Source organism: Sus scrofa, chromosome X, assembly GCF_000003025.6.
Source record: "Sus scrofa isolate TJ Tabasco breed Duroc chromosome X, Sscrofa11.1, whole genome shotgun sequence".
NCBI lineage: Eukaryota > Metazoa > Chordata > Mammalia > Artiodactyla > Suidae > Sus > Sus scrofa.
The window spans coordinates 10,309,342-10,422,799 of NC_010461.5; the positions used below are offsets into that span (position 1 = coordinate 10,309,342).

The window sequence follows — 113,458 nt, forward strand, 5'->3', positions numbered from 1 at the left end:
GGGCCCTTGTCAGTCATGATAAGGACTTTGGGATTTTTTTTCCCAAGCTTGATGGGATGCCGTGGAACATAAGGGGTTGGTAGTGATAAGGCTTGAATGACCTTTAGAAAGCATCCCTCTGGCTGCTCTGCTAAGTTAGATGAGGAAGGAAGCGGGGACAGATGAGGAGACACCCGTTAACTGTCTGTAGCAATGGTCCACATGTCACATAACTGGTTTCAAACAAGTGCACACAGGGGTTCCCGTCATAGCGCAGCGGAAATGAATCTGACTAGGAGCCATGAAGTTGCAGGTTCAACCCTAGGCCTCGCTCAGTGGGTTAAGGATCCGGCGTTGCCCTGAGCTGTGGTGTAGGTCGCAGACACAGCTCGGATTCTGCGTTGCTGTGGCTGTGGTGTAGGCTGGCAGCTGTAGCTCCAATTCGACCCCTAGCCTGGGAACGTGCATATGCTGCAGGTGCAACCCTAAAAAGAAAACAAACAAGCAAACTTAATATAGAAACATTCAAGTGTAACTATTTCTTTGGCTCTCCATTTCCTTCTGAAGGCTCCCAGGTCATATAAAATTTATATTAAATAAATGTGTGTGGGAGTTCTCTTGTGGTGCAGCAGCTTAAGGATCTGGCATTGTCAGTGCTGGGGTGTGGATTTGATCCCTGGCCCAGGAACCTCCACATGCCAAAGACGCAGCAAAAAAAAAAAAAAAAGAAGTGCGCTTTTCCTGTTAATCTTTTGTGACACAGCCCCAGCCTAGAACCTACTAGACAGTTTGGAGAAAAAAGTTTTTTTCCCTCCCTGCTTTGGTAATTTTGCATATGGATATTTCATCAAATAGAACTAGCCCTAAATTCCGTAGCTGTGGCCCATAATGAAAAAAAAAGCAGGAGTTCCCTGATGGCTCCGCAAGTTAAGGATCTGGCATTGTCACTGCTGTGGCTTGGGTCACTGCAGGTTCGATCCCTGGCCCGGGAACGTCTACATGCTTTGGGTGTGGCAAAAAAAAATTACTATTAATAACAACAAACAGCACAGAAATTTAGCACAAGTATGGCCTGGCTCCTGGTTGCCATGGTTACGAGGGATCCCTGCACAGGGCATAAACACCAGTCATTACACCTGAGTATAGTAGGGCTCTGGCTCTCCTTTTGTCCATGTTACATTTCTTAGATAAAAAGACGGATACAATTGCAACTCTGTCTCTACCCCAAGTGCTTGCTGAGCTGAGAGGTCCCTTTCATTCCCTATTACTAGTTCTCAACACCCGTCAGGAAGCCTGCAGCTGGCAGTGCTTCACTGCTTCTGCAAAGGCTGGGCCTTCATCTCTTAGGTCTGATGGCTTTGTTATTTATAACTTCCCAGAAAAATGCAAAATATTTGACTCAAATATTTTTATATCCCTCAGAGGTATTTACTGTAAATACCTAGATTATAAAAGGCACCTTCTTGCTTTCAGAAGAGCCCGCAACATGAAGGGAGAACCCAGGACAACTTCATATAATGCCATTTGCATTATGATTTAAAATTAGGTGTCCAGAGATGTTACTCTCCTTTGCCAGAAACGCACTAACAGTCGCACATCGTTTTACACTTTGCCAGGTGCTGGCAGTGAAGAGATGCGCCAGACTCCGGATCAGGCCTCAGGCCCCACAAAGCGCAGGGAAGCGCCAAGGTGATGTCGCCGCAGTCATTCCACATTTTAAGAGCTCTGAGGGAGACACAGACCGAGGAGGCGGGAGCACAGGGAACCCCGGAGGGTCAGGGAGGGCTTTACACAGGCTGTGACCCTTAGAATAAATCTCGAGATGAACTAAGCCAGGCAGAGGAAGCGGGGCTGATGTTCCATCCCCAGCTTTGTGAGATTCCTGCCGCTTTATGAAGAGCAGCTCATTTAATCTTCACAACTACCTGACCAGCAGCTTAGAGGTGAGAAATCGGAGCTTGAGAGAGATTAAGTGACTTGTCCAAGGGTACAAAGAGACAAAGCCAGAGCTATTCATCACAAACAGGTGGGTTGTTGGGGGGTTTTTGCTTGGTTGGTTGGTGGGGTGGTTGGTTGGTCAGTTTGCTTCCAGAAATATCCAGGCTTCCTGTTAATTGCACACAAGTTACAGTTGTTTTCCAATTGTGGTTTGTTTTTTTCAATGATAGGAGCATGTATATAGATTACACACTCTTCCTTAGCGCAGTGCTGAGCACTCCTCGGGGAACCTTCTCGAACCTTCTTGTGGTACCCATGTGATTTATCTGGTTTTCGAAAAGTAAGTGAATTTTTAAAATACTTAAAAATACAAAAACAGGAGTTCCCATCGTGGCTCAGTGGTTAACGAATCTGACTAGGGACAATGAGGTTGTGGGTTCGATCCCTGGCCTTGCTCAGTGGGTTAAGGATCTGGCGTTGCCATGAGCTGTGGTGTCGGTCGCAAACGCAGCTCAAATCTGGCGTTGCTGTGGCTGTGGTGTAGGCTGGCAGCTACAGCTCTGATTGACCCCTAGCCTGGGAACCTCCATATGCTGTGGGTGCGGCCCTAGAAAATACAAAAAAAAAAAATGTCATTTTAAAGGAGTATTTATACATTTATGTTTTTATGAATTTGAAGACTAAGTATATAAATGCAGTTTCAAATACCATTAACCGTAAAATATAGTGGTCTTTACATTTTCATTCTCTTTCTTTATGACCTAGGGAAAATGTATAACACAGATAACAATCATTTATGACAAAGAGCCTGAGCTGTTTTGTATTGTTTGTTAAATTATTGCAAACATCTGTGCAAGACAGTGAAAAAAATAGAATTAAAATAAATTTGTTGGACATAATCTTACTTTCTTTCAAAAATATAAACAAGGGAGTTCCTGTCGTGGCTCAATGGTTAACGAATCCAACTAGGAACCATAAGGTTGCAAGTTTGATCCCTGGCCTCACTCAGTGGGTTAAGGATCCAGCGTTGCCGTGAGCCGTGGTGTAGGTCGCAGATGCAGCTCCGATCCTGCATTGCTGTGGCTCTGGCATAGGCCAGCGGCTATGGCTCTGATTGGACCCCTAGCCTGGGAACCTCCACATGCTGCAGGTGCAGCCCTAGAAAAGACAAAACAAATAAACAAATACAAATAGAAGTAGGTTCCAAGTCTTTTTCATTTGGTGACACTTAAAAAAAAAAAAAAAAAAAAAGAAAACAGCCATGGAGAAGTTACAGATCTAATTAATAAGCAAACGAATGCATAGCTCGTTCAAAAACTTATTCTTGGAATATATTCAGTTTCAAAATATATATAAACAGAGGCTACTCCCAGCAGTTGCTCTTAAATAATCAAAATGGGAGTTCCCACTGTGGCGCAGTGGGTTAAGAATCCATCCGCAGCAGCTTGGGTCATTGCAGAGGTGCGGGTTCGATCCCCGGCCTGGCGCAGTGGGTTAAGGATCCGGTGTTGCCACAGCTGTGGCTCGGATTCAGTACCTGGCCCAGATGCTTCTGTATGCTGCAGGTGTGGCCATAAAAATAAATAAATAAATAAAATCAAAATGGTATCATAATTGGCTAATTTTACCTTTGTGGTTGGAAACAAAGTATTCAGAGATTCCCAAGGGTAACCAGAAGGCCTAAGTCAGCTCAAGGAGACACTCACCCATTTTCTGGCAGGAAGGAGCTCCCAGGTATCAGTGCGTTGGCATCTCTGAGCCCACCAGGCTGTCTGGTCTTGTCTTTATGTCTCCTCAGACTGAGGACTTCCATCTCTGCAGAGTTTTTTCTCACAGCAGGGAGGGAGACTTTTACCCCCTGGCTCTGTGAAATCTTCCAAATGGCTGAGCAGAAAGTGTCCAGACAGCTTAGTGGATTTTGCTATCATTTTTACATGAGACAATGACTGACTCAAGGGCATGGGGCTTTCTTTGGGCGGGGGAGGTGATGAAAATGTTCAAAAATTGATTGTGGGTGGAGTTCCTGCTGTGCTGCAACAGGCTCCGGGAGCAGCTCTGCAGCACCGGGCTGCAGGGCTTTTTTTTTTTTTAAGTATAGTTGATTTATAGTGTTTCCTCAATTTCTGTGGTACAGCAAAGTGAGCCAGTCACACGCAGTTCCCAGTGCTGTACAGTAGGGCCCCATCGCCCATCCATTCCAAATGTAACAGTTCGCATGCAAAAAGCCCAAACTCCCTGTCCATCCCACTCGTCCCCCCTTCCCCTACCAGCAACCACAAGTCTGCTCTCCTTGGCCGTGATCTCTTTCTGTTTTGTAGGTAGGATCATCTGTGCCATATTTTAGATTCCACAAATTAGTGATATCGTATGGTGTTTGTCTTCTTTCTGGCTTGCTTCACTTAGTATGAGAATCTCTAGTTCCATCCATGTTGCTGCAAATGACATTAGTTTTCTTTTTTCGTGGCTGAGTAATATTCCATGGTACCACATCTTCTTAATCCATTCATCTGTCGATGAACATTTAGGTTGTTTCCGTGTCTTGGCTACTGTGAATAGTGCTGCTGTGAACACAGGGGTACATGTATCTTTTTCAATAAAAGTTTTGTCTAGGTATATGCCCAGGAGTGGGATTGCTAGATCATATGGTAGTTCTATATTTAGTTTTCTGAAGAACCTCCATACTGTTTTCCGTAGTGGTTGTGCCAATTTCCATTCCCACCAACAGTGCAGGAGGGTTCCCTTTTCTCTGCACCCCCTCCAGCACTTGTTATTTGTGGGCTTATTAATGATGGCCATTCAGACTGGTGTGAGGTGTTATCTCATTGTAGTTTTGATTTGCATTTCTCTAATAATCAGTGACATTGAGCATTTTTTCATGTGCCTGTTGGCCATCCGTATGTCTTTTTGAAGAAACGTCTGTTTAGGCCTTCTGCACATTTTTTAATTGGATTCTTTGGTTTTTTGGTTGTTGAGTTGTAGGACACAGGTTTGATCACCAGCCCAACACAGTGGGTTAAAGGATCTAGTACTGCTGCAGCTGTGGTGTCGTTTGCAACTGCGGCTCAAATCTGATCCCTGGCTTGGGAACTCCATATGCCGAGGGGCAGCCAAAAAAGGAAAAGAAAAAATTGGTTGTGGTGGGGGTGGCACAGTGCTGCCAAATGCTAAACACCATTGAATTACACCCTTGAAATGAGTGAATTCTGTGGTCTTGGAAGTCTATCTCAATAAAACTATTATAAAAAAATCAGGAGTTCCCATCGTGGTGCAGTGGAAATGAATCCGACTAGGAACCCTGAGGTTTTGGGTTCGATCCCTGGCCTCACTCAGTGGGTTAAGGGTCCAGCGTTGCCATGACCTACGGTGTAGGCCACAGATGTAGCTCGGATCTGGCGTTGCTGTGGCTGTGGCATAGGCTCTGCTGTAGCTTCAATTAGCCTGGGAACTTCTATATGCTGTGGGTGTGGCCCTAAAAAAAAAAAACAAAAATAAAATAAAAATAAAAAATCAAATGGACTGAGAGAGAGCATTAAGAAACAATGTCTCTTGGATGTTTATCTCAGTGAAACCTTTAGTGTCCCAGTTCCTCATCCATATGGTGGAGAAATCCTGGCAGAGGCGCCCCGCCAGTTCCCACTGACTGGGAACGGAGAGCCATCTGGCCGGCAGCGGCCTCTGTCCAGCAGCGTGCTGGGCCCTGGCCTCTGCATTTCCACTCAGAAGGCCCCCACCTCTTTTCAGTCACACAACAGACAGGGCTAAAGCTTCCATCCACAATCTTTGCCCCTTATGTTTCTTCCCCGTTTCTGAAGCCGCAGATTTGAGCAACGGAAGCCCTTAGAACATAGAAGATCATCTAGAATCAAGCCAGAGCAGTTGCCATTTCTGGCTCTGGCTAGATCTGCGCTCAGAAAAGAAGCTGCAGAGAAAACAAGCCCTACCCTTTTGCTACTCACAGCATGGCTCTGGGGATCAGCGGCAGCAGCTGGGACAAATACAGAAACGGGGCCCCATCCCAGACCTATGGAATCCAAATCTGTCTGTTCGCCAAGCCCTCGGTGGTTCCTGTGCCTGTTGCAGCTTGTGAAAGCCTACCCCGTCCCCAGCCCCCAGGCCTATGAACTCTGCCTTTCCGCTTATACCTTTGGACGAGATACCCGCATTCCTAGCCAGCCCTGGACTCTCCGCTTGTCTCAGTCACCAGCCACCTCCACCCTCTGTGTTGCTGGATCCAGGGGACAGTTCTCGGTCTTAAAACCCATGAGCAGCAGCTGACACACTCGCTTCCTTCTTGAGAACATTTTTCCCCCCCGTGGCTTGCCATAAGTCACGCTATCTCTGGTTTTCCCTCTTACTGGCCATTCATCTTAATATTATTTGCTGCTTCCTTGTTATTTTCCTGACCTCTTAATTTTGGAGTGTCCAGAATTTAGTCCTTGGGCGTCTTTGATATCTACACCCAGTCCTTCATCCATTTGTCTAGTTCCTTGGCTTTCTGTATCATCTATATGCTGATGACTTTTCTTCCTTATCTGCAGGCTTGCACCTCTCCTCTGAATTCCAGGTCCAGAAATCTCACAGCCTATTGAAAATTCTATTTGGATGTCTAATAAGCATCTCAACCTGAACATGTTTAAAATCAAGCTTCTGATTCTTTTCTCTAATACTGCTTGTCCACTTAATGGCAACTCCGTTCTTGCAGAGCTTGAGCTAAAAACCTTCAAGGCATGATTAAAAGCCTCTCTTTCACATGGAACTTCCAATCAGTCCACAAATCCTGTTTGCTCTGTTCCAAGTATGTACCCAGAAGCCCAACTTAAAAATGGACAAAAGATTTGAATAGGCACTTCACCAAAGAAGGTAAGATAGACAGATGGCCGATAAGCACATGAAAACATGTCCATCCTTGTTAGTCATCAGAGAAATGCAAAATAAAACAGGAGCAAGATACCGTTGCGTACCCACTGGGATGGATATAATCCAAAAATCAGAAAATAACTAGTGTTGGAGAGGATGTGGCGGAATTGGAACCCTTGTACAGTGCTGGTGGGAATGTACAATGGCGCAGCCCCTTTGGAAAAGAGTTTGACAGTTTCTTAAGAAGGTATACAAACATTTACTCTACAACCCAGCAATTCCACCCCTTGGTGCACATCTGAGAGAAATGAAAACGTATATCTACACAAAGAGTTGGTCATGGACCTGTGAATATTCATAGCAGTGTTATTCGTAATAGTCAAAAAAATGGAAACAAGCCAGATGTCCATCAACTGGGGAGTGGATAAACAAATGGTCTTACTCATTCAAAGAAATATTGTTCAGTGATATACAGGAATGAAGTACTGACACAGGCTATAGTAAGGATGCACTTGGGAAACCTTTGCTAAGTGAAAGAAGCCAGTCTCAAGAGACCATACTTTTCTCTGAGCCCATTTATATGATCTGTCCAAACAGGCAAATCTGTAGAGACAGACAGAAGGTGAGTAGTTGCCTGGGGTTGGGGGTGGGACTGGGAAATGACTCCTAATAGGCACGAGGGATCCAACTGGGGTGATGGAAAGTTCTGCCACTAGACTGGGGGGATGGTTGCCCAACTCCAGAAAGCTCTGCACAGACTTTCTAAAATCACTGAATTGTGCATTTAAAGTGAGTGAATTTGGGAGTTCCTGTTGTGGTGCAGTGGAAACGAATCTGACGAGTGTCCATGAGGATGCGGGTTCGATCCCTGGCCTTGTTCAGTGCTTTGGGGATCCAGCATTGCTGTGAGCTTTGGTGTAGGTTGCAGACGCAGCTCAGATCTGGAGTTGCTGAGGCTGTGGCACAGGCTGGCAGCTGGAGCTAGCCTAGGAACCTCCATATGCTGCACGCAGGTGTGGCCCTAAAAAACAAAACAAAAATAAATGAATAAAATGAGTGAGTTTTATTGTACGTAAATTATACTTCAGTAAGGCTGTTAAAAATGTTCAGAGTCTTCAGTTCCCATCGTGGCTCAGTGGTTAACAAATCCGACAAGGAACCATGAAGTTGCTGGTTCGATCCTTGGCCTTGCTCAGTGGGTTAAGGATCCAGCATTGCTGTGAGCTGTGGTGTAGGTCACAGACTCTGCTCGGATCCCGCATTACCGTGGCTGTGGTGTAGGCTGGTGGCTACAGCTCTGATTAGACCCCTAGCCTGGGAACCTCCATATGCCAAGGGAGCAGCCCTAGAAAAGGCAAAAAGACAAAAAAAAAAAAAATCCAGAGTCTGACCACACTATGTTTTCTGCCACCATCCTGCATCTCAGCCAGCATCACCCGCAACCACAATACCTTGTGAAGGGGCTGCTTGACTTCCACTCTTGTCTGCTAGGTGTATTTCTAACACAGGAGCTGGATTGATCCTGGGAAATATGCACATGGAATCATGTCACCAGCTCTCTGTCGGCTCCTGTCACCGAGAGAAAGGCAGAGTTCTTCTTGCAGTGGTCTTGCAAGCCTCACCTTTCTGTCCCCTTTGCTACCTTTCCCAGCTCCTAGACTACCATTTCCCTCCTTGCTGTGTCCTGCACTCAGGCACACTGGCCTCCTTGCTGCTCCATGACTGTGCCAGGCACATGCCTGCCACAGGACCTTTGCATGGGCTGTTGTTTCTGCTGGGAATGCTCTTGCCCCACTTGTCCCAGGGACTTAACGTACTTCTCTCAAACCCCAGCTCACATGTCATCTTGGGCAGGGAGGTTTCCCTGGCTGTTTACTACATCCCCTAGCACCTTTCTGATTGCTTTCATAGCTTCACTCACCATTTAAATACAGTGCTTTGCATATTCATGTTGTTTATTTTCTGCCCCTCCCCTCCCAACTAAATTGTAAACTCCATGGGGTCAGGGATTTTTGCCTTTTTGGTTCACAGCTTATTCCCAGCCCCTAGAGCAGTTCCTGGCACATAGGAAGCCTTCAACAGATATTTTTTTTTTCCCCACTGTACAGCAAGGGGATCAAGTTATCCTTACATGTATACATTACAATTACATTTTTATCCCCACCCTTTGTTCTGTTGCAACATGAGTATCTAGACAAAGTTCTCAATGCTACTCAGCAGGATCTCCTTGTAAATCTATTTTAAGTTGTGTCTGATAAGCCCAAGCTCCCGATCCCTCCCTCTCCCTCCCCTTTCCATCAGGCAGCCACAAGTCTTTTCTCCAAGTCCATGATTTTCTTTTCTGAGGAGATGTTCATTTGTGCTAGATATTAGATTCCAGTTATAAGTGATATCATATGGTATTTGTCTTTGTCTTTCTGGCTCATTTCACTCAGTATGAGATTCTCTAGTTCCATCCATGTTGCTGCAAATGGCATTATGTCATTCTTTTTTATGGCTGAGTAGTATTCCATTTTGTATATATACCACATCTTCCTAATCCAGTCATCTTCAACAGATATTTTTTGAAGGTACATACTTAAGTAAACCAGAAGAGCCAGGAATATGACTTATCAATCCATGCGTACATTTATATAAAGGATTAAAAATAAGTTTAGAGGGGTTGATTATAACTGACAACAGGAAAAACAATTTGAGAATGGCAAGAATGGAGAATTGGAAAAGAGAGATCATTTCCCCCCCAGAATGTTTGTGAGCTTTTCTTCCCTGTGTAGTGTCTTTGAGTGGACATCAGATAAACCAAGTCCTAGGCCACGTGCTCAAGCTAGCGTATAGGCAGTTATCCCAATTGTCTTAAAACCTTCCTCTTTCTTTTGCATTTTCCATTTTAGTCTTCAGTAGCATCGTCTTCTTTCATCTCATTTCAGGAAATGAGATGAAATGTAAAATTCTCTTTATTGTTTTACTTGCCAGAAGACCCTGCAAATACTTAGTAAGGAATAGAAATAAAAGAGTTGCTTGGTGCCTTTTTTATTGTTTTGACTGAATCATCTGTGCATTACAGACTGCTTGGCCGTATGTCAGGAATTCTAAACGTGCCTCTTTGAAAAGAATCATACCCCAAATCATATACATTATACACTCTTTGCTGCTTGAGGTTTTTTTTTTTAAGCTCATGTGCATTTTTTTGGGTTACAATTCGGTGGGTTTTAGTGTATTCACAAAGTTGTACAACCATCACCATTATCTAATTTCAGAACATTGTTATCACTCCAAAAATACATCCTGTTCCCATTAGCAATTACCCCTCATTCCCCCTTCCCTCACCCCTGGCAACTCCTCATCTGCCCTTGGTCTCTATGGACTTGTCTATCCTGAGCATTTCCTATAAATGGAATCATGCGATATGTTGCCTTTGGGGTCTGACTCCTTTCACATGAGTGGTTTTTGAAAACTCAGGAAATAAACTATATTTTACGAACCAAAGGAACTGTACTGACCTTTGTTGAAAGTGCAGCTTTAACTGAATTTACATAAATAATTTAACATTTACATCTGTCACAATCACACTTCAAACTTTTGTGTCAGTAATTATTTTTGGCTAACCACATGCCAAACTTGACATTTGGAAAGCAAAAAACCCCCCAAAAAACAAAACAAAAAAACCCCCTTTTATCTACAAGGTAAAGGTCATAAAGTTTTTTTCTTTAAGAAAAAGGAAATTTGGATGTTTTCCCCTAGTTTCTTAATTTTGTTGGCAAAGGTGAGTTCAATCACGTGTCATCACTATAGTCACTGTCATTAGTAAGAACTAAAGTTAGGAATTCTTAGCAGCGTAATGGATCGCTCTTTCTTCCTGTAAAATTGCTATTAAAATTATTGTGCATTTGAATCATATGGCTTGTTATAAAGCAAACCCTTCCTCATACAATTTTATTGTATCTCCAGGCTGGGGAATTTCACGCATAGCTTCCCATAAATTTTCCCTCTTCTATCTCTCTTTTATCATTGCCTTATATTATTTGGGGACATGTTTTTTTTCCCCGCTTGAAATGTCCATCCAGTTCCCTGTGCACACCTTAATTTTGCTTATATCCCTCAGAACCCCAAGGTTAATTCTTGGCATAGGAGATGCTTAATGATATTTTGTAAAATAGATTTTTACTTAGAGTGGAATTTCAATATGAGTTTATATGTGTTTCTGTTCTGCATTTTCCCCCCCACACACACTTTGGAAGCCTGCATCCAACTTTAATAAACTACATCAGATATTACTATTGTTAGTGTTTCAAACCCAATCTGCAGAAAAAGAACTTATTCAGAATAAATTTATTTCATTGATGTTATATAATGTGAAATTTATCAAAATAGCACAAAGCCCTGAGTCATGAGAGCTATGTTAGACTGTATTATTGTTCAAATATTTGGCCACCCTCCCAGTGGGACAGTTTTCAAACACCAAACCACTCAGATCCAATTTGCCATGTGATTGCACTGCCCCTCCCTTTACAAAGATCATACATCCCGGAATTCCCGTTGTGGCTCAGTGGTTAACGAACCTGACTAGGAACCATGAGGTTGCAGGTTCGATCCCTGGCCTTGCTCAGTGGGTTAAGGATCCAGCGTTGCCGTGAGCTGTGGTGTAGGTCACAGGCACAGCTCAGATCCGGCATGGCTGGGGCTATGGTGTAGGCCGGCAGCTACAGCTCCGATTGGACCCCTAGCCTGGGAACCTCCATATGCCAAGGGAATGGCCCAAGAAATGGCAAAAAGACCAAAAAAAAAAAAAAAAAAAAAAAAAAAAGGAAAAAAAGAAAGATTTTACATCCCTATGTGTGATGTACTTTAGCCAATGACATATGGGTGAAAATGATGAATGTCAGTTCTGGGTGGAAGATGTAAGAGTCAGCGGGACAGAGTTCCCGTCGTGGCTCAGTGGTAATGAACCTAATTAGCATCCATGAGGATGCGTGTTAGATCCCTGGCCTCCTTCAGTGGGTTAAGGATCCTGCATTGCCTTGAGCTGTGTTGTAGGTTGTAGATGAGGCTTGGATCCTGTGTTGCTGTGGCTGTGGTGTAGGCTGGTGGCTATAGCTCCAATTCAACCCCTAGCCTGGGAACCTCTGTATGCCCAAAAAGCAAAAAAATTAAATAAATAAATAAATAAATAAATAAATGACAAAAAACCTCTTCTTCCCACTCCACCCTAAAAAAGACAAATCACTCCCCCAAGCTCTTAGATGAGAAGAATACTTGGCAACTCCTAATCTGTATTTCTTGCTAAGTCATGCTTCCATTTATGAGGGTATAACTTTAGTGCAGTCTAAATCATCATGATCTTTTTCTTTTTCTTTTTTTTTTTTAGAGCTGCACCCGAGGCATATGGAGGTTCCCAGGCTAAGGGTCAAATCAGAGCTGTAGCCGCCGGCCTACACCGCAGCCACAGCAATGCCAGATCCTTAAGGCACTGAGCGAGGCCAGGGATCAAACCTGTGTCCTCATGGATACTAGTCAGGTTCATTTCTGCTGAGCCACAACGGGAACTCCTAAATCATTGCATTCTAATTGAAAATTTATGAGATAAATGGACATACTCTAGCCCAGTGCTGTCCACTAGAATGTTCTGTGATGATGGAACTATTCTCTATCTACAGTGTTCAGTGTGTCCAGTGGGGTGGCCAGTAGCCATATGTGGCTATTAGGCACTGTAAATGAAGCTTATCTGATTAAAGAACTGAATCCTAAATGCAATTTAATTTTAATTGATTTATATTTCAATTTAAGTAACCACATGAAGCTCGTGGCTACTATAGTAGCACCCAGATCTATTCCTTTTAGGTACCACATCAAATTTGCTCCACAAACATTTTCACATTATTTGTGTATTATATTTGTTCGTAAATATAATTTTGTTATTGAAATTGGGTTTTTTATGTATATTTCCTGTGTTTGTTGGTTGTATAAATGGAATTTTTTCTTTTTAGGGCCGTACTTGTGGCATATTTCCATATGCCAGGCTGGGGGTTGAACCCGAGCTTCACTGCAGGCCTACGCCACAGCCACAGCCACAGCAACAGCAACACCAGATCTGAGCTGTGTCTGTGACCTACACTGTCTTGTATAGTAACTTCAGATCCTTAACCCACTGAGCAAGGCCAGGAATCGAACCTGCATCCTCATGGATACTAGTTGGGTTCTTAACCTGTTGAGCCACAACAGGAACTCCTGGAATTTGTTCTTTGTTGGCCATTTTTTATCCAGCCACTATCTTAGTCCATCCAGCCTGTGATAGTAGAATGCCATAGACTAGGTGACTTATAAACAAAAAAATTTATTTCTTGCTGTTCTGGAGGCCACAAGTCCCAAGATTTGGTGTCTGCTGAGAGCCCCCTTCCACGTTCATGGAGGCCTTCTTTTTGCTGTGTCCTCAGGTGGTGGAAGGGACAAGGGAGCTTTGTGAGGTCTCTTTTATGATAATCTCATCATCAAGCCTCCCAAAAAATCCCTCCTCCTGACACCATCACATGGGGGATTAGGATTTCAACATATGAATCTTGGGAAGACACAAACTTTCAGTTTACAGTAAGACAGCTTGTTATACTCTTTGGATGGTAAATTTTCTATAGAGTTCCTTGGATTTTCTATGCATATCATCTGTGTTTAATGCAGCTTTATTTCTCCCCTTGGAATCCTCATACTTGTTCTTTTACTTCTGTGCGCATTTCCGTTGCAACGTTGAAGAGACATACTTAATTTTTTCCTGCTTGAAAGGGCATACTTACACAGATTGTTAACTATTAAGAATGACGTTTGGTCTAGGTTTTCAGTAGATACTCTTTATGAGGTTGAGCAACTTCCCTTTTATTCCTGGTTTGCTGAGATCATCACGAATGGGTGTTGAATTTTATTGAATCCATTTTTTCTCCATCTGTTGAGATGACTGTATGCTTTTCCCCCTTTTATTTTATTTTACTTTTTTGTCTTTTGTATTTTTAGGGCTGCACCCCCAGCATATGGAGGTTCCAGGCTAGGGGTCTAATTGAAGCTACAGCTGCTATCCTACGCCACGGCCACAGCCACATGGGATCTGAGCAGCGTCTGCAACCTACACCACAGCTCATGGCAACGCCAGATCCTTAACCCACTGATCGAGGCCAGGGATCAAACCCTCATCCTCATGGATACTGGTCAGGTTCATTAACCACTGAGCCAAGAGGGGGAACTCCTCCCCCTTTTATTTAAATCTTTTTTTATTTTCTAAAGTTTTATTGACATCGAGTTGATTTATGAGGTTGTGATCATTTCTGCTCTACGGCAAAGTGATTCAGTCAAACATGTACACATAGCCCTTCTCTTTCAGATTCTTTTCCCACGTAGATTATCACAGGATATGGGTAGAGTTCTCTGTGCTCCACAGCAGTTCCTTGTTGGCTAATCATTCCATATACCTCAGCTTGCATATGCCCATCCCAAAGCCCCAGTCCATTCCCTCTTTTAAACTATTAATGTCAAACCACCTTTGCATTCCTGAGATACCTCCAAATGGTCATCACATATTCAGTTCTATTGTTTGGTTCTCTCTTGATCATCAGTCACTTTTTGCTGCTTCTTGGCATGTCTAAGTTTGTTGTTGTTGTTGCATAGTGGACACTGTGTATAAATGAAGCATAAATGCTCTAGATAGTGTCTGCCACCACTGAGAGCTCCCTCTGTCCTCCATTTGGCAGATAGTGTGCGGGACGGATCACTTTAATCAAATCAGGGGGTGCGTTTAGGCTGAGTCTGGTTACAGCTGTGGCCAGCAGCCTGAACCAGCTCAGATGATTTATGCCTCCGCAGATGACAGTGATAGGAGGAGATGAGAGGAAAGAAGTTGCTTATGTGAGTGCAATTGTGGCCTCGCTCATACACAGAAAAGGTCAAGAAAGCTGCTGATGGGCATTGAGTACTCAGACATGTGGCAATGGGGAGGCGAGAAGAGCCCACTTCAGCATTACTGTCCTGAGTTGTAGGAGCAGCTCAAAGTTTTGCATGTGTCTGTGTGGATTTGGAAGGCTTCTGTCTGAAGGAAAGAGTTGCTAAGCTAACTGGATTTTTGCCTTGCCCTAACCATTGTAGCAGAAGGCAAAGATTACACTTGTTGTGCCATATAAAGTATTTCTAAAGTTTGCTTAAAATTGCTTCATTAAAAAATTTCTGGAGGGGGAGGGGGGAAGTTCCTGTTGTGGCTCAGCGGTGATGCATCAACTAGTGTCCATGGGAAGGATATGTGTTTGATCCCTGTCCCCGCTCAGTGGGTTAAGGATCTGGCATTGCTAAGAGCTGTGGTGTAGGTCGCAGACATGGCTTGGATCCCATATGGCTGTGGCTGCGGTGTAGGCCAGCAGCTGCAGCTCTGATTCAACCCCTAGCCTGGGAACTTCCATATGCTGCATATGCGGCCCTAAAAAAAAAAAAAAAAAAAAAAATGCAGGGGAGTTCCTGCTGTGGCTCAGTGGGTTAAGGATCTGGCGTTGCCACACCTGCAGTGTAGGTTGTAGGTTGCAGCTCTGGCTTGGATTTGATCCCTGGTCTGCACTTCCATATGCTGTGGATGTAGCAAAAAAATAAATAAAAAAATGTCCAGGGACCTGCTGTATAGCACAGGGAAGTCTACTCGCTGTTCCGGGATAACCTATGTAGGAATAGATATGTGTGTATATACAGTTGAGTCCCTCTGCTGTATAGCAGAAATTAACACAGCATTGTAAATCATCTATACTTCAATAACATTAAATTTAAAATTTCCCACTTATTGCTCAAAAGCATATTTTAACATGGAATTCAAAAATTTAAATAAAAGTTCCCCAGAATTCTACTGCCCTACCAATTCAACTGTTTTTTTGGTTTTTGATTTTTGGTTTTTTGGTTTTTTGTTTTTTGTTTTTGGCTGCACCCATGGCTTATTAAAGTTCTCAGGCCAAGGACTGAACCCGTGCCACAGCAGTGGCACAAACCACTGCAGTGACAACATCAGATCCTTAACCCACTGTGCCACCAGGGAACTCCACAGTTCAACTGTTTTGATTTTCCTTGTTCCTTTCCATTTAAAAAAAAATAAACATTCATATGCACAAACACACACAAATGTACTTTTTAACATACTATAACCATGGTATGCCTGGGTTTTTCCTTCTACTGCCTTTAAAGGTGAAGTTCAGTTTATGACTCACATGCATCAGGAAATCAGTGAAGGGATCAAATTCCCCACTTCATTCCTGAATGTTAATGCCTCTTTGCTTCTGCCCTCTGTAATTACCCAGGTTAAGCTATGTTTAGAGTGTGGTAAAGAAAGAGCAGCCCTATTCAACGTGCCCTCATTATTTTTAAGACTGTACATTAGATCTAGTTATGGCTAAAGAAAGAATTATAATTTCAGCTTTTCCATTGGTTATGAAGATTTTGGAATAGTTTACATCTTCATTTAGAGTTTCATCGAGTGCTGCCTTGTGCAAAGTTCTTGGTGACCTTCTGTCCCCTCAACTTGCAGCAGGCTGCCACAGCCCCTCTAAGGCTCATTGCCCATCTTTAGGGCTCAGCAGGAGTCACCTCCTCACTCACACCTTCCCTGGTACTGTCACCCTATATTCCCACCAGCTCTGCCTTGTTTATATCCTTCAAGGCCCTTAATCCAATTTGAAGCATTTTTTGAATTGTAGTTGATTTGCAGTGTTGTGTCAATTTCTGCTGTACAGCAAAGCGACCCAGTCATCTACCGATCTGTCTATATTAATCTCATATTATCGTCCATCAGGTTCTATCACAAGAGATTGTATGCAGTTCCCTGTGCTGTACAGCAGGACTTAATCCAATTTATAACTGCGATTTATAACCGTTGCTTATTGAATGTCTCCTCCACTCTTCTGAGCTCTCCTAGGAAAGCAACTGAATCTATTTTATTCAGCAAGGTACGGTCCTATGAAATAAACACAGCAGCTGGACAGGAGTGGAAATGTGGGAGGGTGCCTAGGGACACCCCTGAATTCCTCCAGGGTCTTGTCTCCTCGTTGTAGTCTCAGTACCTGAGAAGCCACTTTTCTGATTATTTAGGGATGTCATTTAGTGGTCACATTGCCTCCCATGAGTTCTGGGTCTCTTTCCTTGTATGTTGAAAACATCATCAATTTAATGATGATCAGTGTTTATTACACCTGAGTCTGGGGCCCATTAACTTGTAGCTTTTCATCAGAGATACCAGAGATGATTTCTTTCAGACTATAGCTTGAAATGACGTATCAACTCCCAGTGCTCATGTAATAAGTAGGTATTATTTCAGGAAAGGAATCATTAATGCCTAGCAACCTTGACCTCTTTTTTCTCGCTGAGTGATGCATTAGATGTTTACAGAATATAAAGGCAAAAACCCTAATTAGATGAAGGGAGCCAAACTAGGTCAGTTCTTAAGATGGTTTTCATCAGTAAACAAGCTCATGGAGCAAGAGTGATAGAGACTGTCTAGCTGACTTGTGTCGGCTTGCCAACCGCGCACATCCAACAACAAAAATCCCCCGAACCTGCCCTCAGGGAAAAACCTTTTGACCCAGCCTGCTCTTAGAGTCTAAAGTCAATTAGGTAAAGAAATGGATGGTGGAAGAGACCAGAATATACACATATTCTTAAGTGACAGTTGGCTAGTGTCCAAGTCATAGTTACTTCAGGAAAAGTAATTTACCTTTTTCTTTCTTCAGGTGCAAATCATGGCTACACTCAGATATGTTTATATGCCTCACTCACATCTTGGAACAACCTGAGAATCACTTATAGCACCTTCTTAGGGCCCTTTTTTGAAAACTCTTAGATAAGTGAAGGTACAATAATTCCCTAAGTGTATCTGTTAATAGCTGGTTGGTATTAATGGTTGCAGAGATAAACTCTTATTCCATCATTCCTTAATGATTATGAGATATGATTTTCAGGTAGCATTTCCTTAGTGATCCTATGGATTGCTTGTTGCTATTTAGTCCAATGTATTTGACACTATGTATCTTTTTTCCCTTTGGAAAATTAAAACTCCAATGCTCTGATATATTTTATTGTGTAGTTTTAATTATGTCTTAAATAATGATAATATCTCTTCCTCCTCCCTATTTTCATTAGATCTGTATTTTATAAAGCTTTACTCATATTTCCTTGGGGAAATACCCTGCATGGATAAGTTTTTTTTCTATAAAAGAAAAATTCGTTTAAGCTCAAACTAGAACTCAGTCTGTATTACATGCCTCACTTTCACAAGTATTCTAAAATTGTCTTTTATACTTGTGACAGACTCTCTCAAATAGAACCTTTTTAGTGAAAAAACTAATTAGATTCATTACCTGAAAATGACTTCCTAAAGAGCTAGAGGTTAATGATCATGGGCCCAGCGAATAATAAAAGTGAGATCCTTCTCACTGTATGGGAAGGCTTGATTCCATACCTAGAATAAGGAATTAAGAAGAGCTTCCTCAATTCCTAATTTTCCCACTATTTCTTTATATTTAGAGAGGACAGAGGTAGTACTTTATCAACAGAAAGGAAATTTTTAATTTTAATTAACAAAATTCCTGTTACGCCACAATATCCCAGCTGTTTTCACTTTTCGTTTATTTGCTCATTTGTTTCTCATTGTAAGCACAGCATTCTGTGACCGTGTTTATGTGATCTCTTTATTTCCACTTTAGGTCAACTTTTGAAGAGAACTATTATTTCATGCTCACTCTCGCCGCCAGAACGCAGCCGGGGGACAGGAGGAATAGTCGACCCAAAGAAAACCCGTGATTTAGCTATAACAGACAGGCAGAGTGGGTGAGGGCGGGGCGGAGGCGACCTCGGGGCCCCGCCTCCTTTGAGCCTCCGCCCCCTTCTGTCCCCGACCCCGCCAACCAGGCCTTGCCCGGCCTCCCCGGGCCCCGCCTCTCCTTCACCGGGTTCCCCCGCCCCGCCCCGGCCCCGCCCATCAGGCCAGGCCCCGCCCCGGCCCGTCGCCATGTTGTTCCCTCTGTGCTGGACCAGAGCAACCGGAGTCGGACCTGGGCAGTGCAGCCGAGGTGGCCTGTCCGCCTTGTCGTCGACCGTCTCTGTTTCCTCATTACACCTGGACGGGGCGGCTCGGAGCTCCCGGGCGTCCTTCGTGTGGCCGCGAGGTGAGCGGGGCGCGGACTTCCCTCGGGGCCGGGGCCGCCTGCGCGGGCGTCAGGGTCTGAGCGGAGCCCGCGGGCCCCGAGTGCGGCCTGGGCCTCGGGATTTTGGGGCAGGGGGCGCGCGCGGCCTGCACGAGTCCCTCGCCTGCCCCGGGACGGGGCGGGGGAATGGCTCGTTGCCCCCTGCCGCCTATTGACTGACGTAGGTGGAAAGACGGGGTCGTACACCGACACACCCGGGAGAGGGACGGACACTCGCCCCAACACGCGGGGACGCACACACACGGGGAAAGAGATCAGTAAACACCTGAGGACACACCCGAACACCCAGGGAGAGGGGCCCATCCACACAAACCCACGGGGGGGGGGTGGGGAAGAGGCCACATGCCACCGCCGGGGACACACACACACACACAGAGCCACTCAGGCACCCGGGACAACACCCACAGCCCCCAACCTTCCCCACTCCCGCACGAGTCACAGAGGGAAAGCGGAGGCGCCCACGATTCGATATTGGCGACCTCTGACCTGCTTCCCAGGTGAACCTTTGCTAAGGTGTTAGGGCCCCTCGCGAGGGGAGTTGGGAATGTAAAGCCAAACCCTGGGGCTGGAGGCGGTTTGGGGCGTTATCGGATTCACACTCTGGCTAAGGTTTCGATATCATGTACCTTCCTTTCTTCCAACAAGGAGGCAAGATGACAATTGTAAGTGTTGACCAAATAGTTGTGGAGTCAGTTAGGTTTTCGGTGGGTTTTTTTGTTTGTTTGTTTTTTTCTCCTTTTCAAGCGATGACACATCCCGTGACCAGTGTTCTTTTGAGGAATGACCTCTGCGAGGTTCCAAATTGTCACGTGACCATACTCTTTATAGGATTTCGGTGGTCTGATAAAATCAGTACATTTCTGTTGCTTTTAAAAATTAATTGAAAAAAATTTTTTTGTCGTATTTGTCTTCCTGTCACTTGCATCGTTGTCATGGAAAATCCCTAAATTGCCTGTAGTCTCAAAAGCTACAGTGGAACAAAACCAGAGATGAAGGAAGCCCAGTGCTTTTCAGCAAGGGACTTTTAAGAAGACTTTCTTCGTTTCTCTTTTAAGAGCTTAGGTGGAAGTGATAGTACTTGTGTCGAACTCTCACTGTCAGTGCTTTGAATATTTTTGTGTGGACGTCGTAGTAAATTTCCTCCTCCTTTTTTTTTTTTTTTTTTTTGTCCTTTTATGGCCGTGCCCACACCATATAGAGGTTCCCAGGCTAGGGGTCGAATCCGAGCTACAGCTGCCAGCCTACGCCACAGCCACAGCAAAAAAGATCCAAGCCATGTTTGCGACCTACACCACAGCTCACGGCAATGCCAGATCTTTAAGCCACTGAGCAAGGGCAGGGATCGAATCCGCAACCTCATGGTTCCTAGTCAGATTCGTTTCCGCTGCGCTACGACGGGAGCTCCAAATTTCCTCTTGTTTATACTAAAAAGTTCCTGGCTTGCTGACTTACTTATTTAGGAGAGTTCGGTGAATTGGGGATGTTTTTGGTTTATCATTTGTGAGGTTAGAATAGACCAAGGAAAACTAAGAATATCGTTGGCTTTGACAAGCTGGGTTCTTGGAAACCAAGGAGATATTTCAGTGCTGTTCCCTCTTTTCCAGCCTCTCCTCTTTTCGTTTCTTTCTTCTTCAGCCTCCTCTTCCATCTAGACTGCAGTACTCTTGAGGCCTCAGTTAAGTTCCTTTGGTTCTGGAAGTGAACTTTTAGTCGCCTCTCATTTCTTGGGCAGCCACTCTGGCACTGGGTGTTCTCTGCGTGTAAACCCTGTACGTTCATCATTTCATTGAATTCTCACAGCACTTCTGCGGTGTGAGCTCCATTGAACAGAGGAAGAGTTCGCTAGAGCATAGGAGGGGTAGGTCTGTTTGCCCTGGTCACAGGTAGTGAGGGGCCCGAGCCAGGATTCAGAGCAGGCCTGTTTGAGTTGAGGGTGGTAGTTCTCAGTGCGGGTGTGGGGTATTTGGCCATGTCTGTAGGCACTTGGGGTTCGCACCTGAGAAGGGGTGCTGCTGCATCTAGTGGGTAGAGACCAGGGATGCTGCTCAGCGTCCTGCAGTGCACAGTGCAGCTCCCTACGACAGAGAGTTGTCTGGCCCAGAATGTCACTTGTGCTAGGATCAAGAAACCGGGCTTGACAGCAGTCTGTATAACTCCAGAGCTCACATCTGGCGCTTCTGCAGTTCTTCAGATGTGACGTCGGTTCCTGTTTAGGATACCTCCTCATCATTTTAAAAAAGCCGGGGAGGGGAGGAAACTTGGGAACTTGAAGAGTTTTCCTCACAGAATACCTTTTTTTTTTTTTTTTTTTTTTTAAAGCAAAAGTATGAAAAAGAACTTGAGAGATATTCAGAGCAGTTGAAATAGACCTAAGGAGTTTGGTTTCTGTATTATTCCAGTTGTCTACAGACTTTTTCAGAGCAGACTGTCGATTGCTGATACAGAGGTGCTGGTGGTAAAGGCAGTGGGCAGTCCCCACCTCCTTGAAGCTTACAACCTAATTACAAACGATAAGATCAAGTTCTAACTTTGTCCTAGAACAGAATTTATTGCCCAGGCTACTCAGGATCATGGGCCAAGTGTCATTTAAAAAAACACAAGCAGGAGTTCCTGTCGTGGCGCAGTGGTTAACGAATCCGACGAGGAACCATGAGGTTGCGAGTTCGGTCCCTGCCCTTGCTCAGTGGGTTAACGATCCGGCCTTGCCGTGAGCTGTGGTGTAGGTTGCAGACGCGGCTCGGATCCCGCGTTGCTATGGCTCTGGCGTAGGCTGGTGGCTACGGCTCCGATTCGACCCCTAGCCTGGGAATCTCCATATGCCGTGGGAGCGGCCCAAGAAATGGCAAAAAAATAAAAAAATAAAAAAACACAAGCAGAACAGTTGCATAGTCACCCACAGGTACCTGTATCATGGCATTTACTGTGGGTAGACTTAGGTGAAATGGGGAAAATTTGATGTGTTTTTGATAGCTTTGTCGGTTGGTTATGAGAACTCAAGAAGCCATTCTTGTTGAGCATAAAATTCTTCCTTGAATTTAGCCTCAGTAGACAATTGTTAGGCACTTATTTTATCATTAAAATCCAATAAGTGATGAAATTTGTAAAAACTGACTTTTGCTTTTTTTTTTTCTTTCTGGCATCTTCTGGCCTCTTTTCACCATGCCTAAGACTAGGCCCTTCAGTACATGCACTGCTTCATCCTGGTAGCGGATAAAACTCTTAGGAGAACTTCGTTGAGTGAGAGGAGTCGAAAAGGATTGGCTCTGTTTCGGAATCGCTCTGAGTGTTATTCATGCCGTCAACATGGCTGCTTTTGTGAGGAGCTTTGCTTTTTCACTTGTGCTTGTGGACAGTGTGTTCTTTGCTAATGAATAGATTTCTCTGCCTCTGATCAGAAGTTGCCTGCTGTGGGGTAAAGGGGATGCTAAATTAGGCACCTAAAAATGCTTGCTGTCATGTGGGGTCTAACAGAGGCTTGTGTGCTCTGTTAGTCCTGGAGGGGTTTTGCTTTGGGAAGGAGCCAGAGGAGTTGGTGCGGGAAGAACAGCCGTTGGCCTCAGGGGAGTCTCGCTTGATCTGTAGTTGACTTGCCACTCTGGCCATGTTAGGTCACCACATTGCTTTGAGATGGTTGTACTTAATGTCTATGAGAATATATGACATCAAGTAAACACGTCAAGTTATTGGCTTCCAAGTACAGGTAAATATCGGAGATATTTTGGATTTGGTTCCAGACCATGGCAATAAAGCAATTCACACAATTTTTTTTGGTTTCCCAGTGCATATAAAAGTTATGTTTATACTAAACATATAAAGTTATATTTACATAAGTTGTATTAAGTGTGTAATAGAATTATGCCTGAAAACATACCTTAATTTAAAAATATTTTATTGCTAAAAATTGTTAGCCATCATCTGAGCCTTCAGTGAGTTGTAATCTTTTTGCAGTGGCAACATCACTGATCACCATAACAAATAGAATAATAAAGAAAAAGTTTAAAGTATCACGAGAATTTCCAGAATGTGACTCAGAGATGAGAAGTACGCAGACGCTCTTGGAAAAGTGGCGCCGATAAACTTGTTCCACGCAGAGTTGCCACAAACTTTTGGTTTGTAAAAACCTGAAACATCTGCAGAGCGCAATAAAATGAGGTCTGTGTGTAGTTCTGCCTCAGGCAGTTTGCTGCTGGTTAAGTAGCAGGAGGAAATAAGCCAAACAGAAGTGTGTGTGTGTGTTTGGGAAACAAGTCTCACTTGAAAGCTAGCTAGGTAATAACTTCGTTCGTCAAAACCAAGGACGGGAAAATAGGGCTTGTGACTAAGTAGGTCATCAACAGAACATTTATTAATTTTTCTTTTTTTTGAGGAGGCGAACTCACAAAAACACCTCAGGGAGTTTGCAAAACTCTGATGCAGAGGAAAGGTCGGGATACCCGGGAAGGAGACCCGGGGGCCCCGTGGCTTTTGTTGGCAAGGCCTGGGACAGGCGGGGCGGGGGCTGGGCTCTTGGAGGAGAAATCTCTGTTCCCCAGCCTGAAACTTGGTATTGTATGCGTAGTGCACGTGAACTCTGCGTGTTCCCACATTCTGGGCTCTTTCATCACTTCCTTTTAACTTTTTTGACCGTGCTGGGTACAGGGCTTAGACTGCTGTTGCTTATCGTGAACATAGAGAAGATGATGAGATGTGAGTGGACCCAGGGAAGGTCATGGCCAGCTCAGCATGGGCTGGGGAGAGCCGGCTCTGTGTTTGGGAAAAAAGAGAAGGGAAGCAGGCAGTGGAGGCCTCATGGAGCCCTGCTCGCTTCATTGTGGGCAGTTTGAACACAGGCTCCACTTGTGTCAGAGTCCGGATGCCTTGCAAATGTATGCTGTTGTTGGACCAGGATGGAGAAACAGTAGGGAACAACCTGCTACATTCATCCTGTGGCCACGTTCGTTATCCAAGTGTGCAGGGTAGCTGGGCAGTGTAGCCAGAGACCTGACCTGCTCTTTCAGTGTGAACTGTTTTCATTTCAGGTTCTTGTGAATTAGATTAGTACAGAGGCTAAGGTCGTTTCTAGGAGGTTAGTTTCTCCTGAGAGTGCTGGTGTTATCAGTGTTAGAGAAGCCTGGAAAACCGCCTTACAGATTTGTTTCTGGAACTTGGCTGTGTGGAAATCTAACAGATATGGGGTGTTAATGATTCAACCGGTTCACAAATGTTAGAACTCTCTGGGGTGCAGTGAGTGGCTAGGCGACCTTTCGAGTCTGCTCAGTGTCACACCTGAGTGTTTCATCAGAGCCGTGATGAAGTGAACACACCTAAAAATACAGACATGGTTTAGTTGGAAGTCAGAGCAAAAGAACTGCTTGAGGGCCACATGTTGGTGAGTGCAGCGCATTTTCTACAATGAGTGCTCTTAAGTATAATTTCGGAAATATGGTTTGGGAGCAAAGAGCTTCCACCCTCATATCTTCTCCCACAGTTATATTTGTGCAGTACCTGATTTTTATCATAGCAGCCCTGGAAAACCTTGCTTTGCAAAGCTATGATGTCATCGAAAGGAATGTGGTGTGATTTAATGTTGGGACTGAACTCCCTTGGGTGGTGCCAGGACAGCCAGGACCTAATGCAGTGCCCTTCAGAATGTCAAATGGCCTGTCCTGCCCACTTTCCTGTGCATATTGTCGCTTGAACTCCTCTCCCTTGTGGCCTGTAGTGTTCCACCCCCACCCTCTGCAGTTTATTAGGTAGTGGCCTGCTGGGGGGAAAGGGGCCCCTGGGTGCAGACGGGGTGTCGGGGGCCTGCCCTTGGGCTTCCCGCCTGGCCAGCCTGGCTCAGTCATCATCAGGAAGTGCCTCGAGCTCTCTGGGCTGATTTCTTGTCGTTGTCAGCTGCTTCAGCAACAGTTAGGTTGCCTGTCTCTTGAGTTTGGCCCTACTGGACCATTTCTTTTCCATCCTCAGTTTTGCTGCTCTTATCTGTAGTTGTTCCCTCTTGTCCTTTTTGGGTTTGGACATGTTTTAGAGCTTTTCTGTCATTTGGTAGGAGTGAAGGTCACATGTATTTGACCTGCACTGTTAGACCGGGTTGATGTTACTTGCTCTTTGTGAACTTGGTTTATTGATCTGTAAAACGTGGGTGGTAGCGTCCAACTTGGGAGTGACTCAAAGGTCCCCTGCTTCAGTACCTAGTGGAGGTTCAGTGAACAGGGGTGGCTGATGCTATTACGGTCACAGCATTTATTATTTGAGCAAACAAGACAATGACAATAGGTAGGGAGGGAAGTGGACATATTTCTTGTGTGGATGAATGAAGTGGGTAAGACAGAAGAAAGGGGTTTTGAAAATGGGGAAAATAATTAGCTTGGCTATCAGGGTACCAGAGGAACATATTATAAAATGGGTTGGAATTCTTGCCTGGCACCTGATGAGTGGGAGAGTGGAGGTGGTCTTTAGGAATCACTGGGTTTAATATCCTAGGAAGAAAAGGTTTGGGAAGAGTTAAGATTTTCAGCCTTGTGTGATATACCTCCTTTGGGAGCCTGTTGGAAATGGGAGCCATATAGTTTGCAAAAACTGGTAGGGTGAGTAGGTGAGAAAGCAGAACCTATCACCAGAGTAGTTTTATGAATGATAAAGTAGGAAGCATTTTCAAGGTCATTGCCAGACTCTTTAGACCTTAGAGAGGCAGTATTGACACCTGAGTCCTGGCTATGACTTGAAGGTCCCACTGATGCCTCCAGGTAAAGGTGTGATACTTGGAAGAGCCTTCCCAGTTGGGCCTCCAAGATCTTATTTGTTATTTTTTTTTAAAAGCCTTGAGTACCCTTCTGAGATGTTTTGTTGTGTACATCCAAACAAATGGCTACATCTCAGAGAATTCACTGTGTACTAGAGCCTCTGGTGAGGACACTGGTCAACCATGAGGGCGTGTTTATAGACATGCACACAGTGAGGTCCTCCGAGAGGCGCTTTTTTTCTTATTCCCTTTAGGACTGTGTGTGCCTTAGAGCATTTGGTTGAGGGCTGAGGAGAAGCCCTTGAATTGGCCATTAGGAGGTCTCTGGTGAGGTGCTGACCTTCAGGGGGATGGAGGAGTTGAGCCGTGGAGTAAGCAGGGTGGAGGGTTGATCAGGCACAGAGGCAAAATGGGTCGTGAAGGCTGAGTCACTTTGGGCTTGGAAAGCTTTTCGTAATCAACGTCAGCTTCAGTACCGTGGTGGGACAAAGTGGAGCATCACTGGTGGAGAAGTGGGATGAAGTGAACTGTCTGGAAAGCTGCCTGCAGCACTCAATGCTTCTTGTTTTGACCTGGTCGCAACTTCCCTGCAAAATGGGAGCCTCAAATCTAGTTGAGCCTTATATGCCAGACTTATAGCTCTTCTTTTGAAATAGATCTTCTTGGGAAATTCCACTCCTCTTAATTTCTCTGATAGCCAAAAAGTTTCTGCCTTGCCATGGTCTCATGCCTCGTGTTTCTGTACTAGTTCTTCCCTGAGCTTCAATGGAAGTTCCTCAGTCCTTTCCCTTTTTGGCTCCAAGCTAAAGATAATAGGTTTCTTTGGGGAGTTCCTATCGTGGTGCAGTGGTTAACGAATCCGACTAGGAACCATGAGGTTGTGGGTTCGATCCCTGCCCTTGCTCAGTGGGTGAAGGATCTGGCGTTGCCGTGAGCTGTGGTGTAGGTCACAGATGCGGCTCGGATCTGGCGTGGCTGTGGCTGTGGTGTAGGCTGGCAGCTGTAGCTCTGATTCGACCCCTAGCCTGGGAACCTCCATATGCTGTGGGTGCAGTCCTAAAAAAAGCAAAATAAATAAAATAGGTTTCTTATCTAACTTGAAGAGAGCCGTTAAAACCAAAATTCTCTTAAGTTATAGCCGATCATTACAGATCATATTTAGTTCATGTTTTGCTGCTTTAATGTATTTTTCTAACATGCGTATTGAAATTTATTTCTTTCATAATGCATTCTTCTTCCTGAAACACCCAGCTCTATTTCCTAGGGTTCTGATTTTGGGACCTTTATCTCTTTCTTTGAGTTTTAATTCTGTCCCCCAAAGTGCAGCCTTAAACTATCCCCACTTTTTTCTGTCAAGCATTTCAAGTGCCTTTTTCAGTTGTGTCTTATTATAGGTAGATTTATGCTTGTTCCTTTTAAGGACTTCATTAAATAAAACAAAGAACAAAATGAATCCACTTAGAGGATTCGCAGTTTCTGTGAGTCAGTCTCTTCATTGAACCGTCACAGTTCCTGGCCAAAGTGTAATATTAACAGTGTTATGAGTGAGGGAGAGAATGAGGAAATAGTGAAGTGAAGTAAAGGTGAAAGTCTTTTTTTTTTTTTTCTCTTTTCTAGGGCCGCACCCGTGGCACATGGAGGTCCCCAGGCTAGGGTCCAATCAGAGCTGTAGCCGCCGGCCGACGCCACAGCCCCAGCAACGGCAGATCCGAGCCGCGGCTGTGACCTACACCACAGCTCACGGCAACGCCGGATCCTTAAGCCACTCAGTGAGGCCAGGGATGGAACCTGCAACTTCACGGATCCTAGTCGGATTCGTTTCTGCTGCGCCACGACGGTAACTCCAAGGTGAAAGTCTTGAGGGTGTTACAGGCTGCACAGATGGATCCCACGAAACACCCAAATGATGCGGACATGTGTTGACCACTTCTTGAAGTGCACATTCCTTTAAGAATCTGATGAAACCTTTTTTATCCTTTCCAGGGAAAAGCTCAAGCACATGCTTCTATCCGTATACTCATCCTTATTTCACATGTGATTCTAAGAGGTGCATTTTGCTCCTGCAGCTCCTTTCTGGACTCCCAATTAAGCACACTCCATACCTGTCCTGTCCCTGCAGTACTCATGTAGCAATTTAAATTTAAACCAATTGAAACAAAGGAAAATTAACACTTCGCTGCCTCAGCTGGACCAGCCATAGTTCAAGTGCTCAGTACTCAGTACCCACATGCGGTAGAGACTCCTGTACTGGACAGGAGAACATTTCCTTCGTCACAGAAGGTCCTCTTGGATCTTAGTGCTGCTCTGTGCTTTCAGGATGATTTAAGGAAATTGAGTTCCTTAACCAGATTTGTATTTTTTCTCCTTTCTTTTGCCTTCCTACTCTCTCCACCATCAATGATTAGTTAGTTTACCTCACTACAAAAGTGCCTTATTTTAAGCAAAATTTAGAGTATATATTTCTTAAAAGATTAATTACATGACTCATCTTCATAAAAGAGTACTTATTTAAATGAATTCTTGAAGTAGGGTGAGCTGCTTTGACAGCGTGATAGCATGCCTCCATTTACAGTTTCTTCTTTCTCTAGCTGTCTCTGTGCTCAGTGGTCAACTAGATAACTTATTTCATCTGACAAGTTGGGCCTCCAAGTTGGTCTGTCCCTAAGGTGTTCTGCTTACTACTACTGCTTCTTTTTTGGGGGTCACCTCCTTGCTGTAGGGACAGTGCCCATTATTACACTTGATGACTTCCTTGACTTGCCTCTTGCTCATATATTTCAGCAAGATGACCAGCAAGACTAGAAACAGAGTGGAACTAGTAATTAGGCTGTTACGTGAGATACACCTATGTTAAGATGGAAGGAAATAAATATAGCTCAAGTGAAAATAGAAATAATGTAGGGATTATCCATGCTTCTGTTTCCTTGGTTAGTTTCTTCGAGCATCAGTTTCTCAAGGTCTGAAATGAAATGATGTGCTTCTAACTAGGACATTCAGCGTAAGTGCAAAAGGAAGGTGTGGTTTTGAAAAAAAATCTGTTCCCAAATTTAAACCAAGAGTGATAAATTCAATTTGAGTTTTTGGAAGTGAGAATTAAGGGGTTACAGAGTATGTATTTGAAAATCCGAAATTTTAAGCAGTTGACAGACTTAGTGTACTCTCCCTTTGGCAGCTTGTTAGAGCAATGTCATTTTTTAGTGTTTGCTGTTGCGTTCAACAGTACTCATTTTAAGGGGGTTTTCTCATTAGACTTAGAATCAGTTTTTTTTGTCCCTTCCTACACATTTTAATAGGCCTCAAAAATAAAATGGGGGAAGACCGATTGAATAGAGAAAGAATTGTAAGCACGGAAAGTACAAATAGAAAAGTAAGAATAGAATAACAAGAATAAAGGAGGAAGTAGTGTACTCTCTGTTCTCACTTTAGCATTGGTTCGGTGCCTCAGGATATGGAAAGTTTGGTACTAGATGTTGCAGAACCAAAAAAGAACGAATGAAGAGATGGCATTAGGTGTTGTGTGTCTCTCCCAGGAAGTTGACAGTGTAATTAGGAAACAGCCATACACGAGTGACAGTTGGGTGGAGCGTAAGTGAAGGAGAGCTGTAATAGAGGTGGAGGGAGTAGGAGAGTGAAGAGAAAGATTAGGTTGCGGGGGTGGGGAGTGGGGAGAGGCAGAGGAGGCTTCTTGGATGAGGTGAGCGGAACTCGGCCTTTGGACCACTGGGATTTTCATAGGTGTGGGGAGGGGCCTCCCAGTCCAAGATAAGGGCCTGAGCCAAGGCTGGACAGTGAATGCCTGTGATAGACCTGGAGATGGTGACTTGTAGGGATATACTTGGGACAGACAGGTGTGTGAGGTTGGAAAGCTCTTTGAATACTGTGCTCAGAATCCTACATGATAAAAGTAATGGCATGGGCCTGCGGCTCAGATCTGATCCCTGGCCCAGGAACTCCATATGCTGCGGGGCGACCAAAAAGAAAAAAAAAGCGGACAACATTTAAAAAAATAAAAGTGATGAAGAAATAAATGGGTTTCATTCTCTGTAAGGATGGAGACAGTTAGATCCATGACCAATAAAAACTGTCTACCTTTAATCCGTACAAATGTTTCTATTTAGATTTATATTCTCCATGCTTGGATCTCACTCTCTCGTGGTTTATTGTAATAATCAGCTTTGGAAGCCAGCAACAGGGTTGAGGCCACCAGAGAAAAGGCTACTACTGATTCGCTAGCCATAAGCAGTTGGTAGTGCAAGATAAAAGTACATAAGAGAAAAGTTGGAAAAATAGTGTAATAGAAAGGAAAGGGCTTCATCTTTAGTTTTGAGGCATCTACTGAAAACATGGTTCATTTTCTTTCCCTAGCAGTAACCTCCTTAACCAGCTTCCCATTCGGATTAGTCCGTGCCGTACATGACATGCATTGCTGCAAGCACAAGGTATCATATCCCTGAGGCATTATCTATTGTGTCTGTAACTGGTTTATTGAGAAGGATACTGCCGAAGGGACAAGGAGATCATCTGTGGCACATGTAAATCTAATTTTAGGGTCTTATTGCTAATTCTCAAGCCATGTAGGTGTCTGTAAATACATATCTGTATCCTTTAGCTATAATTCACATACCATAAAATTCACCTTTCTAATGTGTACAGTTCAGCAGTTTTTAGTATGTACACTAAATTGTGCAACCATCACCACTCTAATTCCAGAGTATTTTTTATCATACCCACCGCCCACGAAAAAGAAACTCCATACCCATTAGCAGTCATTCCCCATCTGCTCATTCCCTGGAACCACAAATATACTTTGTGTCTCTATGGATTTGCCTATCCTCAATGTTTCATATAAATGGAATCATATAATATGTGGCCCTTCGTGTGTGGCTTCTTTGAATTAGCGTAATGCTTTTGAGATTCACCCTCGGTGTTGCATGCCTCAGTACTTCATTCCTTTGTATGGGTGATTAATCTTCCATTGTATGGATAGGCCGCATTTTATTGCCTAGTCATCAGTTGATGGACATGGGTTGTTTCCATGTTTGGGCTATTATGAATAATGCTGCTTTGAATACATGTACAAGTTTTTATGTGGATGTGTTTTCATATCTCTTAAGTATATACCTAGGAGAGGAATGAGTGGATCATATGGTAACTCTATGTTTAACTTTTGCGGGGAACCACAGACTTTTCCATTATCATTGGATCACTTTACATTCCACCAGTAGTCTGTGAAGGTTCTGGTTTTCCCACATCCTCGGCAGCACTTGTTATTGTCTGCCTTTTTGTCTTTTTAAATTTTTTTTTTTTTTTTTTTTTTGCTCTTTAGGGCCACACCTGCGGCATATGAAAGTTCCCAGCCTAGGGGTTGAATCGGAGCTGTAGCAGCCGGCCTACGCCACAACCACAGCAACATGGGATCTGAGTCGCATCTGTGAGCTATACCACAGCCCACGGCAATTGTAAGATCCTTAACCCCCTAAGCGAGGCCTGGAATTGAATCTACATCCTCATCTGCTGAGCCATACCGGAACTCCTTGTCTGCCTTATTGATTCTAGCCATCCTGGGGAATGCGAAGTAGTATCTCATGGTTTTGATTTATACTTCCCTACTAGCTGCTGATGTTCACCATTTTTTCTCGTTTAAAAACATTTTTTTTTTTGCTTTTTTTTTTTTTTTTTGGGCTGCACGCATGGCATATGGAGGTTCCCATGCTGGGGTCATATCAGCTGCTGACCTTTGCCACAGCCACGCAGGATCCGAGCCTCATCTGTGACATACACCACAGCTCACGGCAGTGCCAGATCGTTAACCAACTAAATGAGGCCAGGGATCGAACCTGCAACCTCATGGTTCCTAGTCGGATTCACTTCTGCTGCACCACGACAGGAACTCCCCATTTTAAAATTAAAAAATAATATTGGAGTTCCCTGGTGGCCTAGTAGGTGAAGGGTATGGTTTTGTCACTATTGTGGCTCATGTTGCTGCTGTGATACATGTTCGTTCCCTGGCCTGGGGGCTGTTGTATGCTGCAGGCACAGCCAAAAAAAAAAAAATCATAAAATTATTATGGATGAATAATAAGAGTTCTGGGTACAGGTACTTTATCAGATATATGGTTCGCAAATATTTTCTCTCATTTTGTGGATTGTCTTTTCATTTTCTTTTTTACCTTTTTTGTGGTTTCTTTTTCTTTTTTTCTTTTCATTTTCTTGATAGTGCCTTTTGAAGCACAAAAATTTTAATTTTGATCAAGTTCAATTACCTATTTTTTTCTTTTGCTACTTGTGTTTTTGGTTTTATATTGAATTATTTTTTAATATAATCTGAATTATAGAAAAATTTAGGAAGAAATTTTCCTTAAGGTCTGATGGATAGCAGTGTGAGAAGAAAATTTAAAAGAAAATGATTTCTATTTAATTTCAGTTATAGCATTCAGTTGAGCTAGGGTTTAGTGAAAATGAAGCTTTAAAGAATTTTTTTTTTTTTGACCGTATCTGCAGCAGGCAGAAACCTGGGCCATGGATCATGCCCAAACCACAGCAGTCACCTGAGCCACAGCAGTGACATGAGCCACAGCAGTGACAACACTGGATTCTTAACCCGCTGAGCCACATGGGAACTCCAAAAAATACTTTTGACATTAAAAAAAGGAGTATGATTTTGTAACTAAATCAGAGCTCTGAAGACTGAACTTGGTATTGAGGATTTGCAGTTTTCTTGCCAATTTTCCTATTAACCTGTGAACTTTGACATGGTGTCATCATCACAGGAGGCACATTCTCTGTGTTTATCACTTAACACTGTAATTCTACAGTCCCACATCTCCTTAAGGGCTGCAGAGCATCCCTAGTTAGGCATTTAGGTCACTTCCATTTGGCCCACTGGGAACAGTTTTGCCCTGGGCTGTCCCAGGACCAGCTTGGCATCCATCCCTGTCCTGCTTCTGGTTCCCCCTCCGCCAACAGTTTCCTCCTCCTCTTGCTGCTGCGCTTTGCTGTGGTCAGAGCCACTCACCTGGGTCACATCTCCCTCTAGTGGACTCAGACCTTGGGGAGGCTGGGTCTGAGGACAGCGTGCACCTAAAATGGTCCCTGAGACACTGCTTTGGAACAGCCCACACTGGGAACTGTGCACAGTCCCTCCCTGGCACAGGTGACCACAGCCGCTTTTCCTCTGGCTGGGGAAGCTACTGCTTTTTCTCTAAGTGAGCAGCAGGTGAAGTAGCTGGCTGGATCTTGTTAGATGAAAATTTCATTCCCTTGATGGCTGGAATCACGCAGCTCCAGGAGCTGCGCGTACCTGGGGCCTCATCTGACCTAGGGAGCCCCAGCGGCAGAAGCCTGGCACTATGTGAGCTGCTCTTTGGGTGTTGGTTGAGTGTTGTGTTCTACACTGGGTATCCCTCATTTCTAAGTCTTGCAGCAGTTGTAGCACTTAGGTTTGTGCCTGGATTGTCACCTCCCCCAGCCACAGGCCCTTGCATCCAGAGGGCCTGGCTCCCAGAGGCACTCACTGAGTACGGGCTGCAGGACTGCGTTCCTGCCCATTGCTCGCTCCTGGAAGGCCGGGCTCTGGGGAGGTGCCGCAGGCTGCTGCGCACAGGGATTGCCCCTGCATTTCACACATGCTCAAACTACTGAAACCCTGATAAAACTTAGGTAGACTCAGATGCATTCTATATACATGTCAGTGGATTGAATACTATTAGTTTTGTTGGATTAGCCTGTTTTTGTACAGAGGTCCAAATAAAGCAAGCAGCTGGAAGACGCTTGCCGTTGCTACCCCTTCTTTTCATAAAGCCCTTTGAAGTAAATGCAGAGGCAGCTGAGACTGCGCCGTGGCTTAACTGCTGGGCTGTAGAGTTACCTGGCCCAGTCCCATCTCACCGCAGTCCAGCTCTATGACCTTGAGCAAGGAATGTAACCTCTCTGAGTCAGAGCCATCATCTGTAGGATGGGCACAATGAGAGGCACACCCGAGGAGTGAATGCCCTTAGGCAGAGGCAGTAACTTGCAGGGCGCAGTCGGATGTTAGCCTGGTGGTGGTGGTGGTCATCATTTTAGCCTTAACCCCCAATGTCAAGATTTTGAAGAGTCTCTCTTTTTTTTTTCATTGATTGAATTTATAAGTTAAGGGCTGCTGTATGTAAATTCCACAAAAATGCTTCTTTGCTAAAAAAAAAAAAAAAAGAAAAAGGAGAGACGGGTTTGGAATGGTTGGTTTAGACCGGAAAGCACAGCTCCACCTGGTCGACAGTGGAGACCTTCCCACGGAGTTGGTCTTGAGGACTGGGATCCTTTGGCTTCTGATGTCTGCCTGCATTGGCTCTGCCCACTGCGCTTACTGAAATTTGACAGAAGAAATGGCCACAAAAGAAACCTTTCCATGAAACTGCCAGTAAGGACTTCACGTATCCATTCCGCAGAAACTCCCTGCACTGCTTTGATGAGCCTGGCAGGGTGGTGAACGCTCTCCCCGCTGGCCGTGTCCCAGTGAATCTCCCAGCAGCCCTCGAGGTAGGTCCTGTTCCCACCAGAGTCCCCAGAGCTGCAGGACGTCGGGTACCTTGCCCATGGATCTGTGCTCTTGGCCTTTGGCCCCAGGAAGCAGTTCTCCTTTATGACAGTGGCCTTCTGTTTGCTCACAGTTTCCCTTCTGCCTTGGCTGCCCAGAAGGAAGCTTCACAACCTTTTGTGCTGCCTTTGCCTTAGCCCAGCTTTTCCTCTGTCACATCAGGTACCTCGCCTTCAAGCGGCGCTTCTTTTTTCCTTGTTTGTGTTAGCTTTATTTTATTCTCCAGAATATTCTAAACCACTCAGAATGTGGGCGAATTTTGAAGAACGAATGAAATACTTTACAATTCATTTTGACAACATTTTACAGTTGTCTGAATGGAATGCTTAGAAAAGTAGTGTGAGCAAGGCCAGGTGAAAAATTTTTTGAAAAAATGGTGATTATAGTATTTGATTCTAGGGCTTTATAGGCAGAGAGAGTTCATGGACTGCTTTCTGGTGCAGTTTTCCCTTTGAATTAAGAATCTAGCTACTGATAGAAGTCAGGTATTTTTTTCACATTTTAGTTCTGCTACTTAGTAGCATGTTTGGCCTCCATGTGTTTATGTTTTTTTGCAGTTTTTCTCTTGAAATCTTGGGTTTATTCTTAAAATTATGAAAACAGATTGAATGTACATTGTTAAGGTGAGCTTTTTAATTTTTCCTTTACAGATAATGATGTTTGAACTGAACAATTAAGGTAAGATTTATGACCTATGTAATGTGCTTTTCTCATTCAGATTTCTTTATAGGATTTAGCTGATTGCTAAAGTCATGTTTTAACCTTGGTGAAGATTATTGCCTGTGGGCAGTCCTTCTAAACTGGAATATAAAAGACTTCATATTACATTTTAAGGTAAGTTTTGAAAAGAACATTGCAGGACACCTTTATTCATTCATATTATACTAAAGTTTCAAAAGATTTTACTGTTTTTAAAGAAGAAAAAGGGAACATTTTTGATGTTCTTAAGCTGATTATGTTAATGTTTAGATTACATAAAGCTAGCTTTTGTTAGGTATCAGTGGGAAATAAGATGGTTTGTATAATTATCTGTATCACTCTGTATGTTTATAGTCAATGCTGTGGTTAGAGAGCTATTTGTACCTATATTAGTTGTTTGAGCAAGTGCCAACGTACTCTAGGAGGCCCAAATTATAGATGGGAAATGTAAAAATTCTACCCTATTTCCTGGTCTGTGAGTCTAACATATTCCAAATTTGATCAGAATAATGACACATGGGGGGAGTTCCCGTCGTGGCGCAGTGGTTGACGAATCTGACTAAGAACCATGAGGTTGCGGGTTCGATCCCTGGCCTTGCTCAGTGGGTTAACGATCCGGCGTTGCCGTGATCTGTGGTATAGGTCGCAGACGTGGCTCGGATCCTGCGTTGCTGTGGCTCTGGTGCAGGCCAGCAGCTGTAGCTCCGATTCGACCCCTAGCCCGGGAACCTCCATATGCTGCGGGAGCGGCCCAAGAAATGGCAAAAAGACAAAAAAAAAAAAAAAAAAAAAAAAAAGAATAATGACACATGGAATTCCCTGGCAGCCTTGCGGTTAAGAATTCAGCATTGTCACTGCTGTGGTGCGGATTCAATGCCTGGCCCAGGAACTTCTGCATGCCACAGGCCAAAAAAAAGAATGGCACAAACTAGGAAATCCCTCATTATTATGAAAAAAGAAAAGAACTATCAAAGTGTCCCTATACAGTTAGGAATATTACAAATCTCAAGGGATTTTAAGACTTAATTCGGTAGCTGTATGCACCCACTCCTCTGGGTAGAGGTGGTTAGATTGCACAGTCTAGTTGATAATTTGATGTAAAAAAGTCTGTGCTCTACAGTGAAACTTCCCATCTGGTGAGAGGCAGGCAGAAACGTATGAAAATACTGGGATAAATGATAAGGCTAGGATTCTGCGCATCTCTTACACCCTTACAACACAGTGTGCAACGTCTATGTTTACATATCCTCAAAATTGTGTGAAAGGAGCAGTCTGGGCTGGGGGGCTGCTGCAGGAGCTCCCAGCGTTGGAAGTGACCTTGCCCAGGGGTTCTGAGGGCGCCGAGGTCAGTCAGGTGAGGCAGGGTGGGGTCGCCGGCGGAGGGAGCAGCCTGTGCCAGGGCCAAGGCAAGGGCAGGTGGGAGGGCTGAGCACGAGCCCCTGAGTTTCACTTCTGTCTGACTGCGTTTCCGAATGTCCAAGGCTGAGACTGGGGACCAGGGCCAGACGCCTGGCCTTAGGAGCTGGACTTAGTCTGGAATCTCTGGAGAACCAGTGAAGAATGTTAAAGACGGGACGTTAGCCCATTCTTTGTCAGAATAGTTGGTGTGCTTTTTTGGTTTTGTTACTCTTCTGAGTTGAGATTGTTTGAGCAAGATTCCAGCAAAAGATGTTAAAAAGGAACCGATTCAGTGTACTATGTCAGGAAATGAAGGGGCTTGAGGTGGTGTTGGTTTCCTCTCCAACACTCATTTAGCCTCGGCATCGGGCAGAGCGACCATCCATTAAAGTCGAAATGTCTCCAAGCGGGATGCACCTTAATTGCCTTTTGTGGGCCAACTTAAATTGTATTAATTATAGTAGTAATTACTGTAGTAGTAATTTAAAAGAGCCAAAGAAGAGTTAGGGGCAAGTTGCTGCGTTTTACCAGAATAGTGTGTAGCATGTAGTAGGAAATGCGTGATTCTTGCAGGGTGCAGGAGGTGTCCAGTTACAGTATACTGCAGCGTATTTTCATTAAACCTGGGGCTGGCCGGATAATGTTTACTGCGGTGGTTCTGCAAAATCATCCTGATCAATATAACAGATACCGTTCTTGGCTTTATGACCTTCCCATTGAGGGGTTCACAGTGTCTGCTTTCATGTTGATTACCATTTTTGCTCTAGGGCTGTGCTGGCCAGTGAGGCTTTTGGCTCTTTAAATGTGACTACTGAAATTAGTTAAAATTATATAAAATTTAAAATTCATTTCCTTGCTCCCACCAGCCACATGGCTCAGTAGCCACATGTGGCTAGTGGCTGCTGTATCGGACAGTCCCGGTGGCGGACATCTCCACTGTTGCAGAAAATTCTGTTAGACAGTACTACTTTAAAGGTTGTTGTCTTCTTTCACAAATTTTAATATCTTAAAAGCTATTTAATACTGAAGTATTTACAGATTAAATGATAAAGTATGATTCAAAATAACTGGGGAGAAGGGAGAATGGGAAGCTATGGAGGAAACGGTTTAGGGTCTGTGGGGTGTCATTATATTATTCTCATTATTTAGAAATAAGGGGTGTGTGTATATATATTTGTGTGTGTGTGTCTTTTGTCTTTTTTTTCAGGGCTGCACCCACAGCATATGGAGCTTCCCGGGCTAGAGGTCCAGTCGGAGCTGCAGCCGCCGGCCTACGCCACAGCCACACGGGGTCCGAACAGCATCTGCGACCTACACCAGAGCTTGTGGCAATGCCGGATCCTTAAGCCACTGAGTGAGGCCAGGGATCGAAACCGCATGCTCATGAATTCTAGGCAGGTTAATTAACCCCTGAGCCACGGCAGGAATTCCGAGATAAAGGTATATGTTTGAAATTTTCCATAATGAAGAATTAAAAGAGAAGCCTTAAATAGTAACTGTGCTCCTTCCAGCCTGTAAAACAGACATCTGAAGAGCCCCTGGCCGCCCTTAGGCTGGTTCCTGGGGGGCAGGAGGTTTTTAGTCCTGCCCTCAGGCTTCCACAAAAGGTACCACATTTTTGGTTAAGAGTTATTGTATTCCCCTCAACACACACAAGTAATAGCCCTTGCATTTATGAAGAGTTGGAGCTGCCCAAGTGAGTCTTGTGGGTAGAATGTACTAGATTGTGATATTATATTAAAAATTCCATTGCTGCTGACATTAATGTTAGCCAATTCAAAATAGTGTTCCTGATGAAGAGAAAAAAGTCCTTTCCTCAGTGGTTGGCTGAGGTTTGTTCACAGCTGCATCAGTCAGCTCTGTCTCTGGTTTCCTGGTTACCAGCTCCCATGGTGATAGCATTGGAAGAGAGAAAGCGGGCGTTGTCCAGAAACCCTCTGGCCTGAGAGGAAAGCCATCAGTGCATACTGTCACTGTGCCACCAGAGAGCCGTGCGGTTGTTAGAGAAACTGCCCACTTCGGTCTCCTGTTGCGTCTCTCAACACAGTAACGTCCCTGGCGGCAGGGCCCATTGTGAGCCCAGAGGCGCGGTTGAGAGGACGGTCTTTGGGGTCAGGCTGGGCCTTGAGTGCCAGCCTCAGTCACCTGTGACCGAGGAAGGAGTGAGCCCTCAGTAGCTGCTTTGGGGGTGACAGTCAGCCAGTGCCGGGCGGAGGGCTTAGTAGGTGATGGCTCTTGCTTTCAGGTGTTCCCTGTGCAGAAAGGAACGGGGGCTTAGTGGGGTGTTGTTTGTTTGTTTTTCAGTTAAAATTTAGTTGATTTACAATGTTGAGCCAATTTCTGCTGTATAGCAAAGTGACTCAGTTACACACATATATATACACATTCTTTTCCATCTTTGAGATTGGATATAGTTCCCTGTGCTATACAGCAGGACCTCGTTGTTTAGCCATTCTAAATGGAATAGTTTGCATCTCCAGGGCTCTGTGCTTTATTTCTCCAAGACACTGATACTCATAGAGGCATGTAGAGCAGTGTACAGGTCTCAAGGAATGTAACGGTACCTTTTTGTTTTACAGGGTTCTGAAATCAAAGATCTTGAGATTCATCATGGCAGGAAAATCATCGCTTTTTAAAGTAATTCTCCTTGGAGATGGTGGAGTTGGGAAGAGTTCTCTGATGAACAGATACGTGACTAACAAGTTTGATACCCAGCTCTTCCATACGATAGGTGTGGAGTTTCTGAATAAAGATCTGGAAGTGGATGGCCATTTTGTTACCATGCAGATTTGGGACACGGCTGGTCAGGAGCGATTCAGAAGCCTGAGGACGCCATTTTACAGAGGTTCTGACTGTTGCCTGCTGACTTTTAGTGTCGATGATTCTCAGAGCTTCCAGAACTTGAGTAACTGGAAGAAAGAATTCATATATTATGCGGATGTGAAAGAGCCTGAAAGCTTTCCGTTCGTGATTTTGGGTAACAAGATTGACATCAGCGAACGGCAGGTGTCTGCAGAAGAAGCTCAAGCCTGGTGCAGGGACAACGGCGACTATCCTTACTTTGAAACAAGTGCAAAAGATGCCACAAATGTCGCAGCGGCCTTTGAGGAAGCAGTTCGAAGAGTGCTTGCCACCGAGGATAGGGCGGATCACTTGATTCAGACAGACACCGTCAGCCTGCACCGAAAGCCCAAGCCCAGCTCCTCGTGCTGTTGATGTGCTGTTGATGGTTTGAGAGGGAGGCTGTCCTGCGATCTAACCAACTCACACACGCACAGATAAGCACACCGTGGAGAAGAGAATTAGCGTTGCAGCAATGAAACGTACTCCTAAAACTAAACTAACCACATTGCTGCCTCATGGGTGGGTGGGAGAAGGGACACAGCCACTCACAGGAGAATCTGTTTACTCAGTATGGCACCTTACGTTTATCAACTGTAACGGTTGTCTAATAATGTTTAATTTAAATATGTAAGTTACCGAACTAATGAGATGACCAAGACTATAATTATAATTAAAACACTTGAGGATTCTAGAAGTTACTGTCTTTTTCCCGGGAAATTGGAGAACTACTTTTTCTATGTGTATATTTTTATGTAATTAGCATTCTGTCCCTGGTTTAGGGAAAACATGTCCTAAGCAATAATGTTAGATATTAAAGATTAAAATCTAATGCATTTGCACTGTAGTTATTTGATTACTTTTTCGTTCACTTTAAAATTACGTGTCCTCGTTTTCGTTCTCCGTGTCAGAATTGACCTCATGTGCAATCGCTTGTCACTGGTGTGCCACTCGTGCACCCCCTCTAACACAGAAGCCAAGTTTGTCACTTTTGGAGGAAATACCGGGTATGGACTGTGCTTTGCGTGAGGGTACATGAAGACACCTTTACTTGGTCATGTATTTATCCAGTGTCTTCTCTGTCTCTGGACGTCGTTTATTGATTTGGTCTCAAGGAGATTTTTGGTCGTGCTGCTGTGATGACCAGACTTTCCGATAAAGCAGATCGTGGTCTTTCGTGGGTAAAGTTCACATGCGGCCCCTTGCACACGGACCCCAACCTGCAGAGGCCCAGTGCCCGGGCCGCGTGTTAGTGAGGACAGGACCCTCGACTCTGGGGCGGTGGGTTATCAGGGGACGTGCTTCGGTAGGCAGAGGGTTGTCCTGTGTGAGGGAGTACATTTTGGAACAGTTGGCTTGAGATACTTCCCTCCCTGGCCCCAGTCCCTGGAACCATGGACACAGACTATCATTATCACGAGCTAAGCTTTCAAAGGTCTAAGTTCCTAATGCAACAGACAATTTGGCTATCAGCAAGACATTTTTAACATTTTAAATTTGGAGAAATTAAATGCCTGTATTCTGGGGTTAGAGAGGGCTGTAGTTTTTATTATTTCCCCCCCTTCCCATGATAATCCTCCATTCAAAAAACAAAATAGGAATCCACCGTTAATAAGTTGGTATAGGAGATCCCGTCGTGGCGCAGTGGTTAACGAACCTGACTAGGAACCATGAGGTTGTGGGTTCGATCCCTGGCCTTGCTCAGTGGGTTAAGGACCTGGCATTGCCGTGAGCTGTGGTGTAGGTCTCAGACGAGGCTCGGATCCCGCTTGGCTGTGGCTGTGGTGTAGGCTGGCGGCTACAGCTCTGATTAGACCACTAGCCTGGAAACCTCCATGTGCCGCAGGCGCGGCCCTAGAAAAGACAAAGACAAAAAAAAAAAAAAACGTATATATTATATATTCCTTTTGTTTGTTTTTTCTCTAGGAGACTTGCTTTGTATTTTAAATCAAGTGTACCCATTTGCGTTGTCTTCTCTTAATCTATCTAGATTTCCATTATAGTAGACCTACCTCATTTATTAGCAGCGCAGATGTCTGTTTATTCAAACTGTTCTCTGCTGATAGATATCTGGCAGTAGTGTGTTAAAGTGCCAGTTGCCCACATTTTGGTCAACAGTGGGTATTAGGAGTAAATTTTTTGTTCATTTTTTGAACAGATGATAGAGTCACATGGTTGAAAATGATAAGGCACAAGGGACAAATATCTACCCTTGCCACTGAGTTCACGCCCATGGAAGCAGCCATGGTTCAGTTTCGTGGGTATCCATCTAGAAATGTAGTACATAAGGAAAGCGTGTTGGGTTAGTTCTCTAGGGCTTCCCTAACAAGATGTGGATTGGGTGGTTTAAATGCTGGGAATTTCTTTTCTCACAGTTCTGGAGACTAGAAGTCCAAGATGAAGGTGTTGATAGGTTCAGTTTTTCCCACGTCCTTTCTCCGTGGCTTGCAGGTGACATTTCCTTTGTGCACAACCCCCTCCTGTTCCCCCCCCCAGGTGTCTGTGTCTAAAAAGACACCAGTGAGATTGGATTAGGGCCCACCCTAATAGGCTCATTATTTTATTCTTTTGCTTTTTTCTAGGGCCCAGGTGCAGCATTTGGAAATTCTCAGGCTAGGGGCCGAATTGGAGCTACAGCTACTGGCCTGCACCACAGCAACATAGGATCCGACCCACTTCTGCAACCTACACCACAGCTCAAAGCACCACCAGATCCCCAACCCACTGAGGCCAGGGATGGAACCCACATCCTTATGGGTACTAATTGGGTTCATTACCACTGAGCCACAATGGAAACTCCCTAATGGGCTCATTTTAACTTAGATTACTTTTTTAAAGGCCCTGTCTCCAAATATGGTCACATTCTGAGAGACTGGGGACTAGGCCTGTCGAATATGAATTATGGGGGGACCACAGTTCAGCCTATCACACACGTCTGTAGGTGTGTGTGTGTGTGTAGGTATTTACAAAGTGTTTAACTTTGATACTTGCATAGATTTACCTCATAACTTAGTGGTTTTTCCAAACTTAGGTAATCTTTTCGGTAAACTTTTTCCAGCTAAATATTCAGGGATTAGATTAGTTGGCAGTCAAGAAGTCTGCAGCTGGGTAGCAAAAATTGTTCAGAACGTGTAGACAGGCTGATGGAAGGGAGAGTAATCCAGCTTTGTACCGTGACTTACAGGGACCTGGTGAACGGAGGTAATTGACCAAACAGCACTGACATGTCACACTAGGAGGAACCAAACCTGACTGGATAGCTTTGGCCTTCGAAGTGACAAGTAACTGATGGGAGAGCTCTTCACGCAGCAGCAAAAGGTAGCTGAAAACTAATTCTTTTAAGAAAGTAAAACATGCTTGATTGGCTGGTATTACAAAGATGAGAAGTAGGGAAAAAGCCAGAGTTGGGGAGCAAAGCAGACCACCTTGGTGGCAGGAGGTGTGGAAGCAGCTGCAGAGCCCTGAGCCCTGAGGGAGCAGCCAGGAGGGGAGAATGGGACGAGGGGCTGGGGGCCCGGTGTGGGGACTGAATGCCACCTGGCCTCAGGCTGGCTCTGTGATGTCCGGTGCTTTTGTGCTGTTTGTGGACGTAAAGCCTTTGAGACAGAGTTCAGTTTTAAGAGAAAGGCAAACTGTTGAACTTGAGAGGATGGACAGATGTACCTTTGACACTCACTGTAGCAATTGCAGTGTGCTGTGGGGCAGATGGAAACCTGCATCTGTCCGTGCACTTCTTAAATGTTTGCGTCCCCTTCTTCCCCCCCACCCCCCCGCCCCGGGAAAAACTCCTTAGTTGAAGTTAAAACATCGTAGATGTGTTTTACGTTTCTGTAAAAACTGGGGAAAGCTTTCATTGTACTATCCTGGCCCTGTGACACCCTGTGACTCTGGTTCCCCAGCACCAGCGGCTTGTGGGCCAGGGCAGTGCTAGGGAAGAAAGGGGATCTCTGTAGTCGGTGCATTCTGGGAAGCCCCCATCCTGGACGTCAACCAGGATGTGCTGTCGAGACCACGCAGTGCAAGCACACGGGGGCAGCAGGCAGAGCAGAGCGGAGACCAGTGGTCTCGTGGGCACCGCTCGAGGGGCCTAGGAAATGAAAGGGGACAGGAGCGGATTTGTGCTTTTGATCTGGATCGCTTTGCGAGTGCTGATGCACATTCCAGATCTAATGCTGACTTGCATGTGCTCAGTGGGGCCTGATACCCAGGGTGCTACTGACGTTGCACAGTTACTCTTGTGTTCCAGAACTTTCCATGGCATCACCTACTACTGGATATGAGCTTTGCCAGCTCTTTTGCTTTTTTGGTGTTCTTTTGCTTTCCTATTGATCAGCCCCTGGTTTTCCGGTTACAGCAGTCCCCCGGTTCCATCCTTCCAGCTGTCCCATCCACATGCCCACAGGCTTTCCCCACACAGCCCACCCTGAGGTCCCCACCCCCCACTCCCTTGCTGGAGCTCTCTCAAAGAGACAGTCATAAATGAAACCTGACACCTTACTACACTGATCTACTCGCACAGGGCTCTTTGCAGGGTGCCACTGTTATGTGGCTGAGCAGGGATCCCTACCTTCTCCACCCTACAACCTCCTGCCGGAACGCCACGCCCTCTGTGTTACAGGCTCCTTGAGGGCAAAGCAAACTATACAGTAAATACGTGTGTGGGTCTCTCCAATGAGCATGGCTAAAATCATGCCTGGATTTTTAGCTGAGAATCTTTTTCTGCCTCGTTTGAGGCGATCTGAGTTCTATAAAATGAGTTACAATATATGTTAGTTTGCAGACTTCGAGAAGGGAAACAGGACCAAAGTGGTATAGTCGTGGTGGGGTGAGCACTTACAAAATTTCATAGTAAACTTCCACAATCTTGGACAAACATCTTTATTTAGGAAATCAAATAAATAGGATAAAAAATTACGGTAGCAACTTAACACAAGAATACAAGGCCAAACTTAGAATTACTTGCTCAGGTTACTCAGAATGGAACAGAATTCTTCAAGTGCTCACAACTAGCACAGAAAAAACCCGAATATGACTTGATTTTCAGTGGACGTTTACTGGTTACAGTAAGATCCCACGCTGTCACCGCACAGCGACCACTCCCGCCCACTCCTGTACACAGCCGAAATGGCCAGGAGTGCACGTGCTGATGGAACACAAGCTTGTCTGTTTCCAGCTCCAAAACTGCCTTACAACTTTTTACTACAGGGGTCAACAGGTTCCCTTGCTCTTCAGTGTTACCGTCTGAGGGAAAGGAAACATAAGGACATAAACTGTCACTTTGGTCCTAGCCTTCCAGTTTGCCAACACGGATCCAGGATTCTAGGTTACAGCAGCATCACTGTTCCCAGTCTCACCGGGCAGGCGTGTGGCATTTGGCCCGGCCAGAGCTGTGAGCTCTGGCTTGTTGGGTAGTGCCCTGTACACTGCCTGTACGTTTTCCTGACATCTCTAGATGTATAGATCAGCCCATCTCTGTGCTGGCAACTTCATTCCCTACTGCTTAGAAGCTTTTTAGCTTTCAATCTGCCTACCAAATCTTTACCATGACATCTGCTTCTGGGTTGTTACACCAATATCAAACTATCTGAATGAGGAAAGGCAAAAGCTTATTCTCAGTTTTTAAAATAAAAATATTTTCAAGATTATCAGCAAAGAGCTCTTTATAAATAACACTGTCCACAAGCACATATCAACCTGTTGATAACCGTAAGAAACTGAATGTACTATTTTTAAATATAAAAGCAATTTCATTAGGTGTAGATAAATCAAGGCTACAAGAAAAACTTTTCCATGCTATTTAATCAAGTTACTTACAATGTACACGTTTTTGAGTATACCCCTTGTAGTGACATTGTTTATTTCTGAATTTTCTGCATTCAGCTTAAAAGGTGTTTCTTCCCAAGAAACTGAACTTTTCTGTCAAATGCGCTTGATCGAATAGGAGAATTGGGTTCATAAAATGGATTCATTGCAAACTAGGAGAGAAGAAGGTATTAAAGTGAGCTGGCGAAGTAAAAAGGCTGCCAAATCATAGATCTCTAAAAGGCAATTATTTTAAACTTTTAAATTAAGTCATCAAAGACATTCAAAAGTCTGAAGACCACATTTTTAAGTTTCAGTGAAAAATGTTCCATTGTCAAATAGTAATGTTTCCTTAAGGAAATGTTTGTCTTGATGTTTTAGAGAACTACCCGCGGCAAAACTAACGGTGCTAAGTGCTGCCTCTGTGCGCTAAACCAACTTCCAGGACTCACCTTGTGCGTGAAATACTAATCCACTCACGACCATTACAAAGATGTGGATTAACCTGGAAGGCTCCTTGGCTACATAAAACAAACTCAAAATCTGCCGCATGCTTAGAGTGAAGGAAAAAGTTATACCATACTGCTAGTAAAAGTTCCTCTTGTGTGGCAATTTTTTAACATTCAGGTTTTTAAGACTCTCCTTTAACACAAAGTGATCAGTTTCTCAGATAATGTAGTTTGTAAATCATAATATATGTGAAAGAAAATTAGTCCTGAATGGAATCATGAATGAGGAAAGGAGTTACCCACTTTTACACCTTAATCACTTGATGCTGTCCATCTTTAAAAGGGGGCTAAATATTCTTATTTGCTGCTTCTGACTAGGAATATTAACTGTGCTGATATGCAAAAAATTTTGTCCAAATACAGACGATTTAAATTATTAAGAATACACTGTCAGCACTGCAGTTTAACTACTGACTTATGACCATTTCAGTTTTTCTAATTACGTATCAAGAAATGCAGGGGGCCGCTTTCTCCCCGAGTGACTCTTTGATAATACATGAAATCACCTCCTACCAGCTGATACTTTATACTCATGGCCCTGTAACTTAAGTACATGGAAGACATTTTAGATTAAAATTATGAAGCAACTTCCCTTAGGTAGACTGCTTGTCTCTCTTTAGGGTTCCCTCATAGAATCAACTGTATGCACCAAAAGGGGGAGAATGAAACAATGCAAAAGTAACCAGTGCTAGTTGTTGTCCTACAGGCATGCTAAGGGGGGGGGACCCGCCTGGTGAGGGAGCTGCCTCGACAAGCCAGTGTCCTGCCCAAGTTGGAATCCCTTTTATAATCAGATGTTGCAAGGTCCAGAACATATCATACCTTTATGTATAAATCATAGACATCAGTAAAGAAGTTCTTTATTCCGTCTTCTTGCCTTACGTCATGCAGCATGATAAATCTCATATGTGAAATAATTAAGGTATAATCTCTTTAGAAATGAAAACTGAAAAGCAGTCAGTTGATACATTCTTCAGAGTAGTCACATGCAGTGTATTTTGCGAAGGAAAACTTGAATCCATCACCTGGGTTCAAAATTATGTCAGTTTTATCTTGAAGAGCATATAATCTTTTTAAGTTAGAAAATAACTACAAAATAAAGTCACCCTTGATAGGATTCAGATAAAACTTAATTTTATATGAGACTTGATTTTCTTTGTTTCTTTCTTTTTTCTCTTTATGGCAGCACCCGCAGCATATGGAAAGTTCCAGGGCTAGGGGCTGAATGGGAGCTACTGCCACCAACTACACCACAGCCACAGCAACGCCAGAGCTGAGCCACATCTGCGACCTACACAGCTCATGGCAATGCCAGATCCTTAACCGAGTGGGACCAGGGATTGAACCTGTGTCCTCACAGACACTATGTCAGGTTCTTCACCTGCTGAGCCACAATGGGAACTCTAAGACTTTAGTTTTAAAGCTGTTAAAAGGAGAGTGTTTTTTGCCTCTAAAGAAAGAAAAGCCCTGTAAATTCAATTTTTACCTGATACTTTGCAGTCCAGACTCAAAGCCTGGCATGTGGGTCCCACATGGTTTAATCTGTTACCCCAACCCTTGGTTAGATCTCCTTATTACATAGATAAGGATATGACCCGCAGTTACAAATGCCGAGACAAACCACTCATTGAACTTGTCCACAGTCTTCAAGTACATGTTGTTTGACAGCCACATGTTCTCGTCCACCAGGTCGAGAGCAGCGTGTGCTATGAACTGGTTCAGGTGGCGGTGATCGTCCTAGGTGACAGCGAGCAGCACCAGATTAACATTCACACACAGTGTCAAAAACGGAACACTTCATTCTGTAAATGTCACACACAGCTTTCTCCGGGGAGGGAGGAGCTTGCTGCTTTTACTTCGATTCTTAGTCAGGAGACTTACAAAGGTCTTCAGTGTTTTCACATCATTTTCTATTTTCTAATTTGGTATTTAAACCTCAGCGAATGGAAATAGGCAGTTATTCAAGAAACTATATAGATTTTAATTTTATGAAGGAAGTTAGTAAATTTTCTAACCATTTAAGGATGTGAAAAACCAATACCACATTAAAAAAAAAGATCCTGCTTTCAAGAAGCTCACGTCTTTTTCGAGGAGGAAGACAGAAAAAACAGGTGGCCATGGATAAAGTAGAGCAGTTTCACAGGCTGGGGCGATGGGCGTGCTGGGGCGAGATGGGAGTGGCGGTGGGAGGCGGGCTCTGTGTGCAGTGACAGCGGGTGAGCAGGGGAGGCAGCCTGGCATAGCCGCCTGGAGCTGTAAGGAAGTCATGCGGCAGGAGGACCTGGGAATGGCTTGTGGCCAGGCTCAGCCTCAGCCCCATGCAGTCAGCTGTGCCGACAGCAGGAGAGAGGGGACTGTTCCACCAGAATGTCGAGAGGGAATCCACAACCTGGAGTGCAGTCTCGCCCCTGGGGAATTCTTACTTTCCAGATGCATTTTTCAACAGCTGTTAAAGGTTGGGTTTGTGCCCCTCGCCGCACTTCCTCTACTGGAGTCCTAACCCCCCTGGGCCCCAGGATGTGATCTTATTTGGAAATGGGGTCTTTACAGCGGTAACAGGTTAAAATGAGGACATCAGGGTGGGCCCTGGTCCAGTGTGACCTTATTTATTTATTTTTTTGCTTTTTAGGGTGGCATCTGAAGCATATGGAAGTTCCCAGGCTAGGGGTTGAATTGGGCTACAGCTGCCGGCCTATGCCATAGCCACAGCAATGCTGGATCCGAGGATCCGAGCCATGTCTGTGACCTACACCACAGCTCACACACACCCACGGAGAAGGCCAGGTGAGGCCTGGGGTTGTGCTGCCACCAGCTGGGAGGGGCCTGGGCAGACCTTCCCTAGCTGCTTGGAGAGGGCACAGCCCTGCTGACAGCTTGAGCTTAGACCTCTGGCCTCCAGAACCTCGAGGTAATACACTTCTGTTGTTCTAAGGCGCCCGGTTTTTGGTACTGTGTACAGTAACCCTAAGAACTTAATGTAACTTCCTTACTCAGGAGGCTGTTCCCCTGACTGGGCTGGACGAAGGCTGCTAGTTGCCCTGGAATCACTCACATAGGTAAAGTCTGTTTGTTTATCTTTTTTTTTTTTTTTTTTTGCTGTGCTGGAGGCATGTGGAAGTTCCTGGCACAAGGATTGAACTAGTGCCACAGCAGTGACCTAGGCCTCTGCAGTGACCAAGCCAGATCCTGAGCCACAAGGTAACTGTAGTTAAAGCATGTCTATACTGGACTCTTGTCACTGTGAGAAGGCTAATTTATTCATCGGGGAAATGGGTGTGTTCTGTGTCTGGCTCACAGCACTGTTTTCTTTCACACTGATGGTCAGACTTGAGAGTTGAGAAGGCAACCGTAGAAATGTTTTAAGAAGGTGAGTGGTAGCAGGAGAAAGAAGTCAGATCAAGTCGTGTGGCACAGTATTTTTATATGCAGTGCTTTGCTGACCACAAGGCCACTGGAGTGAGAGAAAAACCACAGATATGTAAGTAATCACACACCACACGCAGCACCGGGCTGGCTTCTTTCACCCTGTGGGACTGCAGAGCAAGGCCCGCTCCGCTGTGGTGGGTTCCTCGTTCCCTCATCTGTCCAGATCTCTTTCAGCTCTAAACTCACATCACATCATGACCCATGATCTCATACCACAACATACCAACTGGGAGGGAATTTTTTAAGGTTCCATACGCACTTTGGATTCTGCTTTTCCGGCTGGCAAAAACTCCATTTCAAAAACTGGATTGTCATGGTGACCAACAATGACAAAGTAGAAGCTTCCAGACATCGTCCTCAATATACAGCTCCTAATTAAATGAAAGTAATACATATTTTCAGTACTCAATACTGAAAACCAAAACTGGTTAACAGGAAGTGAAGAACTCCATTTTTTGGTTTTACTTAAACCTGAATTGCAGAGGAGGTGGCCCCTAAGCTTGGCAGGCTTCCCAGTATACCACTGTAGATACACGGCTTTTGAATGATACAAATGATTTCTCTGTGATATGCAGAATCCAGTTCTAGATTTTCATAGGGAAACTAGAAGACCGCTACTATGAAATCACAGAAACAACACTGTCATGATCTGAAAGTGTGGAACAGCCAGGCTACACTTGGACGGGACCAGTTAGTAGCAGTGCTGACACCTGGAAAGATCATAAAGGATGCTGATTAGGAAATAATTGGCTTGCCTTACAAAGTTTCAGGAAGGATGTTTCTGAGGAAGCTAAAAACCACTCTCCTGCATGTCACCTACAGAAAGGCACGCCCCTCTAGCCTTCATCTGCAGACCGTGTGCAGTGTCCAGCTTCCTACCCGAGGGTCTATGCTAGGAATGCAACGCTGCACATGGAAGAGCTTGAGGTATGCCTCTCAGACATGTCAGTGAGAGGAAGAAACAGTACCACCCCCACCCCCCACTGCACCTGCAGTATATGGAGGATCCTTAACCCACTGGGCCCGGCTGGGGATCAGAACGGGAATACCAGAGAGACAGGTTAGATCACTAGCCCACTACGCCCCAGCAGGAACTCCAACAAAGTTTTATTTTCTAGAAAAGAGGGACGAAATCATATCCAAAAAGGAAGACATTCTGGGGCATTAAGAGGTCTCGGAACTGCGGTTAATAGGCTTGCTCAAGGAATATAAGAGAAAGTGGAGGAGAAATCAATGATTCCATGGCTTTTAGCACAAAATCTGGACAGACAGATGGACAGACATGGATTTATGTGAGTCTTTGGACTCAGACAAAGCTAGTTTCACGGTAGCTCTGGCACAGGAGCCAGGCTCGGTCCTGGTGCTTCATTGGCCACCGTCGGATTCCTTCTGGGAAATCAGGATGACCGTGACCATTGTAGCCCCTCACGGTGAGTCTGTGAGTCTGCGGACGACACGACCTAGAGGCCGCAAAGCGCCCAGGGCAGGGTCTGGCTCCCAGGCGGTGCTCAGGAAATGTTCCTTAAAACCCTGCGGAAGAGTGCACCCCCGACCCAGACGGGCCCAGGAAGCCTCCTGGGGTTGGGAGGAATCTGCTTAACTGGGAGCCTGCAGTCTCGGGGAACGTACTCTGAGGTGTGTCAGAACCCAGGGCTCATCAAGCCCCACTGGGCTTCCATGGGTTCACACAGAACGTGTGGTGAACTCCAGAGATCTGAAGTGTGTTTCCTGGGCAAACAACGTTTCATAGAGAGAACCAGGGCACAGCTGGCACTTTTCACTCTGCAACTGGCAGAAAAGGCAGATAGGAGACTCTCCTGGCATGACGAGGTGAGTCAGACGGAAAAGGTTATTTGGGGCAGGGGCTGGCACACCACCGTCTGTGGGCCTATCTGGCCTGGGCCGTCCTCTCCCTGCCACTGTCATCTAAGGCTGCTTCTGCCCACAGCAGCAGAGGGGGGCCGTCACCCAGAGACCATCTGGCCCTTTACAGAACATGGTGGTCCCTGTTTTAAGGGAAAGATGAGAAAAAGTAAAACTGGACACAAAAGGCGAGAGCGATACAAAAGCTATGGGGAAGGAGGCGAACTGGCAATAATTCTCAAGCAAAAGTGAAGGGAGAGGGATGGGAGCTTGAAACTTAACAAGGTGCACAGTGACATCATCCATTCCTGCTGGAACAGGTTTCATAGCTGGAGTTTGCCAAGGGGAGGGCTTACTTTCTTCCAAACAAACACTGAAGCAGCAGCAGGGGAAAAAAATCCTGTAAGGAAATTATGTCTGCCCCTACACACATTTAAGAAGCTGCACAAGACAATATAGTATAAGGAAGATCGCTCCACACGCACACACACACACACCTAGACGCCTGGGAGAGAAGCCCCGGGCTCAGAAGCGCGGGAGCAGCCGCAGAAAGGGGGCTGCGGGCCATGCGGCATAAAGGCGCCACAGCAAGCTGCCCACGGTGTTACCCCACACGCAGCTGAAGAGCCAGGCAGGCAGCTCCGTCCCTCTGACGAGGAGAAGCTGGAAGGGGAAGTGGGGGAAAAGGAAGCCGAGTCTCAGGAAGGGACTGGGGCTTACAGGGCGGGGCGGGCGCCGAGCCGGGCCCCACGCTGGGCAGCGTGCTGTCTGGGAGGAGGGAGGCTTGCTCCCCGGCTCACCCTTCCCCTCGCTGAAACAGGGGCCCTCCCAGCATCTCCAGGGCCTCGAGGAGCGGGGGTCGCTGCAGAGCTGGCACTGGCCTAACCGGGAGCTGAGGCTTCGAAGAGGCTAGAACCGAGGATGTTTCCGCACGTGTGGCTGAGGCGACGCAGGGGAACAGCAAGGCGACGCTGCTCTTCACCGAGAAAGGGAGGAGGAAAGGGAAGGAAGAGGGAGGAAAAGGGACAGGCCGAGTTTGAAAATGCGGTGGAGCCAGAACAGCCGCCCCTCCCCAAGGGGCCCACACCCTGAACCCGGGAGCCTGTGCGGGCTGCTTTACCGGGCAAAGGGCTCAGGCCGCTCAGCAGCAGCCCGGCCAGCGGGCGGGGCGGAGCCGGGGCGGCGGGGCGGAGCTGGGGCGGCGGGGCGGGGCCCCGGGGCCTCCGCTGGGGCCTTAAAGGGAAAGGGGGCGGGCCCGCCCCGCGCGGGGCGGAGCTGTGGGAGGTGGCCCAGGGAGCGACGGCGAGGCCGGCTACAAAGACGGAGGAAGAGGCCGCGAGTCAAGGAACGCGGGAGGTTCGAGAAGCTGGAGAGGGCGAGAACACCCGTTCTCCTCAAGCGCCTCCGGAAAGGACTGCAGCCCAGTGAGACTCGGGTTGGACCTCTACGCTACAGAACGGTAAGCTGCTAATGTGTGTTGTTTTTAAGACACTGAACTTGTGGTAACTTGTTAAGGCCGTAGTAGCAAACTAACACCGTCAAGCTGCAAAATCTGCGGGTATAAGAAAAAGTAAGTACCAGCAGAAAAGTAGAAGGTGCGTCCTCCACAGAGTGGGGACACAAGGAGTTTGTTTACCATGGGACTCGGGTTTCAAGGCCCTGTGGAAAGAGGGGGTGTGGGAGGCTGGCAGTGGTACCCGGAGGTGAAGCCACTCAGAGCAATATGTGGGGTGAGTCTGAAGAGAACCGCCACTGTGCTTTTCCAGCAAGTATCCCCTCTACCCACAGCAGCTGAGCACATAAAAAGTGCTCAGAGCTCACAGAAGGGTGTGTGTGTGTGTGTGTCTGGAACGGAGTATGATGTTGGAATACAGGAAGGGGAATGGAGGAACGGGAGGCATGGGTGGGGGGCGGGGGTAAGGAATAATTGGCCTCTGTAAGGGAGAGAACCTTCTGGAAGCTTCAGTGCCGAGGCCCTTTAAGGCCCTCAGGGGCCTGATTGATGACACCTGTGTTCAAGTCACAAGCTACACCTTTGTGAGAAGGTGTTAAGGTTATTAAGGTGCCAATGAAGAAACCCTCCCTTCCAAGGGACAGCACTCCCACCTGTGGTGAAAACAGCAGTCTCTGGTGGATGGAGTGACAGCTACTTTCAAGAGAGGCAACTGAAGGACTCAACAAGGACTTGCCTGAGGTGGAAGAGCACGTGTGTAGGACGTAAGGAGGAGGGCCCTAACTAGTAAGGAGCAGAAAAAAGGACCGGGAAACTGAGGCTAGCACCAGAAGGGCAAAAGCCCGAAACGAGCTGACATCTGTGGAATAAATACGTTAAGAAAACAAAAGCCTTTCTAGGCTACAATCAGGAAAAAGCAAGGGAGAAGGTCGATTACCTCAAGCACCTGGTACCTAACGGCCAGAGGACACAGGTGTGCAGAATTGCAGTCTTCTCAAAGAATGATTTTCAGGAGTTCCCGTCGTGGCTCAGTGGTCATGAACCGGACTAGTATCCATGAGGACACAGGCCTCGCTCAGTGGGTTAAGGATTTGGCGTTGCCGTGAGCTGTGGTGTAGGTCACAGACACGGCTCGGAGGCTGTGTTGCTGTGGCTGTGGTGTAGGCCAGCAGCTGCCGCTCTGATTTGACTCCTAGTCTGGGGGTGTGGCCTTAAAAAGCCAAACGAGAAAAAAAAATGATTTTCACACAGCAAGTGGGGAAGAAATAAGGCTAGGCAAGCTGTGAACCTCAAGACAGGTAAGTTAAAGAAATATCTAGACCTTTCAACGAAGTCTTCCCCTCTCTGCAAATGAGGTATGTTGGGCTAACAGCTGTGGTTCTCTAACTACTGATCACTGACTTTGCAGAAATCCCAGGAACAGAAAAGCGCCCTGCTGCCAGAGTAACTGCTACTCCAACTTGAAACAAAAAAGGTTATCTCCCAGTTTGCAGCTGAGTACTTCCCAAGAGATGAAATTACCAACAGAAATATGTATCAAATGCCTGTCTTTGGTAAACACTGTGCTGGGAGCATTTGTGATAAACCAAGTCATTTCATGTGAATCTCTGGACAAAACGAAGAGATTACTACCCTCGTACGTGCAGTGTGAGAAGTCAGAGCAGACCTACACTGCTTGGTGTGGAAGGGAAATGGGAGGTGGTTAGGTGACCTGAAGCCTGGATGTCGGTCTGTGTATCCCCAGAGCCACAGCACTGCCCAGGGCCAAGAAGCACTCCTTCTCTGCTGAAGGAGGCACAGCTGGGAACTGACTGCAGTGTTAACTAAGTGCTTCCTGTCAGATGACAGCATGGGGTCTCGAGGAAAACAGCTGAGTTTGAGCTTGACCTAGTCTGTCTCAACGTTGGAATCAGTAACTAAGAGGAAGCCAGCTCGCACAGATAACGAGCTAAGGGCAGCTAATTGATTAGAAGACCAAAAGGAGAAAAAGGTGTCATGAACAGGACAGGATTTAAGAGGATTCGAAATAAAGTCCTGCACAACAGGATGAGGGAAACTAGAATAAGAGCAGTTCATTGCTTTTCTAATTGACTGCAAGCTCAATCAGAGGCAGGAATCTGATCCAGTGGTCAAAAAAGCTAATAGAATTCTAGGCTGTATTAAACACGATGTCCTCTTTACTAATAATATCTCTGGGGAACGTACTCACTGTTGGGAATCGCATTTTAAAAGGATCAATAATTCTGAACTGTGTGTGTTGGGAGGAGGGAGGCATCTAGGCTAGGGACTGTTCTGGAAACAAGACAAAAGCTAGCAAAAGCTACCGAAGGATGTTTAAACTGGTGGTGTCGGGGGAGAGCTTTTTTGTGGAGGGCGGGGGGAGTGGGGTATGGTACAGTCTTTAAATGTGAAGCTGTCTAATGGAAAAGGGATCGGACTAGGGATGGCAAATGGGTCTTGTGAGCTCATTCTAAGGAAATGGTGTGAGAGAGTCTGAGAAGACCCCTAGGGTGGTCAGCGGGAAGGAGGGCTGTGATCAATGATCGGCGAATGCTGTGGGTTTGGGAGAGGGCAGTGCCTATGTGAGTGCCAACTATTTGCTAGCTGTGAACTAGACAGACTTACTCCAAACTGTTCCAGAGGCCAAGCCTAGGACTGCTCCTCGCAGGTTACATGGAAAATTAGGTGGGTCCATATAATGGAGAACTTGGCAACAACTAAAGAACTTTGAGGCTGCCTGGTGAGAGGACTCCCCTTCCCCCACCCTCTTCACTGGAAGCGAGTAAGGGGAGGCTGAAAGGCCACTAGTGCCAGAGTGGGAGGATGAGCTCCATGAACTTAGAAGTCCCCTCCAAGACAACTTGGACTCCAGTCCCAAAACCATCCGTTTGTCCAGCAAACCTCTTTATATCCCCTATAGAAGAACTTCTAGAAAACCGCTCTGTGCTCCCAACAGCACTGGCTTCAGTCATTCTGTAGCCTTGGGGCTGCAAGAGTAACCTAGTGTGGCACAGGACGTGTCTCCTGCAATAAGCAGGATGGACAGTATTGACAATTCCTTAATAGGACATTTTCTATTAAAATTAGAAGCAATTCCTCTACCTCCAAGTGAGATGATGCTGGCTTTTAGATATTGAATCTAACTCTATGTAATCTGAGGACCAAAAGTGGGGGTAACAGGGTATTGAGGCACAGATGTGTTTTTATTTAACAGTATCTGCAACATGAACACCTTTGAACATGTTTCATCATTTCACTATTCTGCTCAAAAGCCTTAATGCTTCTCATCTACAAGATCAAGTACCAATATTTAAAACCTAGTCCTATGTTGCTGTGCATGGCTTTGCTCAATCTCACTTCCCTACATCGGCTAGAGTGGACTGGGCTACTTATTTTTTTTCTCCCCAGCTGTGATTGTGTCCACTCCAGTTAAGTTTCCTGGCCTGGCATACTCTCCCTGATTCCATGTGTAAACCTTACCCATCTTTTTAAGTCCAATCAAATCCCTCCTCAAATTATTTCCCAACACCAACCTACACACTCCCTACCTCCTGTTGAAGTCCTCTCACGCTTGATGTTTCTTACATTTTCTAAGCCTCGAATGACTAGGGGTCAAAATTCATTGTACTTATCACTGCTGTTCACACAGCCAGCACTGGCCCAATTCTGTCTTCGTAGGACTTAAATACCTCATACCCACTGGATGGGGCTCTGGAGTCAAGCAAGTTTCGTCTGCTCTTGAGAGTATCACGATTTTTTTTTTAAATTCTTTTGAGAATTTTCCCCTTCCTCCCATGCTTTCTGCCCACCATCCAAATCCTACCTAGCAAAGCCCTGATGAAGTCTTAAAATGTATCTTAGCCAATTCTCAGGCTTTAATGTTATTATTGCTTCTAGAGAGACTGGTTCCTTTTCTAATTAGATTTAAACATCGTAGGAACACAGTTCACCTATCTTCCTCACCGCACGCTCGGTTTTCCATGGGGGGCGATTATGCCTCCCAGGGAAGACCTGGCAATGTGGGGAGACATTCATGATTGTCACAACGGGGGGGGGGGCCGAGTGCTACTGACATGTAATGGATAAAAACCAGGGATGCTGGTCAACATCCTATAGTACACAGGACAGCCTCACAAGAAAACATTTTCCGGCTCCAAACGCCAGTAGTGCCGCGGTTAACAAAACCGGGGTTACCTGAGTGGCCTAGTGAAAAAACAGAACAAGCAAAGCCCCAGAGTCCGCGCACGTTTGCCTGTTAAAGTGTGCACTGGCCGGGCGGGTTGGGCCCAGGGCAGAAGGGAGAGACTAGGTCAACAGCCGGGTCACGCGGGGCACAGGACGTCCCTAGAATCCCGGAGCCGCCCACTCACTCCGTCCCCTACCTGCGGCGAGACGCCGGCAACGGAAACGCCCAGTCAGTCCCCGCGGCAGAGACCCGCGCCCCACAGCTGCAGTGGGGACTCCCGAAGCTACCCTCGCGAGATTCCACAGCTGCGCTCCTGCGACACGTAGGCGGAGCTTCCGGCGGGAGTGCTGCGCAGCCCGGCGCGTGCGCTGTAGCGCTCTAGATAGGGCGGCTGGGCTCAGAGGACTTCGGGGAGGGGTGGGCTCAGCTCTGAGCTCCGCGAACGCCGCCCGGCTTGTTTCCTTGCGCCGCGCCTCCTCTCTTCCGGTCTCCGCCTCCTCTCTGGCCGTGAGAGTTGCGCGTGGGTCACAGCCCCGCCCACCCATCAGAACCGCAGAGAAAGCAAGTGGCCGTTTCTGCCCCGGTTCCTGGTTCGGAGCGCGAGGCAGTGTTCGGCTCTCTTGTTCCTCCGGATCCGTTGGGACAGAGGCGGGGCTCCGAGGGCAGGGATTCTGCTGGGCTAGGTCTTGAACTCGTGCCACGGAGGGTTGGGACGGGCTCGGGAGGAAGCCGACACCTGATGGCTCAGGTAGATACACCAGCCGCTTCCTGGAGGCGGGCCAAAGTGAAGGCTTTGTTTCGGTTAAAGCGTCTCTGGGCTTACTTTGAGGCCACCGGTCTGTCTTCAGTAATTCAGGTCCCCTCTGCCTGAGAGATAACCCGTAACCATTTTCTCTTACAGTCCACCATGCCCCCCAAATCTGACGTGTTGAGTCAAGATGAACTTCGCAAAAAGCTGTACCAGACATTTAAGGATCGGGGTATACTGGACACACTCAAGGTATCAGTTTTAGGCGTATCTGTTGTATAACTTTTACAAGTGTAACCTGTAACCTGTATACTTAAATACATTCATGTCTTGAGTTTTAAAAATAGTGTGATGTACAGAATGTACTGGTGAGTTACATTATTCTGTCCTGTGTAACACTTTTGTCTTAGAACAGTAAACACACTTCAGTAAAGTGAGGTTTGTTTTCAAAAGTCTGGAGTACAGGTTGCTGAATTCACAAGTGGTTTTATAATACTCGTATTCGAATGGAGAGTATTGTCACTATATAGAAAACTTAAGGGACTGTTTACTGTAGAAAGATAAATTTCTTTTTAAAAATATATTGAAAGGTAGGAGTTCCTGTCGTGGCACAGTGGTAAACGAATCTGACTAGGAACCCTGCGGTTGCGGGTTCGATCCCTGGCCTTGCTCAGTGGGTTAAGGATCCAGTGTTGCTGTGAGCTGTGGTGTAGGTTCCAGACATGGCTCGGATCCCGCGTTGCTATGGCTCTGGCGTAGGCCGGAGGCTACAGCTCCTATTAGACCCCTAGCCTGGGAGTCTCCATATGCACGGGAGTGGGCCCAGAAAAAGGCAAAAAGACAAAAAAAAAGTACATGTGTGTATGTATATATATGTATATATGTATATGTATGTATATGTATATATATATAGAAAGGTGTATATATATATAGAAAGGTGTGTGTGTATATATACATAGAAAGGTATGTATATAGATATATAGAAAGGTGTGTATATATATATATATATATATATTTGAGCAGCAAATATTTCTTTTTTTTTTTTTGTCTTTTTGTTGTTGTTGTTGTTGTTGCTATTTCTTGGGCCGCTCCCGCGGCATATGGAGGTTCCCAGGGTTGAATCAGAGCTACAGCTGCTGGTCTACACCACAGCCACAGCAACACCAGATCCAAACCGCATCTGCAACCTGCACCACAACTCATGGTAATTCTGGATCCTTAACCCACTGAGCAAGGCCAGGGATTGCACCCGCAACCTCATGGTTCCTAGTGGGATTCATTTCCACTGTGCCATGGCGGCAACTCTGCATTTTGTTCTTTTTTATGGCTGAGTGGTATTCCATTGTGTATATGTACCACATTTTCTTTAATCCATTCATCTCTTGATGGACATTTAGGTTGTTTCCATGTCTTGGTTATTGTGAATAGTGCTGCAGTGAACATAGAGGTACATGTATCTTTTTGAATGAAAGTATTGTTCAAATATATGCCTAGGAGTGGGATTGCTGGATTGTATGGTAGTTCTATATTTAGTTTTCTGCGGTACCTCCATACTGTTTTCCATAGTGGTTGTACCAATTTATTTTCCAACCAACAGGGTAGGAGTGTTCCCTTTTTTTCACACCCTCTCCAGCATTTTTCATTTGTAGACTTATTAATGATGGCCATTCTGGCCAGTATGAGGTGTACCTCATTGTAGTTTTGATTTGTGTTTCTCTAATTAGTGATGTTAAGCATTTTTTATGTGCCTCTTGGCCATCTGTATATCTTCTCAAGGGAGAAATGTCTGCCTGTTTTTCAGTTGGGTTGTTTATTTTTGTTTTTTTAGCTGTTGTGTGAGTTGTTTATGTATTTTGGAGATTAAGCCCTTGTTGGTTGCATCATTTGTAATTATTTTCTCCCATAGGTGTTTTTTTTTTTAATGGTTTCCTTTGCTGTGCAAAAGATGTCAAGTTTGATTAGGTCCTATCGGTTTATTTTTATTTCTATTGCCTTGGGAGACTGACCTAAGAAAGCATTTGTATGGCTGATGTCAGAGAATGTTTTGCTTATGTTCTCTTCTAGGAGTTTTATAGCTTCTTTTCTTATGTTTATGACTTTAAGCCATTTTGAGTTGATTTTTGTGCATGGTGTGAAGGTGTGTTCTAGTTTTATCGATCGACCTGCAGCTGTCTAGTTTTACCAGCACCACTTTCTGAAGAGACTGTTTTTCCCATTTTTCCATAATTTTGGATCCTTTGTTGAAGATTAATTGACAGTAGGTGTCTGAGTTTATTTCTTTTCCATTGGCTCATATGTCTGTTTTTGTACCAGTACGGCACTGTCTTGATTGCTGTAGCCTTGTAAAATTGTGTGAAGTTTGGGAGTTATGTCTCCTCCTTGGTTTGTTTTCCCCTCAAGATTTCTCTGGCAATTCTGGGTCTTGCATGGTTCCATATAAATTTTTAGTTTGTTTGTTCTGGTTCTGTGAAAAACGTCATGGGTAATTGGACAGGGATTGCATTGAGTCTGTAGATTGCTTTGGGTAGTATGGCCATTTTAACAACGTTAATTCCTCCAATCCTGGAGCATGGAATATCTTTCCATTTGTTTGAATCCTCTTTAATTTCCTTGATTAATATTTTATAGTTGTTAGCATATAAGTCTCCTTGGTCAGGTTTATTCCTAGGTATTTAATTTTTTTGGGTGCAATTTTAAAAGATATTTTTATATTCCTTTGTTAATATTTTACTGTTAGTATACAGAAATGCCACTGATTTCTGAATGTTAATCTTGTATCTTGCTACTTTGCTGAATGTGTTGATCAATTCAAGTAGGTTTTGTGTGGAGTCTTTAGGGTTCTCTATGTGTAGTATTATGTCATCTGCATAGAGTGACAGTTTTACCTCTTCTCTTCCAATTTGGATACCTTTTATTTCTCTTGTTTGTCTGATTGCTGTGGCCAGGACTTTCAATACTGTGTTGAGTGAAAGTGGTGGAGTGGGCATGCTTGTCTTGTTCCACATTTTAGCAGGAAGTCTTTCAGCTGTTCTCCATTGAGTATTAAATTGGCTGTGGGTTTGTCATAAATGGCTTTTTTTATGTTAAGTATACCTACTTGTTGGTAAGAGTTTTTATCATGAGTGGATGTTGGACTTTTCACATGCTTTTTCTGCATCTGTTGAGATGACTTTTCTTTTGTTAATGTGGTGTATGAAGTTATATTTTTATATGGTCAAATCTATCATTTCCTTTTTTTATCTTTTATTATTAAAGTTTTTGTGGCCACATCTGAGGCATATGGAAGTTCCCAGGCCAGGGATTGAAATCAAGCTGCGGTTATGACCTATGCCATAACTGCAGCAAAGTGGGATCCTTTAACCCACTTCACCAGGCCAGGGATCAAACCCTTGCCTCCACAGTGACCGAAGCCACTACAGTTGGATTCTTAATCCACTGTGCCATGGTGGAAACTTATTGTTTACCTTTTTTGCTGGTTATTCTCTGTAAGTCCTTCTCCATTGAGAATGAATATTCACTTTTTAAGTTTTAAAAAAGGCTTCCTTATTTACAGTTAACTTGTTAGCCCACCTGGAATTAATTGTAGTCTGTAACACATCAATCCACTTTCATACATGGAATGGTTCTTGCATCTGGGCACAGCATACATTCTTTTACTGCCCTTGAGATTCAGTTTGATATGGTTTTACTTTACTTCTATAGTCACAATTGATATTGACCAATCATTCTCTGTTTTAGAAAAAATTTTATGGAAGTATGGTTGACTTAAAAAGTTGTTAGTTTGGGGAGTTCCCGTCGTGGCGCAGTGGTTAACGAATCCGACTAGGAACCATGAGCTTGCGGGTTCGGTCCCTGCCCTTGCTCAGTGGGTTGACGATCCGGCGTGGCCGTGAGCTGTGGTGTAGGTTGCAGACGTGGCTCGGATCCCGCGTTGCTGTGGCTCTGGCGTAGGCCGGTGGCTACAGCTCCGATTGGACCCCTAACCTGGGAACCTCCATATGCCGCGGGAGCGGCCCAAGAAATAGCAACAACAACAACAAAAAGACAAAAGACAAAAAAAAAAAAAAAAAGTTGTTAGTTTGGGGTGTACAGCAAAGTAAATCTGTTATACATATATCCATTCTTTTTCAGATTCTTTTCCTATTTAGGTTATTATGTAGTGTTGAATGTAGAGTTCCCTGTGCAATAGAGTAGGTCGTTGTTAGCTACCTATTTTATACCTAGTAGTGTGTTTATGTCAATCCCAACCTCCGAATTTATCCCTCCCCCCCAATATTTCCCCTTTGGTTTCAAAATCTTTGAGTCTGTTTCTGTTTTGTAAGTTCTTTTGTATCATTTTTATTAGATTTCACATATAAGTGATCTCATGATATTTGTCTTTCTCTGTTTGACTTACTTCACTTAGTATGATAATCTCTAGGTCCACCCATGTTGCTGCAAATGGCATTATTTCATTCTTTTTTATGGCTGAGTAATACTCCACTGTATATGTATACCACATCTTCTTTATCTGTTCCTCTGTCAGTGGACATTTAGGTTGCTTCCATGTCCTGGCTATTGTAAATGGTGCATCAGTGAACATATTTAGGTGGGTTTTTTTTGTTTCTTTTTTATGGCTGCATCTGCGGCATATGGAAGTTCCTAGGCTAGGGGTCGAATCAGAGCTGCAGCTACAGACCTACACCACAGCCACACAGAATCTGAGCTGTATCTGTGACCTGCACTCCAGCTTATGGCAATGTCAGATCCTTAACCCCCTAAGTGAGTCCAGGGATTGAACCTGCATCCTTGTGGAGACTACATTAGGTTCTTAACCTGCTAAGCCATGGCGGGAACTCCTAGTTGTTTTTTTTTTTTTTTGAAATTAATTTATTTTTTATTAAAGTATAGTTGATTTAGAGTGTTGTGCCAATTTCTGCTGTACAGCAAAGTGACCCAGTCATACATATATATGTATTCTCTTTCCCATCATGTTCTATCCCAAGCACAGGGAACTGTACATTTAGTTTTTTAAGGAACCTTCATATTGTTTCCCATAGTGGTTGTACCACCTTACATTCCCACCAACAGTGTAGGAGGGTTCCCTTTTCTCCACACCCTCTCCAGCATTTACTGTTTGTAGATGTTTTGATGATGGCCATTCTGACTGGTGTGAGGTGATAGCTCTTTGTAGTTTGGATTTGCATTTTTCTAATAATCAGTGATGTTGAGTGTCTTTTCATGGGCTTTTTGGCCCTCTGTCTTTTTTGAGAAATACCTGTTTAGATATTCTGACCATTTTTTAATAGGGTTGCTTGTCTTCTTTATATAAAGCTGCATGAAGTGTTTGTATATTTTGGAGATTAATCCCTTGTTGGTCCCTTAGTTTGCAAATATTTTCTCCATTCTGTGGGTTTTCTTTTCATTTTGTTCATAGTTTCCTTTGCTCTGCAAAGGCTTTTAAATTTACTTAGATCCCCTTTGTTTACTTTTGTGTTTGTTTTCTTTTATCTAGAAGGTTGATCCAAAAAGATGCAATTTATGTCAAAGAATGTTCTGCCGATGTTTTCTTCTAAGATTTTTATAGTATCTGTCCTCACATTTAAGTCTTTAATCCATTTTGATTTATTCTTCTATATAGTATTAGAGAATGTTCTAATTTCATTCTACTTTTTTTTTTTTGTCTTTTTGCCGTTTCTTGAGCCGCTCCCACGGCATATGGAGGTTCCCAGGCTAGGGGTCCAATCGGAGCTGTAGCCGCCGGCCTACGCCAGAGCCACAGCAACGCGGGATCCAAGCCGCGTCTGCAACCTACACCACAGCTCACGGCAACGCCGGATCGTGAACCCACTGAGCAAGGGCAGGGACCGAACCCGCAAGCTCATGGTTCCTAGTCGGATTCGTTAACCACTGCGCCACAACGGGAACTCCAGAAATTCATCTTTAATGTCATTCCACTGTTTGCTCCTCTTTCACCTGCTTATATCACTCATTTGATTATTATCCCATTTAAGTACTTGTTCGCAAGACATCCTAAATCCTTTTATTAACCTGCATGTAAGTATACTTTTTCCTTACTATGTTACAAGTTTGATTAAACCACTCTGAATTTTACTGGTGGAGAAGGCTGTAGTTTCTCTTTTATTATTATTTCAGTTACTTAACTATCAGATGAGGCAGAGCATGCATATTATGTTTAGTGTAAATGTCTTTATTACTTGGGGGTTTTAGCAGTACATAATGATTTCTGTTCTCTACTAGTTTTTTATTTTTTTACCTACTAGTAATTTTCTAATAATTTGTTTTAATGAAACATGGTTGATCTACAGCATATTACTTTCAGGTGTACAGCAAAATGATTGAGTTATACATATATATTTTTTTTCATATATTTTTCCATTATGGTTTATTACAGGATATTGACTATAGTTCCCTTTGCTATATAGTAATACCTTGTTTTTCCATATTCTAGTGATGATACGCTATTCTACTCTCTAGCTAAATAGATGTAACAAGAACTCCATTTGTTTCTTGTATTGCATTAATAAGAATTCCTTAGATGTTGTTTATTGCTGAACTGCATAGATCTAGGCAGTATACTCTTAAACTCAGCCCAGTTGTATGTTTCCAGATTATATGTGAAAAAATTAGAACAGATAGCCAGCTATCAGATTAATTTAGGGGATTTTCTTGTCTCTTTTTTCGACTGAGCCTGTGGCATGCGGAAGTTACATGAGCCGTGGGTTGAACTCGCACCACAGCAGCAACCAGAGCCACAGCAGTGACAGTGCTGGATCTATAAGTCTCTGAGCCACGAGGGAACCCCTTAGAACCCAAATGAATAATATTGCTGGTTTTATAACCTTGTGAAAATTACCCACCTTGAACCTAAATTTCTTCATTTATAAAATAGGGGGAAATTACTGTATTTCACAATATTTAGAATTATAAATAGTCTTTGTGAAAGGGAATCTTAATAAGCTTTTTGGGGGTTTACTGGTTTCTCTCTTGTGTTTATTATTTTCCTTTTGGGAACCGACTTTTTTTTTTTTTTTTTTTTGTCTTTTTGCTATTTCTTTGGGCCGCTCCCGTGGCATATGGAGGTTCCCAGGCTAGGGGTCGAATTGGAGCTGTAGCCACTGGCCTACGCCAGAGCCACAGCAACGCAGGATCCAAGCCGCGTCTGCAACCTACACTACAGCTCACGGCAACGCCGGATCGTTAACCCACTGAGCATGGGCAGGGACCGAACCCGCAACCTCATGGTTCCTAGTCGGATTCGTTAACCACTGCACCACAACGGGAACTCCGGAACCGACTTTTATTTTGACCAATATACTTTAACTCAGCATTATTTTCATAGCTTGCGACAGTCGGCAGAGAGGTGAGGTAGTAGTAGAATTGTCCCTATATTTGATATCCTGATGAAAAGTTGCTGAAACGGGCTCATAGGGAAGTGAAGTTAGAGTCTCTGGCGTTCTGGCTCACCGCCAGTTCACTTGGAAGCTGGCAGAAGCAAGCTGCTTTTTCCAGAACCCACTGGGATGCTTATCTTACTGGGTGAGACAAAGTGTGCAGGGGATGGATCCTAACTTTTGGTCATGGATCTAGAACCATCCTGGAAATAAAAGGAAGGATTATAATTCATGTGACAAATCTGTGTACCTCCTGTGGAAAAAATCTTGCTGATTTTTTTCCCCCTCTTGTTTCATTTTGTTCTGGAGCTAGACACAACTCAGAAACCACCTCATTCACGAGCTGATGCACCCTGTGTTGAGTGGCCAGCTGCAGCCCCCGTCCATCGCAGTGGAAGGGAGCGCCCTCTTAATAGGCGCTTCCAACTCTCTCGTAGCAGATCACCTACAGAGATGTGGCTATGAGTATTCACTTTCTGTCTTCTTTCCGGAAAGTGGTTTGGCTCAAGAGAAGGTATGTCTTTGCTTTTGTCTTTCTAAGTTTTCTGTTAGAAGTTCATTCTTGAGATAATAGCTAAGTGCTCCTTGGCTAGCTGGGTCCATTTCTCATCCATCTTTGAAATTACATCACATATTTGTTATAGGAGTACGAAATTTGTTATTGTTATCAGTTCCTTGGAATCTTGATGTGTCTTTATAAAATTGTGATGTATAGGATCACTGCATGTTTTGGAGCTAGCGTTGATCTGACGCTCTGTGTAGTCTGACACCCGTAACGGCCATTTGTTGAATGTCTGTTGGAAGATTGGCCCTGCTGGTCACACTGCAGGTGTGAGGTGTATTACAGATGAGGATCCAGAGTCTAGAGAGGTGAGGCTTTCCCTGGAAGTGCCATGAGTTAAGGATCTGGCGTTGTCTCTGCAGCAGCTTGGGTTAGTGCTGTGGCTCAGGTTCGATCCTTGGCCCAGGAACTTCTGCATGCTGCGGGTGTGGCCAAAAAATAAAAATAAATAAATAAATAAAAACACAAAAAAAAACCCACCGCAGTCGAGAGGTGAGGTGATTTACTCAAGATCACGTGATTTGTAAGTGGCAACAGAGGGTAGTAAATCTAGATCTGTACAGTATGCTCTGCTTACCATGCTAGAGTCTCTTCAGATATTTGTTGCTTATTAAACATATTAAAACACATTTTACCGCTTTCTGATTACCTTAAACTATCTCCCAAATGTTGAACTTACTAGTCACACTGTGTAAATGCAGATAGAGCAAACTTTTCCTATTTTTTAAGAGACCTAATTTTTTTAGAGCACTTTAGGTCACAGCACAATTGAGTGGAGAGATTGCCAACATGCTCCCTGACCCCACACAAACACAGCCTCCCCTGCTATCGACATTTCTGACTATGTATGTATTTGCATTTGATGAACCTGCACTGTCTCAGCATATCACTCAAAGCCCATAGTTTTTTTTGTTTGTTTGTTTTGGGGGTTTTTCTTTTGTCTTTTTTTAGGGCCACACCCGTGGCATGTGGAAGTTCCTAGGCCAGGGCTTGGATCGGAGCTATAGCTGCCGGCCTATACCACAGGCACAGCAACACCAGATCCAAGCTGTTTCTGTGACCTACACCACAGCTCATTACGACGCCAGATCCTTAACCCACTGACCAAGGCCAGGGATGGAACTCATGTCTTCATGGATACTAATCAGATTTGTTTCTGCTGAGCTATAACAGGAATTCCCTTAAAGCCCATAGTTTACATTAGAGTTCGCTCTTGGGGTTGTCCCTATGTTTTTACTCTATCTTGGCAATAATTGTCTGAAAGTTGGATATTCAGAGTTTTTTCTTGTTTTTGTTGTTGTCGTTGCCTTTTTTTTTTTTTTTTTTTTTGCCACGCCTGTGATATGCAGAAGTTCCTGGGCCAGGGATTGAACCCCCACCACAGCAGTGGGCCCAAGCTGTTGCAGTGACAACACCGGATCCTTAACCCACTGTGCCATGAGGGAACTCTATGATGTTCAGAAGTTATAAGAGAACAGTGTTATTATTTGAAAAAGTTAAAATTTAAATAGGCCATATTTATTGATTAAGAACGAGATTTGCCAATATTAGGAATTCTTTTTTGCTCTGTCAATCTTTAAGTTTCTAATTACATTTCGCAGTGGCTTATAACAGTCATTTTATATTTATAGCATTGATGACCTGGTTGACACCCTTAAAGGTTTCTGTACCATAAAATACTGTGCAGAATATTTTTTTAAAAAACAACTGAAAATACATCAGTATTCTCAGGGTAGATACAGTGAACAATACATATTGTAGTAGAAATAAATATTAAGAATGTTTACTCAAAATGTTTGACTAAGGTGTGTCTAACATAGTTTTAAACATTCAGAGTTGTAAAGACAGTAAAAACTCTTTACGTTATGAAGCAATAGTAGTTTTAAAACTACATTGCAATTAAGAGACTCTGGAGTACATTCATATATTTGTTGGTGCCTCAGATGTTTGTTATCTGTAAGGCATTAGCCATTTCTGTCATTTTTGTTTGGTGTATCGTCTTTGATCTGAAGTATTTAGAGGTTAATTATGTGATCAAGAGTAATTTTATCCTTTTGACACCAACGTTTAACTTAATAGTATAAGAAAGCTTAAATTTTATTTTATTAGTATGGTTATAATTTTTTTTTTTAAGAGCTGCACCTGTGGCATGCGGACGTTCCCAAGCTAGGGGTCGAATTGGAGCTGCAGCTGCCAGCCTGTGCCACAGCAATGCCAGATCCAAGCTATGTCTGCCACCCACACCACAGCTCGCAGCGGTGCCGGATTCTTAACCCACTGGGCAAGGCTAGGGATCGAACCCGTTTCCACTGTGCCACAACGGGAACTCCATGGTTACTTAGTCTGAAGCATGATTTTTAGTCTTGTATTTGGAAATGTCCTAGTTTATCACTTAGACATTGATGTTAAATCTGTCTACTTTTTTTTTAAGGTATTTACTATGCAGGATCTATTACAGCTCATTAAAATCAACCCAGAATCCAGTCTCTACAAATCACTGGTAGAATTGTTTTATTTTTATAACCTGTTTTGGTTTGTTAATTATAACTGAATGCTTGAATAAAGGTACACTATTTTCTTTTAACAGATTTCAGGATTTGATAAAGGAAACCAAAAAGGTAGGAGCCTTCATCTTTGTAGAGATTAGGAACATTGTTAAGTGTATTTTTGTATCAGAGAGTGAAACATTTTTAGGGGGAAAGAATAGGAAATTTAATTTGAATTGGATCATTTGATCTTCCTTGATAACAATACCTTACCTTTTTTCTCTTTTTTTCTTTTTTTGGCTGCATCCATAGCATGTGGAAATTGCTGGGCCAGAGGTCGAACCTGAGCTACAGCAGTGACAGTGGCAAATCTTTAACTGCCAGGCCACCAGGGAGCTCCATCCTTACCTTTCAAATAAAATGATTCATCTGTTTTGATGCATGTGGATCATTTGCCCTTCACTTCAACCTTTTAAAATAGCTCTTACTCAAATAAGAAATTTGGAGGAGTTCTCTGGTGGCCTAGTAGTTAAGGATCCGGTATTGTCACTGTTGTGGCATAGGTTCAGTCCCTGGCCCAGGAATTTCTGCATGCTGCAGGTGTGGCCAAAAAACAAACAAAAAAAGAAGAAAACAAACTGGAGACGGCATCAAGAGCCTTACAAATGGATTGGAAGCTAGTCTTGGTAAATATACCTACTGTTTGAAACATTTCCAGAAAAAAACAAAAACAAAAAACTAAAATTGTTTAAGCCAAGTATCTTTATATCATAGATATCCCTCCTCAAGTACAATGTAGAGTATTAATATTTGCCTAAAGAGTGAAATACCTGTTCAGTAATGTGTTATTTTTTGTTAAGTGTTTATATAGGCCTGACACATTACTCTAATTTTGGCCTTGATAATAACTTTCAGAGTCCATTAACTGATCTCAGACAATAGAAACTATATATATTGGTCTCTGCCCCCAGTTCCTGGCACACACCTCCTAAAACCCTTCTGATTTCCGAAGTGATAAGAACACAAGGTGCATCTCTTGTTACAATACTGGTCTGTGACCTCTGTTCTTGACACAGGCCTCCAGACACCCTTGTAACTTCCTGGGTGATAGGAGTGCCTTTTGTTCTAATGAGCCAACTTTGCGTGGGTCCCTGGATGGCTCCTGGGGGAGGGCCAGTCACTGCAAGGGCCAAGCCATGAGTAGAAGCTGGGGATTTTCAGCCCCACCCCCCAGTCTCTTGAAGGGGGAAGGACCGAAAATGATGTTAATAATCAATTATGTGTACTTTAAGCCTCCATGAACCCCAGAAGTATGGAGTTTGGAAAGCTCCCGGGTTGGTGAACACGTGGAGGTGCTGGGAGGTGGCGGAGAGCGCGTGGGAGTTCCGGGCCTTCCCACGTGGACCTCACCCTCTGCATTTCTTCCATTCCGCACTTCATCTCTTTCCTTGATGCTATGCTTTATTTAGTAAACTGGTAAACATAAGGAAGTGTTTGCCTGAGTTCTCTGAGCTGCCCGGCAGATGCATCAAACCCAAGGAGGGGCTTGTTGGAACCTCCATTCTACAGCTGGTTGCTCAGAAGCACAGGTGATAAGCTGGCCTTGCAGCTGGTGTCTGAGTACGTGGCTGTGGAGGGAGGGCAGTCTTACAACAGAGCTTAACCCCTGGGATCTGATGCTACCCCAGGTGGGCGGCGTCACAATTGGGCTAAATTGTGGGACACTCAGCTGATGTCACAGAGACTTGCTTGATGGGGGGAAACCCTCTCCGCCCCCTGCCCCCCAGCCCCACATGAGCTGACCAGGGGCATGAAGTATGAAGTGTTGTGCAGCATCCTGTGTAGCGTGAAGGAGGCTCACATGGAGGAGAGCGCTGGTAGGAAGAGGTGGGTTTTCCCTTCACAGACAAGGGAAGCCGAGGTTTCTGCCTCTCACAGCTGCTGTGAGTGGCCGACCACGGGCTGGGCTTGATGTTGGACTAGTAGTGTGAACATAAGCTGGTAGCTTGCCTCTGGTGGGCTGGGATCTTCCACGTGCCGTTGGTGTGGCCAGAAACATTAAAAAATAGCTACATGTGAGGCGTGACCACCGTGTGGGACAGCACAGGTCTAAGTAAATAGCTGCTGTCCGTAGCTTCACTGTTTCAGGGAGAAATTGAAGGGATATTTAGGAGTGATCTGCCTTCAGGTATTTATATTGTTCTTTAAAATAACTTTTCACCTTTAAACACTCTATTTAAATCTTTGTAGTTAAGAAAGACCTCTGGCTAACACCTCTTACCACCTTTACCCAGCATCCTGGTAAAATTTCTGAAACTCAGGAGAACAGTCCCATCAGGTATCCTAGTGGCAAAATTTGGGTGGGATTCTCTTGCTAACGGTGAAATTAGCTACTGTTAAAAAATGAAAAGATTTAAAAATTGGTGGCTTCCAGTTAAGAGATTGAGACCATGAGAAAGCATGTAGGAACACCTGTCTGTCATGTGTTCCCTGACGGAGACCCATGGTCTCATCTTCTGGTGTCCATGTTCTGAGGGTGCTGAGCTGTTGAATGGTTATGGTACTTTTGTTCTTACACTCCACTCACCCATCCTTCCCACCCCTAATTGTTCATTTCTGAGATAATGATACCCAGAAAATAACTGAGCTGAAAATGTGGACACTGGCTCTTTGCTTTCTGGAAGTTAAAATCCTTAGCTGTGATTGGCAAAGGAATAGATAAATAGATGAGTGGGACAGAATAGAGAGCCCAGAAGTGGGTCTGCACAGTCAACTAGTTTTTGACCAAGGACAGAGGCAGTTCAGTGAAGGAGTTGAACAAGTGCTGCTGGGACAATTGGACATTCATCTGCACAAAAATGAACCTAGACACAGACCTGACACACAAAAATTAAAGATGAATCATAGATCTAAACATGGGGCCTAAAACTGTATAACTTCTGGAAGTAAACATAGGAAACTTTTGTGACTTGAGGTTTGAGGATGATGAGCTATGACACCAAAAGCATTATTGAAAGAAACAATCAACCAGTTAGACTTTATTAAAATTTCAGAATGTTTGCTCTATGAAAGATACAGAGTAAAAAGAGAGACAAGTTTCATGCAGGGAGAGGGTATTGGTAAAAGACTTCCAATAAAGGACTTTCATCGAAAGTGTACAAAGAAGGAGTTCCTGCCGTGGCGCAGTGTGTTAAGTAAGAATCCAACTGCAGCCACTCGGGTTGCTGCAGAGGTGTGGGTTTAGTCCCTGGCCTGGAGCAGTGGTTGGATCCGGCATTGCGGCAGCTGCAGCGTAGGTTGCAGCTGCCACTCGGATTCAATCCCTGACCTGGGAACTTCCGTCTGCTGTGAGTGTGGGCATTAAAAAAAAAAAAAAGTATACAAGGAACTCTGACAACTCAACACTAAAGAGACAACTCAATTTAAAAATGGGCAAAGTTTCAGTACAGACAGTTTTCCAAAGAAGACATACAGATGGCAGATAAGGATATAGAAAGTTGCTCCACATTGTTTGTTATTAGAGACATTCAAATTAAAGCAAAAATGAGATAACACCCCACACCTATTAGAATAGTTAAAATCCAGAGCACCTACAACCCTGGGTGCTGACAAGGATGTGTAACAACAGGAGCTCTCGCTCACTGCTGGTGGGAATACAGAATGGTGCAGCCACCCGGGGAGATAGGTGCTTTCTTAGCGTACAGTCGGACAGCCTTGGCTCTATGTATTTACCCAACTGATTTGAAAACTTAAGTTCACACAGACAGCTGCACATGGATGATTGTAGCAATTTTATTCATACTTGCCAGAAATTGGGAACAACCAAGATGTCATTTAAGAGGTGAATGAATAAACAAGCTGTGGTACCTTAGACGGGGGACTCCTATTCAGCTAAAGGGAATGAACTGTCAAGCTATGCAAAGAGATAAATAAATCCTATGTGCGTATTAATGTAAGAAGCCTGTGTGCAAAGGCTACATGATTGATGTGACATTGTGGAAAAATGCCAAGCTATTGAGATGGTAAACACACCCATGGTTGCCAGTAATTTGGAAGGAAGAGGTAGAAGGCTTAAGAGATGAAGCAAGAGTTCCCATCGTGGCGCAGCAGAAATGAATCTGACTAGGAACCCTGAGATTTTGGGTTCGATCCCTGGCCTCGCTCAGTGGGTTAAGGATCCAGCGTTGCCATGAGCCGTGGTGTAGGTCGCAGATGGGGCTTGGATCTGGCATTGCTGTGGCTGTGGTGTAGGCTGGCAGCTGTAGCTCTGATTAGACCCCTAGCCTGGGAACCTCCATATGCTGCGGGGGTGGCCCTAAAAAGACAAAAGACAAAAAAAAAAAAAGCTGAAGCAAAGGATTTGTTTTTGGGTGTTGAAAATATCCTTAGGATGCTGTAATGGCAGGATACATGGCACTAGACATTTGTCAGAATTTGTGGAACTTGGAGCTTCCATTGTGACGCAGTTGAAATGAACCCAGTGAGTATCCACGAGGATGCAGGTTTAATCCCTCGCCTTGCTCAGTGGACTGGGGATCCGGCGTTGCCGTGAGCTGTGATGTATGTAGATCACAGACGTGGCTCGGATCCCATGTGGCTGTAGCGCAGGCTGGCAGCTGTAGCTGCGGTTCGACCCCTATCCTGGAAACTTCCATATGCCTCAGGTGTGGTCCTAAAAAGAAAAAAAAAAAACATTGTAGCACTTTATAAAGAGTGAACTTTCATGTATGCAAATCTAGGAGTTCAGGTCATTCCAGGATGGAATGCAGACTGTGACAAAACAATCTAACCATAGTAACCTCACTGAAGGGGGTGGGGAGCAAGTTTCCCAGCTGACTCACTTGGGAAAGGAATGAAGACTAAGGCTCCAGGCAGAAGGAACTGTTCAGAGACTATGACTTCAAGGTGGTAATTCCTTCTTGTTGGGGGTGCAGGGTAACCATCCTGAAACCATGATACATGTGTGACGGAGTTAAACGAGTAAATGGCTGGTAGATGGCAGCAGCCAGGTGTTTGCTGTCGGAGTGGGACCTCACAGATACATTGGGGCGGAGGCTGGAGTGGTCCATGTGGGGATGGGTTAGTTGTAGACGGCAGTGTGAATTAGCTTCATGTAGATACAGGTGATTGAGATATTTATAGGTAAGTATGTAAACACAGGTTATTGTGCACTCATTCCCTTGCTCTGTAGGCTGAGGGGGAGAAGCAGTGACATCCTAGTCGTGATGAGCACACCTCGAGCCCCGTTGAGAGTCCTAAGACAGGGTTTCTAATGACATTCCATAGGAATAGGAACCAGGGCTCCTAGGACCCGTGGTCAATTCCAGGAATGGAGTGGGGACTATTACGTGATGATCCTGGAAGCCCTTACAGTGCCAGAACCTAAGGAAGTGCTTAAGAAAAAACCCACAGTGAAAGTGCTTCCACAAGCCAAAGCCGGAACAATTGGAGTAACAAAATAAAAGATGGGGTGATGTACATGAGTTACGGAAGTATGCTGCATTATAATTACCAAAGTATAGAATAGGGGTTCATGCAGATATAGATGACTGCCTAAATGAGGAGACTAGAGAAATGCTTCCTAGAGGGGGTTGTGCGTGGAGGGGAGGGGGTTGAGCTACTTAGGGGCCTGCGGAATGCACTGCAGGAAAGGCCATGACAGCAGAAGTGCTGAGGTGGAAGAGCACGCCTCTCAAAATGATGTATTGCAGGCTCTTGATTTCTGCCAAATGTTGATTTTTTTTTCCTCCATGGGGGGAACTGAGATCCAGCCCCAGCATGACAGTAGGCTCCGGTTAGGTGAGAACAGGCTGACAAGAAACCATCAGGAGAAGAGGGTGGATGAGACAGAAAAGAATTGCCAGGAAATGAATATGAAAGATCAGAGCTTCTATTTATAGTAGGGGAAGTAAAAAGTAGTGTATTATAGTATTGTCAAAAAAAAGCTCTTGATTTGATGTAGAAGTCTCTTTAACTGTTCTAAGAAACTGAAAACTTTAAAAAGCCTTGAGTATAAGTTATTTTAGAAGTTTCAAACTATTCAGAAGGGTATAAAGTGAAAGAAACATAGAAATTCTTGCCCATACTCTCTCATTTACTTTCTGCTGATAACAAAAATGAGTGTCTTGTTTATCCTACTAGAATTTAGTTGATGGGTGTTAAAGTCTCTATAGATGTAATTAAAACCCATATACTCATCAGTGGGGTCATGTTATAAACTATTGTGTGATTTGCTTTTTTTAATCCACCAGTATATTTATCTCTAGCTGTATACTTAGACTAATTATTTTTAAGGGATGTATTTAATTAACTTCCTGTTGATGGAGATTTTATTGTGTAGCTCGGTTTTGCTGTTAGAAGCAGTTGCCGTGCAGCGTTAGGTCTTTTGTGCCTTGGGCCAGCATAGCTGTCTAAGGGGAAAGAAGTGGAATAACTAGGTTAAAGGGCGCTTGGATTGTGAGTATCCATAAACACTGACAAATTGCCCTCCCAAGTGCAGAACAGCCTGCTTCCCCGCTCCCTTGCTGACACCTGGAGTGCTAAGGTTAAAACTTGATGACATGATTATCGGGAAAAACGTGATCTTTCTCTTGTGTTAATTTGCATTTATGATTTTGTTCATACTCATTTGACTTGTAATTTTTCTGTAAACTCTGCCCATGTCTTGCCCTGGTTTCCTGTTTTGTTATTGACTTGTAATATCTTTGATGATATGAAAATTAGTACTCTGTCTCTATATTATGGCACGTGTATGGTTCTGGTTTATCCTTTCTCTATGTTTTTTTTTTTTTTTTTTTTTTTCCCTTTTTAGGGCCCCATCTGTGGAAGTTCCCAGGCTAGGGGTCCAGTCGGAGCTACAGCTGCTGGCCTATGCAACAGCCACGACCAGGCCAGATTCAAGCTGCATCTTCAACCTACACCACAACTCACAGCAATGCTGGATCGCTGACCCACTGAGCAAGGCCAGGGATCGAACCCACATCCTTATGGATACTAGTCAGATTCGTTTCCATTGCGTCATGATGGGAACGCCCATCCTTTCTCTTTTTTTAATAATTCAGTGAATTTTAATTATCATTGTACACCCATCGTCACAACCTAATGTTAGAACATTTCTATCCCATGTCCTTTGTCTTCTGACTTTGTTATCTCATGCCATATATGTTCTTAATTTTCATGTTTGATGAATATTTTTTCTTATTGTTTCTAGGTTTTCGTGTCATGCTTGGAAAGGCCTTTGCTCAGAAATAATTTTTGAGAGATATTTTATTTAGAAAAGATAATATTATAAAACCAAGATTGTGTAAGCAGTGATTGAACAGTGGTTGAATGAAAGAAAGTTGTGAAATGAAACCATACATGTTATGTCTTTTAGGTTTTCTTATGCAGTTCCTAAAAGAGATGGCAGAATATCATCAGACTAAGGCGAGTTGCAACACGGAAACTCAGACAGATTCAGCACTTCCCATCAAAGACTCTCTGGGTAATTGTGGTCTTCTGTAATCTTAATTCTTCGGTTTCCATTTTGAATGAAAGGCATGACCTGATGTACTGTATTATGGTTTGTTCCTTGATGGGGAGGGATGAAAGCTGCCAGTGGCAGAGGTGCTCATTTTTTCTGGAATCGTGGCTGGGAGGGACCAGGAACTGCTCTCCAGGGCTGCCCCTCCCAAATCTCATGGGGACTTTGGGGCCACTTCCTTGTTTGCTGAGTTGAACCTCTCTTGACTCTGACGTTCTTTCCTGTGTCTCATCTAACTTTATAGCCATTAAAGTGAGAAGATCCTAGACTATATGCATTTCAGAGAACTAGAGAAGTCAGTGGTCTGTTCCTTTATTTTATAGTTGGAGAAACTGAGGTCACCCGAGGAAGAGCAACTTGGCAACACCCAGTCTGGGTCAGAACCGGTAGTAAAATGCAAGTTTTCTGGTCCATGATCCAGGGCCTTTTCTACTGTGTAGCCTTTCTTTGTTTCTTTCTGTCTTGCCGAACTTGGGGCATGCAGAGGTTCTGGGACTAGGGCTCGAACCTGCGCCACAGCTGTGACTCAGGCCACAATGGTGAAAACACCAGATCCTTAACGCGCTCTGCCACAGGGAACTCTGGTATAGCCTTTCTGTAATTCCGTTTTGGCCTTTAGTTGTGTGCTCAGGAAAGAAAGGAAACAGTTCAGATGCTGGGGTTAATTTCTTGGCCCTTTATTACTCTTAAAGAGCATTAGTGCCTTTAACTTGGAAGAAGGTTAGTTCATTTGTAAAGCCCATATTGTATGACTAGGCCTTTATTTAGGTGTAGGTTTGATTCCATTAGGAACAGAGAATATGCTTACTCTAGAGCAGTTCTGTTCAATAATAGGAGCCCCATGTGTGACGTGACATTTTGCAACAGCCACAGTAAAAAAGGTAAGAGGCAGGTGACATTTGTTTTAGTAATATACTTTACTGAACCCGATATGTCAAGATATTATCCCAGCAATGAAATTAATATAAAAATAATGAGACATTTTACATTTTTTGTTTTGTACCCTGTCTTGGACACCTGGTGTGTCTTTTACACTTAGAGTACGTGTCATTTTGCACTGGTCACGTTGTAGGCACTCAGTATGGCTAGATGTGGCCACAGGCCTGTCTTGGACAGACCAGTCCAGAGCATTTGGGAGAATTCAGAAAGGTAGATCGAAAACCACAGCTAAAGCTTTGCCAACAGAGACGTGTCTGCCAATATTTTAACCAGCTTCTGCCAGCCTTCTTTTCCTGGGTCTGCTTTTTGGTAGTGTTGGTGTTATGACTGAGATAGTACAGGAGGGCCAGGTTTGCAGTGTGCTTTGTGATTGATCCCCAATCCGCAGTTGGTTCGAGGGCCGCGGGTCTACTGGAAAGAGCACCTGAACGAGAGACCATTAGTCGACCTGGCTTCAGCCGCATTGATGCCGTTAGGTAGTTGCTTAGCCCTCTGGCAGTTACTTCACCTGTATGGGCACCTTTTCCCTCTCTGTGGAGCTGAAACACATGGTGTTTGCTTCATCTGAAGGTTAGTGTTGCGAAAGTGTGAGTCAGCTTTACCCAAAATCCAATGAGAGCTCTCTCCCTTGGCTTTTAGAGGCTGGGGAGAGAGGCCTGTGTTTTCTGACTTAAACTGTGCTCTTTGTTTTCTTTACCTCTGGTATGTTATGCTGAGAAATTTCAAACATTCAGAAAAGTTGAAACACTTTCACAGTGAATGCTTGTATACCTAGAGTCTGCCGTTAAACCTGCATTACACTTACTTGATCACTTACCTGTCCATCCATTCAGGTCTCTCTCTCTCTCTCTATATATATATATATATGTATTTTTTTTTTGTCTCTTTTTAAAGGCCACACCTGCAACATATGGAGATTCCCAGGCTAGGGGTCTAATTGGAGCTGTAGCCACCGGTCTACACCACAGCCACAGCAACACGGGATCCGAGCCACGTTTGTGACCTACACCACAGCTCACGGCAACACCGGATCCTTAACCCACTGAACGAGGCCAGGGATCGAACCCACAACCTCATGGTTCCTAGTCGGATTCATTTCCGCTGAGCCACGACAGGAACTCCCAGGTCTATTTTTTGATATATTTCCAAGTAGGTTGCAAACATGCCTCCATTTTCCCCAAAGTATGCCCTTTGCTTGTGAGCAGAGCCTCCTGCTGTCTTGACCATGTTTCTGTAACCTGTTTCCTGTGTTGTTTGATAGCTGAGAAGCTGCAGCTTATTGATGATGAGTTTGCAGGTGCTCACCCTCAGCACCCAAAGTTAGAATCTTTGGAAGTCAAGTTAAACGAATATAAGAGAGAACTAGAACAGCAGCTCCGGGCAGAAATGTGTGAAAAGGTAAGATTTATCTTATTGTTAATGAGAGTGATACTTTTTTTTCCTTTTTTTTCCTTTTAGGGCCACACCTGTGGCATATGGAGGTTCCCAGGCTAGGGGTTGAATCAGAGCTACAGCTGCAGGCCTACACCACAGCCACAGCAACACGGGATCTGAGCCTCGTCTGTGACCTACACCACAGCTCATGGCAACACCGGATCCTTAACCCACTGAGCAAGGCCAGGGATTGAACCCACATCCTCATGGATGCTAGTCAGATTCTTAACCCACTGAGTCACAGTGGAAACTCTGAGAGCGATGTTTTTGCTTTTCTTTTAATGTCTTCCTGTTAGGTGTGTAGGGCAATATCTAGAATCTTTACTGATGAATGTGATTATACTGTTGTATTATTCTTTGCAATTGATGTCATTTCTTTATGCCTTTTGAGTGAACCCTACAAGTACAGTGAATGAGATGACACATGAAGATGAATTAAACTAAATATATGTAAACAGCATTAACATTAAGCCTAATGGTGAAAAGATAATTTGTTACTATTTCTTCAGTATAGTTATTGTATTTACAATTATTTGTCATCGATTGGCAGTTGAAACATTTTAAAGATACTGAAATAGCAAAAATTAAAATGGAAGAGAAAAGAAAATGTGAGAAGGAATTGACTGATTTCCGGAATGAACTTGAGAGAACCTGTCAAGCAAAATCTGAAGCCCTCATTTCTCGGGAAAAGATGACCCTTGAGAGAATTCAGAAGCATCAGGAGGTACTATTCTACAGTAGTTTACGGGTGGCTATGTCCAGACTGTCTCTCTGGCAGGGGCTGGGGCCCAGGGCGCACGTGGGAGGATGGGCCTTGGAGAGGACGCACTGACACCCTTCCTCTGAGCCGGCTGGAGGGAAAGGACGGCAGACGTGAGTGCAGGCGCTGGGAGTGGGAGAAACACCCAGGAAGCAGCGGGTTTGAGGCTTTGGTAGCAGCTTGAGGGAGAGGGTCAGGGTGGGGAATGGCCTTTGCAGGCAAAGGAGAGCAGCTCTGAGAAGCAGATGGGGCTGCCTGAGCCGTGAGGGCCGGGCCGAGGCGGGCAGCCTGGCATTACTATGGACCAGACCAAGCGCTCGGCGGCAATGGTTGTGGCCCAGCTCCTGGAGGGTGTGCAGGTCAGCCAGGGCGGCAGAGAGGAGCTTGGAAGAGCTGCGTTTCTTCGGCCTGCAAAAGGTAGCCCATTTGGTGGAACACACTGGGGTTCAACAGTGTAGGGAAGGGAGCCTGAGAGATCCAGTAGCTGTGAACACCAGCCAGCAGGGCCGGTGGCGTGGCTGTCACACAGACCTCAAGAAGCAGGTCTGCGCATCCTGCCGGCTGGAGTAATAGGGCTGAGCCCGGAGGACAGCATTGCAGGTTGGGGTTTCAGGTGAAGATCGCAACAAAATGGAGCGCATGGCCCTGGGAGCCAAGGTCAGGTCCCCAGAGTGGCAGCGTGCAGGGCTGCCAGGCTCGGCCACGTGGCCTTTGCACTTGTCCCCAGGAAGGTGGCTGGATGGGAGGTAGAGAGGTTGCCGAGTAGCAGGGAGGGTGCGTAGGGAGGGATTGGGTCCATCGATTTAGGAAAACCAGGCTCCTTCCCTAAGGGCGTGTCATAGACCAGACTGGATTTGGGGGCCCGTTTGCTATGGACAGAAGCCAGAACTTGTGTCGGGAGGTGTTGGAAGTGGGAGGCTTGCTTCCAGGGTCCACCCTTGCTTGGAGCTTCTCCGTAAGACCCAGTTTTGGTGATTCCCCCCCGCCCCCCACCTTGAGTTTTGTGTAGCAGTTCTGGAAAGTGGGCTTGCTTCAGCCATAAAATAAATGTTGGAAGCACAGGTGTTGGAAAGGCTTGGATTGTGTTTATACTCACAAGTTGACCTTCAAGATAGGTGGCTGACTAGATCAGATCAACCAATTAACAGACTTGAGCCCCCATTTAGTCCACTGATACTCTGAAGGCTCTAGAGAAGGTTGGCATCCTCGAAAAGAGAACGGTGCCTGGAATGCCCCTCCCCTCCTCTGCCTGATAAAACCTCCCAGTCCTTCAAAATCCAGCTGGACTGTTACCTCCTTGCGACACCTGTCCTGACTCCCAGTGGCACTCCGTTGGGTGTAGCGCATGCCGTGAAGTCTTGAACATACTTGGTTGTGAAACCGTCACCGTGCAGTGTGACTGCAGGGTGGGTTTGTCGTAGTGGGTTTCCTTCTCTCTCCCTGACTAAATGGTGAGTCTTTACTCACGGTGGGGACTGTCCGTTATATCCCTTCATCTTTGTATATGCAGCTCATGGTATTCCCTCTGACGTCTGATAGGTGTTCAGGAAATCCTTGCCCAGGGAACACACAGATGGAAGCATAGCCGTTCATTCGGGGCATCATGTGAGCTTGTCGAGTCCGAATGACCTAGAAATTGAAACTTGCAATAATGATGGAACTGTAGGGATTCTCTCTCTTTCTTTCTTTTTTTTTTTTAAGGGCTGCACTGTGGCATATGGAGGTTCTCAGGCTAGGGGTCCAGTCGGAGCCACAGCAATGCCAGATCCAAGCTCCATCTGTGACCTGCACCACAGCTCATGGCAACACTGAATCCTTAACCTACTGAGTGAGGCCAGGGATCAAACCCATGTCTTCATGGATGCTAGATGGGTTCGGTAGCCAATGAACCATGACAGGAACTCTGGGATTCTCTTCTTTTTAAGTTTTATTGCTAAATGTATCCTTTGTTTCATTTTTTCTTGCTGAAGAACTTAGTGAACTTTGAAGTGTCTGAGAGATGTTAAGTAAAACAACTGGAGAAGGGGTGTTAGGAATTTAAGGTGATGTACCTTAACGGTCCTCAGGGGAGGAAGGAGTAAATTACTGTGGCAAAAAGGCAAAACATGTACCTCAAATTGAAGTCTCTTCAAAGCGAAATTGTTCCTTTAAATGTCTGCACTTAGCAAGTGGCGTATTAGTTCAGCTCTCTTTTGTTTTCTTTAGTTTGCTTGCTAAAACTGAATGCTTTCCTGTACAGAATGAAACGAAAGAAATTTATGCTCAAAGACAGCTACTGCTAAAAGATATAGATTTGCTGAGAGGCAGAGAAGCAGAGCTGAAGCAAAGAATTGAAGCTTTTGAATTGTAAGTAATGTGTTTTGTTGTGGATACTCAGAATGAATGAGATTTGAAAGAACTCCTGAATGGGTCTCAATATTCTAAGATTAACTATGAAGTACAGTTCTGGGTTGTAAAGGTGATACCACCTAGCATTAAAGGGCACCGGTTGAGAGAAACAAGGATGAGAGTTTTGCTTTTGAAGTACCAGACACTGGGATGAAAGGACGATTCGCCGTCGTGGGGCTCCGGTGGAACCGGACTAATAATTCGAAGAAGCTGATAATGTTTGAAATCCATCATCCGTTTCCCATTTGTGAACAACCATTCAGATCTGATAGACTGATGTACAGGTCGTAACTGAGTCCGTGCTGTCTAGACCGCCTGCTGCCTTTACCTGCTCTGCTGCCGAGATGGGAAGATAAGGGGCTCTGGGTTGCCTTGTACCGGGGGGGACTCTTTCTTTTGATGAGTGTGTTGCTTCCTCTAAGTGCTCACCAGTGTCTGATTCGTCACATCTCACGTGGGATTCACGCAGGCTCAGCAGTCAGAGGATTGCTGGAATAAGCCTTCTTGCCCATTGCGGTCTGCTGTGAATCAGTACTCGAAGATACTCCATGAGTCCTCTTTCATTAAAAGACTTGTCTTCATCTTCTTTAATGTTATTTTCTCTCCTACAAGGGCTGGGTTGGTTTGATTTCTTCTCTCTGGCAGCCTTAGTACCTTTTAGGCAATACGGAAGAGGTGAATGATCACACGAGAGAAAAGGAACACGGCTTGGGCCAAGATAGTTCATGACGCTATAGTCACTTCTTGACCTCCACTTGCCCCCCTCCTCCCTTGTAGGCAGAAAATAAGGTAAATAAATACAGTGTTATTTTACCTTTAAGTTTTTATTTATTTATTTTTTACTGTTAATTACTGTTCCTTTACTGTACAGGGTAGCCAGCAGAGGGAGCCAACACACAGAGCTTTTATCCTTTGCTTGGAATACTCCCTGTTCCCTAGTACTTCTATTATTATTACTATTCTTCTTCTTCTTCTTTTTTTTTTTTTTTTTTTTTTTTTTTTTTAGGGCCGCGTCTGTGGCATATGGAAGTTCCCAGGCTAGGGGTCGAATTGGAGCTGCTGCTGCACCATAGCCATGGCAACGCCAGATCCGAGGTGTGTCTGTGACCTACACCACAGCTCATGGCAATGCCGGATCCTTAACCCACTGAGCGAGGCCAGGGAGCAAATCTGCATCCTCATGGATACTAGTCGGGATTCGTTTCTGCTGAGCCACGATGGAAACTGACTCTTTTTTTTTAAATTAAAGTATAGTTGATTTACTCCCTAGCACTTCTCTTCATGGCTTGGTGTAAGTACCTCTGAACCCATTCTCCAGCTCTGGAATCACCGTCGTGCTTGATGTAGGGTCTCACTATGAAGACCATTCCATTCTGCAGTATTTGGAGGTTCTGACTGATCATTTGTCTTTTGCTCTCATTCAGCACTCTTATCAGTGTGGAATTAGTCAGTTATCAAGTACCAGAACGAATCTTCTGCCTCTGATTCCTGTGGGCTTATCAATTGAATCTTACGGTTAGAAGCAGTATTCTAGAGGAGCCAAGCAGTTGAGTACACGAGCTAAAGTCTGGTTTGTAGCTCTGGAGCTATCAACATTAGTCATTCAGCCCTGGATTGATTATGGCCACTTAGCCCTTGTGACCATTTTTCAAGTGTGAACCATCTTCTTTGAGAAAGCACTTTGGTTTTGGCACTTGCCCACTGTCCCCAGGCAGGTGGCACCAAGGAGTTCCATCGGCCAGTTCAGACCTATCATCACTCAGTCAGCTCATAAAAGAGGTGGAAGACTTCTGGCTCTTGCCCTAACAGTCACATAACAGTTGGAGTCTGTGGAGCTAAAAACACATGGTATCTTTCCCCCTAAATTTTCTACTCCAAGTACTATAGTTTTCTAATTTGCCTTATCTGTTTTTGCTAATTTCAGGGCCCAAAGGCTACAAGAAGAGAAAAATAAAAGTGTGATCGATGGGCTTAGGAGGCGGGAGCTGAACATCCAGAGTATGGAGGAGACCTACGATCAAAAGCTCAAGAACGAACTGCTAAAGTAATTGACGTTTTTAAAAAAAGTATTGCAGTTGAGTTAAATTGATAACACATAGCAACACTAATGAAGTAGGTAGAACTAATGTTTGATGGCAACACTGAGTATTAAAAAAAATGTTTGTAGTGAAAGTCAAGCGTTTCCTATGAGTATTTGATATGATAGTTTTAAAAAGATACAGTACAGAGAATAGCATCTCCTGCTTCTGTTGTTCCTCTAACATTGATCAAGGGCCTATGATTTGCTTGCATTTTTTTTTTCTTTTTAGAGCCACACCTGAGGTATATAGAAGTTTCCAGGCTAGGGGTTGAATCAGAGCTGCAGCTGAGGCCTACGCCACAGCCACAACAACACCGGATCTGAGCCACATCTGTGACTTACACCGAAGCTTGTGGCAATGCCAGATCCTTAACCTACTGGGCAAAGCCAGGGATTGAACCTGTGTCCTCGTGGAGACTGTGTTGGGTTTTTAGCCTGCTAAGCCCCAATGGGAACTCCTTATCAATTTGCTTGAATTTTTTAAGGGAACTTTGTGACATGCTCACCTTGTATTGCTGAAAAGCTGTAAATGGAAATTACAGGCACTTGTATCTTTTTCTGTACCCCACTTAAACTTTCTTTAAGGTGGGGATTTCTAATGATTAATAGGTTATTCTACTTAATGGTTATAGTATTGGTCGAATATGTACCTTATATTCCTTCAATATTCTGCAAAGAATCAAAAGAAACTAGAATTAACTATGAAGCAAAAAATGATACAGGGAAAGAAAAATAGGGAAACTGTGGTACTGTGGCCTTTTTGCAGTCTGAGTTTTGTTGTGTTCTGGTGAATAGTATCTCAGTGCAATGACAGTAAGCCCATAAATTGTAACTTTTCTCTCCAGGGCTCTGCGTAATAATGTTTGGCACATGATAACTGTTGGGTTAATGTGAGTTGAGTAAATGAATTCATAGTGACCAGATAGCTCAGCAGCTCTGGGTATGTCTTAATCATTGGCCTCTTTTTACTGCTTTGTCCATGATTTGCTATTGACAGTTCATTATGTAGTACTTGCAAAGGTTTTTTTTTTTTCTTTTTTTGAGGTTGTTCTTAAAAAGAATTCTAGTACAAAATACAGCACCTTTTCCTTGTATAAGTTTTGAAATAATGGATTTTATCTCAGTATTTTATGTCAACTCCTCTAATAGAGCTGTGAGCACTGAAGAATCTGTGGTTATTAAATGGTTAGGGATAAATGAATAAAACGTGTATGTGAACTTGGCATGGCCATGGAGTAGGGAACTGTTGCGTATCTTTGTCTGGCCTTGGGTTTGGCAAGTGTTGGAGTTTGGAGGATGTTGACCACAGGAGTGCTTCTCCTCTTTCCTTTCTCTCATCTCTGAACCAGAAAGTCAGCTTGTAGTAGCTGGTAGAGATAGTAAAATTCCGTGAAAACATGCCTTTTGGTATCACCAATCCACATATAATGCTCTTGGCAGTGGCTCTCAATATTGTGCTCAGCCCCTGAGGGTGGAACTTCTTATCCTGCTTGGGGTTGGGGAAGTGGGGTGAGTTGCTGCTGCTTTTTTTTGTCCGCACCTGCAGCATGCAGAGTTCCCAGGGCCAAGGATCATAGCTGAGCCACAACAGTGACAACACCAGATTCTTAGCCACTGAGCCATCGGGGAACTCCGTGACTGGCTTGTTATCCTTGGGGATTTAGCGTCTGTTGTATACAGGGTAAATGCAACTAAACTAACTTAATTCTTGGTGTCAGTGGACATCACCCGAAAAATAGTGCTTCGGTAGCCTCAGTAATGTGCCCTTTTATTTTGTGCTGGAGTTTGGGGACCAGTTTAGAGGATTGCAGCAGGACTTTTTATATCCAGAATTCAGATTCATGGCCGTAGTACCGGGTGACGTTGAAGCTCATGTGTTGTCCTCTTCGGTGCCCTCTGGCGCCAGGTGTCGTAGATAAGCTCAGGCATCGGTAACAGTCTGTCCAGGAACATGACCGGGAAGGAGCTCATTTTCCGTCATTCTGACTCTCAGGTATCAGCTGGAACTGAAGGAGGACTACATCACTAGAACTAACAGGCTGATTGAAGATGAAAGGAGGAATAAAGGTGATTCTCGGGGCTTGGAGGGGGCTGGATTTTTCAGTTCCGATGCCTGTGATTAGCTTCCTAAGTTGGGCTTGCTGTATAATTCATAAAATGTGTACCTTACATTTCATTGTTACCATAAAAGGACACCGTTTTTGTCCTTTTAATTTTATAAAATTAAAAATTAGCACTATGTTTTTGCAAACTTCCATGTTTAACCTTTTCTATATTTGCAAAGATCAGCGGTTTATTGGCAGGATTTTATTCAGCTTTTATTTCACTCTGTTTTGGTAAATCCGTGATGTCAAGAAGGTGGCAGCCACTTACTGCCATCGGTTAATATTACTCATCACCACGAGAGATTTCATTTTTCTTTCTTTTTTTTTAAAGTGTTTTTTTATTTTTGTTTTTTTGTTTTTAGGGTCGCATCTGTGGTACGTGGAGGTTCCCAGGCTAGGGGTTCAATCGGAGCTACAGCTGCCAGCCTGCGCCACAGCCACAGCAACGCAGGATCCTTAACCCACTGAGTGAGGCCAGGGATTGAACCTGCAACCTCATGGTTCCTAGTTGGATTCGTTTCCATTGCACCACAATGGGAACTCAGAGATTTCATTTTTCACGTGGGGAAAATTTTCGCTTCTCTGTTCCCTGTGACCTAATTTCTTACTTCTCTCACTTCTAATATGTATTTATGCTTCGTGATATTTTAACTTGACAAGTAACTTCCTAAACTCTTGTATACATTATCTACATTATCCCAAGACTAGGAAGGTTGGGTAATTTTTTGATCTTTCATCTGATCTTTACATTTCAGTATATTTCTTTTTATTTATTTTCAGGCCGTCAATACTGAATCCTTTTTTGGGGATGGGGAGAATCAATCTGTTTTATTGAGGGGCTTTGGGGGAGGATCGAAGGATTGGGAGAACAATGAGACCAAACATCTTCCCGTCCTGGATCTCCTAGCTTCACAGTCACTCACTGCCAGGTCCTTAACCCACTGAGTGAGGCCAGGGATCAAGCACGCATCCTCATGGATACTACTCAGGTTCATTACTGCTGAGCCACAAGGGGACCTCCTATTTCAGCATATTTCTAAGAACTAGCCTAAGACAAGAATTTTTGGTGGACGTTTCAGACACATGCATGGGAGTAAACCAGGGCTGGGTGCTTGATACTGATCAGAAGGTCACCAATTGTGGCTGCTCCTTAGTGACTATTTTGCAGAGACTAATACTTGTTTCAGAATTATCACCATCATGTAATGAGCACTTTTTTTTTTTTTTCATTTTTGGCCTCCCTGTGTCACATGGAGGTCCTAGGTCAGGGATCAGATCCGAGCCACAGTCATGACCTAAGCCTCAGCTGTGGCAACACCAGATCCCCAACCCACTGTGCCGGGATGCGGATCAAACCTGTGTCCCAGTGCTCCCAAGATGCCACTGATCCCATTGTACTACAGTGGGAACTCCAGTCAGCACCTTATTTTTGGATGACATGTTTACTTAGGCTTGTGTTAGATGAAAAGGACAAAATAATAACAAAATTTTAACAGAGCATTCTTTGTCTTTAAGGAAATTCAGAGCCATCGGCATGAGGATCCCACATTGCACAGATGGTGTAACTGTGCTTACCTGTGTTGAGCAGGAAGTTCATCACATATATGACTATTACAACAGACTTCCCACCACCTATTGAGTAACGGGGCTTATCACTTGCCTGCTGATTTTTCTTTTTTTTTCCCCCAACACCTGCTATTTTAGATGATAAAATAGTGGCCATTGGGTCTGACATATGGGCTGTAAGTTATTAAATTACTTTTGTATTCACTGGGAAAATGTAATGTTTAGTTGGTTGGCTCTGTCTTTCAGAAAAAGCTATCCATTTGCAAGAGGAGCTCACAGCCTTTAATTTTAAAAAGGAAGAATTTGATCGTTCTGTAAATCGTGTGAAAGAGCTTGAGGTAATGTTAAGCCTATTGGTTTTTCGGAACAGACGTTAGAGAACACGTGAAGTTTTAGTCTCATACATCATTCATCTCAAGTTATCCTCTTAATTAAAAGTTTGGACTATTTATTATATGACTGAGAGGGTGATGGCTGAACTTAATGCAATAGTTCTTCCTTTCCATCTTAGTCTCCTAGAGAAGCAAAGAACGAGTGTGTCCTTTGAGGCGCAGAGTTGTCCTTAAAATCCTATCTGTCTCCCTCACTGTCCATGTGCCCGTGTGCAGGTTCTGTGACCTCCGATCCCTTCTCCATCAACTTTGGGATATTGCTCACATGCCATGGTTCTTGAGGGACCTCAGTGAGCTGGTCTGTGTGCCTGGCCTGTAGCAGGGGCCTGGTGTATGTTAGCATCGACTCAGCCTCTCCTTCCTTCCCCTCAGCAGCAGGTAAAATTCCTGTCACTACATCAGCATCTCCCAGATTCCGGCACAATGTGATGCATTTTTCACATGCCACTGTTGCTCTCTTTCTGTTCCTTTGTGTACTTGCTCTCCAAAGAGCAAAGCTGTAACTTGAGGAACTTAAACTGTCTTCTGTACATAAAATTTATTTTTGCAACTGTAATGTCTTCCTTACTTGAGAACTTTGCAGGCTTCTCTCTGCAACTATGAGATGGATTAGACTTAAGGAAAGTACCTCACAGCATGTTAGTGGCATCTCTCCCCTTTTCATGCGAAAAAATTTATTGTTAAATCTGTGATGGCTTATGTGTCCTTAGTTGCAACTGGAAAATCGGGTGATAATCAGAAGCTCCTGCTTTGCTGGACAGTGTTCTATGTAAATTGATTTGGATAAACCTGCCGCAGCTCCAGGGCAAAAGATGACTTTGATTGATAGAGTTAGGGTCAGCTTCTTGCTGAGAAACAGACGTCTGACAAGTGATTAAATTGTGCCACCCAGCTGAGAGCAGCCCACTAGCTTTTACCTGGGCAGTGCTGTGAAGTCCCCATTCAAATACAAGTTTCCCTTTGCCAATTGCAGCTCGAGTTAGAGTCCGTCAAAGCCCAGTGTTCGGCACTAACAAAGCAAAACCACGTACTGAGGGAAAAGGTTGAAGAGATGGGTGACTATTCACGACTAAAAGAAGGGAAACTGGAGCTGCAGACGCAGAATAAACTGCTTAAAAAACAAGTGGAAGAGATGAAAAACGAAAACTTGCGTCTCCTCAGCCGTAAGTCTTTTTTTCTGATTTGCCTGTTTTTTTTTTTAAATATTTTTTTTATTTTCCCACTGTACAGCAAGGGGGTCAGGTTATCCTTACATGTATACATTACAATTACATTTTTCCCCCCCACCCTTTCTTCTGTTGCAACATGAGTATCTAGACAAAGTTCTCAATGCTATTCAGCAGGATCTCCTTGTAAATCTATTCTAAGTTGTGTCTGATAAGCCCAAGCTCCCGATCCCTCCCTCTCCCTCCCCCTCCCATCAGGCAGCCACAAGTCTCTTCTCCAAGTCCATGATTTTCTTTTCTGAGGAGATGTTCATTTGTGCTGGATATTAGATTCCAGTTGTAAGTGATATCATATGGTATTTGTCTTTCTGGCTCATTTCACTCAGTATGAGATTCTCTAGTTCCATCCATGTTGCTGCAAATGGCATTATGTCATTCTTTTTTATGGCTGAGTAGTATTCCTTTGTGTATATATACCACATCTTCCGAATCCAGTCATCTGTCGATGGACATTTGGGTTGTTTCCATGTCTTGGCTATTGTGAATAGTGCTGCAATGAACATGTGGGTGCATGTGTCTCTTTTAAGTAGAGCTTTGTCCGGATAGATGCCCAAGAGTGGGATTGCGGGGTCATATGGAAGTTCTATGTATAGATTTCTAAGGTATCTCCAAACTGTTCTCCATAGTGGCTGTACCAGTTGACATTCCCACCAACAGTGCAGGAGGGTTCCCTTTTCTCCACAGCCCCTCCAGCACTTGTTATTTGTGGATTTATTAATGATGGCCATTCTGACTGGTGTGAGGTGGTATCTCATGGTAGTTTTGCTTTGCATTTCTCTTATAATCAGCGATGTTGAGCATTTTTTCATGTGTGTGTTGGCCATCTGTATATCTTCTTTGGAGAAATGTCTATTCAGGTCTTTTGCCCATTTTTCCATTGATTGATTGGTTTTTTTGCTGTTGGGTTGTATAAGTTGTTTATATATTCTAGAGATTAAGCCCTTGTCAGTTGCATCATTTGAAACTATTTTCTCCCATTCTGAAAGTTGTCTTTTTGTTTTCTTTTTGGTTTCCTTTGCTGTGCAAAAGCTTTTCAGTTTGATGAGGGTCCCATGGGTTTATTTTTGCTCTAATTTCTATTGCTTTGGGAGACTGACCTGAGAAAATATTCATGATGTTGATGTCAGAGAGTGTTTTGCCTATGTTTTCTTCTAGGAGTTTGATGGTGTCCTGTCGTATATTTAAGTCTTTCAGCCATTTGGAGTTTATTTTTGTGCACGGTGTGAGGGTGTGTTCTAGTTTCATTGCTTTGCATGCAACTGTCCAGGTTTCCCAGCAATGCTTGCTGAATAGATTTTCTTTTTCCCATTTTATGTTCTTGCCTCCCTTGTCAAAGATTAATTGACCATAGGTGTTGATTTGCCTGTTTTTAATTTGTTACTTTATATTGGAGTACAGTTGCTTGAAATGTTGTTAGTTTCAGGTGTACAGCACAATGTTTGTTCTACATATATCCATTCTTTTTCAGATTCTTTTCCCATATAGGTTATTATAGAATATTGAGTAGAGTTCCCTGTGCTCTACAGGTCCTTGTTGGTTATCTGTTTTATATACAGGAGTGTGTATATGTTAATCCCATCCTCCCAATTTTTCCCTTCCCATAACCTTTCCCCTTTGGTAACCATGTTTGTTTTCAAAGTCAGTGACTCTATTTCTGTTTTATAAATGAGTTCATTTGTATCATTTTTTAGATTCTACGTGTAAGTCGGGCACACTTGTCCTTTTCTGTCTGACTGATTTCACTTTGTATGATAATCTCTAGGTCCATTCCTGTTGCTGCAAATGACATTATTTCGTTCTTTTTTTTATGGCTAATATTCCATCTTGCATATGTATCATATCATCATCTTTATCCATTCCTTTGTTGATGGACATTTAGATTGTGTCCATGTCTTGGCTATTGTAAATGGTGCTGCAGTGTACATTGGGATGCATGTATCTTTTCGAATTATGATTTTCCCTGGATAGGTGCCAGGAGTGGGATTGCTGGGTCATATGGCAGTTGTGTATTTATTTTTTTTAGGGAACCTCCATAGTGTTGTACCAATTTATATTGCCCCTCCACAGCCTCTCCAGCATTTGTTTTTTGTAGATTGTCTGGTGATGGCCATTCAGACTGGTGTGAGGTGATACCTCGTTGCAGTTTTGATTTGCATTTCTCTAACAGTTAGCGATGTTGAACATCTTTTCATTGTGCTTTTGGCCATCTTTTTGTCTTTGGAAAAATGTCTTTGTCTATGGAAAAATACCTTTTGTCTTTGGAGAAATGTCTGTTTAGACCTTCTGATCATTTTTTGATTTGGTCATTTGTGGATTTTTTGATATAAATCTGCTCTAAACTTCATGATTTCTTCTAACTTTAGGCTTGCTTTGTTCTTTTTTCTCTAGTTGCTTTGGGTACAAGATTGGGTTGTTTTATTTTATTTCATCTTTTTTTTTTAAAGGTCACACTCGTAGCATATGGAATTTCCTAGGCTAGGACGTCTAATTGGAGCTGTAGCTGCCAGCCTGCACCACAGCCACGGTAATGCCAGATCTGAGCTGCATCTGTGACCTACACCACAGCTTATGGCAATTCTGGATCCTTAACCCACTGTGTGATGCCAGGGATCAAACCTGCATCCTCAAGGTTACTGATAAGAATCATTACTGCTGAGTCATGATGGGAACTCCAAGATTGTTTATTTTATTTATTTATTTATTTTTGTCTTTTTGCCATTTCTTGGGCCGCTCCTGCGGCATATGGAGGTTCCCAGGCTAGGGATCTAATCAGAGCTGTAGCCACTGGCCTACGCCAGAGCCACAGCAACACAGGATCCGAGCCGTGTCTGCAACCTACACCACAGCTCACAGCAACGCCAGATCCTTAACCCACTGAGCAAGGCCAGGGATCAGACCTGCAACCTCATGGTTCCTAGTCGGATTCATTAACCACTGAGGCACAATGGGAACTCCAAGATTGTTTATTTTAGATTGTTGTTTCCTGAGTTTAAGATTGTATTGCTATAAAGTTCTCTCTTAGAACTGCTTTTGCCATATCCTTTGGGTTTTGGATTGTTGTGTTTTTCCTCTGTCTCTGGGTATTTCTGTTGAGTACCATATTGTTTAGTCTCCACGTGTTTGTGTTGCAGTTGATTTCTAATCTTGTAGTGTTGTGATCAGAAAAGATGCTTGGTATGATCTCAGTTTTCTTAAATTTATTGAGGCTTGATTTGTGGCCCAAGATGTGGTCTATCCTAAAGAATATTTCATGTGTGCTTGAGAAGAATTCTGCTGCTTTTGGGTGGAGTGTTCTAGAAATATGAATTAAATCCATCTGGACGGAGTTCCCGTCGTGGCTCAGTGGTTAACGAATCCGACTAGGAACCATGAGGTTGCAGGTTCCATCCCTGACCTTGCTCAGTGGGTGAAGGATCCGGCGTTGCCGTGGGCTGTGGTGTAGGTCACAGACGGCGCGGCTCGGATCCTGCGTTGCTGTGCCTCTGTCGTGGGCTGGCGGCTACAGCTCTGATTCGACCCCTAGCCTGGGAACCTTCATATGCCACGGGAGCAGCCCAAGAAATGGCAGAAAGACCAAAAAAAAAAAAAAATCAATCTGGTCTAATGCCTCATTTAAGGCCTATGCTTCCTTATTTTTCTGTCTGGATGATCTGTTCATTTCTGTAAGTGGAATGTTAAAGACCCCATTCTTGGGTTCCTGTCAGTTTCTCCTCTCACGGCTGTTAGCTGTTACTTTATATCCTGAACTGCTCCTGTGTTGGGTGTGTATACATTTACAATTGTTGGATTTGTTTTTGTAGGTCTTTTTTCTTCCCTTCATCTTTTGTTCTCTGTCTTTAGTATTGTGTTTGAATTGCTTTTTGTCCTTTATGTGTCAATCTAGTGTAGATTTTTGGTTGTGGTCATCATGAAGTTTTGATACAGCAGTTTATGCATATATACAAGTTGCTGGTCTCTTAATTTCAAATCAGTCTCCAATAGCCTGCATTTGTACTCTTCTCAGGATTGGTTTTGATGTCATATTTGTGTGAGGATGATTTCCTACCTTTACTGTATGTTCGTCTTTACCAGTGAGCTTTCCCATTATTTTCTTGCTTCTAGTTGTAACCTTTTCTTTTCTGCCTGGAGAAGTTATTCTTGGATTTATTGTAAAGCTGGTTTGGTAATGTTGAATTCTTTTAGCTTTTGTTTGTCTATATAGCTTTTGATTTCTCTGTCAGATCTGAACAAGAGCCTTCCTAGGTAGAGTATTTGTGATTGTATGTTTTTTCATTTCGTCACTTTAAATGTATCTTGCCATTCCCTTCTGCCTGCAGAGTTTTATGGAAAATCAACTCATAACCTTATGGGGATTCCTTTGTATATCATTTGTTGTTTTTCTCTTGTTTTTAGTATTTTCTCTTTGCCTTTAATCTTTGTCTTTTTAGGGCCACAGCGACGGCATGTGGAAGTTCCCAGGCTAGGGGTTCAATCAGAGCTATAGCCCCTGGCCTATGGCAGAGCCACAGCAACGCAGGATCCAAGCCATGTCTGTGACCTATACCACAGCCCACAGCAACGCCAGATCCTTCACCCACTGAGCAAGGCCAGGGATTGAACCCACGTCTGGCTAGTTGGGTTCATTAACTGCTGAGCCACATGGGAACTCCTGATCTTTGTCATTTTGATATGTGTGTTCCTTGGTGTGTTCTTCCTTGGGTTTATACCTTATGGATTCTGCCCTTCCTCAACTTCAGTGAGTGTTTCTTTACCATGTTATTGAAGTTTTTGGCTGTTATCTCTTCCAGTATTTTATCAGGCCCTTTCTCTCTCTTCTTCTGGGACTCCTATAATGCAAATGTTGGTGCATTTAAGGTTGTCCCAGAAGTTTCTGAGTTTGTCCTCAGTTCTTTTCATGCATTTTCCTTTATTCAGCTCCACAGCAGTGACTTCCACCAGTCTCTCTTCCTGCCTGTTTATTTGTTTTTCTGCCTCATTTATTCTCCTGTTGATTCCTTTTAGTGTATTTTTCATTTCAGCTACTGAATTATTCTGTCCTGTTTATTTGTTTTTTAAACCTTCTACATATTTTTTAAACATTTTTTGGTACCTTCTTGGTGTGCCCCTCCATTCTTTTTCCGAAATCGTGGATCATCTTTAATGACTCTGAATTCTTTTGCAGGTAGATTGCCTGTCTCCACTTGACTTAGTTGTACTGGGGTTTTATCTTGTTGCTTTGTCTGAAACATATTTCTCTTCTCTCTCATTTTGTCTAACTTTTTGTTTGTGATCTACTTTTTGCAGGCTGTAGGATTGTAGTTCCTTTTTTCTGGTGTCTGCCCTCTGGTGGGTGAAGTGGGTCCAGGGGCTTGTGGAGGCTTTCTGATGGGAGGGACAAGTGCCTGGTAGGTGGACCTGGGTCTTGTCTCTCTGGTGGGCAGTGCTGTATCACGGTGTGTTTACAGGCACCTGTGTGTGGTCTTAGGAGGAGTTTAGACAGCCTTTCCGCTGGTGGGCAGGGCTGTGTTTCCATCCTGTTGCTTGTTTGGCCAGAGGTATCCCAGCACAGGAGCCTGCAGGCTGTTGGGCGGGGCCAGGTCTTAGCACCAAAAGTGGTGACCTCTGGGAGAGCTCACACCCGTGAATAGTCCTTGGGGCTTTGGCCTCCACAGTGCCTGTGAGCCACAGCCAACCCCCGCCTCCCCAGGAGATCCTCCGAGACCCACAGGTAGGTCTGGCCCAGGCTTCTCTGGAGTCACTGCCTTGCCCTGGGTCCCAGTGCACATGAAACCATGTATGTACCCTCCGAGAGCAGAGTCTCAGTTTCCCCTAGTCCTGTGGAGCTCCTATAATCTTTCTCCACTGCCCTGCAAAGCCAGCCGCTCTGGTGACACCTCCTCCTGATGTCAGACCCTCAGGCTAGGTAGCCTGACACGGGGATCAGAACTCGTATTCCTGTGAGAGCACTTTGTCTCATTGCACCTTCTTTGTCTTTGGATGTAAAATACCTTTTTTGGTCGGTTCTAGTCTTTTTAGTCGATGGGTGTTGAGTAGTTAGTTGTGATTTTGATGTTTTTGTGAGAGGAGGTGAGCTCAAGTCCTTCTCCGCCATCTCATCCCCTTCCTTTGTGATGTCCAAGCCGAAGACATAATAAACTTCCATGAAACTTAGGGAAGACTGACTGAAAGAGAGTGATGAATTGACAAGATCTGGGCAATCTTTTTCTTGCCTTGGTGCTTAATCTGGTCTCACTTGCTCATGAGATGCTTTGTGCAGAGGGACGGCATCTGCTTTCTGCCTGGACCCTGAGAGCCATTGGCAGATGCACAGATTGAATTGAAACTCAGCGCAATATTGACGGGTTTCGGTAGAGCATTCCGTCTCTGCCTCTGTATGGAAGAGGGTGGGGAGGCGGGCTTTCAAGTTAATTTGAGAATTAGAAAGGATTCTGTTACGTGGAGTATGATTTGAGAGTAGTAAAATAGGCATTTATATGCATTAATTGTGTTTTGAAATTTGTGAGTCAGAATTGCTCATAGTTCTTTTGATAGAATAAATTCAATATTGTGTGCATACAAAGCAAAGGAAGAACAATATGAAACCGCTTGAGCTACTTCTGTGAATTAAATGAGAAAACTCGGGGTTGGTAATGACCAGGCTTTTTTGCCCGCTTAGGCATAACTGAGCCATCTCCTGAGCTGGTGATTTTCCAGAAAGAATTAAAGAAAGCAGAAAATGCTATCATGCTTGAGCATAAGGAGTTTGAAACCCACAAGCAAGCTCTTCAAAAACAGCTGCAAAGCGAAGTGAGTATCTCTCCTCGGGCCCAGGGGTCAGGCCAGTCCGCTGCTTGGATGTGTGAACTTGATGCACACCACACCAGTGTAAATAAGAGTCTTTCTTACATCGGCGATCCCCCGAGATGCTAAAGGTCTCGTTTCCATCCGAGAGAATGCTCTAGTGATTGTGTGACTTGGTATTCGTAATAGTCGCGAAATCCAAAGGCAAGCAGACACAGCTAAAGACAAAATTCCCCAGGTCCTGATGCTGTTCACAGTAGCAGTGTCTCACTTCTCACCCCGTGCCTTGGAAATACTGCTTCCCTCTCTGGAGTTTGCCCAGGCCCTGGAGTAGCTGCTCGGATATGGGTGCAAGAGGAAGTGGACACTTGTGTGGTCTGTTGTTACTTTATAGGGATGTCATGGGTTATGGGCTGTAAAGCTGCTCAGAATTGACCAAGCAAACAAAGGGTGTAAGCCCAGTATGAGAACTGTTCCTTCGAAGTGAGCTGTGATGGGTTTCGAGTTGATTTCTTTCCCTTCTCTAAATCTCTGCAGATTGAGCATTCCGCCCAGCTGAAGGCCCAGATACTGGATTACGATGCTTCTGTCAAGAGGTTAACTATGCAGGTTACTGACTTAAAGTTGCAGCTTAAACAAACTGAGACAGGTTAGAGACATTTTTATCCTAAAAGTGTGTTGTGCATGAAACTTCTGACATTTGTGCAAATGTAAGGCTTATTACTCACTGAATTCATAGTAATTCTCATAGTAGGGAATAAGCTATAGAAACAGCTTCTCTCTTAGAAGTCAAACTGCCTGTCCATTTCAGGGGTAACAGTCAGGTCATCACTTAGAGTGACTTCTCACAGGTGCCCCACGCATGGGAGAGTTTCATTCCGCAAATAGGAAGGGTGTGGTGGTGATGCAGAGGTCCCCAAATTCACCCTGGACCTAGGCTTGCTTGCTTTCTGTCTTTTAAAATTTATTGAAGTATAATAGTTGATTTATAATGTTGTGTTAATATCTGCTGTACAGCGAAGTAGCTCAGTTTTACATACATATTCTTTCTCGTATTCTTTTCCATTGTGGATTATCACAGGGTATTAAATATTAAATCCCTGTTGCTGTACAGTAGGACCTGGTTGTTTATCCATCCCATATGTAATAGTTTGCCTCTGGACCTAGGGAGTTTCCTTTTTTATTTGTCATCCTGACAGTAAGATCAACCTACTCTTCAGTGGTGTTAGACACTCCTTGATAAACGCATACATCCGCTGGAAAGGCAGGGTGGCCTGGCAAAAAGAGCACTGCTGCTGGAATTGGAAAATTGGTTTTGGTCCCCAATTTTGAAGTTGGTTGTTGGGCCTCAGACATATTCCTTTTAACTTCCTTGGGCCTCCGTTTCCCCCTTTGTAGCAAGCATAATAATACCTCCCGGGCTGTGGAGGATGGAGGGGAAATGGGATGGGCTGCAGTACAGTGCCCAGTGCATATAAACCCTCGGGCAGTGGGCCCTGCTATCGTTTTATTCCTGGGTCTCCAGTGGATGGATGCTGCTGCCCCTCCTACTTCTCCCAGGTCTGCCACAGCCTGTATGCTTTGTTTAGCTGCTTTCACGCTCGGCTCAAGTTTCCCTGTGTTCATGGTTCTGAGCCTTCCTTGGTTCCCATTTGCACTTCTCCTCCTCAGGCCCTTGGCCCCTTGTCCCCACGCCACTTTGATTTCTGTCACTTTATCATCTCTGCTCTTTTCTTTCCTCATTTTCTCTCCATACCTTGGCGTTTGCCAAACTGCCCACAGCTGAAAGCACAGTGAGCTCCTCTTCTGAGGAATAGTTTAATAAGGATGGAAGTTTTTCGAACGCCCGCATCGCAAGCATCTGTCCTATGGCAGCATTGGGGTGGTGTTGGCAGGACAGGAGCGGTCATGTGTGCTGGCTTTGCACTGGGCCAGCCCAGTGACTCTACACCTTGCTAAGCATGGCACTCAGCCTCAATTAGTCACAGCCTCCATCTGTGACATGGGAGCAGTGAGAGTTCTGGGCCCACAGTGGTGCCAGGATCACATGTTCTCATTCTCTTATCTCAGCCTCAGGTCGTCTGCTGTGGCTTTGGCCACAGTCCCAGAGGTTCGGGGGCAGCACCCTGGGGTCAAACACATTCATTGCTTTGCAGTCAGTGTATGAACATTCATGCTGGGTGGGAAAAATAAAGGTTATAAATGGTTTTATGTCAGCTCAGGTCAGGTGTTTTTTAGCCACCAGACTTCACATCCGGTTAGGCTTTGCCCGGAAATAAATCATGAGTACCTTCTCAGTTCTCAGAGCTTTTTGGACTTGACGATTGTGGGTAATAGATTGTGAAATAATACCATGCATTACAAAAGAAAGCCTAGGAAGCAGTAGCTGGCACATAGATGTTCTTGAGAAATGTTAATAACTGCTGTTAGGACAGTGGTGGTTTCAGAAGCTGTTTATGTGCAAGTCTGTCCTTATTAAAATCTCTGTCATTATTAAAATGATTTTTTGAAAGAGAAAAGTCTCAGCACATAACAGTTGGATTCTCTGCCTTTCCCCCTCATGTCTCACCCTGTGTCTGCTCGTCACCCACAGCCTTGGAGAATGAAGTGTACCGCAACCCAAAGCCATCTCTGCTCAGTCGCTCCGTCAGCAGGTTAATGGGCGGCAAGATGGGGCCCCTGGATGGTGACATAAGCGGGGATTTCTTGAAAAACCCTCTGAGACAGGACGAGCTGCTGGCAGGCACAGTTACACCATGGATCCCAAGTTACCCCAGTGCAAGCCCAGAGGGCAGTTCCCCTGATTCTGACCTGGAATTTGTAGCTAGCACCAAGGCTCGGGTGAGAGAGCTGGAGCAAGAGGCCGAGCGCTTGGAAAAAGCTTTCCAGAACTATCATCAAAGGGTCAATCAGTGCCCCGCCAAGAGCCCACTGGAAGCCAGGAGCCCATCCCTACTGCACCTACTGGGGAATCTCAAGAACATCCTTCCAAGTGCCCCCGACAGGGGTGTTTTTCCCAAGGACCGAGTCGCATCTCAGCAGCCTCAGATGAGCGAGCGGCGAAAGGACAAGAGCGAAGTGTCCGAGGTGACCAGCAGCGCGGCCTGCAGGTCACGCAAGGGTGAGGCCTCCAGACGCCTCTCCTCCACTCCCGTCCGCAGAGCGAGGAGAAGCCTTGATGGTGAGATGTTCCTGGAAGGTAAGCTCCTGCTCAGGGTGCAGATAGGTTGGTGCCCCGGGGACCTGTCCTCTGAGAGGGCAGCCAAGACAGCAGAAGGCCATGGGAGCTGGCAGCCCTCCCTCTACCTGTGGGCTCCCGGGGAGCCCAGCATCTCCCCCGCGTTACGTTGGGGTGGAGGCAGTGGGATGGAGCGTCGCATGCAGCATTTGCTTGGCACGAAGAGGTGTTCACAGAGTGACCATGGCTTTTCCTTGGCTGCTGGTTAGTTTTATGTGTTTCCCATTGCCACTGCAGTGGCATTTGAGTGCCTGAATTGGTAGTGTTTTTTTTTTTTTTTTTTTTTTTTTTTTGGTTACCCCACATGCTGTGGGGTTCCTGGGCCAGGGATGAGATCTGAGCCACAGTGGCTCCTTAACCCACTGTGCCTGGCTGGGAATCAAACCTGCGTCCCAGTGCTCCCAAGACACTGCCCATCCTACTGCACCACAGTGGGAACTCCCTAAATTGTTAGTTTCGTGAATCATTTACACATCATTCTTGGCTGTTTGCAAGGTTGACGGCATTCCTTTTCAGATTAATAGAAACCCCATTGCTGTCCTCTCCACACCGTCTATAACATTCTCAGCCTGGTGCCTCCTGCTCTATAGGTTTGGGCTTGTCCTGTGCCGACAGAACGCCGCAGCCTTCACCTGCTGAGTCCTGGCACAGCCTCTCCGTGCACTCACGTTCCAGCCCAGCAGAGCTGAAGACCAGGTAACCACTTGGCTCTTAGGCACCTGCCGTCTCAGCCTTGGCTTGTGTGGGGGTTTTAGGTGATGTTAAAGACTGTGCGGCAGTATAGAATTTGCAGTCGCATCATAGGATGTGTGATTTTGAGAATCATCTGAATTACCCGAGGGGAGACAAGACTCCTTTTGGCAAACTAGTAATGCTACTTGTTGGCTAAATTTGATGTCTAGAATGTATACTATGGTATTAATAAGCATCTTCGAGTTTCATGAGCAGATTTGCTTTATGAAGGTAAACACATACTAAATCTGCAAAAGCATACAAATTCAGTTTAAACTTAAAAGTTTCACACATCATTAAAAACTCATTGACAAATATTTTGACATTTAAATATAAGCAAATAAGGTTGCACTTGGTAAAGCACGGAGATAAACCCCATCCAAAGTGGTAGTGGGCCCTAGGATATAGGGCCGAGGCAGGGTGGCGTGGGTGTGTTGAGAAGCTCAGCAGTGGGCAGCCCAGGCTGGGATTGGAGTCACGTGTGGGACCCCTGCCTGTTGCCCAGTCCCTAAGGTGGAAGATTCTGACTCCCTCATTCTGGGCTCCAGCCTGGGCATCTGTGTGTTGATGCAGTTCTGCAGAGTTGCAAACGGCCCCATGGGCCTGTCGTGGTCCTCAAGTGTGTAATGTTGTATTATATCGCTGCTGTGGAGAGAGAGGACACGGGGGCCGAGCTAGGATGCTACGGTACACAGGGGCTGCTGGCGGTACGTCTTCAGCTGGCTCGTTGCTAAAGCTGTGCGGAGCTTGGTTTTTGTCCACAAATGTTTTCTAGGTGTTAACAATTCTTCTGAGGCGCAGCAGTGAGAGGGCAGCGTTGTTCTTCCTTAGGGGTGGTAGCACCTGCCTCGCTGCACGGGCCTGGGCAGTCTGGAGGACTACCAGAGTTAAGGTGCTGTGACTCTTGGGAATGAGGCCTGGCATGTGGAGTGCGCCCACTGCAGTAGTCCTTACTCGCTGTGAGTCAGGGAACAATGAATTTTCCAAAGCGTTTGCTCGAGTCACAAAAAGCTTTTTCATCACCCTCCGCTCTTTTGTTTTATGTTATTAAAGCTTCACATTCTTGAATTTTATTCTTCCAATACAGTCTTTATCAAAGACAAATGGAACTTGAGAAAAACCAATTTGCAAATTCGGACAAGCCAGCTTTTAAGGATAATGAGGAATTTGAAGCATCATTTGAATGTGAGTTTAAATATGAATGCTTGTTTTTGTAAGTTTAAAATATTGGAAGTTTAGTTTTGGTGAAACATGTTTGTTGTTATAAAAGCCAAAGCAGGAGTTCCCATTGTGGCTCAGCAGTAAGGAACCCGGCTAGTCTCAATGAGGATGCAGGTTCAGTCCCTGGGTTAGGATTAAGTGGGTTAAGGATCCCGCGTTGCTGTGGCTGTGGTGTAGGCTGGCAGCTATAGCTCTGATTTGACCCCCGCCTGGGAACTTCCACGTGCTGCTCCTGCAGTCCTAAAATGATAAAAAAATAAAAGGCAAAAGCAGTTATAAATTAGGACATTTTGATTTTGTGATAAAACTACAAGTACAGGAGTTCCCATCTTGGCGCAGTGGTTAACGAATCCGACTAGGAACCACGAGGTTGCGGGTTCGGTCCCTGCCCTTGCTCAGTGGGTTAACGATCCGGCGTTGCCGTGAGCTGTGGTGTAGGTTGCAGACGCGGCTCGGATCCCACGTTGCTGTGGCTCTGGCGTAGGCCGGAGACTACAGCTCCGATTCGACCCCTAGCCTGGGAACCTCCATATGCCGCGGGAGCGGCCCAAGAAATAGCAAAAAAAGACAAAAAAAACAAAAAACAAAAAACTACAAGTACAGCTATAGTGCCTCATTTTTGTATCACAAAGATTTTCAAGTTCTGAGTTCCATTTATTAAAAATTTGGGGATAACCGATTTCAAAGTTGCAGCTAAGCCCAGAAGTGAATCCTTAATTTATGAAGTTTAGGATGGGCCCAGATTTAAAATAAATGACTTCTTAAAATTTGCCTTTTTTCCCCTTTTTATGGAATATGAAGATACTATTTTTCTTGGAATTATATTGTTTCCATCAATTGTCGCAGATTTAGAAAACCCTTTGTTAGTTACAGAACGGAGGTACAGAATGGAGCTTAAGGGTCTGAGAACTGGTGGCCTGGCGTGGCCCTGCTCTGTCTCAGGGCCGGCTGCTTTGGTATAAAATAGAAATTGAGGGTCGACCAGCTCTCAGGTACTTTCTGGCTTGGCAAGTCTCTCTCTCACTTTCTTGTTTTTGTTTTGGGTTATAGAAGCTTTATTCGTAACAGCCCCAAATTTGAAACAACCCAGATCCCCTTCAGTTAGTGGGTGGTTAAACAAGGGATGTTAAGTCTCCACCATGAACTCCCACTCCACAAGTAGATGGAACAGTGTTGATATGCAACGGTTTGCATGGGTCTCCACGGAATGGTTTCCTGAAAAAAAGCAATCCCACAGAGACATACTGTACTAGTTAGTTTGTGTAACAGTTCTTCTTTTATTGAAGTATCGTTGCTGTACAGTATTACGTAAGTTACAGGTGAACAGTATCGTGAGCCAGTTTTTAAAGGCTGTACTCCATATGTAGTGATGATGGAGTATTGGCTGTATTTCCCATGTTTTATTTATAATTTTTGCCTTCATGAACATCATCCTCAAGTCTGAATGTGTAATGTTTGAACAGGTAAACAAGAGGGCTTAGTATATTTTGCAAAAGTCTTTGTAACCCACTTGATTAATTTTGTCAAATTGTTGATATTTAAATAAAATACAAATGATTATCGGCACACCCGCTGGGTGAATTCTTCTGTCACTGAGTAACACATGGAATTTGTAAATGAACCTCCTAAGAAGGTTTGAGAAGCAAGTGCACGGGCAAGGGGCTAGGGTGGCTCCCTGGAATCCTGTAAGGAAAGGGCTGGCCCAGTTGCTTTGGCTGAAACTTGAGCGCTGGGTGAGGAGTTAGCCTACCCTCCCTTCTCCTGCCACTGTGTGCAGTTAAGGGGCCCTTTCTTTGTGCCTCGTGCAGATGCGGGGAACACGCCCAGGCAGTTTGAGATGGACGGCCTCCTTCCCGCTGGCGACATGCCTCACATGGATGGTGCCGCAGCCGCTCTGCCCACCAGGGCTGTCTCCTGTCACTACCCCAGTAAGTTTTGCTTTGTCTTAACTAACAAGATATATTAATTAATTCATACTACTCATATTATTTTTCTTCCTTCCTGCTTCCTTCGTGCCGTAAAAAATTGGGACAGTGGAGTTCCCGTTGGGGCTCAAACCCAGTTACTATCCATGAGGACACGGGTTCAATCCCTGGCCTCAGTGAGTTAAGGATCCGGCGTTGCCATGAGCTGTGGTCTAGGTCTCAGATATGGCTCAGATTTGGTGTTATTGTGGCTGTGGTATAGGCCAGCAGCTGCAGCTCTGGCTCGAACTCTAATCTGGGGATTTGTATATGCTGCACCTGAGACCCTAAAAAAAGAAAAAAAATTAGGACAGTAACAGCTTGATATTTCAGTCTCCAGAAGAGCTGCTGGTGTTGGAGGGACCCTGGTCATCAGATTTCTCTTGCCTGGCCCTCCTTCCCTCTCCCCTGCTCTTCCCTGCATCCCCACTTCCCCCGAGGCGTGTGGAGGGGGAGGTCAAAGCTTTGTGCCAGGACTGGGCCCACAGCCGGGTCCTTTTCTCCTTGGCCCAAAGTGTTGAAGCCTCATACTGAGTGAAACCACCTTCTGGTCCTTTCCCAACACTGGGAGAACATCATCCCCCAAATCTCTGCAAAGCCTCTGGTGAGCAGTTTCTTGGTTGAAGTCACAGTACTCAGGAATATGAGGAATTGCTGGCAGAGGCAAGAGATTTTCCTGATTTCAGAGTAAGTCTTTCTGCAAAGTCCTCATTCAGTGCAACTTGATCAAGAGCTTTTCTATGCTGGGCACTTTGGTGGGGCCTGGGCATCCAGCAGTGAACTATGGCAAGCCCCTGCTTCACGGAGCTTCTGGTGGGAGAGTCAGTCAGCAGACTGTCTCCAGGGACCTCCAACGGGCTGGGTACTGAGTCAGGATGGCGGCGACCTGGCACAGCTGGGAGTAAAAAGAGTAGACTATGGGAAACCACCTTAGATAGCTGTCCTGCCTCTGAGGTGGAAGGCAGATTATCATTAAATAGTGTGGTTACATTTCAATCATTGAGAAATGCTCTAATGTTCATTATTTCACTTCTACATCTTAGTGTAAAGCAAAACGAAAAGGCTGAAACTTGGTATCTTTGACGTGCCCGGTGGAAACGCTTCTTTTTCTGTTTTTGTTTTTTGCGCTCTCATGTCCAAAGATGTTTCTCTGTGCCACTCTACAGGCACATAGTATACCCACAGCAGAGAAGGGTCCCTTTTTCCTTCCTTCTTTAAAACTTTTTAGATTGGCACCCCAACAGCATTCCTTTCTGGGAGCTCTGTTCCACGTACGAAAGCAACACTATTTGGGAGTGATCGCTGTCCCCCGCCAAGGAGGGAGGAGGCTGCATTTCCACCTACGGGAATAACCAGCTGCCACCTCTGGTCCTGGACTTCATGGCCAGGAAAGAGACGGTGTTGCCTCCCTCCCATTAGTGAAGCCAGCTCAGCTAGAACAGGGCACAGTGAAGAGGTCCAGACTCCTTTGGTGAACCCGTGAATTCGTCTGTTTCTTAGCATTGGTGAAAAAAATTAGGTTCTAGGCCAGAGCTGGAGGAGAAAGGTCAGCTTCCCCATCAGGGGGATTGAAATTGAATTAAATCTGTGAGGCACAGAGTCTTACGCTGGGACCTCTAGGGAGCAGGCCAATAATTAAAGCGTGGGAAGGAATAGAAAATAGCAGCCCCTCAGAGCATGGGCACAGGGGGCGGCTCAGAGTCGCACAGCGTCCCTGGGGCTTGGCAAGGCCCGCCCCTGCAAGCCAGTCCATGATGGTTTGAAAATTTTACTGCTGGAAGCCAGCTGCTCTTTATCTTTTGTCCCATTAGGCGTTGATCCGAAACCACTTGGAGAACAGAAGGATGAAGAGGAAATATGGGAACAACAAGCAAGAGAACTAAGGCAGGGAGGGGAGGGGAGGCATATCGAGCAGCAAGAAGCTTTGGAAAGGGGGCGGAGAGAACTCGAAAAGCTGGATCAGGAAAGGGTAAGAGTGCGCACACGTGCCCTGTCCTAGCTTCTTCATGCTGCACCTGCGGCAGAGCGTTCCTCTGGGGAGGTCAGGCCGTGTCTCCAAGTCCTAGGAGGGGCGGGTAAGTGAACCCCGGTCGGTGGCCTCCACAGCCCCTTTGCTGCCGAGAACATTTGTGGGCACGCGCACCTCGTGCCTTTCCAGGTTTGGTATTAGTGGTGCCCCAGTTCACCTGCATCCTCACGTGGTCCTGAAAACGGGCTCGTAGGCAAGATGAACTTCTCGCTGTGTTGTTGATCTTCTCGTTGTAAATGAGGTTGAAAGAAGAGACTCATGTTGCCTGGCTGGGACTAGAGCAGCTGGGGCGGTGGTTCTGGGGCTCGCTGCCTTCCTCCTGTGCTCTTCTGGCCCTCTGCGCCCTGATTCTGGCCCCAGATGGATTATTCCGGCCACTGCGCATGCCTGCCGAGTCTTGCATAAATTGATCTTCCATATGGAGGGTCCTTGGCCTCCTGGTTAATTTGGTCTAAAACGTGGGACATTTGAGGCAAATTAATCCCTTCCTTCCTTGAGATGACATGTTTTTGTCCCCCTTTGATGGTAGCTGTGAGTTCAATGAAAAAAAACAGTTTGCTGGCATGCAGATGGTACTTAAAGGAGCAGGATTTACGTTACTCTGCATCTTTTAACACTTAAAAGTTTTAGAAGATTGGAGTTCCTGCTGTGGCTCAGTGGTAATTAATGCGACTACTATCAATGAAGATGTGGGTTCGATCCCTGGCTTCACTCATTGGGTGAAGGATCTGGCATTACCGTGAGCTCTGGTGTAGGTTGCAGGCACAGCTCGGATCCCCCCCTTGCTGTGGCTGTGGCCGGCAGTTATAGCTCCAGTTCGACCCCTAGCCTGGGAACCTCCATATGCCTCAGGTGTGGCCCTAAAAAGCCAAAAAAAAAAAAAGAAAGACGATCTAGTTGTCTGTCTTATTTTGGTATCCATCTATTTCAGAGGCTAATTGAAGAATCGTTGAAGATGGAAATGGAAAAAGAATTCGAAGTCCTGAGTCCTCAGGAAATGAAAGACAAATCTAAATCTATTTGTGGTGAAAATCCTTTAGAGAAATACATGAAAATCCTCCAACAGGGTAAAGACCAGGACTCAGGAGATAAGGTGCTGATGCTGTGGCCTGCCCTCTATTTGGGGGGGGGGGTGCCAAGGGCTTCTGTGGGTTATTTGAAAACTTTGTGATAAGGGTCTGCCTTCTCCATTGGAGACAAAGGTAACAGCATAGAAAATCCAAAGTTCACATGGAGCCTCAAGCCTTTTCAATATCTTACACTCCTGTCAAAATGTCACTTTTGCGTTGGTAGAAGGTGGATGAGATTTTGATTGGTCAAAGTTTGTAAAGGTTGGGAGGTCTGTTTTTTTATAAGAACATGAAAGAAATATAATGCAAGCCCTGTGAATGAATAATGAATGCGTTAGTAGTGGGACAGTAGTATTTTATGTAAGTCTGAGGTACTGTGGGTGTTGCGAATGGCTTCCGGGTAACTAGTTTATTTCGATGTGCTTCCTAAACGTCATGTTGAAAAGTCATTGCTTTTTTAGACTCTTAAATTACATATATATTTCAAAAATAGTTCTGAGAGAAATAATAAAGTGTTTAATAAAATTAATACATATCTAATTGCAAAATTCTTCTTTTCTCGTCTTTGTGTCAGAGTTCAAAAAAGATGGCCAGAGAGGGCTCACAAGTGGACACATTGCCATCTAGTGACAAAGACGAAAGGTACGGTGTCCCCAACATGGTATTCTTACGCAAACTGTGATCACATTGCGGGTTTTCTCAGCCAGGGAAATGGTCAGATATTGGAGTGTGCCTGTAAGAAATTGCATCAATCAAAAGCACCATCTTCCAAAAGAATCCCATTGGATTTTTTAACTTGTGAAATTGCTACTGATAGACATTGTAAGCAAGGGCAGAAACCCCACAGGGAAGGAAGGAGAACGTTAACAAAGATGCCTGAATAAACTTGACAGGAATTTAACACGTTAAAAAAATGTTTGTCTTTCCCTAATTCAGTTTCACAGGCTTTTCTCCTGAAGAACCAGATGACTCTTGGTAACTGCTTGGTGCCCAGCTGCTTAACTAAGATATTGGAACGAAAGGCCTGTGAGTTCACTGTAATGAGACATAATTCTCAATAAAAATTCACGTGCGATCTGGTGTGATTTTTTTTTTTCCCCCTGTAATTCTCCTTGGTACTGTAGCGTATAACCTGAGAAAAATCTAGTCAAGTGACACCTCTTCAGAATTTTTCATCCTCAAGCCTTTCATGACACTGGAATGAGCTGCCCCCCCCCTTTTTTTTTCCTTTCCATTTTTGTCTTGTGTTTTATGTACTTGAAAACTTATCTTACTTATCTTGTCGGTCAAGTTCTAGGCTTGCATTTTGGGAAGTTGCAACTGTGTTCCTTCCTCTCAGAGTTGGGCTACCCCTTGTCAAACAAGAGGCCATCTTCCTGCACATTTCTTGTGACTTGTCCCTGCAAATAAATAAGACAGGTTTTTCTATTCTTGGCTCTAGAAACAGTATGATAACACCTCTGGTCTTTACCTTAGACATCTTTTTCTTGAGAATGAACACAAACCCTCTTTGGATGGTGATAAAAAGAGAAGATTACATTTATTGAGCACTTACTGTGTGCCAGATACAGTTTTAAACCTTAATAGTTATTAACTCATTAATGCTCGTGTCGGCCACATGAAGAGTAGGTATATGAGTGTCTGCATTTTATAGATCGGGAGACTCGAAGCACAGAGGTTAGGGTCTTGGCCAAGGTCTCAGGGCTGTCAGGCTGTGGAGCCAGGATGTAAGCTTGGGCCTGCCTCTGACCAGGGCCGTTGCGGGTCTGCTCTGGTGGAAGACATTCCCGGGACTTACAGTCGGTCGCCCATGGGATGTCAGGCTCCCGAAGGACCTTCAGAAACTGTGTGTCCCCCGAGTCAGGAAAACCGCCCTCCAGTGCAGCACCAGCCTAACCTCCACACGGGGAAGGGCAGACCCGTTTGCTTTCTTTCCTCTTTGTTCATCTTTGTACACCTGCAGTGCTTAGTCCTGCGTGTGGGAGCATCTTGCAGAAGTTCTTGAATGATGCTGCCAGTATGGTCATCAGAAAGCTTACATGGAACTGCTCTGAGGGTGACCAACTATCGTAGTTGCCTGGACTGAGGGGTTTCCTGGGACGTGACTTTCTCTGCTGACCCCTGCTTTCACTTAGCGCCTAATACAGGAAGGGCTTGTCCGGGTCTGTCTTGCCAGTAAAACCGTAGAGGATTGGTTTCCCTTAACACATACAGACTCGGCTTCATTGTTTTTGTGAGTGAAACTTAGTAGGGTTCCATAACAGAACAGGAAGGAGATTTGGGGGGTATTTATTATTTCTTAGGCTTCTAAGGAGTTTCTCATTTTAAGTATGACCTTGAAAATAGTGGAAAGAAAGAAGTTGTCTGGGCATCATTCATTATCACACTTACACATCCAACATTGAGCCATAGCATCACCAAGAACTTGGTATCTTCTCTTTCCACAGCACCTCAGGTTGCTTTTTTTCCCCCTTCCAGCTTCGAGATACAAGTAACATATAGCATTGTGGGAGTTTAATGTATAGAAGGTGTTAATTTGATAGACTTATGTTGCAAAGTGATTAACACCATAGCATTAACTAACATGTGCGTCATGCCACGTAATTATTTTTGTCTTTTTAGGGCCTTACCTGCCGCATTATGGAGCTTCCCACACTAGAGGTCCAATCAGAGCTGAAGCCGCTGGCCTATAGAACAGCCATAGCAATGTGGGACCCAAGCTGTGTCTGTGCCCTACATCGCAGCTCACAGCAACGCTGCATCCCCAACCCAGTGAACAAGGCCAGGGATCAAACCCGTGGCCTCATGGGCTAGTCAGGTTTGTTAACAGCTGAGCCACGACGGGAACTCCCATGCCACATAATTTGCACTTGATGACATTTAAGATCTGTTCTGGGAGTTCCCGCTGTGGCACGGGGGGTAAAGAATCCGACTGCACTGGCTCGGGTCACAGCTGCTAACTTCCATATGCTGTGGGTGTGGCCATAAAAAGAAAGATCTATGCTTCAGCGACTTTCAAGTGTTTAATCGAGTATGAACTATAATCACTGTACTGTATGTTAGATTCCCCCGAACTTACTCATTTTCTAACTGGAAGTTGGTGTTCTTGGACCAACATCTCTTTACCCCACTCCCAGCCCTTGCTAGCCTTCATTTTGGTCTGTTGTCATGAGTTCTCACATGTAAGTGATACCATACAGTATTGGGCTTTCTCTCCCTGGTTTCACTTAGCATAATGTCCTCAAGGTCCAGCTATGTTGTTGTAAATGGCAGGATTTCCTTTTTCCTCATGATTGAGTAACATTCCATTGTGTGTATATATACCACATGTTTTTTATTCCTTCATCCTGAGATGGACACTTAGGTTGCTTCTGGGTATCTTGGCTATTCTGAACAACACTGCACTGAACAGAGCAATGCAGATATCTCTTTAAGGTCATGTCTTTGTTGTGTTTAGATAAATACCCAGAAATGAAATTGTTAGATCATATGGTCGTTCCAGTTTTCATTTGTTGAGGTTCTTTGTGGCTGCACCAATTTACTTTCCCACCAACAGTACACAAGGTCCCCATTTTCTCTACATCCTCAATCACACTTGTTATCTCTTATCTTTCTAACGATAGCTATTTAAACACGTATGAGGTGACATCTCATTGCGGTTTTGATTTGCATTTCCCTGACAAGTTGACCACCTTCTCATGTACCTGTTAGCCATTTGTATACTGTCTCTGGAGAAAATGTCTGTATCGTTCCTCTGCCCATTTTTTTAATTGATTGGCTTGGGGGTTTTTTTTGAGTTGTAGGAGTTCTTAATAAATTTTGGATATTAACCCCTTATCAGATACATGCTTCACAAATATTTTCTCCCGTTTCTCCCGTTTTGTAGATTACCTTTAATGTGTATGTGTTGATTATTTCTTCTGCTGTAATCTCACTAGTTTATTTTTGCTTTTGGTGTCAAATCCAAGATGGTGTTACGGAATTTACCCTGTGTGTTTTCTCGGGTCTTGTGTTCAAGTCTTTAATCCATTTTGAGTTAATTTTTGTGTATGGTGTAAGATGGGGTTAAGTTTAATTCTTTTGCATGTGCCTGTCCAGCGTTCCCAACATTAATTTTTGTTTTTGTTTTTTTTTTCTGGGGCCACACCTGCAGCATATGGAGGTTCCCAGGCCAGGGGTCTAATCGGAGCTGTAGCTGCCAGCCTATGCCACAGCAACATGGGATCTGAGCCGTGTCTGTGACCTACACCACAGCTCATGGCAACGCCAGATTCTTAACCCACTGAGTGAGGCCAGGGATCAAACCTGCAACCTCATGGTTCCTAGTTGGATTCGTTAACCATTGAGCCATGACGGGAACTCCCCAACATTACTTTTTGATGAGACTATTCTTTCTCCCATTGTATATTTTTGGCTTTGTTGGAAATTAATTGACCATGTATACATGAGTTTATTTCTGGATCCTCTATTCTATTCCATTGATCCATATGTCTGTTTTATGCCAATGCCAAACTGTTTTGGTTACTACAGCTTTGTCATATAGCTTGAAGTCAGGAAGTATGATGGTTATACCTATGGTTTTTTTTTCTTAAAATTGCTTTAGCTATATAGTGTTTTATTTTGTGGTTTCATACAAAGTTTAGGATTGTTCTATTTCTGTGAAAAATGCCTTTTGAATTTTGATAGGGATTGCATTGAATCTGTAGATTACTTTAGGAAGAATGGACATTTTACCAGTATTCTTCCAATCCCTGAGTATGGACTGTCTTTCCATTTGTTTGTCATCTTCAGTTTCTTTCATTAGTGTCTTACAGTTTTCAGTGTACAGCTCTTTGGTCTCATTGGTTTGGTTTATTTCTAAGTATTTTATTCTTTTTAATGTAATTGTAAATGGTGTATACTCTTAACTTCTCTTTGTGATTATTCATTGTTAATGTTTAATGCCTCATTGATCAGGCTAGGTCTTCAAGTACTATGTTGAATAAAGTGGCCAGAGTATGTATGCTTGTCTTGTTCCTGATTTTAGAGGAAAAGCTTTTAGCTTCTCACTGTTGAGTATGATGGTAGCTGTGAGCTTGTAATATGTGGCCTTTATTAGGCTGAGGTGCATTCCTCTATACCTAATTTATTGAGGGTTATCATGAAAAGATGTTGAATTGTGTCAAATGCTTATTCATCTAACACGACAAACATGTTATTTTTATCCTTCACTTTGTTCATAGGTGTATCGCATTGATTTACTTGCCCATGTTGAACCATCCGTGTATCCCTGAACTAAGTCTCATTTGATCATGATGTATGATCTTTTTTTTTTAAGTTGAAGCATAGTTGATTTTATGGTGTCATGTCTCTAAGCCATTTTGAGTTTATTTTTGTGTGTGCCATGAGGGTGTGTTTTAATTTCATTGATTTACATGCAGCTGTCCACTTTTTCCGGTAACACTTCTTGAGGAGACTGTCTTTTCCCCAATGTATTTTCTTGCCTCCTTTGTCAAAGGTTAATTGACTATAGGTGTGTGGGTTTATTTCTGGGCTCTCTTTTCTGTTCCAGTGATCCTTATGTCTGTTTTTGTGCCAATACCATGCCATTTTGACTACTGTAGCTTTGTAAAATTGTCTGAAGTCTTGGAGAGTGATGCTTGCTTTTTTCTTTTCCTTCTGCATTGCTTTAGCAGTTCTGGGTATTTTGTGATTCCATGTAAATTTTAGGATTTTAGTTCTGTGAAAAATGTCATGGGTGACTTGATAGGGATCACATTAAATCTGTATATTGCTTTGGTAGTATAGCCATTTTAACAATATTAATTCTAATCCAAGAGCATGGGATATCTTTTCATTTCTTTGAATCATCGTCACTTTCCTTTATTAATGTTTTATAGTTCTCAGTGTATGTCTTTGACCTCCTTGCTCAGGGTTATTCCTGAATATTTTATTTTTGGGATATGATTCTTTTTTCTTTTTTGGCCACCCTGTGGCATATGGAGTTCCTAAGGTAGGGGTCAGATCCAAGCCATAGTCACAAGCTAAGCTGCAGCCGTGGCAACACTGGATTCTTAACCCACTGTACTGGGCCAGGGATTGAACCCACGCCTCAGAGCTCCCAAGATGCCACTGATCCCATTGTACCACAGCAGGAACTCCTGGGTGTGTGTATGGGGGGGGGTTGTCCTTTTAGGGCCACACCTGCAGCATATGGGGGTTCTCAGGCTAGGGGTCCAGTTGGAGCTGTAGCCACCAGCCTACAGCACAGCCATAGCCATGGCTACTTGGGATTCAAGCCGCATCTGTGACCTACACCACAGCTCATGGCAATGCCTGATCCTTAACCCACTGAGCAAGGCCAGGGATCGAGCCCATGTCCTCATGGTTGCTAGTCGGGTTTGTTAACCGCTGACCCATGACAGGAACTCCCTTGGGGGGGTGATTTAAAAGTATTTTTTTTTTTACAGTCCCTTTCTGATACTTCATAGTTAGTGTAAAGAAATGCAACTGATTTATGTATGTTAACATCTATGTATGTTAATCTTGTATCTTGTGACCTTGATGAATTTGGTGATCAGTTTCTAGTAGTTTTTATGTGCAGTCTTAAGTGTTCTCTATATATAGTATCATGTCATGTGCATGTTATAACAATTTTACCTCTTACCTACCAACTTGGATACATTTTTTTTTTTTTTTGTCTTTTTAGGGCCGCACCCGCAGCATATGGAGCTTCCTAGGCTAGGGGTCCCGTCGGGGCTGTAGCCGCCAGCCTGCACCACAGCCACAGCAATGTGGGATCTAAGCTGTGTCTGCGACCTACACCACAGCTCACGGCAACGCAAGATCCTTAACCCACTGAGCGAGGCCTGGGAATCATACTTGCATCCTCATGGATACTAGTTGGGTCTGTTAACCGCTGAGCCATGACGGGAACTCCTGGATACATTTTATTTTTCTTATCTGATTGCTGTGGGTAGGACTTCCCACACTGTATTGAATAGAAGAGATATGAGTGGGCATCCTTGTCTTGTTCCACATTTAAATGGGAAGGCTTTTAGCTTTTTATCATTGAGTCTTTAGTCTATTGGCTGTGTGATGAGTGATCTTTTTAAAGTCCTGTTGAAATCTGCTTGCTAATGTCTAGTTGAGAATTTTTGCATTTGTGTTCATCAAGCATATTGCCCGATAATTTTCTGTTAGTTTCCTCATCTGAATTGTGTATTGGATTAATTCTAAACTTATAAAATGAGTTTGGAAGTGTTGAAAGATTTTTGATTAAGGATTCAATCTCCTTACTAGTGGAGTTCCCGTCGTGGTGCAGTGGTTAACAAATCCGACTAGGGACCATGAGGTTGCGGGTTCGGTCCCTGCCCTTGCTCAGTGGGTTAGGGATCCGGTGTTTCCGTGAGCTGTGGTGTAGGTTGCAGACGCGGCTCGGATCCCGCGTTGCTGTGGCTCTGGCATAGGCCGGTGGCTACAGCTCTGATTCGACCCCTAGCCTGGGAACCTCCATATGCCGCGGGAGCGGCCCAAGAAATAGCAAAAAAAAAAAAAAAAAAAAAAGACAAAAAAAAAAATGACAATCTCCTTACTAGTAATTGGTATCTCTGAGTTTTCTATTTCTTTATGATTCAGTCTTGGAAGGTTATATGTTTCTAGGAAATGATATATTTCTGCTAGATTGTCCAGTTTGTTGGCATGTAATTCTTCATTGTAGTCTATAGTCCTGTGTATTTGTATAGTATCAGCTGTAGCATCTCCTCCTGGATGTATAATTTCGAGTCCTCTCTCTATTTCTTGGTTAATCTAGCTAAAGGCTTGTCACTTGTGTTTCGTTTCTTTTTGCCTTTTTTTTGGCTTCTTAGGGCCCACCTGCGACATATGGAGGTTCCCAGGCTAGAGGTCTAATTGAAAGCTACAGCTGCCAGCCTACACCGCAACCACAGCAGTGCCAGATCCGAGCTGTGTCTGCAACCTACACCACAGCTCACGGCAACGCGGGATCCGTAACCCACTGAGCAAGGCCACGGATCTAACTCGCAACCTCATGGTTCCTAGTTGGATTTGTTTCTGCTGTGCCATGAAAGGAACTCCACATTTTTTTTTTTTTAAAGAAACCATTGCCAGTTTCATTGATACTCTGGGCTTAGTTTTTCTGTTTTTTTGTTTTCTAGTTCTTTGAGGTGTAAAGGTAGGTTGTATCTTTGAGACCTTCCTTCCTTCCTCCCTTCCCCCTCCCCTCTCCCTCTTTCTTTGCCATGCCTGTGGCATGTGAAAGTTCCCAGGCCAGGGATCGATCCCACACCTCAACAGCTACATCACTTCGGTTCTTAACCCACTGCACCACAGACATTTATTGCTCTAAACTGCCCTATTAGTGTTGCTTTGCT

At 44.4% G+C, this 113,458-nt stretch overlaps 3 protein-coding genes across 24 annotated transcripts; 2 read left to right on the forward strand and 1 right to left on the reverse strand.

Annotated features, from left to right (window-relative positions):
* Positions 18,744-40,058, forward strand: RAB9A (RAB9A, member RAS oncogene family). 16 transcript variants are annotated; one of them, NM_001244747.1, is given in 6 exon segments: positions 18,803-18,935; positions 34,125-34,215; positions 34,347-34,435; positions 34,831-34,896; positions 34,992-35,107; positions 38,950-40,047. In NM_001244747.1, a coding segment is annotated over 1 exon segment (606 nt). In that variant the 5' UTR covers positions 18,803-18,935; positions 34,125-34,215; positions 34,347-34,435; positions 34,831-34,896; positions 34,992-35,107; positions 38,950-38,980; the 3' UTR covers positions 39,587-40,047.
* TRAPPC2 (trafficking protein particle complex 2) lies at positions 44,076-56,754 on the reverse strand. The gene is made up of 5 exons (NM_001244809.1): positions 56,647-56,754; positions 49,208-49,319; positions 47,115-47,259; positions 46,345-46,430; positions 44,076-45,186 (listed from the first exon to the last, which is right to left on the reverse strand). The coding sequence occupies exons 2-5, from the start codon at positions 49,298-49,300 to the stop codon at positions 45,088-45,090; spliced, it is 423 nt and encodes a 140-aa protein (NP_001231738.1). The 5' UTR covers positions 49,301-49,319; positions 56,647-56,754; the 3' UTR covers positions 44,076-45,087.
* On the forward strand, positions 52,062-106,161 carry OFD1 (OFD1, centriole and centriolar satellite protein). Of its 7 annotated transcripts, none has more exons than XM_021079581.1 (24): positions 52,062-52,270; positions 57,352-57,450; positions 64,906-65,106; positions 67,586-67,654; positions 67,742-67,772; positions 75,016-75,123; positions 75,486-75,548; positions 77,363-77,499; positions 78,086-78,259; positions 80,535-80,641; positions 82,608-82,727; positions 84,757-84,830; positions 86,681-86,772; positions 87,800-87,989; positions 94,708-94,838; positions 95,370-95,481; positions 97,426-98,031; positions 98,661-98,766; positions 99,890-99,987; positions 101,832-101,951; positions 103,799-103,956; positions 104,948-105,109; positions 105,661-105,728; positions 106,023-106,161. In XM_021079581.1, the coding sequence occupies exons 2-24, from the start codon at positions 57,358-57,360 to the stop codon at positions 106,063-106,065; spliced, it is 3,063 nt and encodes a 1,020-aa protein (XP_020935240.1). In that variant the 5' UTR covers positions 52,062-52,270; positions 57,352-57,357; the 3' UTR covers positions 106,066-106,161. The 7 variants fall into 7 exon arrangements, with proteins under 7 accessions (XP_020935240.1, XP_020935241.1, XP_005673493.3 ...); XM_021079583.1 differs by lacking the exon at positions 52,062-52,270 and adding an exon at positions 56,949-57,198; XM_021079582.1 differs by lacking the exon at positions 67,586-67,654.

Excerpts from the sequence above, each read along its gene's own strand:
- RAB9A (XM_013985908.2), top strand. The coding sequence starts at position 38,981 with ATGGCAGGAAAATCATCGCTTTTTAAAGTAATTCTCCTTGGAGATGGT.
- TRAPPC2 (NM_001244809.1), bottom strand. The coding sequence starts at position 49,300 with ATGTCTGGAAGCTTCTACTTTGTCATTGTTGGTCACCATGACAATCCA. Across the intron at positions 46,431-47,114 it reads GGCATTTGTAACTGCGGGTC|ATATGAGATTTATCATGCTG; the intron begins ATATCCTTATCT and ends TAATTATTTCAC. Across the intron at positions 45,187-46,344 it reads TCTATGATTTATACATAAAG|TTTGCAATGAATCCATTTTA; the intron begins GTATGATATGTT and ends CTTCTCTCCTAG.
- OFD1 (XM_021079583.1), top strand. Across the intron at positions 67,655-67,741 it reads CCAGTCTCTACAAATCACTG|ATTTCAGGATTTGATAAAGG; the intron begins GTAGAATTGTTT and ends TTCTTTTAACAG. Across the intron at positions 86,773-87,799 it reads ATCGTGTGAAAGAGCTTGAG|CTCGAGTTAGAGTCCGTCAA; the intron begins GTAATGTTAAGC and ends TGCCAATTGCAG.